Source organism: Nicotiana tabacum, chromosome 22 (genome assembly GCF_000715075.1).
Source record: "Nicotiana tabacum cultivar K326 chromosome 22, ASM71507v2, whole genome shotgun sequence".
NCBI lineage: Eukaryota > Viridiplantae > Streptophyta > Magnoliopsida > Solanales > Solanaceae > Nicotiana > Nicotiana tabacum.
Genome location: NC_134101.1, coordinates 51,272,004 through 51,416,182, shown reverse-complemented (window position 1 = coordinate 51,416,182; position 144,179 = coordinate 51,272,004). Strand labels below are relative to the sequence as shown.

The following is a 144,179-nucleotide window of genomic DNA, read 5'->3' as shown; positions in this document are numbered from 1 at the left end:
ATTCATAATGATATATAAAAATGCCACAAGTCTCGACACCATCCAACTTAAATCTCAGATTTTAGCCATAAACAAATCCGCCAAAAATTCTTAATTGTTACATATTAATCTCGAATCCATTAGAACTTTCTCGAGCGTCACCCCCTTTGTTCAAATCCACATTACACCGCCAAAATTGGCCAAAAGACACGTGCCCCATTAGCACAACAACACTTAAAGAAGTAACTCTACTTTAATATCACCTATCAAATTCATACTCTGTGCGCACTACATCATTCACAAATAACAACTCATTCATCCCACGATTTTCATATACTCATAAGTGTAATATAACCCGTATCCAGGAATTTCCTTATTCGAGTCATCCTTGATCTTAACTTCTGCCAGTCATAACTAACCCACCAGTATGCCTCAGCCCAAAACTAAACCATTACATATAACCATGAAATTGAATTATCAATAGCAGGCTCCCCCACTTGGCTCAAAGCCATAGATTAAAACATCCCATAACTCACAATAACAATACTCTATTACTGCCATAATGCCACAATCAGTTCAACGAAACTTCTTCTCAAACTCATGCAACGCCAACCATAAAAATACCCTAAATCATCTGCTAAGCTCGTAATCATTCTCTTGACACTCAAGTCAACTTTCTCAGCCAGATTCACATTCAAATATCCATATATACGCTCTGCTGGCAGAAAAGAAACTCTTCACTCATATATAAGGAACATACCTACGTAGATTACTCCGCAGGGGATAACCCACCTGCTTAGCCTCAAATTGGTATCTTGTTATACCCTTTCGCAGTCACAATTACTACGCAATCACTTAATCTTTCCAAGTCCAAACTTATTAACAAGACATGAGAATTTAGTTTGTCCCAAAATTTAACAATATGAAAGATCCTTCAAAACATTCATACTCGAGACTGTACGTCACATCAAATCAAAAATCAAGCACCCAATGGCCTTTCCTTTACATTTCAAGGAAACACTTCTCGTCATATTCAAATCGTCTTAACACATCCCGCAGTCACATTATACCCATCACACAACCATTCCACCGCTCATCGAGCCACAAATTCCACTCGTAGGGTCATTACCGGACATATGGGTCCAATTGTACAAGTTACAACTGAAGCTACCGAGCTTAAGCTGCGGTCTAACCATGGCCTCAAGTCCTCCAGACTAGCCCATCACCAAAACACAAAATACTCACCTCGAACCTCGTCCATGGAATCACAAGCCGGCCATGCACATCTGATACTGAGCACTCATGTGTGTATACGAATGCGTGGAAGGAATTCAAAGAGTTATATTTCAAGCCGAATCAATTCCGCACGATAAAGAAAGAAAGATGGGAAATTATCCTAAATGCCATGTAGCCTATCGAAGATAAGTATGGACGTCATCATACCGAACCGCAAGACTCTACTAGATACTTGCACATGACTTGTAGAACCTATGAACCTAGAGCTCTGATACCACCTTGTCACGACCCAAAATCCAACTAGTCGTGATGGCACCTAACCCAACCCACTATGTAAGTCAATTACCAACTATCCAATTACAGTGAAATTAATAAGGCTATTAATTAAAAGAAAATAGATAAAACCAATACATTTTCCCAAGAACTGGTAGCACAAATCATGAGTTTATAAGAATAGAATTTACAAAACTGATATGAAATAATACATCATCTGTTCGAAATGTACATGAACAGATTGTTATAAATCTAAGGCTACCATGAACAAGAGGTAGCTACAACTGAAACGCAGGTACATCTTCAGATCCATCTCCCAACGAACACAGCAACATCAACAGCCAACATCTGCACGCAAGGTGTAGAAGTGTAGTATGAGTACAACCGACCTCATGTACTTAATAAGTAACGAACCTAGCCTTAGATTGAAAGTAGTGACGAGCTTATACCAAGGTCGGGTCCACAACCAATAGTCCACAACAGTCCATAACCATGTAAAGCAAATAATACAAGTAGTAACTCAGAGATAAAATGCTCAGCTAAATCATGATTTCAAAAAAATAGTTCTTCCATTCAACTACATCAGTGGAAACCCAAATCGTTTACTGAAGTTGCCAAAAATATGAATAAGTTTGAAAATAATAATTTTCCCAAAAATCCTTTCAATAATAAATGAGATGTTTTATTTTCTTTCCAGATAACCCGTGTAAAACAAATATATCACTATGCTCATTTGTCAACATGTGTGAGAAATCATGAATGATGTGATACTGTACAATATGAGGAAAATACATCTCTATGCATGTATGTCATGTGTGCATGTCAATGCGATGCAACTCAGTGATAAAATCATATGCATACTCTCACAGTATCATTTCACTAAGTCCTCCCAGCCACTCAGTCCTCCCAATCACTCATTCTCCCAGTCACTCAGTCCTCCCAATAGCTCGGCACTCGGCACTCGACACTCACACTCAGTAGGTACCTGCACTCACTGGGGGTGTGTACAGACTCCGGAGGGGCTCCTTCAACCCAAGCACTATTATCTGCACGGACAACTCACGTGCTGCATGGACAACTCACGTGCTACAGTATCAATATCTATATCTGCACGGATAACTCACGTGCTATAATAAAGCCTATAAGGCCTGCTGCAGGCGGGCAACCCCGATCCACATAATAATAAAGTATATAAAGCCAATATGGCATGTTGCGGCGTACAGCCCAATCCCATAATTATCCTCACAATCAGGCCCTCGGCCTCACTCAGTCATCAATCTCTCCAATCTCTCTCTCATGGGCTCACAATGTCATAAAAATAGCCCGAAGATGATGATATGATGTATCAATAAATAATAATAGAGACTGAGATATGATATGTAATGACATGAATATGATTGAATATGAATTTTTAATTTAAAATAAATAATTCAAAGCAATATGACCTGTGTGGGTCCCAATAATACTGGCACATAGCCTCAACATGATTTTCAATATGATTCTCAACTCAATTTCTTTAACATAAAACTATATAGAAAATGCCAAGATTATTTGACTATAAAATTCCACAGAAATAATTATGTCACAATTTACATGGTGCACGCCCACACGCCCGTCACCTACCATGTGTGTCACCTCCCAACAATTCACATAATACATATATTCAGAGTTCATACTCTCAGCTCCAAGATTATAAGAGTTACTTACCTCGAACAAGCCGAATCGAATGTCGAGCAAGCTAAACAATGTTTCAGGAATTCCATTCTATGTGTAACAACTTCCGAATGGCTCGAATCTAGTCACAATTAATTTGATTCAGTCAACCCAAATTATAGGAATTTATTCCATATCAAAATACTAATTTTTCCACAAAATTCAAAATTACACTCAAAAATCGCACGTGGAGCACATCTTGGAACCCGATAAAAGTTATAAAATATGAACGCTCATCCAACCGCGTGTCCAACCACATAAATTTCACCAAATTCAGACATCAACTCGACCCTCAAATCTTCAATTAAAGTCATTGAAGATTTTTACCATTTTCAACCCAATCTTTACCCATTTGAACTTAACAATCTTTCCATAAACCTTATTGATATGTATAAATAATACTATTACACCCAATAATCATACTCTTAATCACCCATCTTTACCCAAACTCGAAATTGAAGACTAGGAGTTAGAACCTTACCTCTTGGGTGATAATCTTGTGATATTTCCTTGTTGGATTTCAAAGCTTGAACAAGATCTTGATGAACAAAGCACTTGAGCTTCTTCCTCTCTCTAGAACACTCTCCCTTCTTTCTAAAAATATCAATTTTTGCTCCAAAATGAGTCCCAAAGCCTATTTATCAAAATAGGGTCGGGTTATGAAAATAAAAAAATTAACCATCCGAAAAGCAGGTCTGCGGTCTCATAATGGACCGCAGAATGGGTATGCGGGCCGCAAAATAGTCGCAAAAATCGGTGCCCAGAACTGGGCTGTTCTGGTCCATTCTGCGACCAGTCTGCGGTCACATAACCACTCTGAAATTCTTCCGAACCCGAATCAACTAATCCGATAAGTCATAAATCAATTGTAAGGCATAAATTGAGCATTAAATAGGGGAACAGGGCTGTGATACTCAAAACAACCGGTCGGGTCGTTACAGGTATACTCAATGGGCGCGCTTTGTCCATGTAAAAGCATTTTAAGACTAGATAAAGATTGATGGATAAAGATTCCGTTTGCTAAATATTCAATTTGCAGACCAAGACAAAGTTTTGTCTTTCCAAGATCTTTCATCTCAAATTCTTTCTTAAGATATTCAATTGTCTTTTGGAGCTCTTCTGGAGTTCCAACAAGATTTATGTCATCAACATAAATAGATAGTATAACAAATTCTGAAACTATTTTATTTATAAAAATATATGGACAAATAACATCATTTATGTAATCCTCTTTCAGCAAATATCACTGAGGCGATTATACCACACGCGCCCATATTGCTTTAAACTATACAAAGATCTTTGTAATTTGATTGAGTACATTTCCCGATATTTTGAATATGCATCAGCCATTTTAAATCCTTCCGGGATTTTCATGTAAATTTCATTATCAAGTGACCTGTATAGATAAGTTGTAACCACATCCACTAGATGTATTTCAAGCCTTTCACGTAAGGCTAAACGAATGAGATATCGAAGTACGGGTGAATATGTTTCTTCATAATCGACTCCAAGGTCGTTGTGAGAATCCTTGTGCGACAAGGCAGACCTTGTATCTTTCAACTTTATTTTTATCATTTTTTTCACAAAAACCCATTTATGACCAACTGGATTTATATCAGCAGATGTTTGGACTACTGGTCCAAAGACCTCTCTTTTAGCAAGTGACTTCAATTCCGATTGAATTGACTCTTGCCATTTTGGCCAATCAGATCTTTGTCGATATTCTTTGACAGATCGAGGTTCAAGATTCTCACTATCTTGCATAATGTTAAGTGCGACATTATATGCAAAAATATTATCCACCATTATTTCAGATCGATTTAAATTAATCTTATCACCAATAGAGCGTATTAAAAGTTCCTCACTCACTTGAGTCTCGGGTTCATTAATTTTTTCGGGAATCTTAGAACTAATCAAATCATGGGTCTCTTCAGGAAATCCCTTCATAGTATCATTTTGATCATTTGTCAATTTTCTTTTTCTAGGATTTCGATCCTTAGAACCCAAAGGCCTACCACGCTTCAGGCGTGCTTTAGGTTTACTAGCTCTCATGCTAGTAGATGGTCCTGCTGGGACATCAATTCGGATAGGCACATTCTCTGCATTGATATGTGCCTTAGTTATCCTTTTCAAATCAGTAAATGCGTCTGGCATTTGATTTGCTATATTCTGTAAATGGATGATCTTCTGGACCTCCTGATTACATATAGGGGTACGTGGATCAAAGTGAGATAATGATGAAACTTTCCACACAATTTTTCTTTTGATTTCATTTTTCTCTCCCCTTAATTGTGGGAAATTTATTTCATCAAATCGACAATCTGTAAATCGAGAAGTAAATAAATCTCTCGTCAATGGTTCAAGATAGCGAATAATAGAGGGTGATTCAAACCCAATATATATTCCTAACCTTCTTTGGGGGCCCATCTTACTGTGCTGTGGTGGTACTACTGGCACATATGCATCATATTCAAAAATTCATAGATGGGTAATATTTGGTTCATGACCAAAAATTAATTGTAACGGGGAATATTTATTATAATGTGTCGGTCTGAGATGAATAAGTGATGCTGCATGCAATATAGCATGGCCCCAAATAGTAGTGGGCAATTTTGTTTTCATAAGTAGTGGTCTTGCTATCAATTGCAGGCGTTTAATAAATGAATCTGCAAGGCCATTTTGAGTATGAACATAAGCTACAGGATATTCAACTTATATCCCAACTAATAGACAATAATCATCAAAAGCTTGAGATGAGAATTCTCCAGCATTATCAAGGCGAATAGCATTTATAGGAAAATCTGGGAATTGCGCCCTTAATCGAATTATTTGGGCTAATAGCTTTGCAAATACCAGGTTGCGAGATGACAGTAGGCACACATGAGACCATCTTAAAGATGCATCTATTAGAACCATAAAATATCTAAACAGCCCGCTTGGTGGGTGAATAAGTGCACATATATCCCCATGTATACATTCTAAAAGGGCAGAGGATTCAATGCCAACCTTTATCGGTGATGGTCTAGTGATCATTTTGCCTTGATAACAAGCATCACATGAAAATTCATTATTTATAAGAATCTTTAGGTTCTTTAATGGACGCCCACTCGAATTTTCAGTAATTCGTCTCATCATTATTGATGCATGATGGTCCAAACGGCCATGCCAAAGCACAAAAGTATTTGAATCCGCAAACTTCTGGTTTGCGAAAGAGTGTGCTTCAACTGTACTAATTTTTGAATAGTATAAGCCAGCAGATTAAGTTGGTAACTTTTATACAATATATTTCTGGCAAGAAATATTCTTTGTAATATTCCACGTTTTTCATCTATTGTCTCAACATGATACCCATTTCGGCGGATATCTATAAAACTCAACAAGTTTCTTCGGGACTTGGAGGAGAACAATGCATTGTCGATAATAAGTTTTGTTCCCTTAGACAGAAATATAATGGCTCTTCCGGAGCCTTCAATCAAACTTATATTACCAGAAATTGTTGAAACAATTGCTTTTTCCTTATGTAAATAAGAAAAGTATTTCTGATCCTTGAATATGGCATGAGTTGTTCCACTATCAATTACACAAATATCTTCATGATTGGTCTTTGATACAAACATAATTTGAGGATTATCCATATTCTTCAAAATGACATATATAAAATATATTATAGTAAACATCATTATCAAAGCATAACTTTTATTTATGTACAATAATTACATAACTATACTATCTATTACAAACAACCAAAATTAAAATATTTATATTTCTACAGATTCATCACCGATCACATGACTTGTTTCTCCTTCCGGGAGTGTAAAGTAATCAGCTACATCCAAATACATGAAGTCTAAATTATCTTCAGAAATAAAATTTGCTTCAGCATTTTTCTCTGTCTTCTTCAGGGAGGCTTGATAAAGCTCAACTAAGTGCTTTGGTGTACGACACATACGTGACCAGTGCCCTTTTCCTCCACATCTATAGCATGCATTTTCTGCCTTTGTTGCTTGCACCACTTCATGCATTTGTTCTTTCCTTTTCCACTACTGGTGGTGAGGAGGGTTCTTTGGTGCATTATTATTACCATGATTAGAATTTCTTCCCCGACCACGGCTATGACTACGACTGGGGCCACGTCCTCTTCCACGCTTAGCTTGGTGGAAGTTCATCTCATTCACTTTAGGGAATGGACAAGAACCAATAGGTCGGCTTTCATGATTTTTCATTAATAGCCTATTATGTTGCTCAAATTTAAGAAGATGTGAGATAAGTTCAAAATACTTTTTGAATCCCATCTCTCGATATTGCTGCTACAGGAGCATATTCGAGGCATGAAAAGTGGTGAGAGTTTTCTCCAACATATCATGATCAGTAATATTATCACCACATAATTTTAATTGGGAAATAATTTTGTACATTGCAGAATTTTACTCACTGATAGATTTAAAATTTTGTAGTCTTAAATGAGCCCAATCATATCGTTTCTGTGGAAGAACGACAACTTTAGGTGGTCATATCTATCTTTCAAATTATTTCACAGTATGACTGGATATTTAACAGTAAGATATTCTATTTTCAGGCCCTCATCAAGGTGATGGCGTAGGAATATTATTGCTTTGGCACAGTCTTGGTTTGATGCTTGATTTTTGTCTTTAATGGTGTTTTCTAGGCCCATCGCATCAAGATGAATTTCAGCACCAAGCACCCAAGACATGTAGCTTTTGCCCGATATATCCAGGGCTACAAATTCAAGTTTAGAAAGATTTGACATTATTTAGAAAAAGAAAGTTTGTACCTCTGATACTTTCAAAGTATTTGCTCGAGATGACAGAGTCTCGTGCTGATAACGTGTTATAAAATAAAGACTGTAAAGTAAAGACAAGTATAGAGAGAAACTGATATATTATTCAAATTTCAAACTTATGTACATAATGAACTGAATTCTCCTCTATTTATAGAAGAAAAGAAGTTGTTGTGTAAGCTGCTACTGCAAGCTGCTGTGTAAGCTGCTGCTGTACCAGATATAGATAATCTTCTACCATGGGTAATATTTATCCATAACGGAGTAGCGAAATGATAAACTTGTTCAGGAGACTTATTTCCAATAGAATACTAAATAGATAAACATATTTACGGCGAAGTCTCGTATGGATAAACTTCTTCAGAAAGCTTATTTACAACGGAGTACTTAATGAACATCCATAATATAATATATTTATAACACGTATAAAAAAATAAGTTATATTTAAAATTTTCAATTAAGAAAAATAAAAGTTTTTTTGTGAAGAAAATCTAGTATTTTTTCGTGAGCACGTTCTAGAGGAATATTGGTAGCTGTTAAGTTTTTTCTTGGAGTGTGTGTTTGGGGAAAGCCAAACCAACTAAAAGATGACAACTCGGGTATAAAGATTTTGCCTGTGAAATCCTAAATCAACAAGAGATGGTCCTGAGTATAACTTTTTAGGTTGCGTGGCAAATGATTAGGTTGGTTATTAACTAATTTTGGAACGTCTCAACTCACATAAAAAATAATATTTAAATTCTTGAATAAATTATACTCCTTCCCCTTCAAAATAATTGATGTTTTAGGCTTGCCATAATATGGATTAAGAAATTCACATACTCCTAAAAAGTCAATATCACGGTCCCGACTATGCTGCTGCTAAGGTATTGTTCGTGTTGGCTCGATCTTTGAGGGCATTTTAAAATTTTTCGGCGTCACGATCTTTTTTCTTGGACTTTTGTTTAAAAGGGTGTCTCAACAATTGAATCCTAAACTTGTTTTTATATGGTCCTTAACTTTTCTCTCTACTCTAGTGCGGGACTTGCCTATGCAAGCTTCAGAATCTACGCCTCACAATTTTATCCTTTTGGGCTTTAACCCAAAGCCACATCAATAGTTGAATCTTGAACTCGCCCTTATATGACTTTTAGGTTTCTTCTCTCATTTTAACGTGGGGATTTGCCTAATCATATAAACTTTGTAACGAACCTCGTTTCGAGTTCAGCTGCAACTGATTTGTTAGTTGTTACAATAATATCTCTTATCATATGATTTGTATTCACAAAGAGCTATTAGGTGATCTGATAGTATAATATTTTATATACATATATTATTGTTGTAAAGAAGTTAAACTTAAACAGAAAGCATTTAAACTATATACACTAGTTATATAATTTTTTTACATCTAGTTAATTTTTAGAGCGAGTAACTGACCTTATTTTTCAAGTTGTTAATCTCAATTGTATGAATGGTGCTTTGTAATTATCTTTTAAATGACATGATTGTATAAACGATTATACATTGTAGGCTCTAATGGAGAATCCAAGTTTTCATTTCCTAGAAGGAAAAAAAACAAATGAGAAATGAAAAACATCACATGTTCTATTTATAGTTTTCCTCTTTGTTTGCTAACAACTCAGCGTGGAACTTATATTTTTTCATCTATTGATTCCATTCCTGCCATAGACTTTCTGTCCTCTCTATTTTGTTATTAACTATAGAGCTACATACCTATTTGTTATATTGAGAAAAAAAAATAGATTCAATTTTCCATTCAATCAATTTACAAATAAAATAGAAAACAAATGGATGTGGGTCAATGGGGAATATTATGTAGTTAAGAGTGTCGGTGGGAAGGTAAGGGGAAAGAAACAAATCCTCCAATGAGTAATGACAATATTTATTTTTCCTAACCAGAATATATTAATTATACTATGATTATATATGATTATACATATATTAAATATAAATTATATATATTACACCGTCAGTTATCTTTTAAATTAAACGGTTGGGTGAGCGGTTATTTAGGTTAATTCTTGTAAGTTAAATCCATATTTTGATGAGATTCTTGTTTACAAATTTCAACTAGAATTTGACAAAATATATGGGCCGGCCTGGCATTGCATAGTGGGCTCAAGTTTTGGGTCATATGTGACTCACTCCACAGGTGGTTTCCTCTATTTCTCACTGGAAAAGCTTTATATAGTAGTCTTCAAGACAAAAGTGCAAAAGACCATTGATTCATAATTTATTTATTTATTTGGTAGTAATACTTTTACTTTTGTGATTTATATCACATTTGTAGAAAGTTCCTTATTTTTTAGATTTGTAAATGGAAATTCATTGAGATGAAGTGTGTGTATGTCTTAAATTCATATGAGAATGTGCAATTGTATTATAGTATTACCTCTTTATTTATTTATTTATTTATTTATTAGGCTATATGATTGTAACGATTTAAGATAAGTTTCACGTTACATTTCTATTTTTTCCTAGGGAATCTTTAGAATTCTCACTACGTAGTTATCAATTCGCCTCTGACTATCAAATAAAATGTGAGTAGCCCGTTCAACCCGTGTAAACACATCGGTTTCTTATTAAAGGAAATATTTCTTAGCAACTTGGATAACTTGGAATGATATTTGTCCTGCATATCACTAGGAAGAAAGAACTCATACCCTGAATTGGAAAAAGACAATAACGATCTAGGAAATAATGAAGTATGCGAATCGATTCCCTCTTTGAATCCAGATCTTTTAACATAAAATAAAGAATAAGAGACTAACTTATGTAAATTCATGGCTTTATGACCATATGACTAGTTTGCGTTTCTTTTTTTTCCTTTTGCATTACCTTTGGGTTATAAATTTTTTAATTTATCAGTCTTACAGCTAAATTATTTGAGTTAATGTAAACACCGGATACTGATAAATATTTTTCGACCTAATAGCCTATTAGGGTTCAACATGGCCATTACTAAAATTTCTTCACTTGTCTTTAGGTTTCATGCAAAATTATTCTTCCCATTTTCTACTTTTGTAAAAATTTCTCTTTTTGGTTAATTTTATGTAAAATACTTTTTGTACTAACGCTAATCCATAATAGTTCAATAATGAGTTGAATTATGTGAAGTTGACGTAGAGGGCCATATAGTAGGTAAGCCTCTAAATTTGAGGGGTTTATCAGTAGTCGCACTTAATAGGAAATATTTGGCTAAATAACAAAACAATAATGACTGTAATACCTCTTTTTCAGGGAGGGTCAAAAATTATATATTTACAATGACTTGATTTGAAATATCCCTCATTTTCGAAATTGACATTGCCTATATAGTTTACACCTTCCCTCACTATCTAATTAATGTCTTAAACTACTCTAATTGTATAAACATCATTTATGCTATTAATATATATCATTTCATTTTTTGGTTATGAATACTGATGGATCAATTACCTAAACCTCCTACCACGTCAAAACGATTTTACTTTTAAAAAGTGGATAAGACTACCACAAAAAGAAAGAAGAATACATAGAAAACTATAAAAGAGATGATCTCTACTAGAGGCAGTGATAATATTTCAACCTTACGGATTCTGAATTTTAAAAAGACAACTTTAAGTGTTAATGATTGAGTTCTAAATTTAATATTTTTACATATATAATAAATTTCTGGGTTATTTAATGTTATTTTCAGGACGAAGAGGATGCCAAATGAGTGAAGGTGGAGTACGATAGTTCCGCTGTTGAAACGATCCAGCTGATCGTTTTGAGTATTTTAGCCTCGATTCCTTATTTATTGCCAACTATATGCTATATTGTAGTTATGTAACTTGCCGGGGTATTTGATTTGGTTTCGGGTGAGTTTCAGAGTAAAATGGAACGTATAGTCCCTAAGTTAGAGGTTTAGGTTGTAAAAGTTGACAGTAGTTTGAATTGTATGAAGATGACCCCAGAATAGAGTTTTGATGGTTCTAATAGTTCCGTATGATGATTTTGGTCTTTGGAGCGTGTCCGGATATTGATTTGGAGGTCCGTAGGTCGTTTCGGCAAGAATTGACGAAAGTTGGAAAATGGAAGATTTTGAAAAGTTTGACCGGGAGTTGACTTTATTGATATCGGGGTCAGATCCCATTTTCGGAAGTTAAAATAGATCCGTAATATCAATTATGACTTGTATGTGAATTTGAAAGTCAATTAGAGTTGATTTGGTATGAATCGGCAATCAATTTCGAAATTTGAAAGTTCATAGGCTTGAACTTGGGGTGCGATTCGTATAATTTACGTTATTTGATGTGATTTTAGCCCTCTAGTAGGTCCGTTATGTATTTTGAAACTTGTTGGTATATTCGGACGGGGTCCCGAGCGGCCCGGGTGTGAATCAGATTGAAATCAGATCATTGTTGGACTTAGTGTTTTGCTGAAGTGCTGATGTTCTGGTGTCATCGCATCTGCAGAGGGTTTGGCCGCAGGTGCAGACATGCAGGTGCGCCATGGTCATCGCAGAAGCAGAGGAGCCCAGCCCAGGCCTTGGTTCGCAAGTGCTGAGCCTGGGCGCAGATGCGCTTCTGCATGTGCGAGCTTCTCTTCCGCAGAAGCGGAATTGGGAAGGCCTTGTGTAGGACCGCATGTGCGGTCTAGTCTCTGCATAAGCGGGCTCGCAGGTGCGAGCAATTTGTCCGCATAACCAAAATTTTCCGACCTTAAGTAGAATCCGCACCTGTAGTGGTTTTTTAGCAGGTGCGACGTCACAGTAGCGGCACCAAGGCCGCATATGCGAGGATCGCTGGGCAAAAATATGAAATTCGAGGGTTTTAATTCATAAATCATTTTGAACTTAGAGAGCTCGGTGGGAGGCGAATTTTCGAGGGGTTTTCAGAGAGATCATTGGGGTAAGAAATCCTAACTCGTTTTTGGTTAATTCACTTGAATCTATTGTTAATTTCATCATTAAATTAGTGTTTTGGAGTTAGAAATTGAGGAAAATGGTAGAAACTTCTTAGACTAAATTTTTGAGTTTTGAAAGACGAATTGAGGTCGGATTTGAACAATATTTCTATGGTTGGACTCGATATCGAAGGGGTGTTTGGATTTTATAATTTTGGTCGGGTTCTGAGACGCGGCCGGGTTGATTTTTTGGATCGACTTTTTAAATCTTTGCAAGGATTGTAATTTCATTGTTTGAATTAGTTTCCTATAGTTATATTTATAGAATGAAATTATTTTGGCTAGATTCGAGCCGTTCGGAGTTGGATAATCGAGGAAAATGCCTTCTAGTTGATTATTTAGCATGGTTTGAGGTAAGTGACTTGACTAACCTTGTGTTGGAAAATTTTCCTTTAGGATTGGTGTTGTGTGTGATAATTGTGATATGTGAAAGCCGTGTACGCAAGGTGACGAGTGTGTACACGGGCTAAATATGGAAATTTTTGGTTTTATCTATGTAGATCTCTTTCATGCCTTAATTGTGTTGCCCTAACACGTTATAGTCATCATTTTTGTCTAATTTCACATGTCTACTTGTCTTATCTCTTACTTGCTAATTGCTCTACATGTCTAGTTGAAGTTCTTGTTTCCTTTATCCCATATTCAATAATTAACTGTTGAATTATTTACTTGAAATTACTATTCTTGAAATATCTTGTTGTTGAAAATCGTATTGAGTTGCAAAGGCCGTGATTCCTATTGAGGCAAAGTGTTAAGTGGTGAAATATTATTCTATCGAGTTATTCTTTCGATTGTTATTGTTAAGATTTTGTGTACATTGTGGTTGAGCCGAGGGCTCCTTATTGTGAACTTTTATTATTGTTTGGTTTCTCTTGCAAGTTGTGATATTGGGCACTTGAGATGCGAGTTATGATACGTCGTGATATTGATACGCATGCGGTAGTATAAGGTCTGGGTGTTGAAACGCATGCGGTGAGATAAGGTGGGCTTGATACACGTGGCTAGTAGGAAAACTACTAGAAGCCTTGGGAAGAATGATTTTAAAACTAAATGTGAAGGCTCTCGCGGTGATACAGAGAAAAAATATGAGTTACTTTTGTGATTTGGGACTACGAGGCGGTACCTCGGTAGTGTCCCTCGTTGATCTTTTCTCTATTTGCTGAATTTATCTTGGTTGTTTGTTACCTTAACATGTCAATCCTTGTTTTCCTTCCGTGTTGTATTATCTGCCTTGAATCTATGTAGTTAACTTTTGGTAAATTCCTTGTTTGTTTCATTTCCATTGTCATCCATTGTATTGTTATATCTTTCATCATGTTTCTTATTATTTCTAGTAGGGCCTTGACCTGACCTCGTCACTACTCTACTGAGGTTAGGCTTGACACTTACTAGGTACCTTTGTGGTGTACTCATGCTACGCTTCAACACATCTTTTTGTGTAGATATAGGTATTTCCTGTCAGTCCCGACACTAGTGAGCAGAGTTTGCATTTAGATACTTCAAGGTACACCTGCCCGCATCCGCAGGCCTCGGAGTCCCCTTCTATCCCTTTTATATCTTTCATTCTTTACTAGAGAAAGTTGTATAGGAATGATTTTGGTATTGTTATAGAGCTTGTGACTTGTATTACGCCGGGTTTTGGGCTATAGTATACACATTGAGCAGTAGAGATTTCCCTTTTATTATATGTTGATGAGTTTTGAGATTTTTAAGTTATTGTATCATTTACTTCCACATGTTGTTAGGCTTACCTAGTCTTAGAGACTAGGTGCCGTCACGACATCCCATAGAGAGAAATTGGGGTCGTGACAAGTTGGTATTAGAGCTATAGATTCATAGGTGTTACATCAGGTTTAGTATAGTCTCGCGGATCGGTACAAAGACGTATGTCCTTATCTTCGGGAGGATATGGAACTTTAGGAAAAGCTTCACTTCTTTGATTCCTTATCGTGCGAAATTGTTGATTTCAGAATTCTAAATTTCTGTCTTTTTATTCTCTCACAGATGGTGAGGACACGTACAGTTGGATCGGATGACTAGACATCCGCCCCCCTACTAGAGTCGCGAGGCTGGGGTCGGGGTACAGGCCTAGGACGTCTATGTGGTGCAGCCAGAGCACTTGCACGAGCTGCTACAGAGGAGCCACTAGTAGCTCCAGTTGGAGAGCAGACACCTGAGACGCCTGTTACTGCCCTAGCACTCCAGGAGACCCTCACCCAGTTTCTGAGCATGTTTGGTACTCTGGCTTAGGCAGGGTTGATCCCACTAGCTCCTGCCACCTCTCAGGCCGGGGGAGCAACACAGACTCCCGTCGCCTATACCCCAGAGCAGTAGGTCCAAGTTGACCAGGTCCTAGAGGTTATATCAATACAGTCAGTCGCCCCAGTTCAGCCCGAGGTTAGGGCAGTAGCTTTTGAGGCGGAGTAGCTCAGGATCGAGAGGTACAAAAAGTACCAACCTCCTACTTTCAATAGTTTGGCATCAGAGGATGCCTAGGGTTTTCTTGAGGAGTACCACCGTGTCCTCCGTACTATGGGTATTGTGGAGTAGAGTGGGGTGTCTTTCACCATGTTCCAGCTTAAGGGAGCGGCTTATCAGTGGTGGTGAGCGTATGAGTTTGGTAGTCTAGCCAAGGCAGCTTCACTCACCTGGGTTCAGTTCTCAGATATGTTCTTGAGAGAGTTTGTTCCCTAAAGTCTTAGGGATGCATGGCACGCAGAGTTTGAGAAGTTGCGCCAGGGTTCTATGACTGTATCGAAGTGTGCAGTCTGATTCAGTGATTTATCCAGGCATGTACTAGCCTTGGTTGCTACTGTTAGAGAGCGAATTCATCGATTTATTGAGGGTCTCAACTCTGGTATCAGATTCAGCATGGACCAAGAGTTGGAGATGGACATCCCATACCAGCAGGTAGTGGAGATCGCTAGGAGATTGGAGGGTATGTGGGCTAGGGAGAGAGAGGAAAGGGAGGCCAAGAAGCCTTGAGATTCTGGCGCCTATAATCGTGCGCGTGCCCCAGTTGCAGCTCGTCATGGTAGGGGCTATGTGAGTCGCCTTGTTCATTCAACGCTTCCAGCTTTCAGCAGTATTCAGGCCACTCCTAGGCCCCAGGTTCCCCATTATGCACTGCTATTGTCTAGTGCACCTCTTATACGGGGTGCTTTCAGCGGTCAGTCCAACTGATCAGGTCCAAGCCAGTCACAACAGCCACGTCCTCCGAGAGCTTATTTTGAGTGTGGTGACACTCGTCATATGGTGAGGTATTGCCCCAGACTCAGGGGGTGCACCTCCACAAACTACTCAGGCTTTGCGTATTCCACCGGGTCCTCATGCCATGGTTACTGCACTAGTTGCCACTCCACCTGCACAACCAGCTATAGGCGGAGGTCGGGCAGGTAGAGGTCGCCCTAGAGGGGGAGGCCAGGCCAGATATTATGCTCTTCTTGCTATGATGGAGGCAGTTGCATCCGACTCAGCTATCACAAGTATTGTTCCGGTTTGTCATAGAGATGCATCTATCTTATTTGATCTAGGCTCCACTTATTACTATGTGTCATCTTACTTTGCTCCATATTTGGGTGTATCCCGTGATTCCTTGAGTTCTCCTGTCTATGTGTCCACACCTGTGGGATATTCCCTTGTTGTTAACCGAGTGTATCAGTCGTGTCTAGTTGTTCTTAGTGGTTTTGAGACCAAGAGCCGGTCTATTATTGCTCCGTATGGTAGAATTTGATGTTATTTTGGGCATGGACTGGTTGTCACCTATCATGCTATTCTTGACTGTCACACCAAGACTGTGATGCTGGCTATGCCAGATTTATCATGGATAGAGTGGATGGGTGCTTTAGATTTTGTTCCTAGCAGGGTTATTGTCACGACCCAAACTGATATAGAAACTCATACCTGTGACATACGGGCCTATAAGGTTAATGTGATCCATTATATACTTAAAACATAGGCCGACAAGTCCATACAAGTATCTGTATACATGACATCTATTTACAAGCCTCTAAGAGTACATAATTATCATAAAGGTCGAGACAGGGCCCCGCCATACCAAACAATTCACGTCCAAATCACACTAACCAAACAAGCAACTACGGAGCAAATAGAGCGCACCAACATCTTTTGTTGAGCTGATAGCCTACTTAGAGAACTCTCGACCTGTCTATCGGGACCTGCGAGCATGAAACACAACGTCACCAGGAAAAAGGGACGTCAGAACAAATAATGTACCGAGTATGTAAGGAATGAAAATCAGTAAATAATAGACATGAGAGAAACATGGAGTAAAAGAGTCAACATGTAAGTCTGAATAACTCTGTGAATCATTAATATTCATAATGTCATGCATATGCGTATAAATGTCATACCATGCATAGGTATATTCGTTCATAATATCATCAAGCCTCTGAGGGTATCTCATCATATCATCTCGGCCACTGTGGGCAAATCATCAACGTATACCAGCTGATCAGGTGGTGGTGCGTATATAACACCGTAACCTTTTCCCATATCCCATATATATATATTTACATATATACGCGTATATAACACCATCTGTTCATGGTTCAATGCACATGATACGCGTATATAACGCCATCTGGTCATGAGTCAATGTACATGTATAAATTAATGCAATGCATGAGAAGTACGTCAATAAAATCTCTCAAAACGTCATAAGACCATTATACCTCTGATTAATATCATGAAATAAACTTTATCAACTTACGTATTTTCTGAGACCCATGAACAGACAATAGAATAACAAGACATATGGGGAATCAAGAACATAGGAACCTCTAGTATTTCTATGAATAGGGTCATTTATGGAAGTTATGCATTTGCTCGTTTCATTTGTATTGTATGGATCATGCCAAAAAGAAAGAAGGGATAGCCTTAACATACCTGAGCCGATTCTCTTGAAAATCCCTCTAAAACACGTCAATTGCGACAACACATAACGGCGGATCGAAGTAGGGGAAAATCCATATGTTGTTCTTGAGAAAGATTGTACCGTACTCCCTTAGAATTGCAAATCACGTTGCTATTACATAATGCAATCCCGTATGGATTCTTGTTGTAGCTTCATCCGTACTTTGTTGTTCTCAAAGTGTAACACCATTTGATACACTATTTACCTAACCTTGTGGATTAGAGATGGCATTCTTCAACAAGAATGATATAAAGGTGCACATAACTTTAAATGTTGCCACCACCTACTCAAGGTTATGAATTGGTGGCAATTTGCTGCCAAGTTTTCATAAATCCCACGTGGATGTTGTCCCCCCTAATAATTTTCCAAATCTCATTCAAATAATTATTCATAAAATTCAATTTACAAGTTAATCTCTCACTTAAAAATTTATAATTACCCAATTATCCACATAATTAAGAATTATCTTAAATTACTTAAAATACTACTCACTTTTAACACACTTTATACACCTCACTATCATGGTCGTGTGGTACCTTGTATGGCACTAGTCCATAAATATGGGGTATTGTAGCTTGGACCGTATTTTATCTCAAAATGTGAAATTTTGACGAAACTCATTTCTTCGATTCGCTTACCCTCTCACCTTCACGAATTTACTTATCACTTATTTGAAATAGCGTAATACTTATAATCTCAAAATAATCTCATTCTCGAGCTTACGTCGATTCTTACGACGAAACTTTAACATACGAAAATGCGTGATGTAACATCTCATTTCCGAGCTTTCATCAATTTACTTATGGCATACTTTCACGTATGAAAATATGGGGTGTGCCACACACATATATATATATATATATATACACACACACACACACACACACACACACACACATCACGCATATAACACCATCTGGTCATGAGTCAATGTACATGTATAAATGAATGCAATGCATGAGAAGTACATCAATAAAATCTCTCGAAACGTCATAGGGCCATTATGCCTTTGATTAATATCATGAAATAAACTTTATCAATTTAAGTATTTTCTGAGACCCATGAACAGACGATAGAATAATAAGACATATTGGGAATCAAGAACATAGGAACCTCTAGTATTTCTATGAATAGAGTCGTTTATGAAAGTTGTGCATTTACTCGTTTTGTTTTTATTGTATGGATCATTCCAAAAAGAAAAAAGGGATAGCCTTAACATACCTGAGCTGATTCTCTTAACAATCCCTCTAACACACGTCAATTGCGACAACACGTAACGGCAGATCGAAGTAGGGGAAAATCTGTATACTGTTTTTGAGAAAGATTGTACCGTACTCCCTTAGAATTGCAAATCACGTTGCTATTATATAATGCAATCCCGTATGGATTCTTGTTGTAGCTTCATCCGTACCTTGTTGTTCTCAAAGTGTAACACCATTTGATACACTATTTACCTAACCATTTGGATTAGAGATGGCATTCTTCAACAAGAATGATATAAAGGTGCACATAACTTTAAATGTTGCCACCACCTACTTAAGGTTATGAATTGGTGGCAATTTGCTGCCAAGTTTCCATAAATCCCACGTGGATGTTGTCCCCCCTAATAATTATCCAAATCTCATTTAAATAATTATCCATAAAATTTAATTTACAAGTTAATCTCCCATTTAAAAATTTATAATTACCTAATTATCCACATAATTAAGAATTATCTCAAATTACTTAAAATACTACTCAGTTTTAACACACTTTATAAACCTCACTATCATGGTCATGTGGTACCTTGTATGGCACTAGTCCATAAATACGAGGTATTATAGCTTGGACCGTATTTTATCTCAAAATATCAAATTTTGACGAAACTTATTTCTTTGATTTGCTTACCCTCTCACCTTCACAAATTTACTTATCACTTGTTTGAAATAGCATAATACTTATAATCTCAAAATAATCTCATTCCCGAGCTTACGTCGATTAACTTATGACGAAACTTTAACGTACGCAAATACGGGATATAACATCTCATTTCCGAGCTTTCATAATTATGGCGTACTTTCACGTATGAAAATATGGGGTGTAATATTTATCTCATTTCTAAAGGCTCAGCGGATGGTTGAGAAGGGATGTGATGCGTATCTGGCATATGTGAGATATGTTAGTATTGATACTCCTACCGTTGAGTCAGTTCCGATAGTAAGGGATTATCCAGATGTATTTTCGGCGGATCTAACGGGCATGCTGACTGATAGGGATATCAATTTTGGTATTGATTTGTTACCAGACACTCAGCCCATTTCTATTCTAATATCATGTGGCCTCACCATAGTTGAAGGAATTAAAGGAGCAGTTGCAGGAGTTGCTTGATAAGGGTTTTATTTGGCCCAGTGTATCACCTTGGGGTGCTCCGATTTTTTTGTAAAGAAGAAGGATGGTTCTATGCGTATGTGTATTGATTATCGCCAGCTGAACAAGGTTACAGTAAAGAACAAGTATCCATTGCCATGTATTGATAACCTATTTGATCAGCTATAGGGTGCCAGAGTGTTCTCTAGGATTGACTTGCGTTCAGGCTATCATCAGTTGAAGATTCGGGAGCCAGATATCCAGAAGACTGTCTTCAGGACTCGATATGGTCATTACAAGTTCCTGTTGATGTCATTTGGGCTGACCAATGCCCCGGAAGCATTCATGCACTTGATGAATAGTGTATTCATACCCTATCTTGACTTATTCGTCATTGTGTTTATTGATGATATTCTGGTGTACTCCCGGAGCCGGGAGGACCATGAACACCACCTGAGGACCGTGCTTCAGACCTTGAGAGAAAACAGGTTATATGCAAAATTTTCAAAGTGTGAGTTCTGGTTTAATTCAGTGGCATTTTTGGGTCTGAGTGTCGAGAGAGGGAATTAAGGTGGACCCGAAGAAGATTGAAGCAGTGCATAGTTGTCCTAGACCGTCTTCAGCTACTGAGATCCAGTGTTTCCTTGGTTTGGCATGGTATTACCGTCGATTCGTAGAGGGTTTCTCATCTATTATTGCACCTATGACCAGATTGACCCAGAAGAGTGCTCCGTTCAGGTGGGCCTAGGAGAGTGAGGAGAGCTTTCAAAAGCTCAAGAGTGCTTTGACTACAACCCCTATGTTGGTGTTTCCTTCGGGTTCGGGGTCTTATACTGTATATTGTGATGCATCGCGTATTGGTCTTGGCGCGGTGTTGATGCAGGACTGTAGGATTATTGCCTACGCATCTAGACATCTGAAGGTGCATGAGAAGAACTATCCTATCCATGGCCTTGAGTTAGAAGCTATTGTTCATGCCTTGAAGATTTGGCGGCACTATTTGTACGGTGTCCCTTGTGAGGTCTATACCGATCACCGGAGTCTACAACATCTATTCAAACATAAGGATCTTAACTTACGACAACGGAGGTGGTTTGAGTTTCTTAAGGACTATGATATCACCATTCTATATCATCCCGGGAAGGCCAATATGGTGGTCGATGCCTTGAGTCGCAAGGCGGAGAGCTTGGGCAGTTTAGCATATCTATCGGTAGCAGAGAGGCTATTAGCCTTGGATGTTCAAGACTTAGCCAACCAGTTTGTTAGATTGGATGTTTCTGAGCCAAGTCGAGTTTTGGCTTGTGTGGTTTCTCGGTCTTTTCTTTATGATCGCATCAGAGAGCATCAGTATGATGACCCCCATCTACTTGTCCTCAAGGACACGGTTCAACATGGCGATGCCAAGGAGGTCACTATTGGGGATGACAGTGTGTTACGGATACATGACAAGCTATGTGTGCCCAATGTAGATGGCTTGCATGAGTTGATTCTCCAAGAGGCTCACAGTTCGCGATACTTCATTCATCCAGGTGTCACCAAGATGTATCAGGACTTGAAGTAGCACTATTGGTGGAGGCGGATGAAGAAGGACATAATGGTATATAGCTCGGTGCCTAAACTGTCAGTAGGTGAAGTATGAGCATCAGCGGCCAGATGAATTGCTTCAGAGGCTAGAGATTCCAAAGTGGAAATGGGAGCGGATAACTGTGGATTTTGTTGTTGGGTTCCCATAAACTCGGAGGAAGTTCGATACAGTATGGGTAATTATGGATAGATTGACCAAGTCATCTTATTTCATTCCAATGGTGACTACTTATTTTTCAGAGCAGCTGGCTCAGGTCTATATTCGTGAGATTATCAGGCTCCATAGCGTGCTGATATCCATAATCTTTGACTGAGGTACACAATTTATATCGTGATTCTGGAGGGTCGTTCAACATGCGTTACGCACGGTGGTGGAGTTGAGCACAATATTTCACCCTCAGACGGACGAACAGTCCAAGCGCACTATTCAGATATTGGAGGACATGCTTCGTGCGTGTGTGATGGATTTTGGGGGTGTTTGGGATCAGTTCTTTCCACTTGTGAAGTTTGCGTACAACAACAGTTACCAGTCGAGCATTCAGATGGCACCGTATGAGGCTTTGTATGGTAGACGATGTCGGTCTCCAGTGGGTTGGTTCGAGCCGGATGAGGCTAGGCTATTGGGTACAGACCCGGTTCAGGATGCTTTGGAAAAGTTAAATTGATAAAGGACCGACTTCGTACAGCCTAATCTAGATAGAAGAGTTATGCGGATCGGAAGGTTCGTGATATTGCATTCATGGTTGGTGAGCGGGTCTTACTCCGGGTTTTTTCCCATGAAGGGTGTTATGAGGTTCGGGTAGAAGGGCTAGTTGAGCCCTAGGTATATTGGGCCATTTGAGGTACTTAAGAGGATTGGATAGGTGTCCTACAATCTTGCACTACCACCCAGTCTAGCTACAGTTCATCTAGTATTCCATATTTCTATGCTCCGGAAGTATCACGACGATCCGTCTCATGTGTTAGACTTTAGCTCAGTCCAGTTGGACAAGGATCTTTGTTATGTCGAGGAGCCGGTGGCCATTTTGGACAGGCAGGTTTGAAAGTTGAGGTCGAAGAACATTGCTTCAGTGAAGGTTCAGTGGAGGGGTCAATCAGTTGATAAGGCGACTTGGGAGACCGAGTATGATATGTGTAGCCGTTATCCTCATCTTTTCACTACTTCAGGTATGTCTCTATACTCGTTTGAGGACGAAGGTTTGTTTTAAGAGGGGGAGGATGTAACGAACCGGCCGGTCGTTTTGAATATTTTAGCCCCGATCCCCTATTTATTGCCTCATCTATGCTATATTGTGGTTATGTAACTTGTCGGGGTGTTTGGTTTTGGGTTCGGGTGAGTTTCAGAGTAAAATAGGACATATATAGCCTGTTTGGCCAAGCTTCTCCATGTTCAAAAGCACTTCTTTTTTTTTTTATTTAAAAAAAAGTGTTTTTTTTTCAAATTTGAAGTGTTTGGCAAAGCTTTTAGGAGAAAAAAAAGTGCTTCTGAGGAGAAGCAGAAGCAGTTTTGGAGAAACAGAAAAAAGTAGCTTCTTCCGAGAAGTACTTTTTTGAAAAGCACTTTTGAGAAAAATACACTTATGATCACTTTTTAAAAGCTTGGCCAAACACTAATTGTTGCTTAGAAGTACTTTTTAAATTGATTAGTCAAATACAAACTACTTATCACCAAAAGTACTTTTAAAAAAAGTACTTCTCAAAATAAGCTAATTTTTCCAGTTTGGCCAAACAGGCTAATAGTCCCTAAGTTGGAGGTTTAGGTTGTAAAAGTTTACTGTAGTTTTACTTGTGTGAAGATGACTCCGGATTGGAGTTTTGATGGTTCCAATAGATCCGTATGGTGATTTTGGTCTTAGGAGCGTATCCGGATGTTGATTTGGAGGTCTGCAGGTCGTTTCTGCATGAATTGGCGAAAGTTGAAAAATGAAAGATTTTGGAAAGTTTGACTGGGAGTTGAATTTATTGATATCAGGGTCGGATCCCGATTCTGGAAGTTGAAATAGGTCCATAATATCAATTATGACTTGTGTGCGAATTTTGAAGTCAATCAGAGTTGATTTGGTATGAATCAACATCGGTTTCAGAATTTGGAAGTTCATAATTCATAGGCTTGAATTTGGGTTGTAATTCGTAGAATTACTTTATTTGATGTGACTTTAGGCCTCTAGTAGGTCCGTTATGTGTTTTGGAACTTGTTGGTATATTCGGACCGGGTCCCGGGGGCTCAAGGTGTGAATCAGATTGAAGTCAGATCATTGTTGGACTTAGTGTTTTGCTGAAGTATTGTTGTTCTGGTGTCATCGCACCTGCGGAGGGTTTGGCTGCAGGTGCGGACATGCAGGTCCTCCATGGTCATCGCATAAGTAGAGGAGCCCAGCCCATTCCTGGGTTCACAAGTGTGGATGCCTGGGCGCAGATGCGCTTCCGCAGGTGCGAGGTTCTTTTCCATAGCAGCGGAATTGGGAAGGCCTTGTGTAGGACCGCATGTGCGGTCTAGTCTCCACAGAAACGGGCTCGTGTAACGCCCCAAACCTAGGGGCATAGCTGGCACCCGATGTCGTACTGGCTCGAGCGAACCACATTGTAACTCATGATCGTTCGACCAGTACATAGGTCGAGTTGGCTAAACTCATTCTTTCTGTGACCATCATGGGCCAACATGGACACCACTCGTAATGCATAACTGTAAGTGGGCAAATGCTATATCAGTGATCCATCATACTTAAAACATGAATACATCCGTCAAAGCCTCTGACATACTGTACAAAATGAACCTGTGTCTACAAAGCCTATAAGAGTATTTGACATCAAATGGGACAGGGCCCCGGCCTACCCATAAGTCTATAGTAAAACTCTGACACGATGACTTATATACTCGGCTGCACTCCAAATGAAGTGGAGTTTTACTGATCCTTTGCCGAATGCTAACCTTGTCTACTATGGGGGCTCGTCAAACTGATTACATACACCTGTAGGCATGAATGCAACATCCACAACGAAAAGGATGTCAATATGAATAATGTACCAAGTATATAAATGACATGAAAGAAACATGGAGTAAAGGACTCAACCTGTAAGTCTGAATAGCTTTGTGAATCATGAAACATTTATAATGTCATGCATATGCGTATAAATGTCATATAATGCATATGTATATGCGTACATACCATCATCATGCCTCTGAAGGCATCCCATCATATCATCTCAGCCTCTTTGGGCGAAATCATCAACGTATACTAACTGATCAGGTGATGGTGCGTATATAACGCCATAACTTTTCCACATACCCCATATACATATAATATACGCGTATATAACGCCATCTGGTCATGGATCAATGTACATGTATAAATGAATGCAATGCATAAGAAGTAAGTCAATAAGATCTCTCGGGATGTCATAAGATCAATATGCCTTCGGTTAATATCATGAAATAAACTTTATCAACTTACGTATTTTCTGAGACCCATGAATAGATGATATAATAATAGGACATATGGGGAATCAAGAACATAGGCAACTCTAGTACTTCTAGGAATAGAATCATTTGTGAAAGTTGTGTGCTTGCTCGTTTCGTTGCATCATATGGATCATGCCAAAAGGATAGAAGGGATAGCCTTAACATACCTTAATTGCTCATAGAGCTCGTACAAGGTCGTAGATAAAGAATCAAACTTGGATAAAGAATTATCCTCAAAGTGAAAACGTTGCTGCCAACGCTTCCTTATAACAAAGTAACTTATTCTCAAGATCAAAGTATGAATTTTCCCAAATAAAAGAATGAACTCCTAACTAAAAGTGTTGATATATTTCGTTGGTACAAAAGAAAAGATCGAGAAAGACATAAAGTTGCTTAGCATATATATATACAAACATGAAGCTATCTTTATCATGAAGTAACTTCATCCAAAAAGATATAACAAGTATAAAAACTCTTCTGTGGCCACTCCCCCTTTAAGTATACATATACAAAGATAGTACATTGAATAGGCGGTGTGTGATTAAATAAAGAGAGAAACTTAATCTTCTTATCCAATAATTTGAAATAATATACTATGACATATATATCTATTATGGGAGTAAGTCCACGTGAACCCACCTGGAAGGGTTAAAGAAAATAATTATTTTGTCTTCATCCTAACATAGGACTTTAGAAATATTCAATTTCTAATAAATCATGGGTATTTTATAAGGTTAATACATACAGTAATATTTCATAGAGACGTGAAGATTATGACATTGGTAAAAAATTATATCAAATTCTAATATTTCCCATCTAACCTCAAAAGTCCAAATTTTTGTACTATTAACTCTCAAAATGAGTAAAGATAACTTTTATTTGAGAAAATAATTTCTATCTTTATAACAAAAAAAATCTCATTTATAAACTTTCTCATATCAAGTGTATATCCGAAAATAGTAATAATAGTAACTATCCAAAATTATACTTAATATATATATGTATGTATATATCCTTAGTTCTTTTCTAGAAAGTCACCTAAATAAAGGATCCCAACTAATCTTTCTTGGTAGGCCGTGGGGTACACCCCACTTATACACTTCACTTCAATTCTTAGCAAGCATACTCATCCCAAAATGTGACACCACCACATTATATACATATATTAGTCGCATTTTACTTTAGTTGTCATGGTCCCACGTGGACAAAATAATTCTTGTACTTATCCACTTATAACTAATTTCATATTCTCCAACTTTATACCAATATTTAACCAATTATTCACACAATAATTTCTAGGTCTCATTTCACTTAAATACTAATATACTTCATATACCTTACTATTATGGTCATGTGGTATAACACTAGTCCATAAATATGGGGTATTATAGCTTGGACCATTTTTTTCATCCCACAATGTCAAACTTCGACGAAACTCATTTTCTTCGATTCATTTACCCTCTAACCTTCACGACTTTACTTATCACTTGTTATAAATAGCAAATACTTATAACCTCAAAAATAATCTTGTCCTTGAACTTATATTAATTATCTTACGATAAATCCAACGTACAAAAGTACGGGATGTAATAGCTCGCATGTGCGAGATATTTGTCTGCAGAAGCGAAATTTCCTGACCTTAAGTGGAATTCGTACCTGCAATGGTTTTTTCGTAGGTGTGGCGTCGCAGAAACGGCACCAAGGCCGCATATGTGAGGATCGCTGGGCAGAAATATAAAATTCAAGGGTTTTGATTCACAATTCATTTTGGACTTAGAGAGCTCAGTGGGAGGCGATGTTTCGAGGGTTTTTCAGAGAGATTATTGAGGTAAGGAATCCTAACTCGTTTTTGGTTTATTCACTTGAATCTATTGTTAATTTCATCATTAAATTAGTGTTTTGGAGTTAGAAATTGGGAGAAAATGGTAGAAACGTCTTAGACGAAACTTTTGAGTTTTGAAAGGCGAATTAAGGTCGGATTTGAATAATTCTTGTATGGTTGGACTCGATAGAGAATGGGTCTTCAAATTTTATAATTTTGGTCGGGTTCCGAGATGCGGGCCGGGTTGATTTTTTGGGTCGACTTTTTAATTCTTTGCAAGGATTGTAATTTCATTGTTTGAATTAGTTTCCTATAGTTATATTTATAGAATGAAATTGTTTTGGCTAGATTCGAGCAGTTCGGAGTTGGATAATCGAGGGAAAGACCTTCTAGTTGATTGATTTAGCGTGGTTTGAGGTAAGTGACTTGCCTAACCTTGTGTGGGGAAATTTTCCCTTAGGATTGGTGTTGCATGTAATAATTATGATATGTGGGAGTCGTGTACGCAAGGCGACGAGTGTGTACACGGGCTAAATATGGAAATTTTTGATTTCATCTATGTAGATCCCTTTCATGCATTAATTGTGTTGCCTTAACATGTTATAGTCATCATTTTTATCTAATTTCATATGTCTACTTGTCTTATCTCTTACTTGCTAATTGCTCTACATGTCTAGTTGGAGTTCTTGTTTTCTTTATCCCATATTCATTAATTAACTGTTGGATTCTTTACTTAAAATTTATTCTTGGAATATCTTGTTGTTGAAATTGGTATTGAGTTGCAAAGGCAGTGATTCCTATTGAGGCAAAGTGTTAAGTGGTGAAATATTATTCTATCGAGTTATTCTTCCAGTTGTTATTGTTAAGACTTTGTGTACATTGTGGTTAAGTAGAGGGCTCCTTATTCTGAACTTCTGTTATTATTTGGTTTTTCTGGCAAGTTGTGATATTGGGCACTTTAGGTGCGAATTGTGATATGTTGTGATATTGATACGCATGGGGTGGTATAAGATCTGGGTATTGAAACACATGCGGTGAGATAAGGTGGGCTTGATACGCGTGGCTAGTAGGGGAACTACTAAAAGCCATGTGGTGTGATAAGGTGGGCTAAAATGCAAGATGCTATTTCAGGAAGAATGATTTTCAAAACTAAATATGAAGGCTCTCGCAGTGATATATATAAGGAAAGATTGTGAGTTACTTTTGTGATTTGGGACTACGAGGTGGTACCTCGGTAGTGGCCCTCGTTGATCTTTTCTCTATTTGACGTATTTATCTTGATTGTTTTTTCCTTAACATTTCAATCCTTATTTTCCTTCCGTGTTGTATTATCTGCCTTGATTTTGTGTAGTTAACTTTTGGTAAATTGCTTGTTTGTTTTATTTCCATTGTATTGTTATATCTTTCATCTCATTTCTTATTATTTCCAGTAGGGCATTGACCTGACCTCATCACTACTCTACTGTGGTTAGGCTTGACACTTATTGGGTAGCGTTGTCATGTACTCATGCTACGCTTCAACACATTTTTTTGTGCAGATCCAGGTATTTCCTATCAGTCCCGACACTAGTGAGCGGAGTTTGCATTTAGAGATTTCAAGGTACACCTGCCCTCATCCATAGGCCTCGGAGTCTCCTTCTATCCCTTTTATATCTTTCCTTCTTTACTAGACACAGTTGTATAAAAATGATTTTGTATTGTCATAGATCTTGTGACTTCTATTACGCCGAGTTTTGGGTTATTGTTTACACATTGAGATGTAGAGATTTTCCTTTTATTATATGTTGATGAGTTTTGAGAATTTTAAATTATTGTGCCATTTATTTTCGCATGTTGTTAGGCTTACCTTGTCATAGAGACTAGATGCTGTCACAATATCCTACAACGAGAAATTGGGGTCGTGACAGCTGTACAAGAACAAATGTGATATCTAGAATTGTAACAACTATAGGGGTATCAAGTTATCGAGTCATACCATGAAATTTTGGGAGATGGTGGTGGAAGGGAAGGTAAGGAGGGCGGTGTCTATATCAGAAAATCAGTTCGGGTTCATGCCGAGTCGTTCTACTACGGAAGCTATCCACCTTATCAGGAGGTTGGTGGAACAGTACATAGATAGGAAGAGAGATTTGCACATGGTGTTTATTGACCTAGAGAAGGCGTATGACAAGCTCCCAAATGGACGTTCTGTGGAGGTGCCTGGAGGTGAAAAGTGTGTCGGTAGCTTATATTAGGGCGATAAAGGATATATATGATGGAGCTAAGACTCGGGTTAGGACTGTGGGAGGTGACTCAGAGCTTTTTTCAGTGGTTATGGGGTTACACCAAGGATCTGCGCTCAGCCCGTTCTTATTTGCCCTGGTAATGGACGCACTGACACACCATATTCAAGGGGAGGTGTCATAGTTTGTGTTGTTCGCTGTTGATATAGTTCTGATTGATGAGACACGAGGCGGCGTTAACGAGAGACCGGAGGTATGGAGGCAGGCCCAGGAGTCTAAAGGTTTCAAGTTGAGTAAGACTAAGACAGAATATTTAGAGTGTAAGTTCAGCGACGTGGCAGGGGAAGCGCACATGGATGTGAGGCTTGACTCACAAGTCATCCCTAAGAGAGAAAGTTTCAAGTACCTATGGTCAATTATCCAAGGAGATGGGGAGATCGACGGGGATGTCACGCACCGTATCGTAGTGGGGTGAATGAAATGAAGGTTAGCGTCTGGAGTCCTGTGTGACAAGAATGTGCCATCAAAACTTAAAGGTAAGTTCTATTGAGCGATGGTTAGACCGGCCATGTTGTATGGGACTAAGTGTTGGCCAGTCAAGATTTCACATATCTAGAAGATGAAAGTAGTAGAAATGAGGATGTTGAGATGGATGTGCGGGCATACTAGGATGGATAAGATTAAGAATGAGGATATTCGGAAAAGGGTGAGCGTGGATCCCTTGGACGATAAGACGCGGGAAGCGAGGCTTAAATGGTTCGGGCATGTGTGGAGGAGAAGCCTAGATGCCCCGGTTAGGAGGTGTGAGCTGTTGACTCTGGCAGGTACGAGAAGAGGTAGATGTCGGCCTATGAAGTATTGGGGCGAGGTGATCAGGCAGGATATGGTGCAACTTCAGATTTTCGAGGACATGAACCTTGATAGGATGGTGTGGAGGTCGAGTATTAGGGTTGTAGGTTAGGGGGTAGTCGGGCATTTTTCCTCGTTGTGCCGGCTAGTCTGATAGTGTTTTGCCTTTCCATTTATTTGCTGTCTTTTACGAAGCTAATACTATTTTTCTGATTTCTGTTGTTGTTACGGATCTATTGTCTCTGAGCCGAGGGTCTCCCGGAAATAGCCTATCTATCTCTCAGGGATAGGGGTAAGGTCTGCGTACACTCTACCATTTCTATACCCTACTAATGGGATTTTATTGGGTTATTGTTATTGTTATTGTTGTTGTTGTTCTTAACATAAAATACACAAAAGTTACAGGCTTCGACCGAACCTGTAGCTCGAATTCTACTTCTCCCTATCCCTAGAAGTTCTAATACTATATATTAATATATGAGGCCTAGTGGTTGGGGGGAGATTTAGGGGTTTCAGGTTCAAATTTCAATAAAGGTAAAAATATTAGGTGGTATTTCTATTTGTTTAAATTTTAGTGGACACAATCCCTGTACTAATGAGAAATAATAAATACCCGTTAAAATTAATCAAAATACATGTAAATCGGTCCGAACAACATTATTAAATAAAATTATGTGGACTGTAGCATGCAATGAGGCGACAAATGCGTGGTTGACAGAATGGATTGAAGTTGGGTTTGGTTGGTTTACATATCACGAAAATGACTAGTTTTTTATTATAAAAATTCAATAACCACTTTATTCTTTAGTTTTCCTTTGTCATCTAAAATATAATAACTGTTATAAAATAAAGACGGTAAAGTATAGACAAGTATAGAGAGAAACTGATATATTATTCAAACTTCAAATTTCTGTACATAATGAACTGAATTCTCCTCTATTTATAGAAGAAAGGAAGCTGATGTGTAAGCTGCTACTGCAAGCTACTGTGTAAGCTGCTTGTAAGCTGCTACTCTAAACTGTTGTGCCAGATATAGATAATCTTCTATCATAGGTAATATTTATCCATAACGGAGTACCGAAATGATAAGCTTCTTCAGGAGGCTTATTTCCAATAGAGTACTAAATAGATAAATGTATTTATGACGGAGTCTCATATGGATAAACTTCTTTAGGAAGCTTATTTACAACGGAGTACTAAATGAACATCCATAATATAATATATTCATAACACTCCCCCTTGGATGTTCATTAGAAGATAATGTGCCTCGTTAAAACCTTACTAGAAAAAATCCCGTGGGAAAAACTCCTAGTGAAGGAAAAAGAGTACACATATTTAGTAATACGCATTGCTAGCTGCCTCATTAAAAACCTTATAAGGAAAACCCTGTGGAAAAAAATCTTAATAAGGAAAAAAAAGTACATCGCGTATTTTACTCCCCCTCATGAAAACCTTGTTTCAAATATTTAAGTCTCCGCATTCCAATCTTGTATACCATCTTCTCAAAAGTTGAAATTGGTAAAGATTTGGTGAATAAATCTGCCGGATTGTCACTTGAACGGATTTGTTGCACATCAATGTCACCATTTTTCTGAAGATCGTGTGTGTAGAATAATTTTGATGAAATGTGCTTCGTTCTATCTCCTTTTATAAATCCTCCCTTCAATTGGGCTATGCATGCAGCATTGTCTTCGTATAAAATTGTGGGTCTTTTCTCACATTCCAAATCATATTTTTCTCGAATAAAATAAATTATTGATCTCAACCATACACATTCCCTACTTGCTTCATGAATGGCTATTATTTCAGCATGATTTGAAGAAGTAGCAATAATAGATTGTTTTGTGGAGCGCCATGATATGATAGTACCTCCACATGCAAACACGTACCCGGTCTGAGATCTAGTTTTATGGGGATCAGATAAATAACCTGCATTTGCATAACCAACAAGATCTGCACTATCTTTGTTAGCATAAAATAAACCCATATCAAGAGTTCCCTTTAAATATCGCAATATATGCTTAATCCCGTTCCAATGTCTCCGTGTAGGAGAAGAGCTATATCTTGCTAGTAAATTAACAGAAAATGCTATGTCAGGCCTTGTAGCATTAGCAAGATACATAAGTGCACCAATTGCACTGAGATAGGGTGTTTCAGGACCCAGGAGTTCCTCATCCTCTTCTGGAGGTCGGAACGGGTCCTTATTCACTTCAAGTGATCGAACAACCATTGGTGTACTCAATGGGTACGCTTTATCCATGTAAAAGCATTTTAAGACCCTTTCTGTATAGGCAGATTGATGCATAAAGATCCCATTTGCTAAATATTTAATTTGCAGTCCAAGACAGTTTTGTCTTTCCAAGATCTTTCATCTCAAATTCTTTCTTAAGATATTCAATTGTCTTTTGGAGCTCTTCTGGAGTTCCAACAAGATTTATGTCATAAACATAAATAGCAAGTATAACAAATTCTAATGCCATTTTCTTTATAAAAATACATGGATAAATAACATCATTTATGTAACCCTCTTTCAACAAATATTCACTGAGGCGATTATACCACATGCGGCCAGATTATTTTAAACCGTACAAAGATCTTTATAATCTGATTGAGTACATTTCCCGAGATTTTGAATATGCTTCAGGCATTTTAAATCCTTCAGGGATTTTCATGTAAATCTCATTATCAAGTGACCCGTACAGATAAGCTGTAACCACATCAATCATATGTATTTCAAGCCTTTCACGTAAGTCTAAACTGATGAGATATCGAAATGTTATGGCATCCATAACGGGTGAATATGTTTCTTCATAATCGACTCCAGGTCGTTGTGAGAATCCTTGTGCGACAAGGCGAGCCTTGTATCTTTCAACTTCATTTTGCTCATTCCTTTTTCGCACAAAAACCCATTTATGACCAACTGATTTTATACCAGCAGGTGTTTGGACTACTGGTCCAAAGACCTCTCTTTTAGCAAGTGCGTTCAATTCTGATTGAATTGCCCCTTGCCATTTTGGCCAATCAGATCTTTGTTGACATTCTTCGACAGATCGGGGTTCAAAATCCTCACTATCTTGCATAATGTTAAGTGTAACATTATATGCAAAAATATTATCCACCACTATTTCAGATCGATTTAAATTAATCCCATCACCAGTAGAACTTATTAAAAGTTCTTCGCTCACTTGAGTCTCGGGTTTATTGATTTCTTCAGGAATCTCATAACTAATCAGATCTTGGGTCTCTTCAGGAGATCCCTTCATAATATCATTTTGATCATTTGTCGATTTTCTTTTTCTAGGATTTCGATCCTTAGAACCCATAGGCCTACCACGCTTCAGGCATGCTTTAGGTTTACTAGCTCTCATGCTAATAGATGGTCCTGCTGGGACATCAATTCAGATATGCACATTCTCTGCAAGGATATGTGACTTAGTTATCCTTTTCAAATCAGTAAATGCGTCTGGCATTTGATTTGCTATATTCTGTAAATGGATGATCTTCTGGATCTCCTGATTACATATAGGGGTACGTGGATCAAAGTGAGATAATGATGAAACTTTTCACACAATTTCTCTTTTGATTTCCTTTTTCTCTCCCCTAATTGTGGGAAATTTGTTTCATCAAATCGACAATCTGCAAATCGAGCAGTAAATAAATCTCCCGTTAATGGTTCAAGATAGCGAATAATAGAGGGTGATTCAAACCCAATATATATTCCTAACCTTCTTTGGGGGCCCATCTTACTGCGCTGTGGTGGTGTTACTGGCACATATACAGCACATCCAAAAATTCGTAGATGGACAATATTTGGTTCATGACCAAAAACTAATTGTGACGGAGAATATTTATTATAATGTATTGGTCTGAGACGGATAAGTGATGCTGCGTGCAAGATAGCAAGGCCCCAAACAATAGTGGGCAATTTTGTTTTCATAAGTAGTGGTCTTGCTATCAATTGCAGTCGTTTAATAAATGACTCTGCAAGGCCATTTTGAGTATGAATATAAGCTACCGGATGTTCAACTTTTATCCCAACTGATAGACAGTAATCATCAAAAGCTTGAGATGAGAATTCTCCAGCATTATCAAGGCGAATAGCCTTTATAGGATAATCTGGGAATTGTGCCCTTAATCGAATTATTTGGGCTAATAACTTTGCAAATGCCAGGTTGTGAGATGATAATAGGCACACATGAGACCATCTTGAAGATGCATCTATTAGGACCATAAAATCCACTTGGTGGGTGAATAGGTCCATATATATCCCCATGTATACGTTCTAAGAAGGTAGGGGACTCAATGCCAACCTTCATTGGTGATGGTCTAGTGATCATTTTGCCTTGATAACAAGCATCACAAGAAAATTCATTATTTGTAAGAATCTTCAAGTTCTTTAATGGATGCCCACTCGAATTTTCAGTAATTCGTCTCATCATTATTGATCCAGGATGGCCCAAACGGCCATGCCAAAGCACAAAAGTATTTGAATCAGTAAACTTGCGGTTTACGATAGAGTGTGCTTCAACTGTACTAATCTTTGAATAATATAAGCCAGAAGATAAAGTTGGTAACTTTTCTACAATGCATTTCTGGCCAGAAATATTCTTTGTAATACAAAGATATTCCATATTCATTTCATCTATTGTCTCAACATGATACCCATTTCGGCGGATATCTATAAAACTCAACAGTTTCTTCGGGACTTGGAGGAGTACAATGCATTGTCGATAATAAGTTTTGTTCCCTTAGACAGAAATACAATAGCTCTTCCGGAGCCTTCAATCAAACTTATATTACCAGAAATTGTAGAAACATTTGCTTTTTCCTTATGCAAATAAGAAAAGTATTTATGGCATGAGTTGTTCCACTATCAACTATACAAATATCTTCATGATTGGTCTTTGATCCAAACATAATTTGAGGATTATCAATATTCTTCAAAATGACATAAACAAAATAAATATGATAGTAAACATTATAACTTTTATTTATGTACAACAATTACATAACTATACTATCTACTACAAATAACAAAAATTAAAATATTTACATCTCTACAGATTCACTACCGATCACATGACTTGTTTCTCCTTCTGGGAGTGCAAAGTAATCAGCTACATCCAAATGCATGAAGTCTAAATTATCTTCAGAAATAAAATTTGCTTCAGCATTTTTCTCTGTCTTCTTCAGGGAAGCTTGATATAGCTCAATCAGGTGCTTTGGCGTACGGCATGTACGTGACCAGTGCTCTTTTCCTCCACATCTATAGCATGCATTTTCTGGCTTTGCTTCTTGCACCGCTTCATGCTTTTGTTCCTTTCTTTTCCACTGCTGGTGGTGAGGAGAGTTCTTTGGTGCATTATTATTATCACGATTAGAGTTTCCTCCCCGACCACGGCCATGACCATGACTGAGGCCACGTCCTCTTCCACATTTAGCTTGGTGGAAGTTTGTATCATTCACTTTAGGGAATGGACAAGAACCAGTAGGCCGGCTTTCATGGTTTTTCATTAATATCCCATTCGGTTGCTCGGCTACAAGAAGATGTGAGATAAGTTCAGAATACTTTTTGAATCCCATCTCTCGATATTGCTGCTGTAGGAGCATATTCGAGGCATGAAAAGTGGTGAAAGTTTTTTTCAACATATCATGATCAGTAATATTATCACCACATAGTTTCAATTGGGAAATAATTCTAAACATAGCAGAATTATACTCACTGATAGATTTAAAATCTTGTAGCCTTAGATGAGTCCAATCATAACATGCCTGTGGAAGAACGATCATCTTCAGGTGGTCATATCTATCTTTCAAATTACTCCACAGTATGACTGGATCTTTAACAGTAAGATATTCTATTTTCAGGCCCTCATCAAGGTGATGGCGTAGGAATATCATTGATTTGGCACGGTCTTGGTTTGATGCCTGATTTTTATCTTTGATGGTGTCTGCCAGACCCATCGCATCAAGATGAATTTCGGCATCAAGCACCCAAGACTTATAGCTTTTGCCCGATATATCCAGGGCTACAAACTCAAGTTTAGAAAGATTTGACATTATTTAGAAAAAGAAAGTTCGTACCTCTGATACTTTCAAAGTATTTTCTCGAGATGGCAGAGTCTCGTGCTGGATAACGTGTTATAAAATAAAGACTGTAAAGTAAAAACAAGTATAGAGAGAAACTGATATATTATTCAAACTTCAAACTTCTGTACATAATGAACTGAATTCTCCTCTATTTATAGAAGAAAGGAAGCTGCTGTGTAAGCTGCTACTGCAAGCTGCTGTGTAAGCTGCTTGTAAGCTGCTGCTCTAAACTGTTGTGCCAGATATAGATAATCTTCTATCATGGTTAATATTTATCCATAACGGAGTACCGAAAGGATAAGCTTCTTCAGAAGGCTTATTTCCAATAGAGTACTAAATAAATAAATGTATTTATGACAGAGTCTCATATGGATAAACTTCTTCAGGAAGCTTATTTATAACGGAGTACTAAATGAACATCCATAATATAATATATTCATATCAATAACATAATTTTCTATGTAAACTAATAGATGTTTCCATCCAAGACAATGGTCTACAGCCATCAACTCTTGTTGCTTTAGGTGGCCAAACTTGGAAACTTAAGAATCAATTAATTAAATCTTAACTTTCCAAATTAAAGTAAATCTTCCACTTAAGAGAGATAAGTAGAGAGTTTCTGAACTAAAAATGTTTAAATTCCATACTAACGCATAATATAGGAAATTAATGCGAGTTAGGCATTTAATCGAACAATTATCATATTTGTGATGTTTCAAAATGGACCAGATCTTTTGGCACCGTGCTTAATATTTAATTAATTTGTTTGCGAAAAGTCATAACCATTAGAAGCAGCACCCAAGAACTTTCTTGAACCTTCAAGCTGTCTCAAATATTCAAGAAAGGCCATATTTGCTATAATGGGGAGAGATCTAGTAGGAAATATTTAAAAAGAACAGTTTGATGTATGGACAGTCGGGTAAGGACTAAACTTTATTAGATTTATTGTATGTAATTTTATTATATAATAATATTTTTTTATAAGAACTTATTTTTACGGCTTGAATAGTAATCTCCTCGTCACGACGACAAACAACTATCTTACTTGCTCCCAAGCTTTCCTTCATTTAGAGTAGAGAAACATTTCTATTTTGAAAAATTTGAACTTCTTCTCTATGCATAAACATGAAATTTTTTTCACACAAGAAAAGAAGGTAAAGCAATATAATAAATTAAACATATCTCAAACTTATGTTTACACCAATTAATTAAACAAATAAATTCATGATACATCTTTACGCTTTCAAAATTCATGATGCACCTTTTTTTTCTTTACCTATAGCTAGGGGTGTTCATGGTTTAGTTTGGATCGGGTTTTCCCTAAAAAGAAATCAAACCAAGTAAGTCGGTTCTTCAAATATTGGAACCAAACCAAACTAATTAAGTCGATTTTTTATCGGTTTTTCGGTTATCTTATCGGATTTTTTCTTAAATATGAGACATACACTACCAAACATATATTCCTGCGACTACATTTTCAACGTAACACTATCAAACCAATTGCTCTTTGAGAAATCTATCATTTACCAAGTTATATTGATGATAATTGAATCAAATAATGATGAATAGTTTAAGTACTCAATTAAAAATCGATTATTTTTAACATGAAATAAATTCTTGTACTTAGCAAAAGAAGACTACCAGTCAAACTAGAAGGTAAAGGCAAAGAATTAGACTATTAAAATATAACTAGACTAAAAATACAAACGACTAATATGTACCATAGAATATTATAAACTTTATATAAAAATATACATATATATAGGTATAATAACAAATTTAAATAGCTATTTCATAAAGAAAAGAAGGTAAAGCGATATAATAAATTAAACATATCTCAAACTTACTCATATTCGATGTTTACCCCGATTAATTAAACAAATAAATTCATGATACATGTTTACGCTTTCAAAATTCATGATGCACCTTTTTTTTTCTTTACCCATAGCACTGATAATACTGAACAAGACTACATATAAAGGGTAACAAAAGTTTCATCTTACACTGTTACACAAAAAGGTAAAAAAATAAAAAAATTTAAGTAGATGAGTAAATATCATGTGAAGAAGCATATACATAGTACATAGCCATAAGTAAACACATATAGTACATGCATGAAGAAAAAACACAAAGAAATATGCTATTCTAGAATTCCGAACTCATAAAATTTAAATCTTGGACTTATCTCTGACTATAATATTATGACTTACGTCGCAACATATTTACGTGGTTTGTTGGATTTAACAGGCTTACCAAATATGCCACAAACACCACAACCATATAACTTAGGAGATGGAGGATCAATGGACGGTTCTTTGTAGTTATCTGCAGAACGATAACCAATACGAGGTTTTGGTTCTGACGATGACGAAGATTTTTGTTCTTTTTTCTTGTGTTCTACTTCTTCTTCTTGATCTAATAAGGGGAATTCTTGATTTGAAGATATCAAGGTTAATTTGAGTCAAAAGGATTTGTTCAATCTTGATATACTATAAGAAATTATAAGATATGAAAAGATTGATTAGTTGGGCAATGATGTGATCATAAAATTAATGATATCCCATTTCGTAGTGTTTGAAATTACTTGTTTGCCTTTTCAAATTAGTGAAACTATTTTTTGATGATTTGACATGACTCCGTTATATTGCCAACAATCAAATGATTTAAGTTATATATATTAGCAACATAAAATTTAACTATATGTAGTGACATTATAAATAATTTACATTATCAATGTGTTTTAACTTGTTATAACAAGTAATCCATCTTATTTTTTATGTTACTGATCTATTTCCTATAAACGATTACATATAATTATCTTTTAGATGATTTGATAATATTTTAGATTATTAAAACTCTCAATTTTATTATATGTCCGTAAATGAGAAACTCTAACATATTTCTTACCATTTTTACCAGGTTACCAATTAATCTTCATTGTAGAGATTCACATATAATTCTCTTATAAGGATCGGATTATTACGTTATAAATATTTTTAATGCCGTTGGTATATAGAACTTAACTCAATTATTTTAGGTGCATAATAGGCTCTTAGACAGTCAAAGTTGGGAACATTTGGCTTTGGTAATATCATTAAATTAGATAATCTGATTTCAATCTGTGACTCAATCCGACAAGTAGGTTAGATATGAAGGTAGTAAACCAAGACTGAGGAAGCAAAAATTATGGAAGATAGTAAAAATTATATAAAAGTAGCAGCCAGTTGAATAGAAAATCCAATTTCCATGAAAAATATGAGTAAAATAAGATGTCACTAGCAAATATAGTGATTTTTTTATTTTAAATCTTCCAGATTATTTCGATGTGATGATTTGATTATTTGACAAAAGTCTCAAATATTACGCAAAGTTTTTCCTCTTGCTATTTGTTTTAATCCACGTTTTGGTAACGAGTTAGAAGTTAATGAAGTTTACTATAGTACGGAGTGATTTAATCCGAACGTATTAATATGTCAAGTAACTATTTGAAAAATATAAGATTTTCCAATGAATTAATAACTAAAGTAAAAAATAAATTAATCATTTTTTGATTTCCTATCGGATCAGTACCAGTCTCAGACCCCAACTAATCCGGATTTGTGCCGGAAAGTCTTACAATGGGGTAAAACACTCTTCTACCAAATGAAACTTCATTTCCTAGGCTTGAATTCAAGACTTCTAGTTTAGGATGAATTAATGTTTAAACAATATCAACAATAATAATAACAACAACATCAACAACAAAAAAAAAAAAAAAATCTAATGTAATCCCACAAGTGAAGTTTGGAGAGGGTAATGTGCACACTGACCTTACTCATATCTTGGGAGGTAAAGAGACTGTTTCCAAAATCATCATCACAGTAAAAGGCTATATTCATCTACCTATGCTACTCCATTGCACAATTTCTTCTAGCAAATACTTATGACACATGCATGTACTGGTTGTTTCAAAAATCTTTTGAAGTTTCAAGCACCCCTACAAAAAAATTTACCATGTTCACTTCCATTTAACACTGTCAAAACAAAACTTTGAACCAAGCTACAGTAAAGCTTTTCCAAACCTAGGTTTTCATATTATCCTACAGATATCCTATCAGACATGTTTCATCAAGCTACTAATTGTTTGAGGTCACAAATGAACCCAGCCTCCTTTTGTCTTTGAGAATTTCACTGAGAGGTTTTGGACCTAGAAAATCGTCTCTTTCACTTCCTCCAGATGGCCCTGTTGTCGCAAAAGAATTCCAATCTTCTCTTCCCCTTACCTTTTCTTCTCTACTTTGAGCTAGTGACTTGGGTGCACTAAAGATCTTAGGAACTTCAGTCAATCGCTTCCTAGAAGCCATCCTCCCAGGGGGTTCATTTGCAAAAGGTCGCGACCTGCCCCGTCTCCTCTCCTTGAAATGCTGCTGTCTGTAACTGCTTCCTTGAGATTGTCTCAACTTTTTCGTGTGATTGGCGTCCTCCAGAAGAGTGCCATCGTCAAAGCCGGAGGAGAAAGAAGGATTGCTTTCCACTTTTGAAGCCAGTCTTTGAGGCAACCACCGAGAACCCTGTGGGCGACGCCTATCCCAGCGTTGCTCACGATCATTCAACCTAGACAGGTCTAACCTTCTAGACAAGTGATTTGGAGGATCACTTTCAATGACTCGCCGCTTCTTCAGAAGGTCCCGAAGGTCCACATTGCCTCTGCCACGATAAGCTAGTTCTCTAGGCAACTTTCTTTTATGTGGTACACTCTGTCTTACATGAGCAGGGACAACGATTTCTCTTGCATATTCATTTACTTCATGATTCTCAACATTATTATAATAAGAATTGTCTAGTTCTTCGTCGGACACAATTCTCATGTCTGGATATGCAGGATCATACTCAAGGTTGTCCTCAAAATCATATCCAGCAAACCGCACATCAAGCTCCCTATCTTCCATATCATGCTGCAGTAGGTAACTGTGATCATCTTCGTGACTTAAGCCTTCTACCCTATCATCAACAAGAACATCAAAACCAGGAGACGATTCCAACCACTCCTCTCTCTCCACATTGTCCTCCACTTCTTCGTCTGAGCTCCCGTTGGGGGACAAATTGGATCCTCCTTGGGCAAAGCCTTCAGCAGGGACCAACGAATTTAACCTTACTGCAGTAGCTTCTTCAGAAGGAGATCCTGAAGTCTCACGAGAAGCACTCTCCTCACCAACATTGTTACACATTGAATGAAGATCCACTTTTGACTTGATATATTCATGTGCTGCTGTCTTGGACCCAGTTTCAGAGGAATTAGAGTGCTTCTGTGCTGCTGCCTTAGACCCAGTTTCAGAGGAATTAGAGTGCTTCTGTGCTGATGCAGGACCAGTTTCACTTCCTGCAGATGTCTTTTTCTCAGCTGTTGGTCCATCAGGGACTCCAGATGCTATTTTTGAGGATCTCCATGCCGTTGTACCATCATCAGGTCCATGCAGAAATGAGCATCTTTCACCTTTATTGCAATAGCTATTGAAATAGAAGTAACAGGGAACATTTGTCTTGTTAACAGGCACGGCCGTTTTACTGTGCGGAGGAGCAGATTCAGATGATGTCTCAGCACGGCTCTCCAATGGCTGAGGAAGAACAGGAAAAAATTAACACAATCAAAGAATTAAAAATAACAAGTTCAAGAAGCAATTTTATACAGGTCAGAAACAAGGACATGAAAGATAAGAGAAACATTACTTTAAAGCATCTAATTTCTTGTTAGCTAGGTACTTAAATAACCCAATTAAGTCGTACAAGGCAATGACCAACCAAACGAGAAAACAGATGCAAAAACTTTCACTCGGGAAGATCTAACGACCAGTCTCCAGGTACTTTTTCTTTGTTTTTTGGGGTATGGTAAATCCACCTCCGAAACCGGCCTGCCTAACACTTACCTTTATCCGCTTTGCTTCCTTAATGAGCCGAATTTCCCAATCTCATTCTTGGAGGTGGGTGGTCCCGAAAGGCGAAAACTGCTGTTTTCTTTCTATTCTAGTTCTTCTCTCTATACAGATGCTTTTTATACAAGATTCTTAGTTGGTGAGGAAAGAGAATTAGTTTTGACTAAGCTATCCCCCCTCATCAACCAGTCTCCGGTACTTAACTCATTTATACCCCCAAAAGCCTCTTTTCTGTTCCACCAGAAGAAATAATATGAGCACATCTTAGCGCCTTATATATGCATACAGAATTGGTAACATTCGTTTCTGGCAGAATTGAACGTCAAAATCTTACAGCCAAGGGACAATCAAAAGGAGAAAGAATGTTATATGTTAGTGTTCATATGTATAAACCACTTATTAGAAGTGAGGTAGATTACTGAATTCTCCTGTGACTTGAGAACAATGAAGTCATTTGTGTCAGAGTATCAAGAAGGTAAATCCGTCACCAAGGCATTAAGATTCAGGGGAATGAGGGAGCAGATCCAAAGTTTCTTCAACAGATAGAATTTCGAGGAGTTAAAATTATGCTTCTGAACTGATCATGTTGCAGTCTTTTGTATATTAAAGTACTTGAATCCACTTTGCTAGATCTTAAGCAAGTTTTTGCAGAATTATATTGGTATATTCTCATAGCTTACATACAAGCAAGAATCACTATTGTTTCTTTAAATATTTTACGTATGACATGAGGTTTTGAGAACTTCACATAAGAAAACCGTTTAGCAGAAAGGGCTACAGACTGAAATTCTGATGAGTGTTTGCTGTTCTTTTTCAAAGTAACGTCAGTTTCAAGATACTTGCATAAAACCAATACATGAAAAGGAAATATTAATTTCCATTTAAAATATTTACACAACTCCATCAATTCACCACTCCTGCAAGGGAATTTTTGGGCCCCCACACCCTTGGAAGGAGAAGGGACAGGAAATAAGGGAGTGGCTGGGGAGGAAAAGTAAAAGGATACCAAACAAAACAGGCTACCCCAGTTGGACCGCAAGCACAGTACAGTGAATTAAGTTTGCTGAGAAAGCTTTACAGATATAATTTATAGAGTGACGTTTGACGGCATACGGGAATCAATTTGAAAGAGATATCCAATTCTAGATATATTAACGTCATTTATTAAGATTTAGTTAGAGTATATGGTTTCCAGAACATGAAATGATGAGTCAGAACAAGTAAAGAATACACGAGATGTTGGTGAACACTTAAAACGTTTAGATAATTGCACTGGTTTTTTAGTCAGTTTAGTGATTTGGGCACTTCAAGGACTCTTGAGGTTTCAAATATCGTGCTGATCCTACATAATGTTGCACTGTACTTTTCTAAAAAAAATAGAATTTGGAACTTGAGCTCTAAGCTTGTTAAAAATCCCCCCGATGGTTGCCATGCATTTGGCCGAACAGGTCTTGAGGAGCCAATAACTTTTAGGGGAGATCTATATTTCTTGACTGCTGATGGTATCTCGTTTACTTGGCTGACATAGGTCTTGAGGAGCCAGTAATTTTTAGCAGAGATCTGTATTTCTTTTTTTCTTATGATAGGAAATGTGCTTCTTCAACAAGAAGATATATTGTTTTCCCAGTCTTTCACGAGAAGGGTACAATGCAACGTTCTTTCGGAGTAGCAAGATATTTGAAACTTCAGAATCCTTGAAATACCAAATAACCGAAATGATAAAAAAACTAGTGAAATTATCTAAAGGTTTAATTGAACCAAAATCTCTTGAATTCTTACTTGTTTAATCATCCTCTTCATATATCTTTTCTTGGAAATCATCTACTCTAACTAACTCTTAAAATAAAATATGACGTTGATATATCTAGAGCTGGATGTTTTCTTTCAAAATGATTTCCCTTACACCATCAAACAACACTCTATCAAGCATACATGTAAAGCTTTCTCTACATCTAACTGTGGTAGCCTACTTTTAGGTCGTGATGGTTCTACCATTCTAGAACTTAGGTAGACCGTAAACAAAGTGTAATTGTCCTACGTGATAGACTAACACTAATATTCTTAAATTTTGAAAGGGGAAATAGTTACGACTTGTCTGAACTCAACACACTATTTTAAGTTGGGGAGAACATTCAAGCCAAAACAAAAGCATAGTTTATTTTGTTGCATGTACGCATTAATAATACGTCATGAATCAGAAAAGATATCAATTTCAAGGCATTGCAGCTTCGTGCTTACCGGATGCCGAAAAGCGCATGTTGGATTAAGACAGCTTCCTGCCAGCCAGTACCAACAGTCCCTGGGGTTGAGCCTAGCTATCTCACTATGTCGATATTCACATTCTATTCCCTGGTTTTAAAAAAATCCATATCAACAAAACCCAGATTCTCAGATACAACACTTGAAATAATGAGCCAACAACGCACACGAAACAAAGATATTCATGTCATGAGTCAAGAATGCACAGGTAACAAAATACAACAATGACAAATGTTCATTGTATTGAGAACTACTACTCTGATTATTGTGATCCCATCATCTCTAAACCATAATTGATTAGACTTGAACTAAAAAGCAAAAATTATATATCAAAAGAACAATTAAAGACAATAACTACTTAAACAAGAAAATGCGCCAATAGAGCAAACTAATGTAGACAGCTAACTGAATTCACGATCACCAACTCAATTTGCTAGAAAATGTTAACAAAACTCTTCAACCCATTGAATTTCCCTTGCATAAACTCACCACTTAAACACTTAAAATTCAAATGTAAAAGAAAATCCAAGAAACCAACGCAATGTAATCATGACAAAAGATACATCAAACAGTGTATAAAGACCCATACACGCAGAGAACACACACACACACACACACACATTTCCATTTTATACATTACTGTTTGCTAGAAACAAAGTTTAAGATATTAATTTAGAGTTTAAATTAGGCCATGTAAAAGGTAATTGCAGGTAATTCAACATAATCAATTCAACATAGTAACCATTGATTGAACCTAGCGTGAATGATAAATAACCTGCTATAAAGTTATATAGAATTTAAATTTTTAAAAAAGCGAAATTCGAAGAAATGCAAATGAAAAAGGAGAAAAACCTTCTTGCAAGTGAGGGGAGAGGCTAAGAAATAGACACAATCAGTGTTGCGCTTTAACAATTCTTCCTCCATTTTCTCTCCCACAAATTGATTGATTATACAAAATGTTCAAATTTCACAGCATTACGTACAATATATAACTCGATGAAATGTGAAATTCTCAACTCTGATTAAAAACAAACCCTCGACAGTGTTCTATATATACACATATACATACATGATACAACTAGCACATTGAGAGGTGTAAGGGGTAGGGTCCCGGGGGGGGGGGGTTACAAAAGAGGGGGTGGTGCTTTCGAGTTTATAGAAGCACGCTTGGGGCTTTGTATTAATTTTATGTTATTTTTTGGGTTATGGTCCTTGCATTTTAAGCATGTTTCAGTATGGTATTTTTTTTCTTCTTTTTTTTTTTTGGTTTTTGCATCCGCTAATTAGAATTCGCCTCACATAATGTTAATTAAAGAAAAAAACTCTCCCTACTTGGTGAATAGTATAGTACTTCCTCTGATTTCGTTTTTGTATGTCAGCTTATTAAGAATATAATACATTTATATGATAGATAATTTTAACGTAATTTTTTTTATTATAGCCTTAGTGAGAAAGTTTTTATTCTCGGGCGAATATTATGGTAAATCAAGTTTCAAAAAAAATTACTTTCTTGTTTGAAAATATGTATTTAGTTGAATTGATTACATAAATTGAAATGGTTAAAGTACCTTTCTATTGACATGTTATATTTTTCATTGCACACTTTTCTTTTCCTAATAAAGATTGCTTGTAAATTAATAAAATTATTCGAGAAATCAATCGGTTAATTACTTACACCAAAATGGCAAGCTAGGTACATTACAGTTGAAAATTAGGTGTGATTGGTTAAATGAATTTTTTTATAGTCGTTTCACTTCATTTAGAGTACTAGGAAAGTTCAACTCAAATTACTCTCTAGTTTTTTTTTTCTTAACCATTTGAATCAAATTACTCTAAGATAATATTGAGCTTATCTTATGCATGTGAAGGGTACCACTTTTCTAGAATTTTTATATAAAATATATAGTTTTGTTGATATTATTTTTGTATTGAACATTTGTATAGTTGTTGTTTAATATCTAACTCAAAAAATGGGACTTAATTGATTTTATGGATTTAACAAAATAGAAGTGTTGGGCCATCTGCCTATCAATCTTTACCTATTGCTGGGTCGAACTACTCCAACACCAATTCCTTAGATATTGATTGGAAAAGGATATTTACACAAATAGCCGATCATATTACTATTTATTTTTTCTATTCATATACATAGATTATACACATATAATATATATATTATGCATATATTATACATCAACCGGCTACTTTTAGTTTAAACGATTGGGTGAAGACTATTTAGGTTAATTCTTCTTAAAATTGGCCCGTAATAAATTGGACAAATAGGTAGGGATGGCAATGTGACGATGCTGGTTTAAGTCTATGCGGGGCGGTTGTGATGGAACACAATTGCGGGGCAGGGCGAATGCGGTGTGGGTTGAAATAATTTTTTTAAAATTTTAGCGGGTGCGGGCCGATTGCGGGTTTTACTTTTTTTGTACCAGCTCCATTTCTGTTAAATGCACTAACTTTGTGGTTCCACTCAACCACTTTCCATCGACTTTGTCTTTCGACTCTCGTTATCTAAATTTAGCTTCTTCTTTTTTGATTGGTTTTGGCCATTTCAATTTATAATTTTCATAGATAATTAATGTTACTATGTTTCAGTTATTTGTTGTAACTATTTATTTGATTAATAGTTTAATACTTATCCAATATCAGGAAGAAAAAAAAGAAGAAAAATCTGCACAAGTACCCGCACCAACTTGGAGAAGCTAAAGTAATTAATTTACTCAATGACAGTTTGAGTTGCATTGCTGACAGAGTTGATTAATTTTGTAAAAATAAATTCCTTCCTCAGCAAACTATACTTATTGACTATTTGTAAGGTAGTTAATATTCAAAAGCTTGAAGTAAAATCGATCACATCTTCAACTCATTTTACACGACTTGGTTCCTTCAGTGAAGACAGAGAACTCTGGTCATAGATAATTGCAATCGTTATTATATATACTCCTATGAAATTTTGAAGACAATTCAAACAAATTAAAATAGGGACTTGTTCTTGAAATCAAACTCATTAAAAAGAAAAACTACTCCTTAAAAATGAAAACGAAAGAAAAGCATTTTTTTTAACCCCAAAAAAACTTATATACGGGCTGCGGTGTGGTTTTATGCGGTGCGGTGGGGGTTATGAACTGAAAATATTGTTATGCGGTGCGGGTTGAAGTCTTAACGGGTTAAGACTAAACCCGCCCCGGCCCCATTGTCATCCCTACTAATAGGCTCATTATATTCTTTTCACAAGATGAAGATTAGTCACCTATTACGGGCCAATTTTTCGATCTAATATGGGCCCATGATATTCTGAAGAGTTTAACTTATGGATCTTTACATAAATAGCGTCATATTCATTATTTACTTTTTCTATCTGATGTACATGAATTATACATTGATTATACACAGTTATACACATATTATACCTGAATTATTTATATATTATATATCCGCCCGCAATTTTATGTTTAAGCAGTTGGGTGAACGGCTATTTAGGTTACTTCTTCAATAAATATCACGAACAGTGTAATTTAACATAATTAGGTCACTCATTATAGGTAACCCTTATAAAAAAAGAGATTTGTAAGATAAATGACATGCTATAACAAGTAAAGGTAATCTGAAAATGAAAATTTGAGCCCTAAAATCCCAAGATGGAATAGGAAACCTAAAGCAACTAACAATCTCATAATTTACTTGGAAAAAAAAAATGTTCACAAAATTAAGGATCAATGTGGGATTATCCTCCCAAAACACAGATTTTAAATTAAGTAGAAAATTTGAATATAATCGCTAATTCTTTGCAATGGTATTTCATTTTGAAATAGCATGATTACTCTATTGTCATTAAAGAGTAGTAGAATCTTGGATTTGCATATGAAAAAGAGATGAAATATTTAGTGACAACTGATTTAAAGAAAGTTCATATGTGGAGAATTATAATTAACAAGATCATATTTACTCTAAGTTTAACAGATTCTAAAAGGAAATTAGGGAAATTTTAATCTCATAATAACTCTTTTATATGTTTTATTTCCTGACCATGAATTCTTACTCTTTCCATTTCCTGCTAGGAATCACATAATAACATAGATGTTAAATTTCATAATAACTCTTTTTTTATTAATACAAATTTCATATTCCTACAAAGTTTTAGTATGTCACGCACGTTAAAATAATTTAATTTTATGATCAATTTCGTTAAATTCATTTGTATAACATATTGAATTCCTTTAAGGTTCCGGGCAATACTACTCTCAACAATTTAAAGAAAAGAAAAGAAAACTTTCCAAAGGCAGTCTGCCTAAGATAAATACTTATCTACACCGGGCATTTATATATGTCTAACTAAATAATTAACTTGAAGAATCAACAAATTAAAGTAAAAATGTATATCATTTAACCATAGTTAAGTATTAAAAAATGTATATGCAAGTTATATGTCTTGCATTCATTGGTTAGAAAATATATATTATTACCCATAGTTAAGTATTAAAAAATGTATATGGAAGATATGTTTCTCGTATTCATTGACTTGATGTAAACACCTGATACAAGTAAGTTTTTACCGTGTGACGATTCCTTTGCCTTCGAGTTAGTTGAATAAAAAAGTGCCGTGATGTATGCAGTTGAAGCATATTCCTAATAGATTTATTATTAATCTTTAACAACAAAATAGAATTATTGTTCAACACTTCGATAATATAAAAAAATAAAAAAGTCTGCCTCTTCTTTCTCTATATCTATCCCAGAAATGGAAGGGCAGAGGCTTTTGGTGTCTCCTCTGGTCAAGAATTGTTTACTCAATTAATTCCGTTTACTCATTCTATTCTACAACGTTTAGATAAGAATAAATAAAATATCAATCAAACAAATTCTCTTCAATTATTTTATTAATATTCTTACTATATTTATGCTTTTATCTTTTTGTTCCCTTTTTTGGTATGCCGATAGTGAGAGTAACTAGCAACACATGGATTTGACTTATATCTTTCTGAGAAGTCTGTTTCAATTGGTTTGACAAATACGATATTCTTCAATAATTTGAACTCTTTTCCTGGATTGGAAAAAAGTAGATAATTTTTTTAGGGAATAGAATCCTAAAACAGAAACTAAAATAGTGATTTAAAGAAAAAAAATGACTTTTTATTGACAAAGATATTTCAAAGTAATTTTATACAAAAAAAGAGCAAAGACATGATTAATAAGAATTGGTTCTGGTTCTCTGGACCCCAGGAGATATTCCATGGAATTGGAACTACTTCACATAACACTTGTCTTCCATAAACAAGGCATATTAATTAATTTTGCATGAAATGTGACCTTTCTAAAATAAAGGATTATTCCAACATGGAAATTTTGTAGTAGAATATGCTAGAGTCAAAATGACGGATTCATGATTTAAACGTGATATTCAATCTTTAATATTTCTATCTCTGAACACATAACACTATTGGAATTACTGGTTAAAAATTTAATCTTTTTGACGTTTTAGTGACTCTTCACATGTATCATTTATGTTCTGCATTGAAAACGAGGGTTCAGAACTCATCAAATATATGGTCCATCCACCTCAGCTTGGGGTTGCTTCTATCACCTAGGGTAGATATTAAGTTGGGCTTCTGCCCTAATAAGGTTGCAAGATTTAGTGTCAGGTTGGTCTAAAACAAGTATGGTTTAGTATATACTTACGTTTTTTTTTAGCGTGTATATATATATAATTCGAGCAGAATGTAGCTACGTAGTGCATTTTTGGAATCTTGTCGCTGGGTGTGTATCGGTTCCTCTGAAAGTAGTGTATTTTTGGAAGATTTGATACGGGTACAATAAAATTTTTGGAGATTCTGATATGGGTACAGTAATATTTTGGAGATTCCAAATAACATAGCTTAAAACTAAGCTTTAACCACGACTGCTCTTCACTTCTAGCTGCCTTATAAATGTTGATTTAGAATTTCTTGGCTCATTCCTGTCTCTTAAATTGCATGAACTTAAGAACTCTATAATGAGATTTTCACTTAGAGTGTGTTAGATATGACAAAAGTCATATTGAAAATATTTTCCTGAAACATGTTTTCCAATATTTGGTTGGTGAATGAGAAATATTTTTTCGATATTTAAGATTAATGATAATATAAGCAAATCAGAGAGTGCTTTGATCAATTTTTTGAATAGTAAAGATTAATAATAAAAATAATAATGTCTTACTGTTAGTTGAAATAAGTAATATGAAGTTTAAAGTTTAGATAGTTGTAACGAAAATTAATGACATCCCTCTAAAAATGAGGGAAGTCTTTTCCCAACATTTGATAGAAATTTTTCCTTATCCGTCGACCAAACACCAGAAAACGACTTTGTTGTACCAAACACATCCTTAGTTTCATTGAAATTATGTGATGGAATAGCTAGCCTGAAAATGTTGCTGATTAATTTGCATGTAAATGGAAATGAGTAGGAGAAAAAGAAAGAAAAGAGAAAAGGTGAAAATGTAGTCTCACTTGGAAAGTAAAGGATCAGGTTCTTATGTGTGTAATAACTGAGACATGATTCTTAAAGGAACTAATTTGGTTCTCTTAGAATAGAACTACTCATAAAGATTCTATGAATCTAATATCTGATCCTTGTGTTATTTCTTTTTTTCTTTTGTTGCTGTTAATTAAGTACATAGACTTAAATAGTGGTCCTAAGTGATATATAAGCCTTTTTCCTTTGAGTCTATCGGAAATAACTCTCTACCTTATGTCTCTCTAGCTTCATAAGGTAGGAGTAATGTCTCCGTACACATTATCCTCCCCAGACCCAAAGACTCGACTTAGGATATTTCACTGGGTTTAATGACTTGGGCTACTGGTGCTTGCACTCAGGTGGCCTCTCACCGGCAGGGGCAGATGCAGTAAGGGCAAAGCTGTGTCACGTGAAGCCGTTTCGCAGTAAATTTTTTGTTAAATGTATATATAAATAATGTACAAAATACCATATAACTACAAAAAGCAGTAAGTGTGACACCACTTGTCATCAAACTCTTCTTGGCCAGTTGGTGGATATACAATCCGGCTTTCTTGTATTTTTTATTTTTTGGATCAATTAAGTTATTTTGTTACTTTTTTATTTTTTAAATTATTTTACCTTTTTGTTAGAATTTCTTAAAATAGTTTTATTTTATGAGTGTACTCTATAACATTATTTGGGGTTTCTCAAATAAATATTTTGATTTATAATTCAACTTAAATTTTGATAGATTATCCTAAAGCATCTTTCATACTTTCAAAATCAAGTTTAGAATCTCAAAATTCATCTAACTCGGAAGAAAGGTCCAATGGTTGGAGTAACATCGACAAGGTGAAGGAGTTAATTCAAATTCCTTAAAAATCAACTATGGGAAAAAAATGGCAACTCGAAAATATTATTCAAATAACCATGATGCAATAAGAAGAGCATATCTTCAAACCAGGTCTATCCAACCTTGAAATTATAAATGTGACACCGCTTACAAAAAATCCTGCGTACGTCACTGCTCACCGGGGAGACCATCGGATAAGTAAGCATGTCAAACAAAACCTTGCGCACAGCAGATGATTGCAGTAATGTTTGAAACAAAAAAGAGGAAAATAGTTAGCACTAACGGATATCTCAACTACACATGATATTTGCGTTACTAAATAGTATTAAACTACCTTCTTCTTGGTCTTTGTAACATGTTCATCCTCGTCGTCATCATCTTCTAAGTCAACATGTTTCCTACTCCATTTAGCCAAACAGATGGTGGAGGGGATAATTATCACACACTTGAGCCGAAAACCTACACATCCATTAGATTCCTATGGAAAAATGGAGTAAACATGTTCTAAGATGCTTACTATCAGAAGCCAAAAATGTGGTCCATTACAGCCTATAATCTTTAAAAAGTTCAATAATCAATAACGCTTACACTCCCACTCTCACTCCCCCAATCCAACCCCTGCCTTTTCTAGTACAGGTCACTCAGAATGTTGAACAATGTAAGATCAACTTAAGAGCATGGTTCCTGCTGAAATTTACAATATACAATTTGTGCTTTCATTTACTACAATCAACTTCCCATCATTTGATAATCAAAATTTCTTACATACCAACCTAAAACTTCATCAATTCAACTTAAGACATGAACATCCTCAAGAACCAAACGAGACCAACGAGGAAAGTAGACCAAATGACAAAGAAAGGAGCGTAGGCAAAAAAATTGAGAAAGCCCGTCTTTTCATTTTTTACCAACTTCTTCACAATTAAACACATGGGTTGACCTCATACAAACAAGCTCCAAAATCTGTTTTTTGAACCATATAAATGAATTTAAATGTCTAATAGGATAACAGTTATCACAATCATTAACAAGAACCTTGTTTGCCAAGAGGCACACAATGTAGGCAAAAACTAGACAACTTCATTAAAACAGCAAAAACAAAATGATTTGCTAAAACCGGCACGGTCACCTGCTTCTATTTTACTATTTTCATTAACAAGTGCGTATTTATATGCAACAGTCAAAATGTAGCCTAGTTGTTCGATTACAAACCCTCCCAACCCATTATTTCCTCTCTTTTTTCCCCTTAGTAATCAAAAGCCAGCAGCTTCATCATCTTGTGTTCCATTTTCCCCCCACTTATTCAGATATTCTTCTTCTTTATAATGGAAAAAATCCCCGAGGATCAATAGCACACGGTTTGAAACGCTGGCCCTCCTTGTTCAGAGTTGACAATGTGACCTGCAGTTTGCTCCCTTCTGAACAACCATATTTAAGCATATTAAACCTGTACATCCGTCTCATTTCTTTATCCAGCAACATAAAAGATTCTCCGACAAAGCAACAATTTAATACTTGCCATTATACTAGTGCCAGACTTTCAAAAGCTGTATCTGACTAAGAAAAATAATGGTTTTAGCTCATATCCGTACACTCAGCGCAAGCAGGGGACAAAAAGTATCATGTATGATTTTAACTCCAAAAACATCCATGCTTTTGGAAAGATGGATATTATTCCTAGTTCCTACTATCAATGTAGGATATTCATCATCAGACTATCCTGCAACTTTTACTAGCTATTCTACATCCATTTATTACCATCAGAAAGCAAAAGGGGAAAGCAAAGGATGATACATGATCACATAGTTTCTAGAGACCACTGACAACAGCATCTTTAACGATGATATGTCCTTGGATTTCAAGTTTCAACCCCAGCAATCTAGAGCAACAAACAGTTATTAGCTCTGTAATTATCACATATCAATAGAACACTATTGGAACAAATATTAGCTCTTCGAGTTGAAGTTGTATAAAATATAACTAGTCGGGTTCTAAGCTTTGTCATCTCCATCAACTTCAGAACTAACTTTTGGATCAGCAATTTTGACACTTTCCGGTGCCATGACACGTCCAGTCATAGGATGAACTGGACGAGTGTCCCGTGGACCGCCTTTTTGTCCCATAGCTAGCATAGGTGGAGGAGGTAATACACCTGCTCGGAAAAGAAGACGTTCAACCGGTTCTGACGGCTGTGCACCAACGGATAACCAATATCTGAAGAACCGCAAAGATTAGACAAACAATACATGACTGTGTCATCTTAATAGCTATCTGATGATCAGAGAGTATAAGCATCAACAAGGTCTTACAGCAACTAAAAGCAAAGTCAGAGTATAACCATTTCATTTGAGCCCTATTTTCCTTTTGGACCTTTGCAAGAGTAGCAAAATTAAGAAAGTTCATGAGACAGCAGTACAGTGCTACTGTAATTTCTACAAATTGGAAGAAACAGGTCCTACAAATATCAGCTATAATTTTACTCCCTGCTCGACCCAGCCAAAATGAAGTTTTCGACCAAAATAAAAGGTTTAAAAAAGAGAGATAAACTAACAAGCGTCATTTCTTAATCTGTCTTTATGTGTTGCTGATAATTAGCCTTTCAAAATCGCAGCCACACGCTCCTAATTTCCCAGACAAAGTGTACAAACACATATCAACTTATTGCTTACATCCAGCACACTCAACAAATGAACCATTCTATCATGTTTATGGTCCATGCCCCCAGTGATAGAATAAACAAGAGAGGATCTTTGATTATACAAAATACTTCACTCACATATGTTTCTCTCCATCAGCAGCAGGGCAAGTTCTACATGATTACTGTCAGTTAAAGTACACAGTGCAGCAAACCATTTATTCCCGTCATTATTTGTTAATGGAAAACATCATTCCTAAAACTTAAAAGAACACAAATCCTCTCTGTTGGTAGCAAAAAATCTCACGAACTTCTAAGATAGCAAACTGTTAACGAATTCCCAGATGAGTTAGCATATTGTTCTATCCACTTGTTACACTGTCAACAAAAGGTAGACATTAAAATATCTCATAAGAAAATTATAACCCAAGTACTCATAATTATAAGTTTCTTTTATAAGTAAATAACTTCTTACATGAAACATCTAATTACAACCAAGTATATAAACCACCGCCCACCAGAAAAAAAGTGGCCATTTTACACCACTTCTGATCCCTAACATTAAATATGCTCGCATAGTCAAGTGAATTTTAATTGCACCGTTTTCCTTGTCTCTTCGCCATCATAGTTAACATTGGTCCACAACCTCCTTAGGTCCAGTTGCATCTTCATACAATTACCTGGATAACTCGATTCAAACAGCTTGGTTGCTCCCTCATACATATCTTCAATAGTCGCCCTAAAAATTACCCAAATACTTTAAATTGCTTCCTTGTATATATCAGCATTAGTCACCTTAGAAATTCCCCAAACACTTTAAATTGCTCCATTCAGTCAGACATCCCCTCTTACACACTCACGTCATTGTTAGCAGCTCATGAGAAATTTTTGTACATGTTTTGCTACTGATCCAGGGATTTGATTTCTGTTTCATGCACCTTACAGGAATCTTTTTTGGTCAGCGTATTCAGCCATTTCATATGCGACGATATTCTTTTTGAAGGATTACCGACCAGATGAACAGAAATTTAAAGTTACAAGTTAGCAATTTTTTTTTAAAATTTATTTACCACACCCTTAGGCTAGTTGTCTTTTAAATTTATGTAGTTAGGGATAGTTTGTCTGTAGACTCTCATTTCAAACTTTTGGACTTTGTCAGCTTTTTATCCTTAGCATAAGCCTCATTGCAACAGAGCTAACAAACTCACTTTTGTACTTTTTGCTATCATGCATCTACTTGATGCCATTTATATACCACTTACTTCATCAAAACAAGTTAGCAAAATCTGTTTTACGTGACTACAATGTTATTCTTGATCCTACAGCTATAAACTAGTCTTAACCATTCGCATTCGTAGCCATTAAAAATTTTCAATGATCCTGTAGATCAAACAAGCTTTACCTAACTAGAAAAGCTATACCAATATCGAGCTTCCACATTTTGCATAAGCAGCTGAATTATCATCTTTAAGTAGTCTTACAATGTTCTTTGTCAGACAACAAAAGGTAAAAACACGATACATGAACTGAATATTTATCAATATATGATTGTCTAGTATCTACTATACCCATTAATTTTATCCATCTTATCTGAACTTTAACAAGAGACCAGAAAATGAAAATAAAACATCTCTAAATTATAAATGGAAATCATCATGTTGGGAATCATAACAAAAACAACAACTTCTGGAAATGTACTTACTTCACCCTGTCAAAATTAAGACCCATCCGTTTGCCACCATCTTGACCTGTACAAATGAAAATTGTACAAGATATTCATCAGCACCTCAAAAAAGTATTACTTCCTAATTTTTTTATAAAATACTTTATTTATTTATGAAGTAAGATGTTAACTTGCTAGCATCAAGAAGATGCAATGAGGACAAAAGTGAGACGTTAGCTCCATTACAGCATGTTCCAAACTAAGATCAGGGAGCTAACCAAAAATATAGTAAAATACTACTATATGTCCCCTACCAGCCTAAATCGAATACAGTTCCTTGATAACTCCAAACTCTTAATTCAACATTAACCAACTGAGGTTTCTTGTCAACAAAACCTTTACACTACACAAGGATAAGAACCCAAAATCAATCAGTTAAAGGAATAGAAAATCAAGCTGAAAGATGAGAATTTTCAAAGGGGTTAATCCAAACAAAGTGAAATTACTAACGCTTATTATGAGCTCATAACAAATACAATACGCTCATATGTATCCCTCTTGAGGTTTTGGGAGATAGGGTTTACCTGGAAGAGGATTGTAGTAACCGAGGACTTCCAAGTGTTTGCCATCTCGGGGAGATCTACTATCCGCCGCCATTACTCTGTAAGAAGGTTTGTTTTTGCATCCAAACCTCGACAACCTCAATCTTACCACCATTTTTCTCTGCCTCTTCTTAGCTCCAAATGTGCAGGGTTCCGACTGCTGAGTTTTTTGTAATCAGGGAGAGACTAGGGCTCGTTACTGTATAGATACGTACACAAGTAAAGATCACTTCACTCACTATTACATACTCCTCGGTCCTAATTTATATATGTGACCTGATTTTCTTTTTAATCTATAAAACAAATATATTTTTATGTTTAAAAATAATTAGTAGTCGTGCGGTCAATATTAAAAAATATTAATTAACTTAATTTGTGATCATTGATCGGCTTGTTTGAACATATTACTCCACATGGTATTGCTTAATAAATTTTAATTGTTATCTTATTTATCAATACGATATACCCAATAATAAATTCTCTATTAAATTAAAGGAACTTATATAGTCATTAAATAATTTTTTTATTCTATAATAGAAGATATATTTTAGTACTCTTGAAATATTTAATAATTTTATATTTAATTTTATTGTTCTCAATAATATTGTTTGAATTTTAATGAATAAATACACTTTTTTATTTTTAAAAAAATCAAATATATATATATATATTTTTAAAAGAACCCTCACCCCATGTTTGAGTAGTTAGTTTCTTTGTGTTTTTTCTTTCATCATTTGGGTTTTTTTTTCTTAAAAAAAATTTGAATCTTCAAATTTGTTGGAGCGTTGTCCTAAAATCTGACACTTGTTAAATTTTTGTTGTTACACTTGGCATCATCACATTGATGTCCTTCTCCTATTCTATATAGATAGAATAGGTATTGTCTGAATTTTAATTAATAAAATCTCTATTAAATTAAAGGACTTATATAGTCATCGAATAATTTTTTTGTTCTGTATTTTTCTTTATTATATTATCCAATATTTAGTATAATTATATTGTTAATATAAATTATTAGCATATTACTTGCTTAATATTTTTGTCTGCTACTTATTTTTAATATAACAGAAAATATATATTTTATTACTCTTGATGTATTTTTTATTATAAATTTTATTATATTTTTTTCAATAATATTGTCTTATTTTTAATAAATAAATATACTTTTTATATAAAATATTAAAACAAAAATAATTTAACAAAAAGAATAAAGAAATTAACTAACCTAATCCAACCATGAGAAACATTTTTTCTCTTCCTTTACTCCTTACACATTTTGTGTAGTTATTTCTTACACAAAAGTTATCTTCTTCAACTCCTTATCACCACCCAATGATTATTTATAATTATTGTGTATTTTCTTTATTAGCTTAATCATTATTCCGTGCTACTAAATCGATCCTTTTTCGGTTTATTTTTTAGATTTGTTGATTCATGTAGCCTTTAAATAAATAGATGTAGGCTTATTTAATCATGGGGAAAATATTTCACATTATTAAAATAGTTTCTTAGGACAGTATTCAGCACGACTCAAGTCAATTCATATATTTCTATTAAAAAATAATATTATTACAGTATTATCATTATTTTCTCGTGTAATTTCCCTACAGTTTAAACCCCAGCAATCCAGAGCAACAAACACATACTAGCTCTGTAATTATCACATACCAATAGATCACTGTCGGAACAAAGTTTAGCTCTTTGAGTTGAAGTTGTATAAAATATAATTAGTTGGGTTCTGAGCTTTGTCATCACCATCAACTTCTGAACCAACTTTTGGATCAGCAATTTTGGCTTTTTCCGGTGCCATGACACGTCCAGTCATAGGATCAACTGGACGAGTGTCTCGTGGACCGCCTTTTTGTCCCATAGCTTGTTAGTAATATGTGGTCGAAACTAAAAAAATCGGAAAAGTAAGGAAATATTAGTTCAATAAACGAATCGCAAAATAATTTCTAGCTACAAGTTATCTTAGGAAATTTAATCCTCTTAATGTTATTAAGGTTATGGATTATTTTCTCTCAGAATAGAACGAAAAAACTATTCTGTAATACTGGCAATCAAAATTACATAACTTTAGCGAACTCAACAAACGGAGCAAATCACATTTTACACTTTATTTATTTAGAAAAACAATGCAACAATGTAGATATTGATATATAGTTATATTTGTATAAGTACAACAGAGTATGTGTGTAAAGTAGTGCAATGTGTAACAGCCTATAGAGAGTGAGGTCATTGTGTAATTAACAAAAGTTAGGAGGTTAAGTGGTTAGTTGGGTATGAGTTGTCAACCACTAACCACTAATATAAACAATCCATCCCTCTTGTATTATGCTCAATCGAACAGATCATCATCTTCTTCTTCTCTCTCAATCTTCTCTCTCAATATTCTCTCACTTGCATGTCATTTACAATCGAAGATCCAATGAATTCTATCAGTAGAAAAGAGGGGAGAAGTTTTTAGATTTTCTATCTTTGAAAAATAAGGCCAAACCTCTAAATTTATAGACAAAGAAAGGATGAGATGAACAGGTACAACCCAAGAGGTGCCTCTTCCATTTCTCATTCACACTTTTTAGAAAAAATCCAACATAGCTAGCATAGACGGTGGAGGTAATACACCTGCTCGGAAAAGAAGACGTTCAACCGGTTTTGATGGTTGTGCACCAACCAAGGGCGGATTTAGGGGGGCAAAATTACACTGTATATATAAGGTAAAATCTATTTTTAACTCTATATATTAAGTTTTGAACCCCTTGACATAGCTCAAAAGCATAGATTAGTGGTCAAGGGGGTTCAAAACCTTTGTAAGGTCATAGGTTTAATTCCCACCATGTACAATCATTTTTTTGGCACCAATGGATAACCAATATCGCAGAACCACAAAGATCAGGTAAGCAATACATGATTGTATGATCCTAAAAACTATCTGATGATCAGAGAGTATAAGAAACAACAAGGCGTAGGTCTTGCAGCAACTAAAAGCAAAGTCAAAGTACAACCATTTGAGCACTATTTTCCTTTTGGACATTTGCAAGAATAAACTTGAGTGATGGCAATCTCATCCATAGGAAATAGGTAATATCAGCTTCAGGAAGAGTCCGAAACTAAAGTATGGTTCATTTGGACTCAAGAGACACAAATATGTTTAAAAAGTAATTGGGCATCGTTTTATATATAGCACGGTTATTCACCGCGCTATACCTTAACGACAGTTTTGTCCGTTAAGATATAGCACGGTGAATAACCGTGCTATATATAAAATGTGGCCCCACCAATAATTCACATGCACTTAACTTATCCACCAATAATTTATATGGGTATAGCGCATATTATGCATGCGCTATACATCCACTAATTGTACCCCTGGACTGATTTTTTCTTATTTAAGGAGGTTCTGAATTTGGTAAAAATTAATTCAGCATCCTTCAAGTCTTCCGAAATATTTGTTCGTTAAGTTATTTTGTATTTTGTCATAATGTCCGAAGAGCGAAAAATTAGGGTTTTATTATATTGGGGGGGAGGAGGGTGAGGTTGTGGCGGAGAATAAATCAGTACGTTATAGTTATTCTTCACAGTGTCATGTTAAGTTGCCACTTACAATGGAGTACGATAGATTGATATCATTGTTATGTAAAAAATGAGTGTGAGCAAACGTTCGGTGTATATTAAAGTAACCGGAAGATATCTGTATTCTGTTACTCTCCAAGGGGTTGCTTGTTATGCTGAGTTTAATATTTAAGACGATGAAACTCTGACAGATTTTTTGAGGACTCCGGATGAACACCGGAAACTTCTTGTGATAAAAATATTGGAAATGTACGTCAAGGCGGAAGACGTTCGCAATAATGAGGTTCCACGAAGTAGGGATATCCCTCATTCACCGAGTGGTTATTTTGGAGCAGTTTTAGCCGAACAGGTTCCGGGTGAAAGAGTTTGGCCTGATCTAAACTTATCTCCACGGGCGAATGAGGACCGATGACATAATTTCTTCCCAAGTTTACATAATCCACAAGCCGAATGGTAAACTTCAATTTTCCTTTGTGTTACGATGTATATTTTTATGTATTGAATTTTTATTAATACTCATATATTCTGCATGGGGTACCGGCCAAATATGAATCTTACAAGTTATGAACCAACATACAGTTGGAAAATGGCTAGTTTTGGTGTGTTAGGTCATGGTGGTCCATTCGGGAGTTATCACCAATATGATATGGTGCATCATGAGATATCAACACATTACGATTTGTAATTGAAGTTATAAAGTTTATATGTAAAGTTTAGATGAATTTGAGAAACTCATTATTTTATTGGTTGTGCAGTGAAAACGAGCAACTTGAAGGTCCAGTCCTTACTGAATTGCCCGAAGACGACATATTTAATGGATCTGGCAGATGCGCAGAGTCAGGAAGATAATAGTGATTATGACAACAATGCTGATGAATCTGGAGATGACACACCCTTCTTTGATGAGGGTGATGATGATGAGGCCGAGAATGATGAACCTAATTTGACAAGGGAGCATGCTCCACCTCCCGTTAGACCAAGAGTGTACGAGTCCCATGTGCCGTTTCATTCAAGGGAGATTTTCTACCTTGATCAGTTGCCAAGTATGCCGGATGTGGATGCCCTCACAAGGGATCTTGACGAAATTCGGACAACAATGTGGGATGAAACTAGAGCAACAGTGTTGTCAAAAGAGCATGCATTTTGCTGATAAAGCGCGCCTAAGCAAGGCGGCGCGAATGTACAACATAAAAGAGTGTCGTGAGATTGTGGTTCACGAGTCATCTCCGGATGTATACAAGATTATTTGTCATAGATGGTTTCAAGGTTGTAATTGAATGCTGCGTGCGAGAAAGTTGAAAAACAATATGTGGATTGTGGGTAAATATATTGGCACCCACATTTGTGAAATGGACACATTCAGCGGGAATCATTTTAACTTGAATGTTGACTTGATTTCTCTTGTGTTGATTCCACACATTGAAGCGTCCATAAGGTACAAGATCAAAGAATGTATAACATCCGTACACTAGGTATATGGGTGTACCATTACCAAAAGAAAGACATTTCTCGAGCGCAAACGTGCGTTTGAAATTATTTATGGTAACTGGGATAAGTCATTTGCATCTCTACCCAGGTACATGGCCGCATTAAAACACTTTAACCCTGGGACTGTTGTTGAATGGAAGCTTGAGTGGAGTCCAAAAATACAGGAACACATATTTAGATATGTGTTCTGGGCATTTAAATCAGCCATTGATGGTTTTGTGCATTGTCGGTCAGTAATATCCATAGATGGCACTCATGTCTATGGAAAGTACGATATCAAGTTGTTGATCGTCGTTGTAGTAGATGATAATTGAAGTATATTTTCCCCTAGCATTTGCTATTTGTACCAATGAAAGCCAAGAGACGTGGACATTATTTTTGAACCACTTGAAGGAGCACGTTGTCAGACAACGTTCAGGTATTTGTCTAATATCTGATCGGTATGGCGGTATTTTAAGTTCTGTACAAAATTTGCGTGCATAGCAGGAACCGTATGCCTACGACCGTTACTGTGTTAGGCACTTGAAGGCCAACTTCTAGAGGGCTTATCCTAACAAGGACTTGCATCATTTAATGTGGATGGCTGCAACAGATCACCAAAAGTGTAAATTCAGGAGGCGAATGAAATTGATTAGGCAGGAAGACCCAAAAGCCTATCATTGGTTAATGCAACATAATCTTGACAAGTGGACTTTGCATGCGGATGGTGGTAGAAGATGAGAAATTCTGACTACAAATGTGTCAGAGTCTTTCAATGGGTTATTGAAGTCTGCACGTGGATTACCAGTCACTGCCATGGTGCGGATGTCATTCAAGCAGATGGCGAAGAGGTTTGTTGAAATATCTAGAGGTGCATCGTCATTGATGGAAAAAGGTGTTGAATTTATGCCACAACCAATGAAACGATTTGAGAAATATAGGAAGCGAGCACAATGGCATTCATTTTTGCAGTATTGCAGCGAGCGAAATATTTTTAAAGTTCGCACTGGTCTGCATCACAACCGTGGGAATAATACACATACCGTCAATGAAGCCATAAGATTATGCTCATGTGGAAAATGGTCAATCTATCACTTGCCATGCTCATATGCCATGAGGTGCTTTCAACATACAGGTTTCGCGGCAACGAGATACGTTGATAAAGAATATAGTATTGTTGCATACTTAAACACCTATAGTGGATAATTGCAGCTAGTGGGTGCTGAGCATTATTGGCCGCCGGAACCATTTAAAACGGTGTGTAACAAAGATTATGCGCGTCAAAGACAAGTGCAAAAAAGAACGCGTATACTGAATCAAATGGATGATGGTGATACCGTTTATGCGCGTAAATGTGGCATATGTTCTCAAATAGGACACGACCATCGTAAACGTCCTTCAGTTGATTTGGGAAGCGGTGGTAATTCATCACCAAGTGGCAGTTCATCCAATTTGCCCAATTATCAAGGATAAACGTAGTGTTTTATTGTTGTAATTTTGTTGTACTAAAGTTTTGTGAATGTTCAGGTTGTTAAATGTATGAAATAAAATTATGTTTCCAATGGGGTTAAATCTAATTGTTATTTAGAATTAAAGATTCAATATAACAGTTTAACATACATCCCAAGGAATAAAAAAAAAATTCATTCGCCATTATCGTCGCTGTCTGGCACTATTTCGTTGCCACCGTCTTCATCTTCTTCGTCAACATCTTGTACGCAACCTTCGGGACCAAGGGCATCATAATCTAGGCCCCAGTTGACATATATTTCTCGTATTTCATCGATATAATCATGATAGTAGGATATAATCTCGTGTTTTAGTCGCTTATTGCGCTCTAATTCACTGCAGTTTGCTTATGTTGAGCTTTAATTAAGCATATTTTGCACTTATTGTGTGTTTTATGCCTTGTAGGAGTGATTCCGAGCTATGTAGCACTCTAATTCACTGCACTTTACTTATGTTCATGAATTCATGCTATTTTTGAGTTTTGAAGTCTTGAGTAAAAGCCCAAGGATTAAGTCGGGATCGAGTTCGGGGATCAACGGATGATAGTGGAACGAAACGAAGAATCGAGTAGGCATATTGCACAGTGACCAATAAAATACATATAACTTTTTGTTTGAAACTCCGTTTAGGCTTCACAATATATCGTTGGAAATCTATTGAAAAGGACTACAACTTTCATATTTTATACTCTTCCAAAATCCTAACTTATACAACTCAGGTGCGCGACTACGTGCGCGGTCGCGCACTGGGCGCGCACTTGAGGAAGAATGGTGTGCAAAGTGCACGACCAGGTGTGCGGCCGTGCATGTCCTATCCGGGAAGAGTCCTATTTCGCTACGAAAAGGGTATTTTTGTCTGTTTTCATTTTGGGGGCGGATTAAATACCCCAAAACACTATTTTTGACACACTTTTGACATATCTTAGACCTAGGGAAGCTTTGGAGAAGAAGGAGAAGCAAGAGCACAAAGATTTCATCCTTCATTCCTCACTCAAATCTGGGTGGTTTGGATTGTATTTATGTTTTCCTCTACTTTTATTTTATTTGTGAAGAACTTCTCCATGTCTATGGAGTAGAACCTTTTGGGTTGTGATGGATTTGGTGTATTGATGGTTGTTGTGGATTATAACTCTATGTTTATGTATTTGAATCGTTTTTGGAAGATTTAATTATTGCATCTATGTTCACTTGTTCTTGTAATCGAAAGGGCATAACTTGTGATATATTTGCACTATGTTGTTGGTTGAGTTCATAGATTCTTCTAAGTAATTGAAAGAGGCTAGTTGAATCCTTGATTAAATCTAGTTAGGAGGATAATCGAAAGAGGTTCTCCTAAAGACCAATCCATTACGAATTCTTGCATATCTTCACCGAGATTAAGGTTGTAAGGTTGAAACTTAATCGAGAGAGGAGTTCTACTACATATTTGTATTGATAATTAAGTGAATTCGAGAGTCTTACTTAAACAATAGAAGTGAATTATCTAGAGCTAGATCCCGAACAATTATCTTGCACCTATCCTATCAACCCATATTTTATCCTATTGATAACTTCCTTGCTTACCTTTGTTGAGATTGTCATTAGTATAGTTTAGGTTCTTATTTAGTTTCAATTCTTAATTGTATAAATCTCCATTGTTGATCCTCCTGGATAGCAATCGAGCTATGAACTACGTGAATACTATTTAAAACCAATTCATGTGGAGACGATAATTATACTATACTATCTTTGACTAGCGAGCACAATTTAAGTGTGTGTTTTGCGCTCATCAAAATTTAGCGCCATTGCCGGAGATTGAAAATCAATGGTGTTTGAAGTAGTTTGTAGTGCTAATTCAGGAATTAGCTTTTAATTTTTTCTTTTATTTTTAGTTTTGTTTGGTTAACTTCTCTTCAAGATTTCTTTTGTTGAAGAAACTTTGAAGAGCATATTCTTGAGATTGAACTATAAATGATGTGAAGATGGAGTACAACCAGCCTGAGAAAATAGTTGAAGAGTTAGCAGCTGAATATTATCAGCGGTGTGCTACGTGTTTTAAATGCAGTGGAAATTATTTATGGGTTGATTGTCAAGCAGGTAGATATTCTTCCTATGGTTCATCTTTTGAACACTCTTACTTTGTCTCTAGTCCGTACAGGTATGGGAATTCATATGGGTACAATTATGCCTCTGGTTGGGATGAAAACCCTTATTATGACTGGAATGCAAGCAAAGTGAGACACCCACCTCAAGAGGAGAATGTTAGTTTAGAAGAGCTTGTGTATAAGTTCATTAATAAGGTGGATGAGAGGTTAAAGGAAGAGAGGTTCACACTTAATGTTGAAGCCTCTAACAACCTGACAGTGCAAGTGGATCAACTAATAAGTACACTTTGAGAAAGGTCATTGCATTGTGATGGTGAATACATGGAGGAGATACCCTGTGAGAATGAGCCTACCATAAATGATGAACATCTACAGAGAGAGTTTTTCACTCTGCAAGAGGACACTGTCTCAACTGAGATGATTGAAGATGAGGCTTTGGATGATTGTGCATCAATAAAAGAAGAGTTCAAATCCTCTTCATCCAATCCACTTTTATAATTTTTAATAGAAGAGAATGAGGAACAAATGGTCTTAGACATACCAGAAGAATACTCAGATCACCTTTCTTCTTCATTTTCTTATTCTAACGTTGATCATGTGGATTTTGTATTTTGGGATTTACAGGAATATGCACGGATTGACTTTGTGAATGAATGCAGAAACAAGTTGAGGAGAATCCTACAAGAACAATCATCCGCTCAAAATGAGCCCAATAAAGAAAGAAAAGAGCGGGTCTTTTAAAAATCCCTAAAAGACTTTGGCCTGATGAGCTCCATAAAGAATCCTGAGGAGCGAAATCGAAAAATGCATTTAGAATTAGGGGTGGAGTTCACAAGTTCTCGGAAACGAAAAATGTTCAGGGAAGTTTTTTTTACCTCTTGCTTTTTATTTGTGTGTCATGGGGACATGCCACAATTTAAAGTGTGGGGTGGGATGTAAATATGTAAATAAATATTTGGTTTTGTTTCTTGTATGTGTTTTCGTTCCTTTTGATTGAAATTTTTAAAGTCAAAATATATAAATTGTTTTCTTTAGGTAGTATAATAAATTTTCCTTGGTTTTTCTTTGTGCTGTGTTTTTTTTTCAAGGTTTTCTTTTAACTGGGTGTAGTTAGTTTTTGGTTTTGTAGAATAGTAGGAAACCTTGTGCTATGGTTTGAAATGAAAGTAATATTTTTGACTCTATCATGCCTTGAGAATAGTATGTGCTTTAGTTGTGACGCTTAGGTTTAGTTTCTGACTCTTGTATAAGCACCTTAAATTGTATGATCTTAACTTTGCTTAACTGCATTGACAAGAGTATCTTGATGAGTCCAATCCAGAGTGAGTCATATGCCATGAGTGTGTGAGGTTTGTGTATTCTCTGCATTGCATTTGATGTCTAGAAGTTGTCATGTGTGTTTGCAAAGCGAAATAGTAATTTTGTTCAGTCTTGGAAGTGATTTAGGCATTTCTTTGTTGAGCCAAATATATGTGTTTACCCACCAAATTATTATGTATCTTAGTTAACCCCCTTTGAGCCTATAATCTTGTTTCTTTGGCAACCACATTACAAGCCTTATCCATTTATTTGAATTGGCCATCTATTTGAACCATTTACCGCTCGTGAGCACTTGAAACTGTATGAACTTTGTAAAAGTTGAAGTGTGGGTGGTTGGTTTGGATTTTGAGTGGAACTATTGAACTAAGGAGAAAGGTGCACTATTTTGAAAAAGAAAGAGCCACTCGAACGGAAAAGGAAAAAAAAAGTGTATGATTGTGAAAAATATTCCTTGATAGTGGTTACTTGATGTAATTGTGCTTAAAGAAGTAGGGAGTTAATATATATTGATGTGAAGGTGGAGTTATGGTTAGACATAATTGTGAGATTTTGAATGGTCAATTGTATGTATTAAAGTGCTTAGGGAGTTGTAGTCAATATATCCAAATGTATCCTACCCATCCCGTAATCTACTTTACAACCAATTAAAGTCCTACTTGATCCTTGACTGAATAAGCTCAATTAGTAGAGTAGTACACTACGGGTAAACTTATGGTACATCTTTTGTTGCACTCATCTTTTATTGAGTGAGTGAATTCTTCCTATCTTGAGTTCCTAATTGTTCTTAAACTTTATTGTTTGTGGAACTACTATCTATTCTTGTGCGAGGGCACTTGATTCATGAAGGAATGATAATGTCATTGACCTCTGTGTTAGAGTTAGTGAGTAGGTTGTGAAACATGCGTGATGTTGTTGAGTCAACTCTTGAGGCGAGGATGTTACGGTCTTGTGCTTAATCTGTTCTAATATTCTTTGTGTGATGAGTTAGGAGAGTTGCTTAAAAAGGTCATGTCTAAGTGAAGTGTAGTTTGATTGCTCGAGGATGAGCAATGGTTTAAGTGTGGGGTGTTGATGGTAGGCTATAGTCTCATGTTTTAGTCGCTTATTGCACTCTAATTCACTGCACTTTACTTATGTTGAGTTTTAATTAGGCGTGTTTTGCACTTATTGTGTGTTTTATGCCCTGTAGGAGTGATTCCGAGCTATGTAGATATTGTGGCATGAATTTATACTATTTTTCAGTTTTAAAATCTGAATAAAATCCCAAGGATTAAGTCGGGATCGAGTTGGGGGATCAACGGATGATAGTGGAACGAAACGAAGAATCGAGTAGGCATATTGCGTAGTGTCCAGTAAAATGCACATATCTTTTTGCTCGGATCTCCGTTTTGGATCTACAATATATCGTTGGAAAGATATTTAAAAGAAATACAACTTTCATTTTTACACTTTTCCAAATTCCTAACTTATACAACCCAGGTACGCGACCAAGTGCGCGGTTGTGCACTGGAGGCAGAATGGTGTGCAAAGTGCGCGACCAGGTGCGCGGTCGCGTATGTCCTGTCCGGGAAGAGTCCTATTTTGCTAAGAAAAGGGTATTTTCATCCATTTTTGTTTTGGGGGCGGATTAAATACCCCAAAATATCATTTTTGACAAACTTTTGACGTACCTTAGACCTAGGGAAGCTTTGGAGAAGAAGGAGAAGTAAGAGCATAAGGATTTCATCCTTCCTTCCTCACTCAAATCCGGGTGGTTTGGATTGTATTTATGTTTTTTTCTACTTTTATTTTATTTGTGAAGAACTTCTCCATGTCTATGGAGTAGAACCTTTTGGGTTGTGATGGATTTGGTGTATTGATGGTTGTTGTGGATTGTAACTCTATGTTTATGTATTTGAATCATTTTTGGAAGATTTAATTGTTGCATCTATGTTCACTTGTTCTTGTAATCGAAAGGGCATAACTTGTGATATATTTGCACTATGTTATTGGTTGAGTTCATAGATTCTTCTAAGTAATCGAAAGAGGCTAGTTGAATCCTTGATTAAATCTAGTTAGGAGGATAATCGAAAGAGGTTCTCCTAAAGACCAATCCATTACGAATTCTTGCATATCTTCACCGAGATTAAGGTTGTAAGGTTGAAACTTAATCGAGAGAGGAGTTTCTACTAAATATTTATACTGATAATTAAGTGAATTCGAGAGACTCACTTGAATAATAGAAGTGAATTATCTAGAGTTAGATCTCGAATAATTATCTTGCACCTATCCTATCAACCCATATTTTATCCCATTTATAACTTCCTTGCTTACCTTTGTTGTGATTGTCATTAGTTAATAGTTTAGGTTCTTATTTAGTTTCAATTCTTAATTGTATAAATCTCCATTGTTGATCCTCCTGGATAGCAATCGAGCTACGAACTACGAGAATACTGTTTAAATCCAATCCCTATAGAGACGATAATTATACTATATTATCTTTGACTAGCGAGCACAATTTAAGTGTGTGTTTTGTGCTCGTCACATCAATAAGATCACTTGCTTGATTTCTACAATAATATGGGACTCCTACGTCCAACGTCTGTGGTAGAAACTTAGGTAGTCCCTCCCAATCGACAACTGTTGGGAAAACAGGATACTTGCCGATGGGTAGATGAAACATGTGCGTCTCCGGTCGTCACCGCTCTATCATAGCTGTGATCAACGCCCATTCGAACTGCAACCAACCGATCTCTATGATCCTGTAGAAACTCGTATCTTGAAGGCGTCTAACTATACGGGGATAGAGTGGGTGGGCCCTAATGAACTCCCACATATCGTCTATACGTTTGGGGCGGAATGTTTGGGATAAACACTGCCCATCCCATATGTATGAAGACTTATGGTTGGCTTGTAGCAACAATAGCTCTAGAGATGCAGGTCCGGGATGCACAGGAAGAACTTCCATGACGATGTCTCTAAATTTAACAATATTAATTAAAATATATATTTTTTTAATTGCTTAACATCTTTAAATATATTGCAATATCTTTTATATTAATATTTAATCGATATTTTTACTATATTGTTACTTAGGTTGATACATTTTCTATATTATAATTTTATATGTTAGTTTATTATTTTATATGTTAGTTTCTTATTTTATATGTTAGTTTATTATTTTATATGTTTCTTTCTTATTCACCTATTTTTGGGTATAATAGAATTAAATAATTAATTTTTATATGAATACATGATTTAATTAATAAGTACTCATATACAAATAATTAGTTTGACAAATATTATTATTTTTATGTTATTTTCTTACATTTGTTGACTAGTATTAGAGACTTTGTGTTTGAACTATCATCAATAACTACAAAGATACTACGCTAAAGGGCACTACATTACAATTACGGGCAATACATTAAAATTACGGGCACGACATAACACTAAAGGAAACTAAATAATATTTATTATTCATAAAATAATAATTTATCTATTTTACTAATATTTTAGCACATAAATAATCTAATCCGGATAAAAAATAACAAATTAATTTAATCACAAAATAATTACGGGCAATACATTAAAATCATGGGCACAACATAACACTAAAGGGAACTAAATAACATTAATTATACATAAAATAATAATTTATCTATTTTACTAATCTTTTAGCGCATAAATAATCTAATCCGGATAAAAAATAACAAATTAATTTAATCATAAAAACAATCACGACAATACATATACCACAGTAAAAATACTAAAAAATAACTAATAAATATTTTTTATAACAACTAATAACATTAATTATTCATAAAATAACAATTTCTCTATTTTACTAATTTTTTTACCACAATAATAATCTAATCCGAATAAAAAATAACAAACTAATTAAATCGCAAAAAAATCACGAAAGAACATATATCATAGTAAAAAATAACTAATAGGCATTTTTAACACATGAGTTTTAACAAAAAATAAGTCAGAATACCTCGATTTTAAATTTTTTAAAAGGTGAAAATTTGATGATTTAGAGACTGAAACGAGCAATCCACTACGCGATAGCTTTATGTTAAAGGTCACCTTATTTGAATATATATTGAGCATTTTACAAGAAATTGCTTTATGTTAAAGCCTATCCTAAAACAATAATCAACTAAACCCTTTGTAGGTCTCACGAGAAACAGTAGCAAAAATAAGAAAGTTTATAAAATAGCAACACCACGCTACTGTAATTTCTACAATAAGAAACAGGTCGCTCTACCCAGCCAAAATAAAATCCTGGAGTAAAATAAATAAAAGGGTTAAAAAGGAGTTACAAGTATCATTTCTTAATACTCCATCTGTTCCACTTTATGTAAACCTATTTCCTTTTTGGTTCATTCTAAAAAGAATGATCAATTTCTAAATTTAGAAATAATTTTGCTTAAACTTACAATTTTACCTTTAATGAGAAGTTTTTATAACCATACAAATACTCTGGGTCCTTTTTTAACTTGTTTAGGACCACAAATTCAAAAAATCTTTATTTTTTCTTAAAGTCCGTGCCCAGTCAAACAGATTCAGGTGAATATAAATTGAAACTGAGGGAGTATATCTTTATGCGGTGCCGATAATTAGCCTATCAAAATCACAGCTACACTCCAAATTCCCCCAACCAAGTCCACATACACATATTAACTTATTGCTTACACACAGCACACTGAACAAATGAACCATTTATTCTCGTCATTATTTGTGAATGGACAACATCATTCTTAAAACTTAAAAGAAAATAAATTTATTCTTTTAGTATATTTTATGTTACCCTTCTAAAAAAACTTAAAGAAAATAAACCCTCCCAGATGAGTTAGCATATTGTTAACCCCTTCACCCAGATGAATTTTGTTTTTCCAAGATGCATCTCAATCATAGTGAGGCAGCACTCAACTAGGCATTTAAATATCTCATTAAAAAATTATATCCCAAAGTATTCATAATTATAATTTTCTTTTATAAGTAAATAACTTGTCATATGAAGCATCTAACGGAATGAAACGCATATATACAACTAAGTACACAAAATCCAAAGGAAAATCCAAAAAGAAGTGGCCGTTTTACAGTGGTATAATGCTTCTTATCACCAAAATTAAATATGCTGGTATAGTCAAATGTATCTCAATCGCCTCATTTTCCAAGTTTTTTGACATAATAGTTTACATTGGTCCACCACCTCAGCTCCAGCTGCATCTTTTCTATACAATTTCCTCAGTATCTCAATTCAAACAGCTTGGTTGCTTCCTCATATATATCGGCTAAGTTGCTCGGACTCGGGTGTGGGAATTCGATACGGGCACGGATCCGAGTGTCGGATTCAGCAAAATCTAAATTTTAAGATTCGGGGTGCGAATCCAGGTATGGATACGGGTGTGAGGATTCAGCTAAAAAAATTTAAAATTATAAAAAATAGAGAAGTCCGAACTCAGAACACGAACCCTTGAATTCTTGGTTTTTCTGGAACACAAAGCAACAAATATGAGACAAAAGTACTACAATGTTGAAGGTATGCCGTTTCGCATGTCTTAAATCTGATTTATTTTTAATTTTGAGAAATCAAAATCTCAATTTCCCCCAAATTTGTCGATTGACTCAGGTCAAAGCATCCGAAGTTAGTTGACCGAATCCGGGACGTATTACGCTCCCGTCCCGTGTCGAGACGGGTACGGCACCAAAACGAAGAGTCCGCGCAACTTAGTATATCTGCAATAATCAACCTAGAAATTACCCAAACACCTTAAATTTCTTCTCATATATACCTGCAATAGCTACCTTAGAAACTCCCCAAACACTTCCAATTGTTGAACTCAGTCAGATCCCTGCCCACGCTTGCTCATTCTTTAGATGATAAATTTTTTGTTCATGTTCTGTTTCTGCTTCTTGTATCTAACAGGAATCTGCTTTGTCCATCGTATTCAGCGAGTTCATACGCGACTACATTCTTTTTGAAGGACTACCGACCAGATGAACAGAAAATTTAAGATAACAAATTAGCAAAATCTGTTTTATGTGACTACAATGTTATTCTTGATTGTACAGCTATAAACTAGTCTTGACCATTCGCATTCATAGCCATTAAAAATTTTCAAATTCTGTAGATCAAACAAGCTTTACCAAAATTGCAAAGCTACCATGTTGAGCTCCCACAGTTTGCATAAGCAACTAAAGTACTATTAGCTTTAAATAGTCATATTGCTTTCTAGAAGTCTTACGGTATTCTTTGATAGACAACAAAAAGTAAAATCACGATATATGAACTGAATATTTATCAATTTATGATTGTCTAGTTTCCACTCAACCCATTGATCATTTATCCGATCTAAATTTTAACAAGAGAGCAGAAAATGCAATTCAAAAATCTCTAAATTAATATCTGGAACTTGCCTAGTTAGGAATCATAACCAAAAAAAAAACTACATGTTCCAGAAATGCACTTACTTCACCCTGTCAAAATTAAGACCCATCCATTGATATTGTATTAGATATGTAAAAGTTATAGGAAAAGCCGAACATAAGCTAGGCTAAACTAGACCAAATACACACTTAATATATTGTTCGCTTTGGGTCAAGCCCGAACGGTTTTACTCAAAATACATCACACCGTTAAGAGATCCCTACATTTTATATGTAAGCTCCTAATTTTTTCAGCTACCAATGTGAGACTTTGTTCGCACGTCCAATAATTACATTAATAATAATATAAAGATTTGATCTGAAAATTGAATCAAGGGGTGATTCTTGAAGAAATGGACGTCGTTCCTCCATGCATGGTCAATTGGTCATTACTCATTAGTGCAGGGTGGGGCTGGTGTGTACCAGAAGCATTGAAGAATTTCTGGTGCTTAATTGCACTCTCTCTTTCAATCCTTTAATTATTAGCAGAGGGGGACACGTCAAAATAATTAGGCGAGAATTTTTTTTTCAACCTTTAATGCAGAAAGGGAAAAACAATTTTAGTAAAAGAGAAAATAAAGAAAAGAAAACACAAGTTTTACACCCCAAATTATGACACATGCATGTTTACTATGTCTCTGCACTTAGCTAATCTGAATAAGCTAGAAAGCAGAATGACAGAAAATGGTACTTGCCCTCATGAAAAATAAGTTGGCCGAATAAGACCTATAAAGAATAGCTCGGTGTACAAAGCATTCCGTATTTAATCAAGGTCCCGGGAAAGACCGAATAAGAAAACTATATGAAGTCCCCCTTTTTTTTTCATTTGCTCCAAAGCGTTGTCATACTTTAAGCAACCAAGTTTGAACGATATTAACCGCATCTTTGCGCTATAGAAATTTAATGAAAGAAGAGAGAATAAGATAGTTGATGCTTGTATTGTAATCATTAGGTAATATTCATGTGAAGCATGATCCAAGTCTGAAACGGAAGGAACATAAATCAGAATTAATATTCCCACTTACAGTGATAAATGGGATTAATAATTAGCTCAAGAAATACACCAAACACACACACATGTAGCTATCATAATTTATGAAACTAAGTAGAGAAGATGTACTATGAGTTATTCGGCGGTTAGATGCAATTGATAATGTAGAAATTCAAATGTACATCATAAGAACAGTATGATTAGAAGAAATTAACAAGAAGAAATGAAGATCACAGATAGAAGAATATATTAGTTTAAGGAGATGAAGAGAAGGAAAAGAGAGAGTGTGAAGAACAGAGAAGAGAATGAACTAAGAGAAGAATTTTCTTCATTTATTAATTTATGTATACATCTTCATGTTTATATAGAAGCATATCATCTCCTGCTTCTATAAGAATAAAATCTTCACAAGTCATAACCATATAAGTGACTCGTAACTAGCTTAACTACCCCCTCTGTTTCAGTTTATGTGAATCTATTTCCTTTTTGGTCCGTTCCAAAAAGAATGACTCATTTCTGAATTTGGTAATAATTTAGCCTAAACTTACAATTCTACCCTTAATGAGAAACTTTTATAACCACATAAATACTCTGGATCTCTTTTTTACTTGTTTAGGACCACAAATTTCAAAAGTTTTTTATTTTTCTTATACTCCGTACCCAGTCAAACAAGTTCACATAAATTGGAACGGAGGGAGTAACTTTTAACCAATTGTAACTAACTTCTTGAACCTATGAGCTGAGCTACTAGACTAATTGTTTTCCTTCACATTCTTGTCATTATATTCAACACTCCCCCTCAAGCTAGGTGAAGTAAATATATTAAGTAATCCTAGCTTGGACCTTAAGTGTAGGTGCTGAACTTTGTTTAGCCCCTTTGTAAGAATGTCAGCTGGTTGTTCGTTGGTATTAATGTATTCAGTCCTCACAAGTCCCTGTTGTATCTTCTCTCTTATACTGACAGTCTATTTCAATATGTTTTGTTCTTTCGTGGAAAACTGGATTAGCTGCAATTTGAATTGCAGCTTTGCTGTCAGTGTAAATAGTTACTAAGAGTTCAAATTTGAGACCAATTTCTTTGAGCTTTCCTAATAGCCATGTCAACTCTGCTACTGATGAAGTCATGCTTCTATACTCAGATTCAGCAGAGCTTCTTGAGATTGTAGTTTGTTTCTTTGATTTTCACGACACTATTGAATCTCCAATCTTTACTAGAAAACCTGTGATAGCCTTCTTTGTTTGAGGGCATGCTGCCCAATCAGCATCACAAAATGCTGTAATTTTATCCTTAGGTTTATTTGACAGAAACACACCTAGGTCAGGCTCATTTTTGATATATTTAACTATTATATAAGCTGCTTCCATGTGCGACCTTTTTGGTTGCTGCAAAAATTGGCTTAAGTTTTGTACACTGAAGGCTATGTCATGCTTTGTGATTGTGAGATATAGTAAGTTTCCAATAAGCCTTTGGTATGGTCCTCGATCAGTTAGGACTTCATATGAGAAGTGTTCATCATATTCCCTAGTTGTAAGTTTCAGATTGTTGTCCATAAGTGTACCTGTTGGTTTTGCAGCTGAGAGTCCAAGTTCAGACACTAATTCTAATGCATATTTTCTTTGATGCATTAGGATTCCTTTATTTGATCTTGCAAATCCAATCCCTAGAAAGTATTTTAATTCTCCCAAGTCCTTCATCTTAAATATTTTTTGTAGTGCACTCCTGGTGTCCTCTATAAGATCCAACATATCACATGCTATCAACATGTCATCAACATAGATAAGAACCACCGTAGTGCCTTTGTTTGTTCTCTTGATGAATAGGGAATGATCAAATTGGCTCTGAGTAAACTGAAAACTCAACAAAGCTTCTGTGAATTTTGCATTCCACTGCTTTGGTGCCTGTTTTAATCCATAAAGGGATTTTATGAGTCTACACACTTTAGTCTCCCCCTGACTTTGAAATCCCTGTGGTAATTTTATGTATATTTTATTAGTGAGATCTCCTTGTAAGAAGGTATTATACACATTCATTTGGTGTATATGTCAACCTCTTGAAGCTACTATAGATAGGATTGATCTCAATGTCACCATCTTGACTACAGGAGAAAATTTCTCCTAGTAGTCTATGCCTTCTTGTTGAATGTAGCCTTTTGCTACAAGTCTTTCCTTAAGCCTTTCTACTTCAAATGTTGCTTTATACTTAATCTTGTATATCCATCTGCAACCAATCGGTTTCATCCCTTTTGCCAAGCTTACAATCTCCCATGTGTTATTCTCTTGTAGTGCATTGATCTCCGACTGCATTGCTTCAACCCAATTTGGATCTTGAGTTGCTTCAGCATAAGACTGAGGTTTTGTAATAGATGAGAAGGCTGGTAGAAAATCACTGTATTTTGGTGGCATTTTGTTATAGGAGATGAAGTATGAGATTGGATAAGTGGTACTGTTATGTAAACTAAGAGATCTGAGGTTTTTTCTCCATATAGGTGGCTTTGAAGTTCTTGTTGATTTTCTAGTGAGTTCAACTCTTGGGTTTGATCTTGACATAGACTGAGTGAGCAATGGTTGAGTTGTTGGTGCTACAGTGGGTTGTATTAGAGGTTGTGTGTTTATAATGGATTGTGTTTCTAGATTGGTATGAGCTGGAGGCAATGATGGGCTGATAACTGATGGTTGTTATGCTATTTCATGTTGTGCTATCTCATTGTTTCATGCACTCTCTTGTCAGAACACTCTTGTAGTTCCAGACTTGGTAGGTTGTGTTCATCTACTGAAGCTATCTCAGTCATAGTGTTGGTGAATATTGGAATCTCAGTAGTACTCCATTTGAATGAAAAAATATCTTCCCTGAAACTAACATCCCTGCTGGCAAAAAAAACATTTCTTATTGAGATCATATAAAATATAATCTTTTTGTACCTTTGAGTATCCCATCAATACAACAGTCATTGTCCTTGGTTGTAGTTTATCAGTTTCAACAAGGTTCTTGGGATAGCATAGGCATCATATTACTCTTAGGTGATTGAGTCAAGCTTTTCTGTTATACATCTTTTCATATGGAGATACTTTAATCACAAATGAAGGCAACCTATTAATGAAATACACAACAATTTGAACACAATGTCCCCAAAATTTTAGAGGAATATTTTCCTGAAACCTCACTACTCTTGTTATTTCTAGAATATGTCTATGTTTTCTTTCTACTATGCTATTTTGCTGAGGAGTATAGGCACATGACCTTTGATGTATTATACCTAATTGTTTGAACATATTGTTACATACATCATTTAGGAACTCAGCACCATTGTCAGATCTAACAACTTTAACCATGACCTTAAATTGAGTTTGAACATATTTTAGGAAGAATGGAATAACAGTACTAGCATATGATTTTAGTTTTAACAAATAGACCCATGCCATTCTAGTGAAATTATCTACTATGGTTAGAAAATATTTGTTTTCATCAAAAGTTTAAACTTTGTAAGGTCCCCATACATCCATATGAACAAGATAAAATTTTAGGAGAACTTTTACTTGAACTAGTAGGGAAAGTTAGTTGATGATAGGCTAGAAACACATGTTTTAGTCGTATTTTGCACTCTAATTACTGCACTTTGAGCGTGTTTGAGCTTAAATGATGGTGATTTGCACTTATTACATGTTTTATACTTTGTAGGAGATGATTTCGAGTTAAGAAGATGTTTTGGAGCTAAATCGAATAATTTGGAGCTTTGAAGTCTGAGTAAAAGTCCAAGGAATTTAAACCGGAATCGCGTATGGGCTCATGGACCGGCGTTGAATATGAAAGTTGGAAGAAAGAGAAAGGGCTAGAGCAAAATGTACTAGTGCGTCACATAAAGTGTGGCATTGAGCATCGCATTAGTACAAAATTTTGTCAGAAGCTTGAGAAGTTCAGAGACTTGGAGTTTTTGGGTCTGAGAGAAAAATACACTAATGCTAGGCATAGTGCGTAGCATCAGTACAAAATTTTGTCAGACAAGCTAAGTTCAGAGATTTTACAACCTAGCAAATTGCACTAATGCTACGCATGATGCGTAGCATAGTGCGATGCATGAAGTGTAAAACGTTTGTAGGTTTTTCCACTTCGCCTCAAAGAGGGTAGTTTCGTCCGGGTTCGTTCCTACTTGGTATAAATATATTAGAAACATATTTTTGACAGGACTTTTGCATAAGATTGGAAGAGCATACGAGACTCTAAGCACAAGGATTCATCATTCTTTCCTTAACTCAACACCCGAGTTTGGATTGAATTCATGTTTACTTATTATTCAACTTTATTTGTGATGAATTTCTCCATGAATATGGAGTAGTTTACCTTAGGGTTTGACGGATATGGTATTTTGATTGATATTTGTGAATTTTAACTCTAGTTCTTTGCTTGAATTCGTTTATAGAGCTTTGAATTGATTGCAACTTTATTCACCGGTTTATTTAATCGAAAGAGGAATATTTTGGTGAATATCTTTGCATTATTTTGTTAGGTTTAATTCAGTGATTCTTTTAAATAATCGAAAGAGCTTGTTGAATTGTTGATTAAATCAAGTTAGGAGAATATTCAAGAGACGTTTTCCTAAAAACTAATCATTAACACATGCCTGATGTTCACAGTGCTTATATTAGTTCACCTTGTAGAGTTAAGATTTAATCGAGAGAGGAGTTTTAACTACGCGTTGAACTAATCATCGAGTGAATTCGTGAGAATCATTAGAACTTTAGAGTGAATTGGACTAGATTTAGATCCCAAATAGCTATCTTGCACCTATCCTATCATGACCTTTATTTCTCCCATTGATATTTATGTGTTGCTCAACTCTTGTCTTTCTGTGATCAATTATTAATTGTTTTAGTTTCATAGTCAATTTTAGTTATTAATTATCCCAACCAGAGTATTAATCATTCTGAATAGTGTTAAGCTAGAAATTACTTGAGCATTGTTTAAATCCAATCCCTGTGGAGACGATAATTAAACTATGCGATCTTTGGCTAGCGAGCATCAATTTCTTATTGTATTCTGGAATTTATTTTATTTTCTTTTTCTTTTTTATTCTTCCCGGGTTTCCTCTTCCGTGTGCAGGCAACAAATTGATGTCTCTAGTGTATGACTCGATATTCTTCAAAGGAACTGATTCCATACAATCCAGAGGTAGAAAAGAGTCTGCGACAATTGAGGAAAGAAAGAACTTACCGGAAAGTTCTTGGGGAAACCTTCAACTCAAGAACATATGGCTAATAACAGTGAACACGAGGTAGAATTAGGTGCAAGAGAAGCGGCACAACAAGAAGCTGCACGAATAGCAGCTGAGGCATCCCGTAGAGTTGTCGATGAGACCGTCAACGATGAGGAGGGCTGAAGATTCAATCTAAATCGACCATTGATTGAAGACTAGTTAGAGAATGCAATACCCAAGCCTGGTAGAGCATTGGGTGATTATGCCAGACCAGTCTACAATTAGAGACTATCCAGTGTCATACCTTCACCAGTAGCAACAAATAATTTTGAGTTGAAGCAAGGCTTGTTTCAAACTATCCAGAACAACTATATCTTCAAAGGGAAGGTGAATGAAGATTCTAACACTCACTTGATGGATTTTGAGGAAATCATGAACACTTTCTAGTACAATGGAGTGTCAAAAGATGCAGTATACTTAAGGGCATGCCCCTTTTCACTGAAGGATGACGCGAAACACTAGCTTCATAGCTTACCAATGGGGTCGATCAGGACATGGGAAGATATGACTAGAAAGTTTATTGACAAATACTTCTCAGCTGCAAAAACAATGAAGTTTAGAAGGAAAATTCACAGCTTCTGCCAGACGGACACTAAAATAGTTTTCGAGGCTTGGGAAATATTTAAGGAAATAGTGAGAAAGTGTCAACATAATGGGATTGAATTGTGAATGCAACTCCAGGACTTTTGGGATGGACTAACACTCCCTTCACGACGAACTCTGAACTGTAGTGGGAGGTCTTTTAATGAAGAAGATTCTTGAGGAGATTGTGGAAATTCTTGATGAGCGATCTGAAGATGCCAATCAGTGGCCGACTAAAAGTAATGATAGAAGAAGATCAGTTGGGGTTCATCAAGTAGATTCTAACACCGCAGTGCAAGCCCAACTGGAAGCCATGGCTAAAGAGATAAGAAAGTTGACCTTAGCCAAGGTCCATAGCCAACCATCACTAGTTTGTGATTTCTGTGGATTGGGTCATCTAACGCATGAGTGTCAGGTCATAGCTGAAAATGAAGTGGTAAATGGTGTGGGAAACTTTGATAGAGGCAACTACCAAAGTGGTAATAATTTCAATCCTATGGGACAGAGACACTTTGACCTTTCTTGGAATTCACCAAGTGGTAGCCTGAATGCATGCCAACAAAATAAATTTAGACCTCAGGGACAAGGAGCTCCAACCTTTCAAAATCAGTAGAGGCAGCAATATCAGCCTCCACAGTCTAGCATGGAAGATCTAATGTATGCCTTTATTATCAAGACATATGAGAAACTTGACACCCATAGTGCAACTATAAAAGAATTGGACACATCTTTTCGAAACCTGGAAAGACAGGTCGAGCAACTAGCTGCTCTATTGTCTGAGAGGGTTTCAGGAACGCTTCCTGCTGATACAGAAAGAAATCCAAAAGAGATAATCAATGCAGTATCTTTGAGGAGTGGGCATGAATTAGAGGATCTCATAGAAAAGCGAAAGGATGAGTCGGTTGAAAGACAAGTGGAGATTGTGGAGGAACAGAAAATCAGCAACATTCAAGAAGGTGTAGTGAGGGTAGATGAGGATTTGAAGAAGAAGGGGAAGATTAAAGCTCAGAAAAAGAAGAAAAATGATATTTCAACAAATAATGAGACTAAAGAGAGCAAATACATGCTTGCTCTATCTTTCCACCAGAAACAAAGAAGAGAAAAGCTAGATAAACAATTCGAGCGCTTTCTAGAAGTGTTCAAGCAGGTGCATGTGAATATACCTTTCACAGAGGTGCTTTCGCAGATGCCATCTTATGCCAGATTCATGAATGAAATATTGTCCAAGAAGCGGAATGTAGAAGAGACATCGATTGTCAAGCTGACAGAGCATTGTAGTGCCATCTTGCAAAATAAACTCCCTCAAAAATGTGGAGATCCAGGGAGTTTTACTATACCTTGCTCTTAGGAAGTACTAAATTTCAAAAATATTTGTGTGATTCAGGTTCTTCTATTAATCTTATGCCTTTGTCTATTTTCAGTAAATTGGCGGGATAGATTAGAGAGACCAGGTCGGTACCTGTGTCCTTGCAGCTGGCAGATCAGACCACAATCATACCTAAATAAATAGTGGAAGATGTGCTAGTTCGGGTGGACAAATTCCCTGTGACTTCATTGTGGTAAACATGGAGGAAAATAAGGAGGTCCCTATGATTTTAGGAAGACCCTTCTTGGCTACGTCCAGAGCAATTCTAGATATTCAAGGAAAGGCAGCTCATGCTTAGAGTGGGGGATGAAAAGTTGATCTTCAAGATGGAAGGAGAAAGGGGTGAAAGAGAAAAATTAGAAAGAGTGAAGCTGATAAGTGTGGGGTGCATCCAAAGAGGACAAAAAAGATGCTCTCATCATGGATGTGTGCACTGGGTCGGGCGTGCAATAGAGATCCTGACTTCGATTCCGACCCCGGTTAGATGAATTAGGGAGGTTTCCTTTACCTCTTGATTTTTAGTTGTGTGTTATGGGGGACATGCCATAATTTAAAGTGTGGGGTGGGTAATGTAAATATGTATATGTGTGTCTGTAATCGTTTCTTTTGATTGAAAAAAATTGACTTTGCCCGACGATGGATTTTCTCGACTGTCTTCTTGAGGGATTAAAGTCGAGGAAGAAAAAAATTTAGCCGTTTATTTTGTTTTGTTTTTTTAAGTTGTGTAACAATTTTCCTTTAGTTTTTCTTTGTGCCGTGGTTCTTTTCTAGGGTTTTGTTTGAACCGGGTGTAGTTAGTTTTTCTTTTAGTAGGAGTAGTGAAGTTTTGTGCTATGTGTTAAATGGAGATAACTACTTTTGACTTTTTGTGCCTTGAGAGTAAAGAGTGCCTTATTTGTGACGCCTAGGCTCAGTTCTTAACTTCTAAATAAGTACCTTAAATTGTGTGATTGCAACTTTGCTTAACTATTTTGACTATAGAGTCGGGATGGATTCGATCCTAAGTAGTTTTGTGCCAATATATGAGTGAGGTTTTTGTTGATATTCTGTGCATTTCAGTGATGTCTAGAACTTGCCCCGTCTGTTTGCAAAGCGAAATAGTAGTCTTGTTCAGTCTAGGAAGTGATATAGGTATTTCTTTGTTGAGCCAATTATATGTCTGTGACCCACCTAATTGTTGTGTATCCTAGTTAACCCTGTTGAGCCTGTGATCCTATTTCTTTGGCTACCACACTGCAAGCCTGATCCACTTTGTTTGAATTAACTATCTATTTGAACTTTTTACCTATCTTGAGCACTTAGTTTTGTTATGAGCTTGTACAAGCTAAGTGAGGTATGGTCGGGTTTTTTGAGTGGAACTATTGAAAAAGGAGAAAGATGCATTGTTTGAAAAATTATGAGATCCACATGTAAGGAGTTGGAGAAAAAAAAGAGAAAGAAAAATAAATCAAAACTTTGAAAATAAGAAAAAAAAATGTGTATGTGGTAGAAAAGAGAAAAATTAATCCCTTGCTAGTGGTAGTTCTCATCTTGTATGTGCTTAAAAATAGTGGGAGCTTAATGTTGTGAAGGTTGGGGTATGATTCAAAATAAGTGTGGGGTTTAAATATTGAAATTGTATGTATCAATGTTCTTAGGGACGTGTAGTCACTATATCCAAATGTATCCTACCTGTCCCGCAGCCTACATTACAACCAATTAAAGTCCTACATGATCCTTGACTAAAAAAGCTAAATTAGTAAAGTATTACACTACGGGAAAGCCTATGGTACATTTTATGTGGCGCATGAATTTTATTTTTGAGAGTGATTTAATTCTTTCTATCTTGAATTCCTAGTTGTTATTGAATTTTATTTTGTATGTAACTACTCTCTATCTTTGGTGTGAGGGCACACGATTTGCGAAGGTAAGTTAAAATTTTTAACCTCCGTGTTAGAGTAAGTGAGTAGGTTGTGAGAAATGTGTGGTACTTTTAGTCGAGTGTTGAGGCTAGGGTGTTATGGTATGGTGCTTAGTCTGTTTTAAATATTCCTGGCATAATGCGTCACGAAAGTGGTCTGATAAGAAGGTCGTCTCTATGTGAAGTACAGTTTGATTGCTTGAGGACGAGCAATGGTTCAAGTGTGGGTGTTGTTGGAAGACTAGGAACACGTGTTTTAGCTACATTTTGCACTATAATTACTGCACTTTGAGCGTGTTTGAGCTTAAATGATGGTGATTTGCACTTATTACGTGTTTTATGCTTTGTAAGAGATGACTCCGAGGTAAGAATATGTTCTGGATCTAAATCGAATAATTTGGAGCTTTGAAGTCTGAGTAAAAGCCCAAGAAATTTAAACTGGGATCGCGTCCAGGGCTCGTGGACTGGCGTTGTATACGAAAGTTGGAAGAAAGAGCAAGGGCTAGAGAAAAATGTACTAGTACATCGCATAAGGTGGCATTAGTACAAAATTTCATTAGAAGTTTGAGAAGTTCAAAGACTTGGAGTTTTTAGGTCTGACAGAAAAATACACTAATGCTAGGCATAATATGTAGCATCAGTACAAAATTTTGTTAGACAAGCTAAGTTCAGAGAGTTTACAACCTAGAAAATTGCACTAATGCTACGCCAGTTGCGCAGCATAGTGCGGCACATGAAGTGTAAAATTTTTGTCGGTTTTTCCACTTCACCTCAAAGAGAGTAGTTTCGTCCGGGTTCTTTCCTACTTGGTATAAATACATTAGAAACACATTTCTAAGAGGACTTTTGACCTACAGAAGATTGGAAGAGCATTGGAGACGCAAAGCACAAGGATTCATCATTCTTTCCTCAACTCAACACCGGAGTTTGGATTGAATTCATATTTTCTTATTATTCAACTTTATTTGTGATGAATTTCTCCATGAATATGGAGTAGTTTACCTTAGGATTTGACGGATATGGTGTTTTGATTGATATTTGTGGATTTTAACTCTAGTTCTTTGCTTGAATTCGTTTATGGAGCTTTGAATTGATTGCAACTTTATTCACCAGTTTATTTAATCAAAAGAGGAATATTTTGGTGAATATTTTTTTATTATTTTATTTGGTTTAATTCAGTGATTCTTCTAAGTAATCGAAAGAGCTTGTTGAATTGTTGATTAAATCAAGTTAGGAGAATATTCGAGAGACGTTTTCCTGAAGACTAATCCATTAACGCATGCTTTCTTATGTTCACAGTGCTTATATTAGTTCACCTCATAGCATTAAGATTTAATATAGAGAGGAGGCTTAACTACACGTTTGAACTAATCATCGAGTGAATTCGTGAGAATCATTAGAACTTTAGAGTGAATTGAACTAGAGTTAGATCCCAAATAGCTATCTTGCACATATCTTGTCATGACTCTTATTTCTCCCATTGATGTTTCGGTGTTGCTCAACTCTTGTCTTTCTGTGATCAATTGTTAATTGTCTTAGTTTCATAGTCAATTTTAGTTATTAATTATCTCAACCAAAGTATTAATCATTCTGAATAGTGTTAAGCTAGAAGTTACTTGAGCATTGTTTAAATCCAATCCATATGGAGACGATAATTAAACTATAATATCTTTGGCTAGCGAGCATCAATTTCGTATTGTGTTTTGCGCTCGTCAGTAGTCTATAGGGGTGTTCAAAACCAAACCGAAATCGAAAACCGAACTGAAATCGAATTTTAATGGCTTATTGGTATCGGGTTAACGGACGGGGAACATATTAAAATATTTTTATTAACGGCTTATCGGTTTGGGGGCGAATTATTCAATTTTCTTAACGGATAATCTGTTAACCCGTTAAGAATATATATATATATATATATATATATATATATATATATATATATATATATATATATATATATATATATATATATATATATATATATATGAGAGAGAGAGAGAGAGAGAGAGAGAGAGAGAGAGAGAGAGAGAGAGATGTTTATCCATATTACTGCTCTGGACAATTGTACGAAGTATAAAGTGAATTGTACTGATTGCTTGGAAGTATCTAATTGGCCATTGAGTTCCCACTGGAGACCAATAATCAGTATTAAATTATTAACATTTACACTTTAGAAACCCTAGCATCTACACCCAGCAGCCAACTCTCTCGCCTCTGCCTCTCCCTCTCGGCTCTCGCCGACTCGCCTGCCTTTTCAATAATTAAACTGGTCCTAATTGGTACAAGTTTGAATTGAAAACATAAGGTATTGAACTAATTTTCAAAATAAGGGTGGCCAATCGGGCCTGCCTTTTCAAATTTCAATGAAAGCTTCATCAATGACGTTACCTTACTATGTCAAGAAATTCTCAAACAACAACCACACACACGCATATCTAGTAGAGCAAGGAAGAAGGAAAGAGAAAGTCAAAAAATGTATCGTCTGTTTATTTTCCAATAAGGTATTTCGTTCAAAGTAATCTTTCATCATGGGTACAGCGATGGATCTCTATAGATTATTTCTCTTTTGATATCCAGTATTTGATTCTAGTAATATGGTCTCTTTGTGTAATTTAGTTGATACATATGTATGAGAAATGTTGACTATATTGTTGTCTCGGGGATGTACTCCCTAACATTATGTTGAAGTATGTTAAGTTTCAATCAACTGAAACAAAATCGATAACCGCCCGATAATAGCTAAACCGATACCAATCCGCCCGATATCTTATCGGGTGGCTAGAGGATTAATACATTTAAAAATAAATAACCGATAAGCCAAACCGTTAAGAGTAAATAATCGCCTGATCTGCCCGTTAAGCAGCCCTAGTAGTCTACATTATTTAGCACATGGACTATACTACACTTCTTAATAGTTTCTACTATAACCTGATTATTAATAGGTAGTATTTTATTTAAGGTAGTACTAGATACATGGCCAAATCTCATATGCCACAGTTTTATTTCATCTTCACTAACAGCAGTAACTTGATGAACTTTTAGACTGGTTTCTCCAAGTTTTCCTGTAGACTTGTTTAATAGCAGGTATAGGCCTTCACTCTCCTTACCAATCTCATTCACATTGCCACTGCAAAGATCCTGAAACACACAAAAGTTAGGATAAAAGGCCGCTACACAGTTTAATTATTTTGTTGCCTGTGAGACTGACATAAGGTTATACTTGAACTGAGGCAGTAGAAATGCATTAGTTAGAGTACTGTTATCAGAAATTGTGCTAGAGCCAATGTGTGTTACTTGTGATATATCACTATTTGGTAATTGCACAATTTTTTGAATTTATACTTTTTAATAGAGATGCTTTGTTTAGCATGTTTATATCAGATACCATATAGTTTGTGCCACCAGTGTCAATAATCCAGTCTCTAAGGATTTTTGACACTAGCATTGCCTTACTGCTGCTAATACCTGGTTCTTTACCTACTACAATTGCTGAGGAAGCAGTATAGGAATTTGCACTTTGCTGCTCACTTTGATTAAGTAGTTGCACAATTTGTTCATATTGAGACTGAGTGAAAGCACATGCTCCAGTCTGAGTAATCTATCTTGGGAGCTGATTCATTTGAGCCATTTGTGCATGTGTGTATGTATAGTGTACTCCGTTGGCTTTATTGTTCCCTTGATTATCAAGTTGTGTCAACTGATCACTGGCTTTTTATGAGAACACATTGTAAGCAGCAGATGAACCACCTCCTTTTTTTTGAATTTGGATTCTTGAGGATATCCTTTTAGTTTATAACAGTTTTCTCTGGTGTGATTTCTCATCTTGCAGTGATCACAATACAAGTTGTTGGTTTTTCTGAACTTTTGACCTTGATATCATATCTTAGAGTAGGATCAAAAGTAGGCATAGTAACTGAGCTGGAGATTGTTCCCATAGCCTTTTGTGACTCATCACTGATTATCAGATCATAGACTTGGTTTACTGAGGGTAGTGGTGTCATCAGAAGTATCTAACTTCTAGCTTGTAGATAGTTATCATTCAGCCACATTAAAAACTGATATAATTTATATATTTGAATATAGGCTACAAACTCCCTTGACTTATCACATTTGCAGCCTAGTAATGGCATTAGTGTCTCTAATTCAACCCAAAGCTCTTTCAGCTTTGTGAAATAAGTTGCCACATATGTTGTTCCTTGAGTTAGTCTTACAATTTCTTGATGTAGGCTAAATGATCTTGATCCATCCACCTTATTGAATCTTTCTTTCATATCTTCCCAAACATCTTGAGCATTATCTACATACACCATTCCCCCTAACAAATTACTAGACACAATGTTCATTATCCAAAATTGGACTATAGCATTACACCTCTCCCACTGGTACCAGAATTCTTCTCTAAAATTTTCTTTCTTCCAAGAGCCATCAACAAATCCCAACTTGTTTCTTCCTAGCAGGGTTATTCTCAGATATTTGCTCCATAAAGAATAATTCTCCGAACCATTTAATTGTAAGGAGATGAGAGAAATACCACTTACATCAGCCGAGTGTAGATATAGAGGATGATTATGATCCGTGACTGGTATGGCCCCAGGTGCAGATTGAGTTACATTTGCATCAACTTGAACAACAGATGGTGAAGTACCAGTTGTTCCCAGATTCTCAGAATTATTGGTTGTCATATCTTCAGATGATTGCAATTGACAAACAAAGCTTGTTTCAATACATATTGTCAGATTCTTAGACTTCTTCAAGATTTGAAGGAAGATTTTTGACAGATTTGAATTGACAAGAACAAGAACTTTTGATTCGCGAAAGTGATTGGATTCTACTGCTCTGATACCATGTAGAAATTCAAATGTACATCATAAGAACAGTATGATTAGAAGCAATTAACAAGAAGAAATGAAGATCACAGATAGAAGAATTCATTAGTTTGAGAAGATGAAGAGAAGGAGAAGAGATAGTGTGAAGAACAGAGAAGAGAATGAACTAAGAGAAGAATTTTCTTCATTTATTGATTTTTCTATAAATTTACATGTTTATATAGAAGCTAATCATCTCCTGCTTCTCTAAGAATAAAATCTCTAAAAGTCATAACCATATAACTGACTCGTAAGTAACTTAACTAACTTTTAACCAACTGTAACTAACTTCTTGAACCTATGAGTTGAGCTACTAGACTAACTGTTTTCCTTCACATTCTTGTCATTATATTCAACAGATGAAAAGAAGTTAGTTTTATTGGTCTATACTGAAAAATGATCATTCTACACCATGAAAGAATTAGTATAAGAAGAGATGCTAGTATATAATTGTCCTTTTTTTTTGTCAATCTTTCTTCTTCTTTTATGGTCATATCCATTTAATGGTCATAGTTGTATCGATTTCCAATTTGAAAAATGTGAAAAAAAATTCCAATTTTGGAATAGTCGATTTTTCAAGTTTAAATTATTTAACTAATACTCCATCTGTTTTAATTTATGTGAATCTATTTTTTTTAGTCCGTGCCAAAAATAATAACTTATTTTTCTATATTTGGAAATAATTTACCTTTATGCAATGATTTATAGCCACACAAAATAAATGTGATTCATTTTATATCACAAGTTAAAAAATCTTCTCTTTTTTTTCTTAAACTCCGTGCCCAATCAAATACATTCACATAAATTAAAACAGAGTAACAAGCCAAAACGGGATCCACTAACATCCTCTATAAACTGTAGTTAATCATCTTTGAGAATCATTAATTGGACGTTTAATGGGATTCATGGAATTAAATATGACAAATGTCCTTTTCCATTTCTGTGTTCTATTTCTATTATTGTAAATAAATAGTAAGGAGTTATGCATAAGCTTCATTATTGTAATTAATCACCATATTCCACACATAGACAAAAAAAATATTAATTATAAAACGTATCAAATGCACCTGAAACAGTTTATCAACTTCTGTCAGATGGAAACCGAAACAATTTTCGAGGCTTGGGAAAGATTCAAGGAGATAATGAGGAAATGTCAGCATAATGGGATTGAATTATGGATGCAACTTCAAGACTTTTGGGATGGACTGACACTCCCCTCACGATGAACTCTGAACACTGTAGTGGGAGGTATTTTAATGAAGAAGACTCCTAAGGAGATTGCGGCAATTCTTGATGAGCTATCTGAAGATGCCAACCAGTGGCCAGCTGAGAGTAATGATAGAAGAAGATCAGTTGGGGTTCATCAAGTAGATTCTAACGCCGCAGTGCAAGCCCAACTAGAAGTCATTGCCAAAGAGATAAGAAAGTTGACCTTAGCCAAGGTCCAAATCCAACCATCACTAGTTTGTGATTTCTGTGGAATGGGTCATCTAACACATGAGTGTCAAGTCGTAGCTGCAGATGAAGTGGTAAATATTGTGGGAAGATTTGATAGAGGCAACTACCATAGTGGTAATAATTTCAATCCTATGGGACAGAGGCAACCCGACCTTTCTTGGAATTCACCAAGTGGTAGCATGAATGCACGCCAACAAAATAAATTTAGACCTTAGGGACAAGGAGCTCCAACCTTTCAAAATCAGTAGAGGCAGCAATATCAGCCTCCACAGTCTAATCAGTCTAGCATGGAAGATCTAATGAAGGCCTTCATTATCAAGACAAATGAAAGGCTTGATACCCATGGTGCAGCTATAAATGAACTGGGCACATCTTTTCAAAACATGGAAAGACAAGTTGGGCAACTAGCTACCCTCTTGTCTGAGAGGGTTCCAGGAACGATCCCTGCTGATACATAAAGAAATCCAAAAGAGACTATCAATGCAGTGTCTTTGAGGAGTGGGCACTAGTTGGAGGATCTCATAGCAAAGTGAAAGGATGAGCCGGTTGAAAGACAAGTGGAGATTGTGGAGGAACAAAAAATCAACAACATTCAAGAAGGCATAGTAAGGATAGATAAGGAAGAGCCATTAACAAATCCTAACTTGTTTCTTCCTAGCAGGGCTATCTCATATATTTTCTCCATAAAGAATAATTCTCTGAACCAATTAATTGTAAGCAGATAGAGAAATGCCACTTACATTAGTCGAGTATAGATATAAAGGATGAATATGATCCATGACTAGTATGGCTCGAGGTGTAGATTGAGTTCCATTTGCATCAACTTGAACAACAGATGGTGAAGTACCAATCGTAGTTCCCAGATTCTCAGAATTATTGATTGTCATATCTTCGGACGATTGCAATTAATCAACAAAGCTTGTTTCAATATAGATTGTCAGATTCTTAGACTTCTTCAAGATTTGAAGGAAGATTTTTGACAGATTTGAATTGACAAGAACAAGAACTTTTGATTCGCGGAAGTGATTGGATTATACTGCTCTGATACCATATAGAAAGAACAGTATGATTAGAAGCAATTAACAAGAAGAAATGAAGATCACAGATAGAAGAATTCATTAGTTTGAGGAGATGAAGAGAAGGAGAAGAGAGAGTGTGAAGAACAGAGAAGAGAATGAACTAAGAGAAGAATTTTCTTCATTTATTGATCAGTGTCCGTTTCAATTTATGTGAATCTATTTCTTTTTTAGTCTATGCCAAAAATAATAAACTCTTTTTCTATATTTGAAAATAATTTACCTTTTAAAATGATTTATAGCCACACAAAATAAATGTGTTTCATTTTATACAAGTTCAAAAATTATTATTTTTTTCTTAAACTCCGTGCCCAATTAAATATGTTCACATAAATTGAAATAGAGTAACAAGCCAAAAGGGTTCCACTAACATTCTCTATAAACTGTAGTTAATCATCTTTGAGAATCGTTAATTGGACGTTTAATGGGATTCATGGAATTATATATGACAAACGTCTTTCTCCATTTCTGTGTTCTATTTCTATTGTTCTAAATAAATAGTAAGGAGTTATGCATAAGCTTCATTATCGTAATTAATCACCATATTCCACACACAGACAAAAAAACGTTAATTATAAAACGTATCAAATGCACCTACATATAGAATGTTACATTTGTATATAGTTTCAATATTCCTTTTATGCAGAGGACTGCTAATTGGCATGTACTTTTGGAAATTCCATAAAAAATTAAACGTGATACATGTCTGTCAAAAGAAAGAAGAATGAACATTCACTAACATAGTGAAAGATAGAAAGAATTCATATTTAATGATACAAATTAAAGAGTCTAGACATTGTATGTAATTAATTCATTATAATTAAGAAGCCAAGTAGTGTATCAGAAATTAGTCAGCAAGTCTCTAAAAAAGAGAGTTGTGTTCACTATATAAACTTGACGAGAATGGAGTTTCTTCCAAAATCCTTATAAGGCCAAGAATGGAGGACATGATCATGAAATTAGTATTAATATTGTTAAGTGGGATATTATACTTGGGATTGGTTTTTGGAGAAATTAATAAAGAAAAAGAGTGTGGATTTCCATTTCCAGCCATATATAACTTTGGTGATTCGAATTCGGACACAGGTGGAAAATCAGCAGCTTTTCATGAGGTGCAGCCACCCAATGGTGAGACTTTCTTTAACAGACCTTTTGGAAGGGTGTGCGACGGTCGTCTCATCATCGACCTCATAGGTAAGAAATCTTTACACTGTCAGTATATATATAAATATATATAAAGCTTATATTTGTGGTTGGTTTTTTTTTTCCTTTACAGCGGACAGGTTGGATTTGCAGTACTTGAGTGCGTATTTAGATTCAATAGGTGCAGATTTTAGGAATGGTGCTAATTTTGCAACGGTTGGTTCATCCATCTTGCCTGGTGGTTACAGTCCTTTTTACCTTGGTATTCAGATTTCTCAGTTTTTACAATTCAAGAAACGTATTATTTTGCTCAGTGATTTAACAAGTGAGTTCTCCTTTCCCTAATTTTCTTTATTTTTTTTTACATATAAATGTACTCAGAATGACTCTTATAATAAGGTTAATGGCTATTGATCATATTCATGCAGTTACAAACTCGAAGTGGTCTTCGTCAAAAGTGAATATTCCAAAGCCAGATGATTTTTCAAAGGCACTTTACATATTTGACATTGGACAGAATGACCTTTCCTATGGTTTTCAACATACACACGAAGCACAAGTCCGAGCATCTATTCCACAAATCCTAGACAACTTTACTCAAGCCATACATGTAAGGTCTTCTTTTTTTTCTACTGGATTTTTCTTACAATCTCATCAATGCAGCCTCTGAAAGATTGTTAGATCCCTCCTAAATTTGCAGGATGTAAACAAAGTCTTTTCTTTCAAAATCCACTCCTAAAATTACGTCTTTCAGTACTGGACGGTTCTGTTGTTCAATGGATTTAACTTGACCTAATTTTCATGTGGAACATAACTATATGTGGAAAATTAATAAAAAATTTAGTTACAAAGTACTAAATTATAACACGTAATTTCAAAAGTGCAATGGATTTTACAATAGAAGGGGAGTTTTGGCGTAACTAGTAAAGTTGACCAGGAGGTGACGAGTTCGAGTTGTGGAAACATCCTCTCGTAGAAATGTAGTGTAAGACTGCGAACAATAGACCCTTGTGCTCCAGCCCTTCCCCGGACCCTGGGCATAGCAAGAGCTTAGTGCACCGGACTGCCCTTTTTAATGGATTGTATAATAAGAAATTAACGATTTAAACCCATCAAATTTAAATTGTGGATCCATCAATGTTTAGGAGACATACGCTTTTGTTTTTTTGATTGTTGGTTTTTCTTCTTCTTCCTGTTAATACTTATATACATACATAATTTGTACAGCAACTTTACACTGAAGGGGCTCGGAATTTCTGGATCCATAATACTGGACCCATTGGATGTTTGCCTTACAGTCTGATATCTTACCCATTGAAGCCTCGGGGCTTGGATGCCATTGGGTGCGTAGAGAGCCAAAATGAGGTAGCCCGAGAGTTCAACAAGCAGCTCAAGAACAGAATATCACACTTAAGAAAGGAGCTCACTCATTCTGCAATTACTTATGTTGACATTTATTCAGCTAAGTATAAACTAATTAGCACTTCCAAGAAACAAGGTACTATAATATTTTTAACTTTAGTTACTTTATAAATGAGCTGATTGTGTAACCGGTGCACTAAGCTCTCACTATGAGTAGGGTCCGGGGAAGGGCCGGACCACAAGGGTTTATTGTACGCAGTCTTATCCTGCATTTCTGCAAGAGGCTGTTTCCACGGCTCGAACCCGTGACCTCCTGATCACATGGCAGCAACTCTACTAGTTACGCCAAGGCTCCCCTTCAAATGAGCTGATTGTGTAGTAATATCTTTTAGATTGTCAGTGCATAGAACTTAAAGTCGAAAAGGTATCGCTAGTAATTTAAGTAAATATTTTGATGGACAAGCAGGTTTTGGGGATCCAATGAAATTCTGCTGTGGTTGGTACAACAATGGATATGAAGTTGCATGTGGGCAGACAACAGTAGTGAATGGAACAGAGTATGGAAAGGCATGTAGTGATCCCACAAAGTACATTAGTTGGGATGGAATACATTACACAGAAGCTGCCAATGTCTGGTTGGCCAACTCCATTCTCAATGGCTCTTTCTCAGACCCTCCTGTTCCCATTGAACAATCTTGCACTCATTTATCAAATAGAGTTTAACCAGATAGTGGTTTGGTCAGGCCAATAATCCTGCAGTTTCCAAGAATATTACTACCATATATATAGCTGCATATGTTGTATTTGTCTACTACCACTGAGAAGTCATTTAGGAACTTCTCAATCTTATTTTATGTGCATGTATGGTCACCTTAATTTGTGTTTAAGTATGACACTTTTTCTTTGATAAAAGTGTTTTTTTTTTCCTTCAAAAAGTGTGCTATCTGCTACTCCTGTCGTCTTTTATTAGTACTACTACAACAACAATTATTACGCCCCCGTCTCAAGCAAGTTGCAAGTGTTTGTAAGAGGTAATGAAATTAAACAGACTAAACAAGTCAAACACATAATTGCTATACTTGTTTAACCAACCCAAGCACTCCATATGTAGGGAAACTTTGGGATAACAAGTAAAACATAAAACTAATAGATTATACTAAAAGAAACTTGTTAACAAAAGCTGATTTTCAAAATGCCAACAAGTCCACAGCTTTCTATTTCAACTGATTCCATAAGGATGCATAATGTTATAATGAACTATAAGGTTAATTTCAATAATAGGTTTATGTCTGATGGTCACTAATTCAAGGTAAGGAAAAAAGACATCTTCCCTTTTCTCCGGAACACCACATCAGTGTATACTGAAAATGTTAAGGTATTTATAATTTATGAGAAAAAGTTTACAGGTAAAGAAGAAAGGAAATCTTGAACATCATGTAACTCCCCGTCTGCAAAATATATATACTAACTACTCTACCTCGACCAACTTTAGAATCTATATACATCCTAAAACTTCTCAGCTCTTTTAACCACTTGGCGGTTGAAGGGGCTACTGGAGCATGCTTCTCATATGAAAGGTGAGTTGCTAGTATTATGCATTATGCAATCAAAGTAAAGTCATCTTCTTGTTTTGGTTTCTATTGTAGGTGACACTTGTGATCCACCACCAAGAGCTGCAGCAGCAGATTCCACGTGAGTGAGAAGATATTCATAGATCTTTTTTCTTATCCTATCGATGGTCTCAGAATCGATTTCGGGACTTTCATCATCCTTGTTAGATCCAATCTCATCCAACCAGTCATTCACACTCTTCAGCTGGGATAACATGCCGGCTATTTGACCATTATCTGATAAAGCTGAGGCATCCACATCAGCATCCAAGAACCTTTCTACAAATCCTAAGAACCAGTCTTGGGACGCCATTCGTAATATCTCGGCCAAGTCCACGGTCTCTTCAAGACCATCTCCTCTGACCCAATCCGCCGGAGGTGGAGATTTTGGCTTCTGATTAGCTGCTACCCCATCCGTTAAGCGCCGTTGAGAACCTGATGACTGAATCTTAGAACTGACTGTTGGCCGGGGTTTGGCTTGGTTTTTTGCAGGTGCATTTTTGCTTGAGTTGTCAAGGACTAGCATAGGTAGATTTCCAGCCATAGTCTTTGGGCTTGGCGAGGCAGCTGAAGTGGCACTTGGACTTGAAGTTGCTTTTTTGGTATACACCGAGAAGGATGACAGATTGGTAGCCAATGCAGCATTGACCCATAGAGCTGCCTGTTTACGTTTTTGTGACACAACCTTAAGTTCTTCTTCGGATGGGTTTTCTTCATGATCTGATGATGAATCAGCTGACATGGTCTTGGATAAAGACTCGCCAACAAGACGAACATTCTTCAAACTTGCGTGTAGCGCCAAGAATTGCTCAACAGCAGACTGCGGGTTATCTTCCTTTGCTGAGGAGCTCAACTCAGAATATGTGCTGAACAATTAAATAAAGAAATCAGTAGTTGTTTTTGGGTTGCATAATAAAAGGATAAATTCAGTAGACACTGATGAATTAACAAACTATAAAGGTACCACAATTTGAAAGTCTAAATAAACTCTTACAGAACCATGATCCACTATTTGCGTAGAATGGCAGAGTAATCCTTATTAATCCAGTGCGATTTGAATTCACTTGCTAACCGGTCTACATTAGAAGAATAATTAAAATTTTCACCAGAATAATTCCTTCCTCTAACATGTCCCCACACACCCAGCTGAAACCTATCCCTACTATCACTTCGGTTGATAGTAGGGGGCATTCCTTCCATTTTGTTGAAGAGTCACTAACTTAAAAAAGTGTTGAGGTCTGTGATTTTATAGGTGGAAACTGGGGGAGGCCCGACAGCATTTTCTGTCCCTTCCTTTTCCTCTTTCAGTAATTCCGGTTGCGAAAGAAAACCTTCTCAACATGGTTATCGTAAAAATCCAAGATGACTTGGTCAAGAAGCCTAAGGGGAGCACATGAATATTAAATGATGGTGGATTCCTTCTAATTTTGGAAAACAGACATCTTACCCCAATGATAAAAAAGTTCAAGGGCATGCAGATTAAATTATATTTATCCCGTAGTACTTCTTCAAAATCTATTCATGTTAGATTCAGCACCCTGATTGAGCAACTATGTTTCCTAGTAGGAAACAGGAAATGTATAGATAACTCCAGTTATACAGGACCAACAAGTAAAAGGAAAAATGAAGTCACAAAGATCAAACCAGAAACGTTACTTGAAAATTGGCAAGAGATCATTTAGCGCTCTCTTTTCTAATTCAATAAGAAAAGAACGTTGCTATTCATACAAGTTAGTAAACAATTTGGCTTCATCATATGGGACAATAAATCCAGCGAAACAAATTACATAGGGCTGTCACATGAAGGAAGATAACATACTAACTAAAAGAAGCAGTCACCCTTCTGTATGAAAGTTATTGATCAGAAACAAATTCCTTATTTCAACAAGAAATCTATACATATCCAGCCTCCAACCCCCACCCCATTTCACCATTACCGAGGAGCAAAAGGAGATTCGCTTTTGGCAATTGCACCCAAATACAAGGAAATTTGTCTATATGGGATTGAGTGTGCGTTCAAGTGAGATGAAGCGAGGTGAAACTGTAAGCGTGGAGGTGTTAAGAATAATACTACCCCATGAGGTACATATCCAATTTATTTCAACCGACTCTGAATACATATTCAGAGAATAGAATAGTTCATGTTTCCTCCCAGGAAGTCATCCTTAACACTTTCAAAGGAAGCATTAACTGTTCAATATGACCAAACCAGATCTCACAGATGAGCTATTAGTAAAGTGTGCTGTTATCCTCAAAATTTACCACATCCAGAGGCATCATGAGCCAGTCTAGGTTTTGAATTTTGATATCATCTTAAGGCAATAACTTTTATTTATTTTTAAACAAGAATAAGGTGCAGTGAAGGATTAGATAAAGATTGCAGACAGCTCAACCTTCCAGTAATATTAGACAAGAACAAAAAAAGAAATGGGCAGTGGACTAAAGCTGTTAATCTTACCAATTCCTTTTTCTAGTTTACCACCCATAAACACTATTTAGCAACTAAAAACAGCATCACCATAATAAGATGACAAGATTTTAATGCACATTCTCCCGTCCAACTGAACTCCTGGAGCAAATGATGCGGTCAAAATTGCTTGTCCATACCATATGGCAGTGTTAGGCTCAAGATTCTTTCAGTTAATCATTGTATAGTAGTTCCGACAGTATGATGCATGAAATGAGGAATATAGCTGTATTTTTCACCCACTAAGCTCGCCCAAAGAAAAAATGAAAGAGTTTGAAGTGGTACACTCCAAATTTTTGGTAATTGATTACACAGAATGTAGCCATAGAACTGAATCTTTCTCAATTGGCTCCAACTTAACAAGATGTTACTAGATATACAGCCTAAGTGCCTAACTCTTTTGATTAGTTTTTGGTGCACCCACGAGTTCCCTTTTTCTGTAGATGACAGGGTGTCCATTTTTTATCAGGTAAATAAATGGGCGTCTTTGTAGAGAACCCTATTTTCAGGTTGTATACTTGTATATGGGGTTTTCTCCTCACAGCATCAACAAATATTACCTTACAAAAACTATTACTACCATGCCTCAATCCCAAACAAGCTGGAGTAGCCTAACTCAATTGACTGTAACTCGAAGCAAATAAACTGATTTTAGCTCTTAAAATTCACCTTTTACCATCCACGCTCAAATAGAAGGAATAGCTATTAAATTCCTACTTACATACCCAAAAAAGGGGAAAAGGAAGGAATACCTTAAACATCTAAGTAAGCTTTCAGTAGCCGAAGCCACCTGCATAGCCTCAATGGCTGCTATCTGTGCGGCATCTCTGTGCTTCATGACTTCCTATAACATGAGATGATATCTTTCAGAGAAAAAATAAATAGTACAATCCGCTAATGCATATAATCATCCAATAAGAAAAGAGTTTATAAGCAAACACATCGGCCACACATGCCTATTCAAAATAGGAAAGATTAACTAATAAGACCATCAGGTTACTCGAAAAAGTGGGAAAATATCAAATATAAAAATCATACCTTTCCAATCTTTGCCAGAGAAGATGGGAGTGAAGACCAGGCAACATTTCCATCTGCTAAAGTTCTATTACTGACAGCAACTTTGACCAAGTTTTCTCCTAAGCCATTGTTGACTTCTCCAGGTAGCTTTCTTCCCATAGATGTTTTCTGCTTACTTGATTTCTCAGCATCAACAGGCTCTCCATTTGCGGAAATCTTCTTTAAGGAAGTTTGAACCTTATTTTCCTCTTTGGATGATTTTGCGAGTATTCCCCTGTTATCTTCTTTATATGCCGGCTTCTCACTGGTTGATTTTCTTGGAACCTGCACCACTCAAAGCATTTAGATAAAGACTAAAGACAGAGTACCAAAATCTCTGTATTAAAGGCAACAAAGTCAAATAGTTAAATGGATGTGTATTTTAATCAGTTTAAACCAATACCCAAACCATCAGAAACTTTTTATCCTTGCCTCGTGCATCCTTTCTCAGAAGCCTAGAAAATCATAACGAGACAGGGAAAAATACTTACAGAAGTGCTCCTTGTTTCGGACTTCAAATCATGCTTGTTGACCCTCAACCTTGGACTTTCTCTACTCTTCAAATCCATATTCCCTTCCCAGCTCTTCCTCAAGGCCTTAGGCTCCAAGTCGAACCCTTTAACAATATTCTTCAATGAATTCCCACCCAGCACTCTCTTCGGTGTTGGACTCGCCCCACGAACAGAACTTGGCTTCTCCGGTCCAGGTTTAGCTGTTGCTTTCTCCAATCGTTCTAAGCCCTTAACCTTTGCTTGTAGCTTAACCCCATTTGCAAACTTCTCAAAAGAAGTTGGTAATGAATAACAACTTGTAGGAGATGTGGGTATTGATCTTGAGCTAGAAGACTTTAATTTCAATAGAGAATCCTTTTTCTCCACTACATTTAATGCTAACTTCGACAAGTGAGACTTCGACCAAGTCAAACTAGGCTTCTTCTTTTCCACCTTTTCCTCTTTGGTGCCACCATTTGATCTAGAAACTGCAGATTTGTTATTATCTTTCACCCCCACATGATTATTGGCTAACGCTTTCGAGGCTGACTTAGTCTTATCTTGTGATTTTGAACCAGGAGATAAATTAGCATTGTTATTAAGGAAACCTAAAGAATGAGTTGCAACTATATCTTCAGGAGTTCCAACACAAGGATGTCGGCCGGGGATCGGCCGAACCCCTCTAAGGATAGGCACAGGTGAAGCAGCTTCAAGCCTTTCAACATGAATAAACTGACCTAATTGAATCTTATCACTAAGAATAAGATCATCATGTTCATCAGGCAAAGATACATAAGTGGCATGAGAAGAATCTGATACCTTTAAATAGAAACCTTGGTTTGGGAAAAGCTCACCACCTGCTAATGCTGGTACTATGCTAACCACTTGCAAAAGAGATGACCTGTGCTCACCAGCAACTTTCACATCTGTGTTCATATGCTGAAGAAGTTTCAATAACACACCAGGTACCAAAGTAGCCATTTCCCCAAATCTTCAATTAGCATTACCAGCCAAAAAAATCCCAAATTGAAGAACTTCAAGACTTCAACAAAGAAGAGAGACTTTCTCCCCACTTTCAAGATTAAGAAGAAAGATTACAGCTTTACAACTCTCACTCAAAAGGGCTTACACTTAAATCTCAAACCCACATAGGAAATGTTGGTTTACAAGTATAATAGAAAGGAAAATCCCACAAAACCACTCAAACAGATCAAATAAAAACCAAACCTTTGCTATCAATAATAGTTAATAAAATAGAGAGAATAAAGCCAATGTAACCCTATTGAGATTTGCTACCAAATTAGCTTTTCTTAAACCAACAAAAGATTCCAACTTCCAGTGAATCAAGCAGAGGAAAATCAAGAAATTGGTGCCATCAATGGTCAAGAGAAAGAGAAAGAGAGAATAACCAAGAGGAATCAAGAAGAGGAAGGACTGAAACTGAAAGGGGGTTTGGCATTTAACCATTTATAAGCAAAATGTATGTAAATTATGTAAAAAGAATAAAACAAGTGATAAAATAGTACTACTCCATTAATTTATTTGAAAACCCCCAAATAGGAAAAAGCATAAATAGTACTCCTATTGTATTGAAAGAGTGCAGATGAGGAAAAGGGTGAAGGGTTACATTGATTGCTCAGTACAAAGTGTCAATGGGTAAAAAGGCAACTTTTTGAAGGGCATTTTTATGATTAGTTGTTAAGTGGGAAAGAGAAGTATGCAGGCACCCGAGTGTATAGTGTCAATGAAATGAGTAGAGAAACATGATAAATAAGGTTACTTTTTCTTATTAGTTTATATTTTGGAGAAAATAATTAATCAAGGTACAACCAATAATAATATATGCTTCGGTCTCAAATAAATTGGATCTACTTGGTGACATCATCATTATAATAAAAATAAAAAAAGGAGGAAAGATAAGGAGAGAGAAGGGGAAAACTTGAGAAGTGTCCAAAATGAAAGTGACTTCTGAACTGGGAGGTCCTTAAAATTGGCAGAGAAGAGTGTGTAACGTAAAAGAATGTTTAAGGATGTTTTAGGCCTTCTTGCTTTTTACAATGTTGAATTTAAAAAAATATTCTTTTTAGATCTCTTATGTATAAATAAAAGATCATTTTTCATATATAAAAAAAATATGGTCATAAAATTACAAATAAATTTATAAAAGACTAAAAAATCAATCGACACAAAAGGAGGTTTTAGGGAAGAGAACAAAATTGACGCCAGAGATGAAGAAATAATCACATGATTGATTCATTCATACTATTCAACCTTTGAAGATGTTCCTGTAACAGTTGCTGACACCATATTCATTAATTTTAAAAAAAGTACAATAATTAGAACCATTTTGTGAGTTGTATTCTTGTATTAATGCTTTCTCTTTCTTTTTTTTTCTCCCAAAGAATGATGCTCTCTGTTGGGATAAGGTTTATTTTTCAGATGATATGACAGAGCCCAAAAAATGGGAGTTAATGGGAATCTAACAATAAGATACCTTATTTCCAAAATCTACTCTACTGTAGTAGTATTCGTTACTTTTACTCAAACCATACCAAAAAAGAAGAAGATTAAAGTAAGACGCTTAGGGGTTGTTTGGTAAGGTAACAAGTTATTTCGGGATTATAATAAAAAATTAAATATGACGAGATTATTTAGTGAATATATTTTTATGAAAGATATTTAGTTCATTGGACTAAAAATGAGATATATACGTACGTAGGGGAGGAAATGGGCGTTCATGGCTATTTACAATGTTGAAATTAAGAAAATATCCTTTTTAGATCTCTTATGTGTAAAAGAGAGATGCATATGTGTAAAAACAAATTTCTCAGGTGTAAAAAAAGAAATATGGTCATAAAATAAAAAATAAATTTGTAAAGACATACAAAACAATTAGCTTTGAATTGTTTAAAGACTTTAGGGGAAGAGCATTGGAGAAGGACATCTTTATCATTTTAGTGTATATTTCATAATTAATTAATCCTGAAATTATTATTCCACCCTCAATGTGGGATAGAATAATATCTAACTGTGGAATTAATTAATCCATGATTTAAAAATTTAACTAAATGCGAAATAAAATAATTCTGCATCTAACCCCGAAATTATTATCCATTATCCCGAATACCAAATGACCCTATAGTTGAGTAGGATTTTTTTTTTCTGGTTTCTATGGACAGATTAGAAGGCACATGATTGAAATAATTAATCGAAGCCTCTTTTGTTCACAAAAAAAAAAAAAAAAAAAAAAAAAAAAAGTATTAGAGTTTTATTTGGCCATATGACCACGCTGATTTCAATGATGAAGCCAACATTATTCCAATAGGTAATTTTTATCTTATGTTTATTCTTGCCTTTATAAGTTTACCTTCCTTTTTTTCTTCTTTCAGGAGGAGTTATAACATAAAAGCACATGTTTGAATCAAGGGTATAGATTGGCTGAACAATCAATAATGTTTAAAGTTTAAATGAAAAATACGAAAAATTAAAGTTTAAATTACAACTAAAGCTAAAAATATGTTTAAAAAACATATATGGTACTTGCATTAGTGGTACATTACAATACTCACACAATAGTTCAAATATACACAAGTCTATCTTCATATCACAACAACAACAACATACTCAGTGTATTTTTTCGGGGAATATAGTGTATTCTCAGACTTTACATCTATCTTGTGCAGATAGAGAAAGCGTTTACGATAAACCGTCGGCTGATGCGAGCATAATCACAATAGTAAAATGAAATAAAATATAATAGTAAAAATATCACTATCATTTAATAAAAAAAGAAAATCTTTCAAGCAAATATTTCATATATTTTCTTATCTTGTGTAGGTCATAGGACATTGTGTGATTGTATGCAAATGGGTGCATGTGCAAAGGTTATGGCATTGTCGGTTTATGGAAAATGTATTAGTTGTTGGAGATTCTTTGCAAGTAAGAAGCAGTGGCTTTAGTTGGCTTCTGAGTTGGACCCTCGCCCTTCTATAATTTTTTTTTAGAATTCGAATTTTTATCTTTCTCTAGTTAATTTATTTTCTTTTCGTTTATTATTTCTGTTTTTTTTTTCTTTATGATGGAAAAAGAATAGCTTAAGAATAGCATTAATCTCATTACTCTCCTAGCCTTAAATTGATGCTTTATTGTCTTCAAAAATAGAGAGATCTTTAAGTTTTCTTGTACGGAAACTTATATATTGTGAAAAGTATATTAAAAATTACACTATAAAGTCATACTATTGTTTTTTTCTTCTTCTAAATATATTAAAAATTAAACTAAATGTTGATTTTTTTTTCCTGCTGTAAAACTTTGGGTTGCGTGTACACCCGCAAATTGTGGGGAAGAGGAAGATAGAAAAAGACAGATTATTTAGTAGGATTGAGTTTTGTACTCGTGTGTGTAAAGCATTATTGCAGAAAAAAAAAACTATATTCAATTTATATGATTACCAGCTGAAAAATAAAATTAACTCAATTTTTATCAAGTGTTACCTCTTCGTTCTTTGCGTCGTTTACTGGATTAAGCATTGGCTCCTTCGCACTAAATTAAATCACATGCCATAAGATCCGATTCAGAATTTGTTGGCATTAAAAAAATACAAACAATTACCGTCACCCAATATAATCCCATAAGTGGGTCTAAGGTAACATTAAAAAAATATTAATAAATAAAAAGGTTAGCGATCGTTAACTTGGAATGTTAGCTCAGCCATGTATAGCGCATGGGATATATGAATTATATGTATTTATGTTCTCTTTGTTTTTTTCACATTATTAGTGTTTGTTTTTTAGATTTTTCGTGTCATTTTGGTTCTGGGTGTGTGCAAAGCATTAATGCATTCTATTCAATTTATATGATTACCTGTGGAAAAAAAATAAATTCTAAATATTTGAAGTGTTATACTTCTTCGTTCTTTGCGTATAGAATTAGTGTATACGGTAAAAACCGATTAGTCCTTCGTACGAACTGGTCTAAATGGTAATGCATTGGATCGGAGAAGCGTCTTCATAATATTAAGAGTCACTGGACCAAGCCTCGAGCCCTAGGGACTGATCAATGTCGAGATCGAATCCAAATCGAACTATGATACAAAGTGAAGTTATCGAGCTTATGAGGCAGAAACCGACCTACACTGACCCCGAATCAATACAAGGATCCGAGTCAGAATCGAGCTCAAGTCAAGATCGAGGGCTCGAGTCAAGATCGAGAGCTCGAGTCAAGATCGAGAGCTCGAGTCAAGATCGAGAGCTCGAGTTGATACCAAGCTCGAGTCAATATCGAGCTCATAGACAAGAGTCGTTGCAATCCCACTAAAGCAGAGAATCCTCGCAGGAATTATGGAAAAACTAATTTATCATGGGTCTCCCACAATGTATTTTTAATTATATCTAAAGTAGGATTCCTCCACTATAAAAGAGATGGTTATTATTTCTGTAAGGACCAAGTTTTTGGTATACATTGTAGCTGAGATATCATACACTCCTATATTCAAGAGTTATCCTTTTTTAGCTTCATAAATTGATTCATCTTGCTTAATCTATAAATCATATTCTTTCCAACTTTGCTTATTTTTCATTCTCTACAGACAACACTTGATATTTCTATTCATTCTTATAATTTGTGTCAAGTTATACCACATACCCTTAAAACTACGTACAAATTTAACTCTATCCGTTTTTCGGGTAAACAATTTGGCGCTCACCGTGGGGCTAAGGATAACAGTGGTTATTTGGTATGAACCTGCTAAACGCACCCTTTTGAACTTGTTGTTGAAAGTATCTTTGATTTCGAATTAGCAACAACAAACTCTCAATTAATGGCCTTACCTATCGACAACGAAGCTGGCCTTCAAGGAGAAAACAACAACTTGACAACCAGGGCCGAAAGGCCGCTTGTCGATGTCGTTGGGGCCAGAGTCGAAGTACCATTAGACGTTAATTCGCATGTGGCTATTTTGAGGAAAACCAACGCTCTGAGCCTGAAAATAGCAATCGATTTGCACCTCAAGACACCCATAATGTTGAGGAAAACGAAATCAGCTTACGTATGGTTTTCGAAATGTTGCAAGCTCAACAGGTAGCGATAGCTCAGTTGCAGAGTCAAACACAGGTACCGAGCAGACCGGAGCCCAGTCCACCCCGAGAAATCACCCACAGTACGGAGCCAGTTGTAGTAAGGTCAAATGAGCAAGAATCGGGGACTAATCCCGAAATTGTTAAGATGTTCGAAGAACTGACAAAACGAATAGAATCAGGAGAAAAGAGGATGGAAGAAAACAACAAAAAAATGGAAACGTACAACTCTAGGGTTGATCAGATCCCGGGGGCACCCCCGATATTGAAAGGCTTAGATTCCAAAAATTTTGTACAGAAGCCTTTCCCCTCGAGCGCGGCCCCTAAACCAATCCCAAAGAAATTTTGCATGCCCGAAATTCCTAAATATAATGGGACGACCGACCCTAACGAACATGTCACCTCTTACACTTGTGCCATTAAAGGAAATGATCTAGAAGATGATGAGATCGAATCAATATTATTGAAAAAATTTGGTGAAATCCTGTCGAAGGGGGCAATGATATGGTATCATAATTTACCATCTAACTCTGTTGATTCTTTTGCTATGCTTGCAGATTGTTTCGTAAAAGCACATGCCGGGGCCATAAAAGTCGAGACCTGGAAGTCGGACCTATTCAAGGTAAGAACAAAAGGATAACGAGATGCTAAGAGAATTTGTATCTCGTTTCCAAATGGAACAAATGGATCTACCACCAGTCACAGACGATTGGGCCGTTTAAGCTTTCACTCAAGGTCTGAACGAACGGAGCTCGATGGCTTCACGGCGACTGAAACATAACCTGATCGAATACCCAGCTATTACTTGGGCCGATGTGCACAATCGATATCAATCTAAAATAAGGGTCGAAGACGACCAGTTGGGTTCCGGGTCCAATTTTAAAAGGGATACCGGATCGAGAACCAAGGTCAAGCAAGGATCGATACCGGCCATACAACGAAGATCGTCGGGGTAGCAAACTTTCACGTAGCCTCGTACGAGGCGAAAAGAGAAATAATCGAAGCCAAGGATCTCGGGGACTCATGAACAAAAATGGGTTCGATAGGCATACCGGACCTAAGGAAGCACCATGGCTATCGGAGTATAACTTCAGCATCGATGCATCCGCCATCGTGTCGGCTATCGGACGCATCAAGGACACTAAATGGCCTCGACCCATGTAGACTGATCCTGCCCAGAGGAACCCCAATAATATGTGTGAATATCATGGCACCTATGGGCACAGAATGGAAGATTGCAGTCAACTAAGAGAGGAGGTAGCCCGGTTATTCAATAAAGGGCACCTTCGAGAATTTTTAAGCGACAGAGCCAAAAACCATTTCAAAAATAGGGATTTCGGTAAACAAAATGAACAGGAAGAACCACAACACGTCATCCACATGATCATCGGTGGCATCGATACCCCTTAGGGGACGGTACTTAAACACACTAAGACATCAGTTATGAGAGAAAAGCGATCTCGAACTTCGGATTACGCACCCATAGGAACCTTGTCCTTTAACGATAAAGATACAGAAGGAGTCATGCAACCTCACAATGATGCACTGGTAATATCCGTACTTATGAATAAAACTAAAGTTAAGCGTGTGTTAATTGATCAAGGTAGCTCGGCCAACATTATTAGATCGGAAGTTGTAGAACAGCTCGGTCTACAGGACCAGTTCGTACCCGCAATCCTAGTTCTAAACGGATTCAATATGGCATATGAAACTACTAAAGGCGAGATAATTCTGCCGATAAACGTGGCCGAGATTATCCACGAAATGAAGTTCCACGTAATAGAGGGCGATATGAGATACAACGCCCTTTTTGGAAGGCCGTTGATCCACAATATGAGAGTTGTACCTTCGACCTTCCACCAGGTTCTTAAATTCTCAACATCGAAGGGAGTCAAAACAGTGTACGGGGAATAATCGGCCGCAAGGGAAATGTTTGTCGTCGAAGAAGCAATTCTGATATCCTCGCCTTCATCGACAAATGGGTCAGGCTCGAAGGGGGAACATGATGCCAAATAGCAATCACATACGTCAGCTTCGAACCAACTAGAAGATCAGAAGATCGATGAAGATGATGAGCAAGGGATCCCAAGATCCTTCATGGTCCCCGATGACTCCGACGCAACCCAATCAACGATCGAAGAACTGGAGCAAGTCGTACTAATCGAATATCTGCCCAAACGAAAGGTATATCTGGGAACGGGATTAACCCCCGAACTCAGGAAAAAGCTTATTTGATTTCTTATTGATAATATAAATTATTTTGCTTGGTCCCATTTAGACATAACATGGATCCCACCGGATATAACGATGCATCGTCTAAGCCTGGACCCTAGGTTCAAACCGGTGAAGCAAAAGAGAAGACCCCAGTCCGAGGTAAAACACACATTCATAAAGAACGAGGTAACTAAATTTCTCAAAATAGGGTCCATTCGGGAAATGAAATATCCTGAATGGTTAGCCAATGTGGTTGTAGTCCCTAAAAAAGGGGACAAACTTAGAATGTGTGTAGATTACAAGGATTTAAACAAGGCATGCCCCAAAGATTTTTTTCCACTGCCTAACATCGATCACATGATCGATGCCACGTCCGGCCACGTGATCCTTACTTTTCTCTATGCCTATTCCGGGTACAATTAAATCCAAATGAACCCGGAGGACCGAGAAAAGACTTCGTTTATCACTAAGTATGGAACCTATTGTTATAATGTAATGTCCTTCGGGCTAAAAAATACATGAGCTACTTACCAACGCCTAGTAAATAAAATGTTCGAGGAACAAATAGGTAAATTAATGAAAGTTTATATTGATGACATGCTAGTTAAGTCCCCTGCGCACAGAGGACCATTTGGCTCAATTGCAGGAAACATTCGAGATTTTAAAGAAATACAACATGACGCTCAACCCCGAGAAATGTGCTTTCGGGGTCGGATCGGACAAGTTTCTTGGCTTCATGGTAGCGAATCGAGGGATCGAGATCAACCCCTATAAAATCAAGGCCATTGAATAAATCATCGTCGTGGATAGTGTAAAAGCCGTGCAGAGGCTAACGGGACGGATTGCTGCCTTAGGCCGATTCATTTCAAGGTCATCGGATCGAAGTCACAGATTTTTCTCTCTGCTCAGAAAGAAGAACGATTTCACCTGGACCCCGAAATGCCAACATGCATTAGAGGAATTGAAACGATACCTATCGAGCCCACGAATATTGCACACTCCAAAGGCAGACGAGAAACCTTGCTTGTACTTGGCAGTATCGAAAATCGCGATAAGCGGCATCCTAGTTCGAGAAGGGCAAGGTACGTAATTTTCCGTTTATTATGTAAGTCGAACCTTAGGGGAAGCAGAAACTAGATATGCACACTTAGAGAAATTGGCATTGGCGCTGATAAGCGCCTCTAGAAAGTTAAGACCATACTTTCAATGTCACCCCATATGCGTATTAACCACTTACCCACTTCGTAATATTTTACACAAGCCCGGACTATCAGGCCGATTGGCCAAATGGGTCGCCGAACTCAGTGGGTATGATATCGAATATCAACCTGGACGACCATCAAGTATCAAATTTTAGCGGACTTCATGGCCGATTTCACGCCAACCCTCGTACCCGAAGTCGAAAAAGAACTCTTGTTGAAATTGGGTACGTCATCGGGGGTATGGACCCTTTTCACAGACGGGGCTTTGAACCTATAAGGGTCCGGGCTAGGCATCATTTTAAATCTGCCTACAGGTAGCACTATTAGGCAATCTATCAAAACTATTAGGTTGACTAACAACGAGGCCGAGTATAAGGCCATGATTGCAGGTCTTGAGTTAGCTAAAATCTTGGGAGCAATAGTCGTTGAAGCCAAGTGTGACTCTTTACTGGTGGTAAATCAAGTAAACAAAACCTTTGAAGTTCGAGAGGATAGAATGCAAAGGTATTTGGACAAACTACAGGTAACTTTGCACCGTTTCAAAGAATGGACTTTACAACATATACCTCGAGAACAAAACAGTGAGGCCGATGCACTTGCAAATTTGGGATCATCGGTCGAGGAAGATGAGATCAGCTCAGGGACTGTCGTTCAAATCTCGAGGTCCGTGATCGAAGAAGGTCATGCTGAGAAAAATTGTACAAGCTTAACCTGGGATTGGAGGAATAAGTATATTGAATACTTGAAGAGCGAAAAACTCCTATCGGACCTTAAATATTTAAGGGCCATGCGAACCAAAGCTGCTCGATTCACATTGAATGTAGATGGAACATTATACCGAAGGACATTCGATGGACCATTGGTAGTATGTTTAGGTCCAGGAGACACCGACTACATCCTACATGAGATTCACGAGGGTACTTGTGGAAATCATTCTGGTGCCGATTCATTAGTCCAAAAAATAATCAGAGCATGATATTATTGGATCGATATGGACAAAGATGCAAAGGAGTTTGTTCGAAAATGTGACAAATGTCAAAGATTTGCAGTGATGATCCATCAACCCGGAGAGCATCTTCACTCACTCCTATCCCCATGGCCATTCATGAAATAGGGAATGGATATCGTCGGCCCTCTGCCATCGGCCCCAGGTAAAGCTAAGTTTATTTTATTTATTACTAACTATTTATCTAAATGGGTTGAAGCATAGGCGTTCGAGAAAGTAAGAGAGAAAGAGGTTATAGACTTCATCTCGGATCATATCGTATATCGATTTGGGATACCCGCCGAAATAGTGTGTGACAATGGGAAACAATTTATCGGCAGTAAAGTGAAAAAATTTCGCAAAAACCATAAAATAAAAAGGATATTGTCAACACTGTACCACCTTAGTGGGAACGGACAGGCCGAATCTACAAACAAGACTATCATCCAAAACCTGAAGAAAAGGTTGAACGAAGCTAAAGGGAAATGGAGAGAATTTCTTTCTGAAGTCCTTTGGGCATATAGAACAACATCGAAGTCCAGTACGGGGGCAACTCCGTTTTCCTTAGTGTATGGTTCTGAAGCATTAATTCCAGTCGAAGTCGGAGAACCCAACACAAGGTTTCGACATATATCGGAGGAATCAAACCACGAGGCTATGAGTACTAGCCTCAAATTATTAGATGAAAAATGAGAAGCGGCACTTGTTCGAATGACTGTGCAAAAGCAACGAATCGAAATGTACTACAATAGAAGAAACAACCTCCGCCACTTCAGGATCAGGAACTTAGTCCTAAGGAAGGTCACCGCCAACACTTGAGATTGTAATGAAGGGAAGCTCGGCCCGAATTGGGAAGGACCTATCAAGTCCTCGATATAGTCGGAAGAGGGTCTTATAAACTCGGAACGATGAATGGCGAACCATTACCAAACAACTGGAACATATCACTTCTCAAACGATATTATTGTTAAGGTATGATTTTCTCCCTTCTTTCGTCTATATATATTCGATGCTAACTCATTGCAGGAGTTCAACCAAAAACATTGAGACCTCAGGTTTTAAAGTACGTGTTGCACTCTTTTTCCCTTAGATCGATTTTTATCCCAACCGGGTTTTTCCGGCAAGGTTTTTAACGAGACAATAACTATGTGCTACCTGAGGACAATTCAATAGTATCCAAGATTTTTTTACAATCAACCTCGAATACTTAGGGGCTTTACCATCGAATAAATTGAGTTCGATACAAGAAAGTTATTTCGTACCAAAGTCATGGCAAACAGGGTCTCGATAGGGAAAAGTGTAAGGTCCAAATGGTCAAAACGAACCATGCCCGCATAGTTTTGCTCGATCCCTGGCACAAAATACGAACACATGTATAATGACCTCTTTATTGATAACTCATATGTTGAAAATTTCATTCTGCTTCATGATTCAAATAGGCTTAAGGGTCGACCACTACTGAATGAGTTTTGAAAACACTTCGAGTTCGAGCAATCACTCACTCGACTATTAAGCCTAAGGGCTATCTTACTTTGAGTTCGAGCAATCACTCACTCGACTATTAGGCCTAAGGGCTATCTTACTTCGAGTTCGAGCAATCACTCACTCGACTATTAAGCCTAAGGGCTACCTTACTTTGAGTTCGAGCAATCAGTCACTAAGGGCTATATTACTTCGAGTTCGAGCAATCCCTCACTCGACTATTAAGCCTAAGGGCTATCTTACTTCAAGTTCGAGCAATCACTCACTCGACTATTAAGCCTAAGGGCTGCCTTACTTTGAGTTCGAGCAATCACTCACTCGACCATTAAGCCTACGGGCTACATTACTTCGAGTTCGAATCACTCACTCGATCATTAAGCCTACATGCTACATTACTTCGAGTTTTAAATCACTCACTCGATCATTAAAATTATGAGCTGTATTAATTCGAGTTCGAGCAAAACACTCACTCGACCATAAAGCCTACGGGATACAATACTTCGAGTTCGAGTTCGAGTTCGAGTTCGAGCAACCACTCACTAAACTATTAAGCCTAAGGGCTATCTTACTTCAAGTTCGAGCAATCACTCACTCGACTATTAATCCTAAGGGCTATCTTACTTCGAGTTCGAGCAATCACTCACTCGACCATTAAGCCTACGGGCTACATTACTTCGAGTTCGAATCACTCACTCGACTAATAAGCCGACGGGCTACATCATCTCGAGTTTTGAGCAAACACTCACTCGACCATTAAGCCTACAGGCTACATTACTTCTAGTTCGAATCACTCACTCGACTAATAAGCCTACGGGCTACATCACTTCGAGTTCGAGCAAGCACTCACTCGACTACTAAGCCTGCGGGCTACTCTTATTTCGAGTTCGACCAAATACTCACTCGACCATTAAGCCTACGGGCTACATTACTTTGAGTTCGAATCACTCATTCGATCATTAAGCCTACGGGCTACATTACTTCAAGTTCGAATCACTCACTCGACTAATAAGCCTACGGGCTACATCACTTCGAGTTCGAGCAAGCACTCACTCGACTACTAAGCCTGCGGGCTACTCTTATTTCGAGTTCGACCAAATACTCACTCGACCATTAAGCCTACGGGCTACATTACTTCAAGTTCGAATCACTCACTCGATCATTAAGCCTACGGGCTACATTACTTCGAGTTTGAAATCACTCACTCGATCATTAAGCTTACGAGCTGTATTAATTCGAGTTCGAGCAAATACTCACTCAACCAATAAAGCCTACAGGCTACATCACTACGAGTTCGAGCAAGCACTCACTCGACTACTAAGCCTACAGGCTACTCTTATTTCGAGTTCGAGCAAATACTCACTCGACCATTAAGCCTACGGGCTACATCACTTCAAGTTCGAGCAATCACTCACTCGATTACTAAGCCTACGGGCTACCTTATTTCGAGTTCGGGCAAGCACTCGCTCAATTATAAAGGCTACAAGGTCCAAATAGGATTGAATTGCCTAAAACCTTATGAAAATCTTCATAAGGCATGAAATCTTCATGAGGCAGATAATAAAATAGAGGAAAGTCGAGAAAAGAAAAGTTCTTTATATATATGTACAAGAATGTTTATAATGTTCGAATAGGACCCTATACAGAAAACCAAAATGAAAACTAAGGGCTAAGTTTCGTGGTTATCTACCGTGGCAGTCTCTTCTCTATCAGGCTCCTCCCCGCTCTCGGACCCGTTTTTGCTCCCATCATCAGCATCATCATCAACATCACCATCGTCATCATCAGAAGCCAAGGCTTCAGCATCTGCTTTGAGCTCTTTAGCCTTTTTATCTCTTTGGCGAGATCGAAACCTCGAGCATGGATCTCCTCGAGGGTCTCCCTCTGAGATCAGCACTTAGCAAGTTCAGCAACCCAATGAGATTTAGTGTTGGTAGTCTCGGCTGCCTCTCTTACTTGTATTTGAGCAGCTTCAGCATCGACCCGATAGACGGCCACAAATGCATCCGCATCGGCCTTTGCCTTTTCAGCATCAGATTTGGCCTTGGCAAGTTCGGAGGCCAACTGAGCCTCGAGCTCCTCTATTCTTCTTGCTTGAATCGAGCTTTTCCCCTTCATGATCTGAAGTTGGTTTTCAGCTAATGATAATTGGGCTCGAGCAACCTCTTTCTCTACAGCAACCTCTTTCTCTACATCATCTCAAGTTTCTGTTGCAGCTGTGAGACCGAAAAATTAGTCATCGTCCTGATATCGAGCCCATAGGCTTTTAATAATATCATTACCTGCTCGTACAGATCGGTCTAATCCTGGTGAGCCTTGGCCAACTCAGCTCGGAGGTCTTTGATTTCCTCTCCTTTTTGCCCTAAGAGGAGTTTAAGGGCGTTCCTCTCCTCCATGACCCGTTGAAGGTCGGCCTCGTATCGACGCAACTCGGCTCGAGACCGAGAACATGCTTCTCGATGAGCTGTTGTGGCCTATGAAGAAAGAAGAAAAGAAGTTAGAATAGAATAGCAAACATGAAAGTGGTATCAACGAAGGAATTTAGAGCTTACCCGATTTAGATCTTGTTGCACTTCACACAAAAGGCCTGACACATCACTAGGGCCAGCAACATCATTGACACCAGTAAACAAATCACAGAAGGGGTCCTCCCCTTCATGTGATCGGTTTATCTCAAGGGCCTCCAAAGTTTGGGCATCTCGAATCGCCCCTTCGGAAAGTGCAGGGAGATTGGGCGAGTCCCCGATTACTATTGCCCCAAGCGACTTTCTTGGGGCGTTCTCCTCAGTTCGGAGAACTTCAGGATCGATCTCTTCTGATATACCCACTGATTGTCAACTTCGGTAAGAAGCATTCTCGATCTCTAACGGTTCGTGGACTCTACTCGAAACTTCCTCAGATATCTCCTCAATCCGAGGCGGAGCTTTATAAATCACCATCGACGCGACTGCCTTTGGGGCATCGATGGTTTTCTTCATTCGGACCACCAGCACAAACCCGTCGTTTTCTTCTTCTTCGTCTTCATCCCTTAGACGCAGAACTGATTCTACGGTCAAAGGAATGGTATTCTTCCTCGACTTACGATCCATCCTCATCATCGGTTTTGGATCTTCGGAGGTGGAGGCTCGTTGTCTCTTATTATCTTTCACCGACTTTAGATCAGAGGCCGAAGCCTCTTCCTCAACGGATGAGGGCCTCAAAACCGCAGCTTTGCCCACACCTACATACAGGAAAATTAATTTAAGTATATGGAAAGCATCTCGTTCGAACTACCAAAGATACAAGAAAGAGGCTCACCGTGATTTTTGGCCTCCCATCGGCCCTTGGAAAAATCACGCCACAAGCGCCATCAGTTTTTGTATCTCTTTCCTTTCAGTTTTTGTATTCGTCTCATTCAACCCATCTGGCATCCACAGACCTTGAATCTCATTCCTTTCAGTTTTGTATTGTTCTATATTTTCAGACAGTATTTTTAGCAGTCAGACTTTATTATCATTTAGATGCTCATGTACTCAGTGACACCGGATTTTGGGAATGTATTTTATGTAAGTGATTTGTGAAATTTTCTATGAAATTCAAATATTATGTTTTCAAACTTAAAAGAATTTGTGGTTTATTGAGGTTGTCGGCTTGTCTAGTATTGATATAGGCGCCATCATGATAGGTTAGGTCGATTCTATTCTCTCAAGATTATGAGGACACGTACTACTGGATTGGACGGTCAGCCACCAGTGCCACCAGTTAGGGCCGCGAGAGGTCGGGACCGTGGTAGAGGATGGGGTCATGGTAGAGTTCGAGGTGTAGCTCGTACAACAGTTGGAGCACCATCAGTTTCTCCAGCTCAGGAGAAAATTCCATGTATAGTTGAGTTGGCGGGGCCAGCTCAGGCATCCGTTGTGCCCATTGTGATTCCATGAACGAGGTTCGAGACGAGTATTTTGTGTTTTGGTGATGGGCCAGTCTGGAGGACTTGAGTCCAGGGTTAGACCGTAGCTTAAGCTCGGTAGTTTCGGATGTAAGAACTTGTGCGGTTGGACTTATGCGTAGGTAGTATCCCTATGAGTGGAATTTGTGGCTCGATGAGCGGTTGAATGACTATATGATGAGTATGATGTGAATGCGGGATGTGTTCAGGTGGGTTAAATGAGACGAATAAAGTTTACTTGTGACTCAAGAGTGTGATATTGGGTACTTGATTCCTGTTTTGATGTGATATACAGTTTTGAGTTGTGAGTGCGTTGAGGGATCTGTCATGATGTTTCATTATGGAGCGAATTAGATTTTCATATCGTGTTGATGAGTTCAAACTCAGGAATATTAAGTGATTCTGTGGTAATTGTGGATGCGAAAGGGTATAGCAAGATGCCGATTTGAGGCTAAGCATATGAGTTATCTCCTGCAGAGTAATCTATGTAGGTGTATTCCTTATAATGTTGAGTGGAAAGTTTCTTTTATACTAGCTGGGCGTATGTGTTGGGATTTGAATTTGAATCTGGTTGAGAAAGTTGACTTGACTGTCACGAGAATAAATGCGAACTTAGCGGATGATTGAGGTATTTTATTGCATAAGCTTGAGAAAATTTTTTGTTGAACTGACTACAGTATTATGTCAGTAATAAAGTATGGGTATTATGAGTTATCGAGTGTTTTGTTCTATGGCTTTGATCCAAGTGGGGGGCTACTATTGACAATTCAATTTCATGAATATATGTTAAGTTTTAGTTTTGGTCTGAGGCATACTTATGGGTTAGTTATGACTTGCAGAGGTGGATATCGAGGATGACTCGGGTAAGGAAATTCCTGGATACGGGTTACATTGCACTTTATGAAAATATGAAAAATTATAGAATGATTAAGTTGTTATTTTGAAGGATGTAGTACGCACGAAGTATGAATTTGATTGGCCGTGCTAAGGTAGAGTTACTTCTTTGAGTGTTGATTGTGCTAAAGGAGCACGTGTCTTTCGGCCCGTTTGGGCGGAGCAAATTAGATTTGAGCAGAGTGGATGGCTCTCAAGAGGGTTCTAATGGAATCAAAATGTATATGTGGCAATTGAAATTTTTTCGAATTTGTATATCACTAGAATCAGTTACTTTCATTGGATGGTATTGGGACGTGTGATAATTCTATTTGACTATGGATTCTACATTTCAGTATAAGAAAGGAAAGAGGAACAATTTTAAATTCACATAAAGTCCTTAAGAGTGGGTGTCTCGGTTGTGGTATTTATGGAGGTGCTTAAGAAGAATACATTGGCTTATGGGCCTTAGGGCGGTGTGGTTTAATGTTAGGATGTCTTGTAGTGAGCTCTGGGTAAGTATTGTAGTGTTCTGACAAGGAGAAGTGTCAACTTGAGGGTAATTCAAAAGAAACTCGAAGAAAATAGGACAACTGGATAGTAGGCTAGACTAGTATGGTAATGGTATATTCGGTTCTTTTGGGGTAATTATGATGTGGTGAGGCTCTACGGATATTTTGGTGACAATATTCTTGGGTTTGGTAACCTACGTGGCTTGGTCGAATTAGAAGAATTCAGTTTTGATAGATTGGTTATGTGCAAACAGATTTCAAAGTGTTCTTGATGGTTTCTACTATGGTTTGATCCGGATATTTTCTACAGTAGTGAGGAACATGTTGTGTATTGTGATTTCCTCCTGTAAGGGAGAAGATGGAAGATTTATAACTAATCGGGTATGTATTATACCGGTGACTTAGAGTTGATATGAAATTCTCATTCTTTTTGTATGGTGGTCTAATATAGGCGGTGTGTCCCGTGGGATTGAGAATTGCATGTACAAGGTGGCAGTTCAGTTTTGAAGGGAAGGACATGAATTATGGACAACATGGTCAATTTCAGACATTTAGATGAATGTTATAACTGCTCGGTAATTCCTGAGAAGGGTGCGCATTTCAGAAGGCGCATTGTGTTTTGATTTACAGATGTTCATCGGTATTGCAGTACTCACATGGTTGATAGACTGCTGATATTCAAATTATTGATATGTGGTGCGAAAAAATTATGGAAGTATTCCTCGTGGGATGATCATGCATGAAAGATGTGTTAGTCGTTCGAATGCTAGAATTGGGATCAATTATGATGATGATTCATGTGTCCTATGAATTTGGAAACTCGGAGTTCTGAGAAGCATATTATTTCAGGGTTGTGACCTGTTTGAGGTGAGTATTTTATTTAAACTCAGTGAAGGCACTAGTTGCGTTAACTATTTGTGATAGCTACGTACTATGAGTGGGTATATGTAAGGTTTGAGCCCATGTGCGGGCATCAGGGCAAGTATTCATACTCGAAAAAATGCTTAGGCTATGATATGCCTAAAGTTGACTGTTAAGCATAAAGTTATAACGTTTCTCATATTCGTACATTTGTGGAGAACTATCTGGGCTATACTTGAGGTTATAAAGAGGTCCTTGAGAAAACTTGGTAGTTACTATTTTCGCGTTAACTTGCCGATTAAAGTTGTGATAGCACACTTTGTATATGCCTACACTATGGCGTGTTATTTATACCAGTCTAGGAGCATGCGAATATTATTTCATTATCATATACATGTATACTTGTTTAATTGCTCCTGTATGATATGGTGGGACAGGAGGCCCGGGATTATACCAGACAGATTATATTATTAGCATGTGAGTTCTCCGTGCAGCGTGTGGGAATTTTATTTCTTTGATAATTTATCTGATTCCATTGCTTTCCTTCCTCTATGATAAAAATTACTTGAACATCGTATTTGAGTAATTGTGTACATGCGCCTACGGTTATCCTCTTCACAAAATTTGAGGAGTTGGTTGTAAATATTAGGTTGTGGTGGTGCTAGCTAAACTTGCGAAACGGTTCTCTTCTTTGAGATATTTTCCATTTTTAGGTGCGCAGATTGCACAATTTTTGGATCGATACATATTAGTGTGGTGTGTATGTGGAATAGTTGTGTTTGATAATATAAGATCATTGGACCTAAAATGTGTACTATCGGGTTTGATAATGGTATATTTGGGAGGATGATATCGAAAGTCGACTTAGAAAGTGATTATGGTTCTGGTTGGGGTGAGAGAGCTCCATGACTTGTTGATATGATAAGTGGTTATGAGATTCCGCATGTTTCTTTCATTATCAGTAGTGTATGAAAGTTTTGAGAATGAGGTTTTGTTTGATATGAGGTTTAATACTAGTACCAGATTGGTTTTGAGTAGTTACTGTGATCGGAAATGGTGATACGAGTATGCGAGTTATGTAGTATGTTATGTGATTATATGTGGGGTTGTGTTCATGGTTTGATACAGCTTGTTCAAACTTATATAGTGAGTAGATGTGAGACTCGGGTCTTGCAAGAAATTCTGGATGTTGAAAATTGGGTTCTAAGTTTTACGGACTAAGGTTAAAGTAATAATCTTCAATTATGTTGTGTTGTCAGGCCTATATGGAATAGGGTAGCGTGGTATCACCCCCGTGTATATGCGTGGTAAGATGGAATAGTGATGTGATGGCTTGGAAACAACTCTTGGCACGTTCGAGGACGAACGCATATTTAAGTGGGGGAGAATGTAACGACCTGGCCGGTCGTTTTGAGTATTGCAGTCCTGTTCTCCCATTTACTACTCAATTTTTGCTTTACAGTTATTATGTGACTTGTCGGGGGAATTGGTTCGGGTCCGGCGAGGTTTCGAAATGAATTGAGACACTTAGTCTCGAAGATGAAAACTTAAGTTGAAAAGGTTGACCGGATGATTGTCTTATGTGTAAACGACCCCGGAATAGAGTTTTGATGATTCCAACAGCTCTGTATGGTGATTTTGGACTTAGGAGCATGTCCAAAAAATTATTTGGAAGTCCGTAGTTAAATTAGGCTTGAAATGACTAAAATAGAAATTTAAGTTAGAAGTTTGACCGGAGAATTAACTTTTGATATCGGGGTCGGAATCTGATTTTGGAAATTTGAATAGCTTCGTTATGTCATTTATGACTTGTGTGCAAAATTTAAGGTCAATCGGACTTGATTTGATAGGTTTCGGCATTGAATGTAAAAGTTGGAAATTGTTACTTTTGAATAGGCTTGAATTGGGGTGTGATTCATGTTTAATTGTTGTTCAATATAATTTGAGGCATCGACTAAGTTTGTGTCATATTATGGGACTTGTTAGTATACTTGGTTGGGGTCCCATGGGCTCGGATGAGTTTTGGAAGAGTTTTTGGAAGAGTTTGGTGTTTTGAGCATAAGTATGTAATGATCCAAAGGTCCATTTTTAGTTCTAGAGATCGAAATTCGATTTCGAGACTTCTGGGATTTTGATAATGAATTATAGGAGTGATCTGGAAAGTTTTGTCTAATTTCATCAAGTCACGATTGGGTTTTTAGCGCGAAATATGAGTTAATTGTTTAACGAGCGAAATTGGTATCGCATTAAGCAAATGAGCTCCGAATTGAGTTTCGATTGAATGACTAGGTTTGTATTATTATTATTTGTGACTCATAGGAACAAGAATCGTCAAATTCCGAGTTTGTATGATGGAGTTAAAGCCTTTTTAGTGAAAACAATAACTGCTGGTGCAAGCAAGTTCTAGTGTTGATTTTTAGTGACGGAAAATGGATTTTTAGTGACGGATGGGCATAAACTTAAAGACCAAAAATTGTCATTTCCTTCATTATGTTTTAGATTTTTGGAGCACGGTTCTTGGGCGATTTTGAGGATTTCTTCACGACTTCGACTTGGGTAAGTGTCTTATATCCAAAAGTGATTATATTTCATAAATCCATGGTTATATTCATCATTTTTTCGGATTTAAATGGAAGAAATCAAAATTTTTGCTAAACTTTTCAAAAATAAAAATTTTAGATTTGGAGGTCGAGTTGTTATCGAAATTTGATAAAATTAGTATTGGACTCATAATTGAATGTGTTATCGGATTTTGTGAGTTTTATCAGATTCTGAGACGTGGGCCCCACATGCGCTTTTTGGTGCAATTTTGAATTTTTATTGAAAAATTAGTATTTTCATATGAAATTAATTCCTGTAATTTGTATTGACTGAAACAAATTATTTGTGACTAGATTCGAGGCATTTGAAGGCCGATTTGCGAGGCAAAGGCATAGCAGAGTAAAGAATTTCACGATTTGAGGTAAGTAATAGTTCTAAATTTGGTCATGAGGGTATGAAACCCCAAATTATGTGTTATATGATTGGTTTTGAGAGGACGCACATGCTACGTGACGGGCGTGTGTGCGTGCACTGTAGGAATTGTGACTTGGTCAAATTTCATGGATTTTTTTAGTTGAATAATCTGTTGTTATCTGCACATTCTCTATGTAGTAGAGAAATTGAACCACAAATCATGTTTAGATTATGTGTTGGCACTATAGGGACCCACAAAGGTCGTGCACATGTTGAATTGTCTGCTAAATTGTTGTTTTGTACTCAATCACAGTTTACTTGTTTATTTTATCTCAGTCTCTATTGTTCATCATTGATGCATCATATCATTGTTGTTCTAGCTGATTTCATGATTATTGAGAGCCCGAGAGACTGGAGAGATTTATGACTGAGTGAGCCCGAGGGCCTGATTGTGAGATATTATATTATAGCACGTGAGTTGTCCGTGCAACACGTGAGTTGTCCATACGGATCCATATATTATACTATAGCACGTGAGTTGTCCATGCAGCACGTGAGTTGTCCATACGGATCCATATATTATACTATAGCACGTGAGTTGTCCGTGCAGTATGTGAGTTGTCCGTGCGGATCCATATATTATACTATAGCACGTGAGTTGTCCGAGCGGATCCATATATTATACTATAGCACGTGAGTTTTTCGTGCAACATGTGAGTTGTCCGTGTGGATCCAGATATTGATACTATAGCACGTGAGTTGTCCGTGCGGATTATAGCGCTTGGGCTGTAGGAGCCCCTCCGGAGTCTGTACACCCCCAGTGAGCGCAGGTACCTATTGAGTGTGAGTATTGAGGGCTTAGAGCCGAGTGTGGTCCTGAGAGAATGCATTTGATTTCATTACTGTTGCACTTCAGTTGTCATATATCATTGTTTTTTTGGAAATTTCTGAGAGATATTATCTTATGATTCAGTTGAACTTGACATGAAATTATTGTTTTGGCCTTAAATGTTAAACTTGAAAGCATGCCTACCTTATTATGTTGGAAATTACTGTAATTGGACTCAGCTGTGAAGCTCGTCACTACTTTCAGTTCTTTATTTAGTATTGTTACTTGCTGAGTTGGTTGTACTCATACTACACCCTGCACCTCGTGTGCAGATCAAGGTACTTCTGGACACGACGATTGCTAATTCTCGGAGTTTATCTGTTGGAGTTTATCGAGGTAGATGTTTGACGTCTGCAGACCTTGACACTCTTTCCTTTTAGCTTTTGTACTATTCTATATTTTCAGACAATATTTTTAGCAGTCAGACTTTGTTATCATTTAGATGCTCATGTACTCAGTGACATCGGATTTTGGGAATGTATTTTATGTCAGTGATTTGTGAGATTTTCTATGAAATTCAAATATTATGTTTTCCAACTTAAAAGAAATTGTGGTTTATTGAGGTTGTTGGCTTGCCTAGTATTGACATAGGCACCATCACGACATGTTAGGATTTTTGGGTCGTGACAGCCTTGATCATGGACTTGTTCTGTTATGTTGTCCCTTTCATTAGGTTTACTTGATAGACATTTTCATGTGAAGGTCGTGCTTTGCTTGTTTTTTGTCTGTGATCTAAGGTTCTATGGTTGATTCTGAATCATATTTCATTTTAAAACTCTTTGGAATGGCTTACAATCCTATGATGGTCAATCATGGCACTCTTAAACTTTATTTCTGGAATTACAAACATAAACTTGCCTCATATGTGTCTGGTGTATCTTTCAATTTAGCATGATCATGTTTATATATCTTGACTAGAGATATTGTTAGCCATAGTTTTAAGAATTAAGTGTTTAAGTTATTTAGTTAAATCCAATAAGCACTTTTTCAACTGTATGGCTGAATTTGGCATCCATTTGGGTAAGTAAGTTATTCGTTTGGGCCTGGTATGTTGAACCTGTTGTGGTACTGAAAGTCTGAAATGCATTATCCGCATCTGGAGATTGGGCATGCATTCCATATGAAGTCCTAAGCCTATTTGAAGGCCCAGATATATTACTGGATTATTCTATATTCGTATTTGGGCATGTAATCATTCAATATGGTATGTACTAACTCTGTAATAACGAATAAGGCTGGAGTATTCTAATACTTGCATGAAAAGGTAAAAAACATGCCTATAGGGTCCATGTGTTCTATTTGCTATTGCGTCCAGCATGCCTTATTGTTGTTTCATTTAGTGTGTCACACACTGATAGGGATCATGCCTATAGGAATTACACACACTTCACTGAACTTGTCAAAATATGTTGGCTCAAGTATCTGCTACACTTATTTCCATGTTTACTACTCAACACTTTTAAATAGTATGCCTATAGGATACAATAATACAATGCCTTTGCTAATCTAGATACCATGACTATAAAGTTTAATAATTGATCAAATGCTTTATGTTACTTTTGTACTGCCTCACTTAAATGACATGCCTATAGGAATAAAGTGTTGCAAAATCAAGTTTAATTGTCAATTGCTAGAAATCCTACCTATATGATGTTTATCGACGCTGCTAATCCTGTGTTTTCAAGCGACTTCACTGCCTTATTATGCAACTATTAGAAATAATGCCTATAGGATATTGTCACCTGCCTAAGACGCATATCTATAAAATCAACACTGGTAATTCAGAGTTCTGGGATTGTTTTCACTACCTTATTACGCAAACAAAATAGAAATCATGCCTATAGGACTTGCAACGCTTTAATCCACCTATACGTTTGTCCAGAAACTGCAGCACTGCCTATATAATACTGGAATCATATAGAAATCATGCCTATAGGACCTAATGATTCTAATACGTCTTAATTATGTCTACTGCATAACAAGAAAATCTAATCGCGTGCTTTTGTACTTATGTGTGGAGGTCAACTTGAGCCTTTCATTGCTATTGTGTGTAGTTCTATCTGCTTTGAATGTCGCCTAGTTTTATCATTTTGCGCAACCTAAGTAAAATCTAGAACCACCTAATAGTAGGTCCAAAGCCTCCTGGACTATAGGCACGAGACGAGTACTACACATATATGGTACGATTTAGAATTCAATTAGAGCGCCTTTAAGTAATAACTTCAACATAGTAATTGGGTAGCAGGAGATGATAGTCTGTACCCGCTGAATAATATAAGCAAGCCCTACCTCAAGAGAGTTGTGAAATATTATTTATGTTGCATGGGGTGATCCTTTAGGCTAAAAACTTAGGACCCCTTTCTTTATACTCTTGTTGTTCGCATTTAGTCATTTGTACTCCTTGTGATTTTTTAAAGACTTGTATCAATTAGCCATATAGTTAATTCTTATGTTATAATAGAGTTCTCAGCTTCTACATCTTTCTTTGCTTATTTGATCACCTAGCTTAATTCTCTAATCCACATAGTTTAAACTTCGGTCGGGAACCACAGTTGTGGATCTCGAAGAATGTCTAAAGCCTTCTCTTTGAGGTAATTTGAGCCCTTACCCGATCTTTAGTGGCGTTCACTAGTCAAAATAGAGTTATTTGCAAATAGGTGCCCTAACGCACCTTAAATTGTTAAGTGATGACTCTTCTCTTTTAATACCTATTTAAAAGAGTTGTCACACATCGAAACCCGCTTTTTGCGAGAAAACGGGGCGCGACACATGACACGTTCACCTCATTCATTTTTGCCTGGTCCTCCTCGATCACCAAGCATCGGTGGTGGCTAGGTATCCCCACAGGAGCAGATAAAACTAGGGCGTCCTCTGGGATAATCAATATAACCGATCTCTTGCGACCAGAGTCCACACTCGGAGCGGGTAACTGATTGATTAATTTCAGGCTCGAGCTCGGCCCACCAACTTCCGAGGATGTGTCCTTCAGAACTTCCAGGTCACCCAGCACGGAGAAGTCTTCCAAAGCAAACGAGTCCATGTCATCGAAAAAGGAGTAAAGGGGATCGTCCGCACCATGTACTCCCTTATTGGACTTCTCATTTCTCGCTTGGGCCTCTTCGAGCATGGACTCAGTGCAGGAGGGCATCCCCGAGATCTCAATTATGCCGGGCACTTCCTTTGGAGCAGAGTTGGCATCCTGGGGGAGTCTCACCCCGGATATCCGCAATGATCTTTTGAGTTGGAGGGGGGTCGATGTCATGAGTCACCCCCTCAGATGCATTTGATTCCCGGGGATAAGTCGTACTATGGGTAACAAAAATACATTCATCCTCCGACTCGTCCCTAAGCCGGAGAAGAGAGTTGGAATTCAGCACCCGAGAAATGGAGCCCCTCTTGGACTTGCGGATCACCTTTTTCTTTGGTTTCTTTACCTCGGAGCCCGGGTATCCCGAAGGTTTTCTCTTATTTTTCTTATTTTACTCCATGGCAGTGACGGAGGGATCAACAGACGGGGGCACATCCTCGTCCCCTTCTGAAGGCCTAAGTTCAGTGGTCTTAGGCAAACGTGCAATAACGAAAGGGAAGAGGAGTTAGTGTAATAAAATATAGAAACATGGTATTGGCTATTCAGAAAGAGGCCGTACCATGAGAATGGTCCTCCTATCGGGCCTTCAAAAGTCAGCACTATGTGCGCTCGAAGTACGACATCTGAGTACATATGCCCTCATTCCACTCCTTTAGCGGGGGGACCGCATTCGGAACCTAGATGACAGATGCACAACCACAAAAATGAATAAGAAGAAAGAAATTGAAGGAAAAGAATTTTGTCGTTTAAAGAGATATTGCACTTACGAGACGCATTCCACTTCTTAGGGAATGGCACGTATTCGGAACGCATTCCATTTCTATACTGGAATCATATAGAAATCATGCCTATATGACCTAATGATTCTAATATGTCTTAATTCTGTCTACTGCATAACAAGAAAATCTAATCGCGTGCTTTTGTACTTATGTGTGGAGGTCAACTTGAGCCTTTCATTGCTATTGTGTGCAGTTCTATCTGCTTTGAATGTTGCCTAGTTTTATCATTTTGAGCAACCTAAGTAAAGTCTAGAACCACCTAATAGTAATGTCCAAAGCCTCCTGGACCATAGGCGCGGGACGAGTACTACACACATAGGGTACGGTTTAGAATTGAATTAGAGCGCCTTTAAGTAATAACTTCAATATAGTAATTGGGTAGCAGGAGATGATAGTATGTACCTGCTGAATAATATAAGCAAGCCCTACCTCAAGGGAGTTGTGAAATATTATTTATATTGCATGGGGTGATCATTTAAGCTAAAAACTTAGGACCCCCTTTCTTTATACGCTTGTTGTCCGCATTTAGTCATTTGTACTCCTTGTGATTTTTTTAAGACTTGTATCAATTAGCCATATAGTTAATTCTTATGTTATAATAGAGTTCTCAGCTTCTACATCTTTCTTTGCTTATTTGATCACCTAGCTTAATTCTCTAATCCACATAGTTTAAACTTCGGCCGGGAACCACAGTTGTGGATCTCGAAGAATGTCTAACGCCTTCTCTTTGAGGTAATTTGAGCCCTTAACCGATCTTTGGTGGGGTTGACTAGTCAAAATGGAGTTATTTGCAAATAGGTGCCCTAACGCACCTTAAACTGTTAGGTGACGACTCTTCTCTTTTAATACCCATTTAAAAGAGTTGTCACACGTCAAAATCTGCTTTCGCGAGAAAACGGGGAGCGACATATGACACGTTCACCTCATTCATTTTTGGCTGGTCCTCCTCGATCACCAAGCATCGGTGGTGGCTAGCTATCCCCACAGGAGCAGATAAAACCCGGGCGTCCTCCGAGATGATCAATATAACTGATCTCTTGCGACCAGGGTCCACACTCAGAGTGGGGAACTGATTGATTAATTTCAGGCTTGAGCTCAGCCCACCATCTTCCGAGGATGTATCCTTCGAAACTTCCGGGTCGCCCAGCCCGGAGAAATCTTCCAAAGCAGACGAGTCCATGCCATCGAAAAAGGAGTGAAGGGGATCGTCCATACCATGGACTCCCTCATTGGACTTCTCCTTTCTCGCTTGGGCCTCTTCGAGCATGGACTCAGTATAGGAGGGTGTCCCGAGATCTCAATTATGCCGGGCACTTCCTTTGGAGCAGAGTTGGCATCCTGGGGAGTCTCACCCCGGATATCCACAATGATCTTTTGAGTTGGAGGGGGGTCGATGTCACGAGTCACCCCCTCAAATGCATTCGATTCCCGGGGATAAGTCCTACTATGGGTAACAAAAATAGATTCATCCTCTGGCTCATCCCTAAGCCAGAGAAGAGAGTTGGAATTCAGCACCCGAGAAATGGAGCCCCTCTTGGACTTACGGAGCACCCTTTTCTTTGGTTTCTTTACCTCGGAGCCCGGGTATCCCGAAGGTTTTCTCTTCCTTTTCTTCTTCTCCTCCATGGCAGTGACGGAGGGATCAACAGACGGGGGCACATCCTCATCCCCTTCTGAAGGCCTAAGTTCGGTGGTCTTAGGCAAACCTGCAATAACGAAAGGGAAGAGGAGTTAGTGTAATAAAATATAGAAACATGGTATTGGCTATTCAGAAAGAGGCCTTACCATGAGAATGGTCCTCCTATCGGCCCTTCGAGAGTCCGCTCCATGTGCGCTCGAAGTACGACATCTGAGTACATATGCCATCGATCCACTCCTTTAGCGAAGGAACCGCATTCAGAACCTAGATGACAGCTGCACAACCACAAACATGAATAAGAAGAATGAAATTGAAGGAAAAGAATTTTGACGTTTAAAGAGATATTGCACTTACGAGACGCATTCCACTTCTTAGGGAATGGCACGTATTCGGGGGGATCAAATCCTCGGTCTTTACTCGAATAAAGTGTCCCTGCCAGCCCCGGTTTTGGTCTTCATCGATACTCGAAAAGGGAGCCTTGCTGGCCCGGTGAGTAAGCTTGATCAGTCCTCCTCGGAACATTCGAGGACTGTATAATCAAAGTAGGTGGTCGATCGTGAAGCGACAAGACTCAGTCTTGTTCACAAAGTAGCGGAGGAGGATCATGATCCTCCATAGCGATGGATGGATTTGTCCGAGGCACACCTCGTACCTCTTGCAAAAATACAGAACGACCAGGTCCACCTAGACTAGTGTGAATGGGTAAGTATAAACACTTAAGTAACCCTCCACATGGGTAGCAACGACGTCCTCGGGCCCAGGGAATACTACGTACTTGCCCTCCTAGTTGCAGTCCTTTCGAACTATGGGAAGAACGTCTTCAGTGACAGAGCAAATGTACATTGATACTCCTTCACCCCTATCATGCTTACGTGAGGGTTTCTCGACTTTAAAGTCGTCTGCAATTGAGCAGCCCCCAGAAATGAATACTTTCAAGGGAGGCTCAGCTGCCGATTCGTTAGCAGACACCTCAGGAGAAGCCATGTCGAGGGCAACTACTTAAGGGGCAACCACCTCAGTACCGGCGGCCGGTTGAGAAGATGAAGAGACAACTTGTTGAGGAACATATTTCGATGATTTGGCCATTGTTATCTAGGAGAGGTTTGAAAATTTTAAGAAAAGATGCAAAGTTTTGGAAAAAATGGGTTTTGAAGATGAAGAACATAGTTTGAAGATTTAAAGAAAATATGGATAAAATTTTGGAAATCTCTATGAAAATTGATGAACAAGGGTGAAGATATGAAGGTTTAAAGAAGGTTTGATGATGGTTGGAAAGCTCGAAGGTAATACTTTAGTCGAAAAGTAGAAAAAGAACAAAGGGATGAAGCTTTTATAGGGAAACAGCAGACACTTCATATTCGGTGGTAACCGGTCGATGAGCGACACATGTCCGAAGTCAGAACGACGCGATTGATGGGACGTTTCGGCTCCCTCGTCGTAACGTACGAAGGAAAAAACCGGAGAATATCTGTCGTTTCTTATCGTTTCGGCAAGCCTGTTCTCTGAGAAATGAGGGGACTATCTGTATACGGGTGAAACCGAGCCCACTGAGCACCCCGATTTCCCGGCAAGGCAAACAGAGCAGGGACGTGACCGTAAGAAATCAGAATCAGAGCAAGAAGCCCCTTGTATCGGGGATCGAGCAAAACACATGTCGTCGGGGGCATCAAGACCACGTCCTCCGTGTCCGGTTCAAGTCCTAAAACTTCGGAGAGCATTACCAAACAACTGCACATGACTAACAAAGGGTCGTGATGTCCGTGCCCAACCGGATATCATGGCGTGAATCTCGGCCCGTATCGGCAGAAAATCAGTGATTAACGAAGAGGAAGATTTTTACCTTACTTAGGATTGTACTTAGGGTGAAACTCCCCTACTATATAAAGGGGAAGCTTATTATTTATTAGAGACACTGTAACATGCATATCAGAGCAATATACTTTTGTTTCTGAAAGCTATTCAAAGCTCTTGTTCTTGTTCATAAGTTCTTCATAAGTGTTAGCTCGGAATCGAAGGCAGGTTCCTCGTTAAGCCATTAACCGAGCTAGGATTCATTCTTATCATTGGTTTGGTCATTTATTACGCCTTTTATTTGCTTAATCTAACGTCATTAATCGCTTGTATTGAATTAATCCACATATCCTTAAAACCGCATATAAATTTAATTGTTATCCGTTACAAGGGTAAACATCACTCGCGTAAACTTAAACAGATAAAATAAAATCACTTAATGTTGTTTATCTATATTGAAATTGAATCCTAATCTCTCGTATTAAATTTTTACCAACTTTATTAATCGTTAAAGAGATGTGTCTTATTTTCATATGTGTGGTAGTGGTTAGTGAATGGGGCAAGGACCACAAACAATAAAGGGTTGGAGTAACGCATGCTTATGTAGTTATGTTTAGAGTAGGATATCGAAACAAGCTTAACTATTTTTCGAACCAAACCTCACCTAATGAATTAATTAAATAAATACTATATTCTCTTCTCTAGCTTAAAAGCTAATTTTAGAGGAGCTGAAATGCAGATGTGGATGACTGGTGAGCCCTGAAAATTCTTTTAACCAATGTAATTGCTTCTTAATCAGATAAGGAAATTAATTTTGGAAAATAACTTGCACTTTGTGGATTTGTATATCAATTAATACATGTGACACTCTTTTTCATAAACTTTGGTTCCTTAATCATGACTAATTAATACTCCATATTTTACATATGATATCATGTAAAATGTGAGAAAAATAAATATTTAAAAACTCTGAACCAACGCCAAACCTAATGTAAGTGTACAAATAAAAACTAGAGAGTAATCTCAACTAGTCCATATTATATTATGGGTCTTCTGCTTTAATTGTGTTACGTTCTTTAAACAATTAACATAGACTTCGAGATGTACATAGGTTTTCTAGAATAATCTCACTCTAGTTGATTTTATGTTTAACTCGTTCTATTTCAACACATTTTATACCATAGTGTGTGTCACATGTTGACTAGTGTATATGGAAAACGGTGTTAAATGTGATCAAACTATCTGAGATAACCTTCTTTTATTTCATCCTCTTCTAGTCGGGCACCAAAAATCTCATCTAATCTTTAATGTCCATTCTTCTTGTGTGAGCTAAACTTGTTGATGCATATTACTTCTACTTATCCTTATACCATCTACATGAGTCACCAACATTTTGTTTGATTCCCTAATTTTGATTAACGAGTTAGAAAAAAAATTCCAATAGAAAGCCCCACCCTCCCACCCCCCACCCCCAAAAAAAAAAAAATATTTTGGGTATTTGCATTAACCGTTTGACAGATGAATAAATTCTATATGTCGCCACAGAGAGATGTTTTGCCTCTGCAATAATTAATTATGAAAATGAATTCATAATACCACATGCACTTTGACTTTTCAATTGCTGGCCAGCTTAATTAAAAGTTGAAAAAACATGCAATACAAGCCTTGCCGTGTAGCAAAAAGTTATTGCATCTTTAATTATAAAATTTTTATCCTTCCTATGGGACCATATGTTGTTTTGTATACTTAAAACTACTTTAAATTTTTGTATAAATTGTAAAAGTAGACATTACTCGAGTATTTATGATTAGTTTATTGCATGCATGCTACAGATATGAGTATGTCCTAAAGTGGATCTCAAAAATATTTACCTGCATTCGATTTTACATTAAATTGAATAATTCAATTATATGAATTACAAGTCAAAGTGTAAACACACATGACCTAATTAAAAAAATCAAAATTTATATACAAGACACATGTCTTACATATTCATTTGCTTAATATTAATAACGGGTGCATGTAAAACTCTTCTAAAATTACGAAGTGATCAATTGTAAATCATAATTGAAATCAATATACTATTGTAAATTGTCTAGTCAGGTAACGGACCCGCTACTAAAAATAAGGCTTTCAGTGATGGCTTTTTGTGGCAACCTCTTTTGTCACCGTCAAAAGTAAGTGCCGAGTCAATAAGTCATAGTTTCACCGGCAAATAATATGTCGCTCTTTTGATAGCGACTTGGCCTTAAATCGATTTGATGCATTTGTGTTATAGCGAGTTTAGTCACTACAAAAGCTAATAATAAAATAAATTATCTTTGTGGCAACTAAACTTGCCAAAAAAAATTAAACAAATGCATCATAAAATAGATTTCAGGTAGGTCGTTACTCGATACAACGTCATATAATTTGTTGTTGAAACTATCTCATATTTTGGCGATTCGACACTTACTTCTGGAGGCGACTACTTAGGTCGCCGCACAATATCGTCACCGAAAACCTTATTTCTTGTAGTAACCATATATGAGATTGATGATGTCCCAACAAAGAGGCAGTTGATATAAAATTACAAACATTTGATATTACTCTATCTTACATCAAATAGTCATATTTAAAACAATTTGCATTTCTATTGCTTGATCGATCACACTTAAACGTCACATTAAATAAGGATACAACAAACAAATTAAAATGGACAACAAAGGACACCCACCCCTTCTAACAACTTATAATTTCTTGTTTTCAAATCAGAACGTATTATAAATATATTATATTATGGATGTTCATTTAGTACTCCATTGTAAATAAACTTTTTGAAGAAGCTTATCTATATAAGACTCCGTCGTAAATATGTTTATCTATATATTTAGTACTCTATTGAAAATAAGTCTCCTGAAAAAGCTTATCCTTTCAGCACCCTCTTATGGATAAACATCATACCCGGTAGAAGATTATCTTTATCTGGTACAATGAGATTATCCTTTCAGTATCCCGTTATGGATAAACATCACACCCGGTAGAAGATTATTTATATCTGGTATAATGAGCTTATCCTTTCGGTACCCCGCTATGGATAAACATTACCCCTGGTAGAAGATTATCTATATCTGGTATAATGCGTTTATCCTTTCGGTACTCCGTTATGGATAAACATTACCCCCGGTAGAAGATTATCTATATCTGGTATAATGATCTTATCCTTTCGGTACTCCGTTATGGATAAATATTACCCCCGGTAGAAGATTATCTATATATGATACAGTAGCAACTTACACAACAACTTGCAGAAGCAGCTTACACAACAACTTGCTTTCTTCTATAAATAGAGGAGATTTCAGTTCATTATGTACATAACTTTGAAGTTTGAATAATATATCAGTTTCTCTTTATACTTGTCTTTACTTTACAGTCTTTATTTATAACACATTATCAGCACGAGACTCTGCCATCTCGAGCAAATACTTTGAAAGTATCAGAGGTACGAACTTTATTTTTCTAAATAATGTCAAATCTTTCTAAATTTGAATTTATACCCCTGGATATATCGGGCAAAAGTTACATATCTTGGATGCTTGATGTTGAAAATCATCTTGATGCGATGGGTCTGACAGACACCATCAAGGACAAAAATCAAGCATCAAACCAAGACCGTGCCAAAGCAATGATATTCTTACGTCATCACCTTGATGAAGGCTTAAAAATAGGATATCTCACTATTAAAGATCCAGTCATACTATTGAATAATTTGAAAGATAGATATGACCACCTGAAGATGGTCGTTCTTCCACATGCACGTTATGATTGGACTCATCTAAGGCTACGAGATTTTAAATCTATCAGTGAGTATAATTCTGCTATGTTCAGAATTATTTGCCAATTGAAACTATGTGGTGATAATATTACTGATCATGATATGTTGGAGAAAACTTTCACCACTTTTCTTGCCTCGAATATGATCCCGCAACAGCAATATCGATAGATGGGATTCAAAAAGTATTCTGAATTTATCTCACATCTTCTTGTAGCCGAGCAACATAATGGGCTATTAATAAAAAACTATGAAAGCCGACCTACTGGTTCTTGTCCATTCCCTGAAGTGAATGAGACGAACTTCCACCAAGCTAAGCGTGGAAGAGGACATGGCCCCAGCCGTGGTCAAGGTCGTGGTCGGGGAAGAAACTCTAATCATGGTAATAATAATGCACCAAAGAACCCTCCTCATCACCAGCAGTGGAAAAGGAAGGAACAAAAGCATGAAGCGGTGCAAGCAGCAAAGCCAGAAAATACATGATATAGATGTAGAGGAAAAGGGCACCGGTCACGTACATGTCGTACGCCAAAGTACCTGGTTGAGCTGTATCAAGCCTCCCTGAAGAAGACAGAGAAAAATGCTGAAGCAAATTTTATTTCTGAAGATAATTTAAACTTCATGCATTTGGATGTAACTGATTACTTTGTACTCCCGGAAGGAGAAACAAGTCATGTTATCGGTGATGAATCTGTAGAGATGTAAATATTTTAATTTTTGTTGTTTGTAGTAGATAGTATGGTTATGTAATTGTTGTACATAAATAAAAGTTATGCTTTGATAATGATGTTTACTATCATATTTATTTTGTTTATGTCATTTTGAAGAATATGGATAATTCTCAAATTATGTTTGGATCAAAGACCAATCATGAAGATATTTGTATAATTGATAGTGGAACAACTCATGTCATATTCAAAGATCAGAAATACTTTTCTTATTTGCATAAGAAAAAAGCAAATGTTTCAACAATTTCTGGTAATATAAGTTTAATTGAAGGCTCCGAAAGAGCAACTACATTTCTGTCTAAGGAAACAAAACTTATAATAGACAATGCATTATTCTCTTCCAAGTCCCGAAGAAACTTGTTGAGTTTTATAGATATCCGCCGAAATGGGTATCATGTTGAGACGATAGATGAAATGAATATGGAATATCTTTGTATTACAAAGAATATTTCTAGCCAGAAGTGCATTGTAGAAAAGTTACCAACTTTATCTTCTCGCTTATACTATTCAAAGATTAGTACAATTGAATCACACTCTATCGTAAACCAGAAGTTTACTGATTCAAATATTTTTGTGCTTTGGCATGGCCGTTTGGGCCATCATGGATCAATAATGATGAGACAAATTACTGAAAATTCAAGTGGGCATCCTTTAAAGAATCTGAAGATTCTTACAAATAATGAATTTTCTTGTGATGCTTGTTATCAAGGCAAAATGATCACTAGACCATCACCAATGAAGTTTGGTATTGAATCCCCTGTCTTTTTAGAATGTATACATGGGGATATATGTGGACCTATTTACCCACCAAGTGGGTCGTTTAGATATTTTATGGTCCTAATAGATGCATCTTCAAGATGGTCTCATGTGTGCCTACTATTATCTCGCAACCTGGCGTTTGCAAAGTTATTAGCCCAAATAATTCGATCAAGGGCACAATTCCTAGATTATCCCATACAGGCTATTCGCCTTGATAATGTTGGAGAATTTTCATCTCAAGCTTTTGATGATTATTGTCTATCAGTTGAGATAAAAGTTGAACATCTTGTAGCTTATGTTCATACTCAAAATGTCCTTGCAGAGTCATTTATTAAACGCCTGCAATTGATAGCAAGACCACTACTTATGAAAACAAAATTGCCCACTACTGTTTGGGGCCATGCTATCTTGCATGCAGCATCACTTATCTGTCTCAGACCGACACATTATAATAAATATTCTCTATCACAATTAGTTTTTGGTCATGAACCAGATATTGCCCATCACTTATCCGTCAAAGTAGCACCACCACAACACTATAATATGGGCCCACAAAGAAGGTTAGGAATATATGTTGGGTTTGAATCACCCTCCATTATTCGCTATCTTGAACCATTGACGGGAGATTTATTTACTGCTCGATTTGCAGATTGTCGTTTTGATGAAATAAATTTCCCATAATTAAGGAGAGAGAAAAAGGAAATCAAAAGAGAAATTTTGTGGAAAGTTTCATCATTATCCCATTTTGATCCACATACCCCAATATGTAATCAGAAGTTTCAGAAGATTATCCATTTATAAAATATAGCAAATCAAATGCCAGACACGTTTATTGATTTGAAAAGGATAACTAAGTCACATATCCCTGCAGAGAATGTACATATCCGAATTGATGTCCCAACAGGACCATCTACTAGCATGAGAGCTAGTGAACCTAAAGCACGCCTGAAGCGTGGTAGGCCTTTGGGTTCTAAGGATCAAAATCCTCGAAAAAGAAAATCAACAAATGATCAAAACGATGTTATGAAGGGATCCCCTGAAGAGATCCAAGATCTGATTAGTTATGAGATTCCTAAAGAAATCAATGAACCCGAGACTCAAGTGAGAGAAGCTTTTAATAAGTTCTACTGGTAAAGAGATTAATTTAAATCGATCTGAAATAGTGGTGGATAATATTTTTGCATATAATGTTGCACTTAACATTATGCAAGATGGTGAGGATCTTGAACCCCGATCTGTCGAAGAATGTCGACAAATATCTAATTGGCCAAAATGGCAAGAGGCAATTCAATCAGAATTAAACGCACTTACTAAAAGAGAGGTCTTTGGACCAGTAGTCCAAACACCTGCTGGTATAAAACCAGTTGGTGATAAATGAGTTTTTGTGCGAAAAAGGAATGATAAAAATGAAATTGAAAGATACAAAGCTCGCATTGTCGCACAAAGATTCTCACAACGACCTGGAGTCGATTTTGATGAAACATATTCACCTGTTATGGATCCCATAATATTTCGATATCTCATTAGTTTAGTACTACATGAAAAGCTTGAAATACGTCTAATGGTTGTAGTTACAGCTTATCTGTACGGTTCACTTGATAATGAAATTTATATGAAAATCCCCGAAGGACTTAAAATGCCTGAAGCAAATCCAAAATCTCGAGAAATATATTCAATTAGATTACAAAGATCTTTGTATGGTTTAAAGCAATCTGAACGTATGTGGTATAATCGCCTTAGTAAACATTTGCTGAAAGAGGGTTACATAAATGATGTTATTTGTCCATGTATTTTTATAAAGAAAATGGCATCAAAATTTGTTATACTTGTTGTTTATGTTGATGACATAAATATTGTTGGAAATCCAGAAGAGCTCCAAAAGGCAATTGAATATCTTACGAAAGAATTTGAGTTGAAAGATCTTGGAAAGACAAAACTTTGTCTTGGTCTGCAAATTGAACATTTAGCAGACGTGATCTTTATCCATCAATCTGCCTATACAGAAAGGGTCTTAAAACGCTTTTACATGGACAAAGCGCACCCATTGAGTACACCAATGGTTGTTCGATCACTTAAAGTGAATAAGGATTTGTTCCGACCTCCAGAAGAGGATGAGGAACTCCTTGGTCCCGAAATACCTTATCTTAGTGCAATTGGTGCACTTATGTATCTTGTTGATGCTACAAGGTCTGACATAGCATTTTCTGTTAATTTACTAGCAAGATATAGCTCTTCTCCTACACGGAGATATTGAAACATGATTAAGCATATATTGTGATATTTAAATGGAACACTTGATATGGGTTTGTTTTATTCTAACAAGGTAGTGCAGATCTTGTTAGTTATGGAGATGCAGATTATATATCTGATCCACATAAAGCTCGATCTCAAATCAGGTACGTGTTTACATGTGGAGGTACTGTCATATCATGGCGGTCCACAAAGCAATCTATTATTGCTACTTCTTCAAATCATGCTGAGATAATAGCTATTCATGAAGCAAGTAGGGAATGCGTGTGGTTGAGATCAGTGATTCATTTTATTCAAGAAAAATGTGGTTTGGAATGTGATAAATGATCCACCATTTTATACTAAGACAACGTTGCATGCATAGCCCAATTAAAGGGGGGATTTATAAAAGGAGATAGAACGAAGCATATTTCACCAAAATTATTATACACACATGATCTTCAGAAAAATGGTAACATTGATGTGCAACAAATCCGTTCAAGTGACAATCCGGCAGATTTATTCACTAAATCTTTGCCAACTTCAACTTTTGAGAAGATGGTATACAAGATTGGAATGTGGAGGCTCAAATATTTGAAACAAGATTTTTATTAGGGGAGTAAAATACGCGCTATACTATTTTTCCCTTACTAAGATTTTTTCCACAGGGTTTTCCTTATAAGGTTTTTAATTAGACAACTAATTATGCGTATTACTAAATATGTGTACTTTTTTTCCTTCACTAGAATTTTTTTTCCCACGGTGTTTTTCCTACTAAGGTTTTAATGAGGCGCATTATCTTTTAATGAACATCCAAGGGGGAGTGTTATAAATATATTATATTATGGATGTTCATTTAGTACTCCATTGTAAATAAGCTTCATGAAGAAGCTTATCTATATGAGACTCCATCGTAAATATGTTTATCTATTTAGTACTCTATTAGAAATAAGTCTCCTGAAGAAACTTATCCTTTCAGTACCCCGTTATGGATAAACATCACACCCGATAGAAGATTATTCATATCTGATGCAATGAGATTATCCTTTCAGTATCCCGTTATGGATAATATCATACCCGGTAGAAGATTATCTATATCTGGTATAATGAGCTTATCATTTCGGTACCCCGCTATGGATAAATATTATCTCCGGTAGAAGATTATCTATATCTGGTATAATGCGTTTATCCTTTCGGTACTCCGTTATGGAAAAACATTACCACCGGTAGAAGATTATCTATATCTGGTATAATGAGCATATCCTTTCGGTACTCCGTTATGGATAAACATTACCCCCGGTAGAAGATTATCTATATCTGATACAGTAGCAACTTACACAACAACTTGGAGAAGCAGCTTACACATCAACTTACTTTCTTCTATAAATAGAGGAGATTTCAGTTCATTATGTACATAAGTTTGAAGTTTGAATAATATATCAGTTTCTCTCTATACTTCTCTTTACTTTACAGTCTTTATTTTATAACACGTTATCAGCACGAGACTCTGCCATCTCGAGCAAATACTTTGAAAGTATCAGAGGTACGAACTTTATTTTTCTAAATAATGTCAAATCTTTCTAAACTTGAATTTGTAGCCCTGGATATATCGGGCAAAAGTTACATGTCTTGGGTGCTTGATGTTGAAAATCATCTTGATGCGATGGGTCTGGCAGACACCATCAAGGACAAAAATTAAGCATCAAATCAAGACCGTGCCAAAGTAATGATATTCCTACGCCATTACCTTGATGAAGGCTTGAAAATGAGATATCTCACTATTAAAGATCCAGTCATACTGTTGAATAATTTGAAAGATAGATATGACCACCTGAAGATGGTCGTTCTTCCACAGGCACGTTATAATTGGACTCATCTAAGGCTACGAGATTTTAAATCTATCAGTGAGTATAATTCTGCTATGTTCAGAATTATTTGCCAATTGAAACTATGTGGTGATAATATTACTGATCATGATATGTTGGAGAAAACTTTCACCACTTTTCTTGCCTCGAATATGATCCCGCAACAGCAATATCGATAGATGGGATTCAAAAAGTATTCTGAATTTATCTCACATCTTCTTGTAGCCGAGCAACATAATGGGCTATTAATGAAAAACCCTGAAAGTCGACCTACTAGTTCTTGTCCATTCCCTGAAGTACGAGAGCTAGTGAACCTAAAGCACGCCTGAAGCGTGGTAGGCCTTTGGGTTCTAAGGATCGAAATTCTCGAAAAAGAAAATCAACAAATGATTAAAACGATGTTATGAAGGGATTCCCTGAAGAGATCCAAGAACTGATTAGTTCTGAGATTCCTGAAGAAATCAATGAACCCAAGACGCAAGTGAGTGAGAAGCTTTTAATAAGTTCTACTGGTGAATAAATTAATTTAAATCGATCTGAAATAGTGGTGGATAATATTTTTGCATATAATATTGCACTTAACATTATGCAAGATAGTGAGGATCTTGAACCCCGATCTATTGAAGAATGTCGACAAATATCTGATTGGCCAAAATGGCAAGAGGCAATTCAATCAGAATTGAACGCATTTGTTAAAAGAGAGGTCTTTGGACCAGTAGTCCAAACACCTGGTGGTATAAAATCAGTTGGTGATAAATAGGTTTTTGTGCGAAAAAGGAATGATAAAAATGAAATTGAAAGATACAAAGCTCGCCTTGTCGCACAAAGATTCTCACAACGACCTGGAGTCAATTTTGATGAAACATATTCACCTGTTATGGATGCCATAACATTTCGATATCTCATCAGTTTAGCACTACATGAAAAGCTTGAAATACATCTAATGGATGTAGTTACAGCTTATCTATACAGTTCACTTGATAATAAAATTTATATGAAAATTTCCGAAGGACTTAAAATGCCTGAAGCAAATCCAAAATCTCGAAAAATATATTTAATTAGATTACAAAGATCTTTGTATGGTTTAAAGCAATCTGGGCGTATATGGTATAATCGCCTTAGTAAATATTTGCTGAAAGAGGGTTACATAAATGATGTTATTTGTCCATGTATTTTTATAAAGAAAATGGCATCAGAATTTGTTATACTTGTTGTTTATGTTGATGACATAAATCTTGTTGGAACAAGAAAAGCTCCAAAAAGCAATTGAATATCTTAAGAAAGATTTTGAGATGAAAGATCTTGGAAAGACAAAACTTTGTCTTGGTCTGCAAATTGAATATTTAGCAAACGTGATCTTTATCCATCAATCTGCCTATACAGAAAGGGTCTTAAAACACTTATACATGGACAAAGCACACCCATTGAGTACACCAATGGTTGTTCGATCACTTGATATGAATAAGGATTTGTTTCGACCTCCAGAAGAGGATGAGGAACTCCTTGGTCCCGAAATACCTTATCTTAGTGCAATTGGTACACTTATGTGTCTTGCTGATGCTACAAGGCCTGACATAGTATTTTCTGTTAATTTACTAGCAAGATATAACTCTTCTCCTACACAGAGACATTGGAACAGGATTAAGCATATATTGTGATATTTAAATGGAACACTAGATATGGGTTTATTTTATTCTAACAAGATAGTGCAAATCTTGTTGGTTATGCAGATGCATATTATTTATCTGATCCACATAAAGCTCGATCTCAAATTGGGTACATGTTTACATGTGAAGGTACTGTCATATTATGGCGCTCCACAAAGCAATCTATTGTTGCTACTTCTTCAAATCATGTTGAGATAATAGTTATTCATGAAGCAAGTAGGGAATGCGTGTGGTTGAGATCAATGATTCATTTTATTTAAGAAAAATATGGTCTGGAATGTGATAAAAGATACACAATTTTATACGAAGACAACGTTGCATGCATAGCCCAATTAAAGGGGGGATTTATAAAAGGAGATAAAATGAAGCACATTTCACCAAAATTATTCTACACACATGATCTTCAGAAAAATGGTGACATTGATGTGCAACAAATCCGTTCAAGTGACAATCCGACAGATTTGTTCACTAAATCTTTGCCAACTTCAACTTTTGAGAAGATAGTATACAAGATTGGAATGCGGATGCTCAAATATTTGAAACAAGATTTTTATTAGGGGGAGTAAAATATGCGCTATACTATTTTTCCCTTACTAAGGTTTTTCCCACATGATTTTCCTTATAAGGTTTTTAATTAGACAACTAGTTATGCGTATTACTAAATATGTGTACTCTTTTTTCCTTCATTAGGATTTTTTTCCCACGGGGTTTTTCCTAGTAAGGTTTTAATGAGGCACATTATCTTTTAATGAACATTCAAGGGGGAGTGTTATAAATATATTATATTATGGATGTTCATTTAGTACTCCGTTGTAAATAAGCTTCCTGAAGAAGCTTATCTATATGAGACTCCGCCGTAAATATGTTTATCTATTTAGTACTCTATTGAAAATAAGTCTCCTGAAGAAGCTTATTCTTTGAGTACCCCGTTATGGATCAACATCATACTCGGTAGAAGAATATCTATATTTGGTACAATGAGCTTATCCTTTCAGTACCCGTTATGGATAAACCTCACACCCGGTAGAAGATTATCTATATTTGGTACAATGAGTTTATCTTTTCGGTACCCCGCTATGGATAAATATTACTCCCGGTAGAAGATTATCTATATCTGGTATAATAAGCTTATCCTTTCGGTATTCCGTTATGGATAAACATTACCCCGGTAGAAGATTATCTATATCTGGTATAATGAGTTTATCCTTTCGGTATTCCGTTATGGATAAACATTACCCCCGGTAGAAGATTATCTATATCTGGTACAATAGTAGCTTACAAATCAGCTTGTTTTCTTCTATAAATAGAGGAGATTTCAGTTCATTATGTACATAAATTTAAAGTTTAAATAATATATCAGTTTCTCTCTATACTTGTCTTTACTTTACGCTCTTTATTTTATAACAGAACTTTGTTAATTGGCTCGTATCCAAGGATTGACCAAGTTATAGTACAAGCCATTACGTAAAGAGCAAAATAATATATTGTCCCTTGTGTATCTATAAGAATGCAATTAAATCTTTAATGTTGAGTCTTTAATTGATTAGTCCCTTATCTATATTTTGCGGTTACAATTATTAAATATCGCTCATTGAATAGAAAAAATACATGATAATCATGTATTAAAGAAACTAATGTTTTTTTATTATTGGATGAAGGCGGTTTAATTAAATAGAGGGTATGGCTAATGAGAATCCATATATCCTGACTTATAAACTTGCTTGGAATTTAGGCATATAATTATTGTTGTAATCATGTGAATAAACATAAGAGCAGGCTTGGAATTTTTCATCCATATATATTATTTAAACAATAATAATAATCCACTGTTATAGTTTTGTAGGGAATGAGGTACATACATATATATGGTTGCATCAATTAATTATTCGAGGTACATACTATAAATAGTTGCATCAGTTTTTCCTTATTATTATTTGTCTATAATTTAAATTATTGGACTAATAACTTTTCTAAATGTGCACGTAATGTTTCAAAGAAATGAAGTAAGATCATTAAATTACATAGTGCTTGGCGAAAAATATATGAGACTAAATATAAGCAAATTTGGTAATTCATATCATATCCCTTGAGAGAAAAAAGAAGCAGTAAAAACCACATAGTTATTCCTTTATGTGTATTATGAAAATGGTTGAAATATCTCGTTATACTGCAAAATATATTATATATGGCTAAGGCACTAAATTTGAGTCCCTTTTTGTGAACTATTTTTTTTTTAAGTTCACCTAATTGTGGGGACCTAAGGATTAGAAACCATTAGCTTATAATTGCGGACAGGTGGAGTTGATGACTCAACCTAATGATATTTTACCTGCTTTAAAAGATGTCTTAACCCATAAATCTTTTTTAAAGATAAAACAAAGAATAAAGTACTTAGTGAACTAACTAATTAATTAAATCTGAAAAGTGGTTGTACCGATGATTAGCCTAAAGTTAGTTAAGATTAAGCATGACGCTTCTTCTTTTTTACCTTTAGTAATCAGTCATTATCAGCATCTCTCAAAGTTAAAAAGGTCAAGATATTAGGTAAGTGATTAAGTAAAGCGAAAATCTTCATGTTAACGACGCCAAGGTTTTCATTTAAAAACAAAATAATTACTTTAGTAGTTTAAACAATAGCAAATAAAGTACAATAAAATAAAACGCAGCCTAAAGGTACACTCTGTTGCATGCAACGAATAATTTAAACTTGTTGCATTTTTCACTCACTAATGTGAAAGAATTTCAACATCTAACACAAAATGTAAAGGCAATGGGTCGAGCGGCTTAGGACCATTATAATCTCTTTGAAAACCTTTACCGCAACGAATGAGGTAAGTGTAGTATATTTTTTAACATCATCTAATGCGCGTAATTTCCATTCTAGATATGTTTAAGCTGACCAGAATAATATCGTTAAAAAGAAAAAAAAATACTAGAGAAAATAACATAGGGAAGAATGGCAATTAAAACAAGAAAAACTTTTCAAACAGAAAACTTTTTTATTTTCAAGTTTTTTTTTTTAATATATTGATTCTTCTCCATTCAGTAATTATTTTCGAAAAGATTATAATGACAAAGACTAGAAATCTAAGTGTTGGTCCTTATGTTGCCTCAACAAATAACATTGAAGCTGGCCACTCGATCATGACATGTAATGTAAGAAAGAAATTTGTGCTATTAATGCTTTGGTTGAAGTTGGATCCTTTAGAGGGTTTGGTTTTCTTTTCACACAAAAGGGTGAGCTACATATGCACCGACTATTATATTATATATATGCTTCCCATTTTTTGGTCAATATTTTGGCTTCCCAAATTTAGTAAATCATTTATAGCGAGGATGAATAATTATTTCGAGAATGGAAAGTTCTATTTCTTTTTTTCCTTTTTATGGTTACAAGTTACAACAAACACAAATTATAATAAGAGTGAAGATTGGACAAGGACAAATGTGTCATCTTACACATACGTACTTCTAACTACTTTGATACCTAGTTCAAATAGTGACACACAATTTTGATATTTGCTTTCTGATGAACGAACTAAAATTTGATCGTCATTTTAAAATGTATACTTTTCAATATTTTGAAATGATGAAAGTTGCTACTTATTGCACTTTCATGAATTTTCTGATGTCCTATTTTGATTTGGAAAAAAGTTGTTTACTTCAGTTCAATTAACTCTAAAAGTTGGTCAAATAGAATCTTGCCAAGCAAAAGGTACCAAATTTTTTGGATAGATGATACGTTTTCAACGTTTTTTTTTTGGGCATCTAATGTACTTCATTAACCCCCAAAAATTGTCTCATAACTCTTTACTCTAATAAGTTTTAGTCTTGCACCAGATGGTTGCTATATAAGCTACACCTTTTTCACTATCTTAAATTTCAATTATTTTCCTTTTCTTGTCACTTGACATTTTTCCCCAAAACAATTTGAATAATGCAAATGGGAGAAATTCAAATAGAGAAAAGGAAGATACATGTTTATTCCCATCGAATATTTTTACACCAATTTAATTAATACATGACACGTGTCTTCACAAACATAATCATAAGGAAAGGGAATTGGTCTTGAGGGGATCAATAAGAAACCTAAGTAGCAATTATATAGAGCCCCACAAAATGACTTGCTTATATCAATATAAAGTAGGCAAGCAGCCAATGATGCCTCATTTATTCGAATAATTGATGAAATAGGTTTTCCTATAGATACTGTTACTTTTTAGAGCCGCACAAATAATTTGAGGATTTGCTTATCAATATTGCGCATTGTTAATATAATATTTATTTTCCTTTTCAAAATTGCTACTACATGTTTATTGACCGCACAAAATAATTCTTGAGTTTGTTAGTTAGAAATCTTTCACCCAAAAGGGTAGTCGATGTAAAATATTTTAAGGGTCGTCGGTGCACGAAGCATCTCAGGTTCACGTAGGATGCGAAGTTCCAAGGGATGTGATGTAGATAGTCTGCCCTAATGCAAGCATTAGTGGCTGCTTCCACAGCTCTAAAATGCGCAAGAATACTATGGCCAAAACGCCAAAACATAGTACTATAGGGGCAGAACTTAATAAATGCCAAACATGAAGGATCACTTCAAGAAAGATGTGGCTCATGATCCTTGTCCTGATGTTGATGTTTCATCTTAGGCTCATCTTATGAATACATCTTTTCTATAGTACATTGAGAATGATGTTTTCTTGGACATTATTAGATTGAGACTTCTATGAATGAGAACAAAGTTTTAGCTTGTGGGATTTCCTAAGTGAAACGTATTACATTTTGGTTCAAATGAAAAACAATCCACAAAAATATCACTATCTCAATATACAAAAGTGATTTCTCTTCCTATGGTCGAAGCTTGGAAGAACAGCAGCAAATTTCTCAAAACTAAGTAGCGCTAGCAAAGTTGAAAAGAAAATGCTGAACAGTTTAGTATGCTCAATTATTGACGTATTTTTAATTAATCATTATTCAGTAGAGTAAAATAGGATTGCACTTTTGGACACAGATTAATAGTAAAAGAATTGAGTTAATAACAAGGATGAGATACTTAACGAAGTGTGATTGTTAATAACTCAGACTATCCTAAGTCCTAACTAGAGTTAATTAGGACTCGTTTGTTTAGCATTCCACGTGCTATGTTTCTGTAATGATCATCCAGTAAGTAGTAGGGACTTCAACTGGAATGAAATTTCTAAAGCCCATATGATTTAACAATGGGAACGTTTGCA

The 144,179-nt window shown here is 36.5% G+C and overlaps 5 protein-coding genes across 6 annotated transcripts; 2 read left to right on the top strand and 3 right to left on the bottom strand.

Moving 5' to 3' along the window:
• Nucleotides 1-40,014: 40,014 nt before the first annotated feature.
• LOC107831369 (zinc finger CCCH domain-containing protein 34) lies at nt 40,015-45,600 on the bottom strand. Its single transcript, XM_016659134.2, has 3 exons — nt 45,258-45,600; nt 44,385-44,495; nt 40,015-41,831 (listed from the first exon to the last, which is right to left on the bottom strand). The coding sequence occupies exons 1-3, from the start codon at nt 45,327-45,329 to the stop codon at nt 40,353-40,355; spliced, it is 1,662 nt and encodes a 553-aa protein (XP_016514620.2). The 5' UTR covers nt 45,330-45,600; the 3' UTR covers nt 40,015-40,352.
• Nucleotides 45,601-53,465: 7,865 nt separating this feature from the next.
• LOC107831371 (small ribosomal subunit protein bS16m/bS16c) lies at nt 53,466-56,884 on the bottom strand. Of its 2 annotated transcripts, none has more exons than XM_016659136.2 (3): nt 56,621-56,880; nt 56,076-56,121; nt 53,466-53,952 (listed from the first exon to the last, which is right to left on the bottom strand). In XM_016659136.2, exons 1-3 carry the CDS (start codon nt 56,751-56,753, stop codon nt 53,730-53,732), a joined length of 402 nt encoding a protein of 133 aa, XP_016514622.1. In that variant the 5' UTR covers nt 56,754-56,880; the 3' UTR covers nt 53,466-53,729. The 2 variants fall into 2 exon arrangements, with proteins under 2 accessions (XP_016514622.1, XP_016514623.1); XM_016659137.2 differs by lacking the exon at nt 53,466-53,952 and adding an exon at nt 53,959-55,112 and having other exon boundaries at nt 56,621-56,884.
• A 23,588-nt stretch (nt 56,885-80,472) lies between these two features.
• On the top strand, nt 80,473-81,266 carry LOC107831367 (uncharacterized). The gene is made up of 2 exons (XM_016659133.2): nt 80,473-81,103; nt 81,214-81,266. The coding sequence occupies exons 1-2, from the start codon at nt 80,473-80,475 to the stop codon at nt 81,264-81,266; spliced, it is 684 nt and encodes a 227-aa protein (XP_016514619.2).
• A 10,020-nt stretch (nt 81,267-91,286) lies between these two features.
• On the top strand, nt 91,287-93,862 carry LOC107818297 (GDSL esterase/lipase At3g27950-like). The gene is made up of 5 exons (XM_016644283.2): nt 91,287-91,688; nt 91,771-91,962; nt 92,066-92,247; nt 92,865-93,135; nt 93,466-93,862. The coding sequence occupies exons 1-5, from the start codon at nt 91,433-91,435 to the stop codon at nt 93,720-93,722; spliced, it is 1,158 nt and encodes a 385-aa protein (XP_016499769.2). The 5' UTR covers nt 91,287-91,432; the 3' UTR covers nt 93,723-93,862.
• A 494-nt stretch (nt 93,863-94,356) lies between these two features.
• On the bottom strand, nt 94,357-100,377 carry LOC107818296 (uncharacterized). The gene is made up of 4 exons (XM_016644282.2): nt 98,624-100,377; nt 98,115-98,417; nt 97,829-97,920; nt 94,357-95,475 (listed from the first exon to the last, which is right to left on the bottom strand). Exons 1-4 carry the CDS (start codon nt 99,602-99,604, stop codon nt 94,617-94,619), a joined length of 2,235 nt encoding a protein of 744 aa, XP_016499768.2. The 5' UTR covers nt 99,605-100,377; the 3' UTR covers nt 94,357-94,616.
• Nucleotides 100,378-144,179: the final 43,802 nt, after the last annotated feature.

What these genes read in the sequence shown, in the direction of transcription:
- LOC107831369 (XM_016659134.2), bottom strand. Translation starts at nt 45,329, where the DNA reads ATGGAGGAAGAATTGTTAAAGCGCAACACTGATTGTGTCTATTTCTTA. An exon ending in CTCCCCTCACTTGCAAGAAG is followed by an intron (nt 44,496 to 45,257) that starts GTTTTTCTCCTT and finishes TTTTAAAACCAG; the next exon opens with GGAATAGAATGTGAATATCG. An exon ending in CATGCGCTTTTCGGCATCCG is followed by an intron (nt 41,832 to 44,384) that starts GTAAGCACGAAG and finishes GTTCTTCCTCAG; the next exon opens with CCATTGGAGAGCCGTGCTGA.
- LOC107831371 (XM_016659136.2), bottom strand. Translation starts at nt 56,753, where the DNA reads ATGGTGGTAAGATTGAGGTTGTCGAGGTTTGGATGCAAAAACAAACCT. An exon ending in TTACTACAATCCTCTTCCAG is followed by an intron (nt 56,122 to 56,620) that starts GTAAACCCTATC and finishes TCATTTGTACAG; the next exon opens with GTCAAGATGGTGGCAAACGG. An exon ending in CTTAATTTTGACAGGGTGAA is followed by an intron (nt 53,953 to 56,075) that starts GTAAGTACATTT and finishes GCGGTTCTTCAG; the next exon opens with ATATTGGTTATCCGTTGGTG.
- LOC107831367 (XM_016659133.2), top strand. Translation starts at nt 80,473, where the DNA reads ATGGAAGATCTAATGTATGCCTTTATTATCAAGACATATGAGAAACTT. An exon ending in TGTCAAGCTGACAGAGCATT is followed by an intron (nt 81,104 to 81,213) that starts GTAGTGCCATCT and finishes TGTGTGATTCAG; the next exon opens with GTTCTTCTATTAATCTTATG.
- LOC107818297 (XM_016644283.2), top strand. Translation starts at nt 91,433, where the DNA reads ATGGAGGACATGATCATGAAATTAGTATTAATATTGTTAAGTGGGATA. An exon ending in TCTCATCATCGACCTCATAG is followed by an intron (nt 91,689 to 91,770) that starts GTAAGAAATCTT and finishes TTTCCTTTACAG; the next exon opens with CGGACAGGTTGGATTTGCAG. An exon ending in ACTTTACTCAAGCCATACAT is followed by an intron (nt 92,248 to 92,864) that starts GTAAGGTCTTCT and finishes TAATTTGTACAG; the next exon opens with CAACTTTACACTGAAGGGGC.
- LOC107818296 (XM_016644282.2), bottom strand. Translation starts at nt 99,604, where the DNA reads ATGGCTACTTTGGTACCTGGTGTGTTATTGAAACTTCTTCAGCATATG. An exon ending in CCGAAACAAGGAGCACTTCT is followed by an intron (nt 98,418 to 98,623) that starts GTAAGTATTTTT and finishes TGAGTGGTGCAG; the next exon opens with GTTCCAAGAAAATCAACCAG. An exon ending in CTCTGGCAAAGATTGGAAAG is followed by an intron (nt 97,921 to 98,114) that starts GTATGATTTTTA and finishes CTCATGTTATAG; the next exon opens with GAAGTCATGAAGCACAGAGA.